We start from the raw sequence: 118,589 nt of genomic DNA, 5'->3' as shown, positions 1-118,589 counted from the left end.
ATTCCATATATCCCCTAGTTCTTGATACATTCTACCCGGTGGCGGTGGTGGAGAAGAATTATCACCTGGGGCTACTAGTTAGTTTGGGAGTAGTGGATACATTTCTTTAAACCTATCTCCGCAGTAGGGAAGGGATGGTGGAGCATATGGTGGAGCGCTGCATTCTAGAGGAAACTTCTCTGTCTTGACGGAGGCAGGGTCTTTGATCTTTGTTAACTGTTTCTTTAAGCAGGTAGCCTTCTGTTGAGTCCAGAATAGGTTACCTTCAGTTTTCAACATTGCTAAAGCAGTCACAGAAAACAGGGTGGATTTTTTAAATTTTCCTTGGTTTTATTTACCTGTCTTCTTTACACGATATTCTGTACATGTTGATACTTGGTTTTATTAAATGACCCATCTGTGGGCCATCTATATTCAGAGGCGTCTTTTGTCCAATCATGCCATTTCTTGAAACCCAGGTTGTCTTTTTCCATAGTGGGGAATTTCCCAATTAAAAACTGTAGAGGGGTGGAGGGTTTCATTGCGACCGGCCCCTCAGACAACTCTGAGCTCCCGTCTGCCATATCTCAAAAATGTTATTTTAGGCTCTGTGTGTAATGTAAAGATAAATGAACTGCAAAATATCCCTATATGTGCATATAATCTATCCCTTACGTCATGTACGTGTATTGAGAACAGGGTGATAAGTAAATGATGATTGAATACCATGTAATGTATGGGTGGTGTAAAATAAATGTCCTCCATGGAGCAACCACGGAACAGTAAAAGGTTCAAGATGATTTATAACTGGTATAAGTTCTGGTATAACCCCCACTACGATTCTGGTATCCCTGTGATAATGTTCTCCTTACAAAGGAGAAACTACTACTTCAAAACTAGTTCATTCTAAAATAACATGGGTCAATAACACATTGGTAGGTCTATTTCCTAATACAGCAAGGGTGTATGCATTAAGGTTTATACCCCCACAGGCAACTCTTCGAGCATCTGATCTGAATGTCCATTCAGTTAATTCAAATACACGGGCATTATAGGTTTTATAACTAACTCCTGATTTAATGTTCCACCATCCAGTCATAACACACAGAAAACATCATAAACGGAACAATAACAAATTCAGTTATCAGAAAATATTTCAACAACTCAATTCTATCAACAATCCACATTTTATACTTGGAATTTGTGCCCTAAGTCCTATCACCAAGTCTCATAATCATAAACATTTAACCCAGGAATTTATAACCTATTTCCACCTAGGTGGTCTGTGCTTCCTCCCACGGGTTGTCTAACAATAATTTCACACTTTCAATTATTCCACTATTACAGAGAAATGTAGGTTCGTATAAATTTAACAGCGAGGCACCACTTACTTGCCAGAATGACTCATTAACCACAATGTGCTATAGCAAATTACAGACTTCAGATATAACAGACGTCTGCTTACCTTATAATTTTGTAGTGCTTGCACGTGGATCAATGGTTAGTCCAGCGAAGTGGTCACTCGCTCCTGGCTAGTACGCCAAATTGTTGGTCAATTTCTTCAACAGATGATCAGGTCTATATAATTATCAAACATACATATTGGTAGTAGAAAGGAAACACAGACTCTTTGTTTAAGTATTAAAATTCTCCTTTAGTAATAACATTTATAGGCAGAAGTTGGTACAGAGTACAGTATATCCCCAGTCCTCCTTGCGTGACTTTCCCTGGCAACAACATTTTAATAAATCTAACCTCCCCCTGACAGCAACAACCATGTGTCAGCAATTAAAAGCTCGGAAGTGGGTTTGACCGAAACTTGATCTTTCATCACAGGTATAGGGTCATAACAAGGTGAACGAGTCTAAGCATCTTCTGACAGGTGGCTGTTTTCATCAGGCCTGCTGCAACCTTGTGTTCTCAGAAAACCAGTCTTATTCTCAGAACCTCAGATAGCCACGGTGGGGCCCAGACAGGAGTCTGAGCGTAGGCGGTTTCTGCCTTCTGATAGTGTCTGAAGGGCACAACACTCAAAACAGGTGTTAACACACACACAGAGGTCTTTACAGTTTATCATACCACAATTTATTAACCCTTTAAAAGGTATGAGGCCTTGTTTTAACCCCTTCAGTTCCTGTGATCGTCCTCGAGGCACGTGTCCGGAACTTTCATCACGCACACCTGTCCCCTATTCCCACTGATTAGTATTTGTATAGTGTGCCCTTTGGTTTCCATGGTCTTGTTGATTATTGTTACTATGTCCGTTGGTGCGTGTGAGTACCTGTGCTGTGTGTTCTGGGATTTCGTGCCCTTGTGGATTGCGCAGATGATTACGGGTCTCGTCCCGTGTGTTAATCATCGTGCGCGCGTGTTATTTATTCAAGGTACTCCACGCTCTTTTGTTTGGGTTTCAACCCTGTGTTTTTGTTACGTGTTTGAATGGTCTTCGTCCCCGTGCACGCAGTAATTTGGGTGAAATAAAAACCCATTTTACGCATTCCTGCATCTGTCTCCCGAATCATTCATACCAACATGACATTTGGTCTTTAATCTGTTACTATAACCTAACAGCTTCAGACACTTTCATAATTTACTCTGATTGTTCCTATTTTCAACTATTTTGTAATTAAAATATTCTTTCTTGGCCTTCTGTATCATCCTGTTGACCTCATTTCTTAATTTCTTATCGTCTATAAATATATAATCTGCCCTGGATTTCCTAAACTCCAGAAAGTGTTAATTTCTAAGCTTAATTGCCTTTAAAATGTTATAATTTATCCATGGTTCAGTTCTTTGCTTAATTCTAAACTTTTTTTTTACTGGAACCTGCTTATCTACAGTATGTAAAAACAATGATTTAAAATGGCCCCAGGCATTCTCCACCTCATTGCATTTCAATACAGCAGACCAGTCCAATTTGCTCAAACAATTAACAAAAATATCTGCACCATAATTCTTTATAGCCCTCATTTTTATTAAGTTATGACAATTAGAAACTGTTTTCTGAACCTTCCTACTACAGAAAATGATGGAATGATCACTGAGCCCATAGTTTACAACCCTACTATTTGATATCCTTGATCTATCTGACACCAACACAAGGTTAATGATGGTTTGGGTAGAAGGACAGACCCTGGTGGGCTCATTAATCAGCTGGTATAAAGCAAACATATTACAAAAATTCTTAAGAGCTTTAAAAGTAGCATGGCCCTTTTAAAGCATATCTGTATTAAAATCACCAGTAACAATAACCTCTGATTTACCAAAGTCTGTACAGTTGGAACAAGTCTCCTCCAACAATTCATAAAACTTGTACTGGTCTGGTGGTCTATAACAGGTTCCAACTACAATAGGTTTACATTTTGGTTGCTTGCTTTCCTAAAGTCTACCAACCTTGCCAGCAGGCATGTCAGCTAAGATAGGTAGGCAAGCTAGCTGCTCTAACTTGATTGATAGCCTGAAATGGCATCTTGGTAGTTAGTTATGAGGTTGGGAGATTGGGAACCTATCTGGGATAAACAGGGCAAATCTGAGGGGGTACGTGCACCTGTGCCCCATATGAGCATGACGCCCCTGCTATTGACTGTCTGTGTCTTGCTTTTTATATGCTGTGATTGCTACATATAGCTTGCCTAAATGGCTGCATGTAACTCCCCTCCTGAAAAAATAACATGAAATTGCTAGACAACCTTTTTGTGTCGTTCCTGCTTATGTTTGCAATAGCCTATTGTTACAACAGACAAATAACTAAGTTTGTATTAACTGTTTTGTGTACAGGTGGCAGTAGAGTCACATAGTGACTGAGCACTGAGCAGCAGCTGAATGGAGGTAGGCTAGTGGATCCTGCATGCACAGAAATCTCAGTATTTTTGCAACAGTAAGCCTGGTTCTAGAAAATCCGGAACCGCAGTCACTATGTTTGAAGAAATGGTCTGTGTAAGTGGGCGTTCCCTGTCTCGTGTGAGCATGCTTTCCCGCGTGAGACCAATGGCTCTGGTTTACTTATTGTCCCCTCCCCACTCAATTAAATTTCAATTTTAGGGCTTTATTGGAATGGGAAACATATGTTAACATTGCCAAAGCAAGTGAACTAGATAATAAACAAAAGTGAAATAAACAATACAAATTAACAGTAAACATTACACTCACAAAAGTTCCAAAAGAATAAAGACATTACAAATGTAATGATCTCCCTACCCGCCCCAACCAGAAATATTTTTTGCAAGTGATCTCCCTTCTGGGGCACCCGCTCTGCGGGGCGGGGGAATAGGTGGACCAGAGAGACCCTGCCCAATCCGAAAAAAATAGGGAGTGGGGTGTCTCGCTTTCTCTACTGTCGCTGTCGTGAAGATACTATGTATGTCCACGCATCCTGGCGCCAAGCAAACAGCATAGCAACTTCTTGCTTTGCCATCTGCTTGCATGCAAACTACTTAGTTGGTTACCACATCTCTCTTCGCCTGGCCAACATGGCACAGACTCAACTCTGGGGGTACGTACCTTACCCCCAGAGTCTCCAGAATAAAATGCTGAAGGTGGAGCTGTAAACTTCGGTTCTCCATCCTCAAAATCTTGCGCGTTTACCGCAAGAGGGTTGTATTCAATGATGTGTATAAACCCTGGATGTCTGACAGGGGGCGCTGTATTGAATCCACCGTGCAGTCATCTTGGTAATCCTCCATTAAAAAAATATATATATAGATAAATGCACTTATTTATGTCTACATTCGTTTATGACACGTGTATTATATTACAGACACCTGAATGCATACTTTTAAATTGTATTATGTTAGCTAAACATACAAATAAAACAATGAAAAATATATTTAAAGTATTTTTTTTAGAGAGTACTAATGTTACTGTCCCCACTACAACGACAAAAATACTTAAATTACATGTCATTTTTTTCTTGAAACATTTAATTGAAATATTGTGGAATTCCATTCATTCCTATGGAGGACTGCACCGAATGGGAAGTGACAACATGGCCGACTGGTTTCTTCATAGCCTCTCAATGGCCAATTGCATTCAAGGGTTTGTGTACATTATTGATCGTATCCAATTACGTAGTCCTTCTCAGGAGGGAGAGAGAAAAGAAAACCTCGTTGGCCACGAATTCCCTCTGCCGAAATAAGGGAATGCTCGATGTCTTTATTTTCTGGAGCATTAAGGGTAGGTACGCTAGCTAAAGAAACAATAAGTGAGTGTAATTTGAAGCCTGACTGAAGTTTGCTCGCTGCGAATGGATTTCATGCCCCCTTTTGTTTTGCCAGCTACTGTAGCTAGCAGCTAACGTTACTGTAGCAAGCTAGCTAGCCTCCATCGATTTTACATACGTGGATAATGTTGGTCAAATTGTTAGCTAGCAAAATCTTGGAAATGCATTCTTTTTGTGGTATATTTTCATTTGATCAGCTAGAGGGTAAGATGCTTGGTAACTTTAGGGGGCTAGTTAACGTTAGTTAAGAAATTTGGACGTCATCAGTCATATCTATGCCATGGTCTATGCTTTTTACTGGGTGATCCCAATGTCTGGCACTGATACAACCTCTGAGTAGATGACTTTATGTCGTAAATTAAGTTTACTTATCTCCACGATATTATAGTACAGGTATCAAAATTAGAGCTAGGATGTGTGACCACAATATTAGATATGGTAAGAATACCACTGAAGTTATGAATTGGTTATAGATGAAAGTGGTAGACATTGACATCAAATATTATTTACAAAGTTACAGAACATCAATAACTGATCATCATATTCCCCTGGCTAGGATTCTTCTTCAGTGGTTATCAGGAGTGTGATCTAAAGATGACATCATGATCCAGCCCAACTGGCTTTTCTAATTTTCTTGACAGTTACTGTCAACAACACTGAGCCAAGAAGGAGCAGTTCAATCATGCCCTCAACACAGAAGAACCCATTGGGCTTTGGCGAGCGAAGAAAGCTGGACATCTCTCAACCTTTGCAGCCTTGAAGGAGGCTGGTGGTGTTGCCCTCGAACACAATTTGGATCGTGTGTTTGGACTCTGCAGCAGTCACCAGTTCACCTCTTGGATATAGATGGAGGACCATGTCTGCTTGTGAGTCTGTTTGACCCAACATCCTGACAGGAGCACTGTCTGAGGAAGAGCAAACATGTCCCTCTCAGTGAGTAGAAATCGCGTGTGTGTGTGTGTGTGTGTGTGTGTGTGTGTGTGTGCACGTGTACGCTTTTGTATGAGAGATGGTGGATAAAGCGGGCACAGATGGAAAGGCGCCCAACTGGTGACATGGCACTATACTGCTGTTTCAATCCAGGGTACTGTTTGAATACTTTAAAAAATGCATGATCCTTTCTTCTTTGGGAGAATCATCACGACGTAACTGGATCGGGCATGTTTAAGGACATTTGGTTGAAGTGAACCTTTCATTTTTCCCATCAAATACTGTCAAATCAGTGATTACATCATTCAGGGAGGGGAATGAATGAAGGATGCGTTTTTAAGTAATTGAACATCGTCCTGGCTTCCATCCACTTGAGCTGGTGTTTGAGTAGAGCTCTTTTCATTGGGCGGTGTGCAAACCGTAGCAATGTGTTTTGCAACCTAAAACAAAAATCTAATTGGACAATCAGACACTGTTTCACTTTGTTTGAAAACGTTTCCTTGAGACTGAACATGGCCCGGGGCTCAGCTTGTCTCTCTATAGCTAATCCCCAGGAGGTTAGGGCTTTGAAAAGGAGAAGATGATAGGAGGGCCAAGGGATGGCAATTAAACCCCAAACTAGAGACAGATGTTGCCTACACCCTCCCTTCCTTTTCTCATTACCATTTACTCCTCTTGTCTTTTAAATAATTGACCTCCCTCCTCTCACTGTCTCTTTTCTCTTCCCCCTATAAGTAAATAATGTGTGCAGTGACTGAATATGCAGTGATTCAGCACTTATATCAGTATGTATTTATTCATTATGTGACTGTGCTCTGAATGAGTCTCTCTCACACCACACTGTTTTGTTTTGCTCCTCCCACCCCATCTTTCTCTTCTATTCACTAAGACTGTTATACAAATAGCTATTCTCAATCTCTTTCTTGGCATCAAGTCAATGCATTTGTCTATGTCCAGTCAGTATGTAGATGTGTGCCTCCCAGTGTGAAGTCAGGCCATCTCTCTGTCTCTGCATGCATTTCTATCTTCAGTCTGTATGTACCCCTATGAGTAGGGCCCAGAGTTTTTCCAGACCACGTGTTAACCAGGATAGTGATGATTGTTTGAATCTCGCTTTATTTCTGAGTAATTATTGTGTAATAAGTGATTTTTTTTCTTTTTTGGTTATATCTTTTTTGCTCTCCTCAGACGGTGCTGGCGAAGGCCCTGTTTGACAATGCAGCAGAGAGCCCTGAGGAGCTGGCCTTCCGGAAGGGAGACATCCTGATGGTTCTAGAACAGGAGCAGGGAGGGGGTCCTGGCTGGTGGCTCTGCTCCCTCCACGGGCGCCAGGGCATCGCCCCCGCCAACCGCCTCCGCCTCCTCCACACCGCCCCCGCCCCAGGGGTTGACTCCAGACCCCCCAGCCGCGCACCCAGTGAGGACTCTGTGTACCTCTCCCCAGGCCCCCTGGCCCGCACGGCAGTCTCCACGGAGGATGTGGATGGGATCTACCGCACCCCACCTGGCCTGGGGGAGGCCCTGTACCAGAGCCCAGGGGCGGTGCCTGTCGCCTCTAGACCAGGGGTCCTCCGGCAGGCCGAGGTAGGGGGTCGCCCCCGCTCCCGCTCCAGCTCCGGCACACGCCCCTGTCCCGATTGGGGCGTTGGGGTGACAGGCCGCCCCCGCTCGCCATCCCTCCGGTCCAGAGGCACAGACTCCGCTGGGAGCCTCTATCAGACCCCCTCCACCCCCACAGCTCTCGGGCCCCAGCACCACAGGGGTCTGGCTGGAGACCCTGGACCAGAGAATGTCTACCTGGCCCCGGGTGGGATTCCTCGGGCGGTGGGTCTAGCTCCAGAGGGGCCAGAGGACAACACTTACCTGGTCCCCAGGGAGACTGTAGCGGCGGTAGGCCACTCTAACGGCTGTTACCTGGTCCCCAGAGGGACAGTCCTGCCCAGCGAGGAGGTCTACCAGACCCCCACAGGAGGGTTAGTCGGGGGGGCTGTGTCGACCCAGGTTACCCCCATCACTACTAGGGTCCTGGAGGCTCAGAGCTTCACCCCTTCACAGATAAACGGGGGCGGGGGAGCCCCCCTTAAGCCCCTCACCCCTCAATCCAAACTGGCACAGGACACCCCTCAGATGATGTACCAGACCCCCACCCCTGTGGGAGCAGGGATTCTCAGGACTCCACCCGTCCTTGCACAGGGATCCCCCAAACCTCAGCTGAAAGGGGCGACCCCCAAAACCCCAGGGACCCTCGGTGGTCAGGGTGGAGTGCCCTCCACCCCTCCCATCACCAGGGGGAAGCTAGCTCCTGCTGCTCCCCTCAGGGGTTCCCCCTTGCTGGCCAGAGCAGGACAGGGACAAGGCCGGGTGCCTGGATCCCCAAACTTTGCTCGTAAGCCCCCTCCTCCAGCCCCTCCAGTGAGGGGGGTAACCAGAAAAGACTTTCCCCAATCCATAACCCCTGTATCCACCTCTCAGCCTGCCCTCTCCACCCCCCAGTCGACTCCTGTACCCCAGTACCAAGAGAGCAAAGATGGAAGGATGGCGTCAGATGAAAAGAAGCAGAATGGGCAGAATAAGAAAGGCGAGGACGGAGAGTGTGCAGATCCTGATGACGACAGCCTCGATGAACAGGTAAGAGAAAGGGAAGACCTTTCCAAGTTCAATGTCCCTGCTCTCTTTCTTTCCTGCCCCTCTTCCTCTCCACAATCTCTTGTCATGATTAGGCCCAGAGTTTTTCCCTGTCAAGTCATGTAGTCAGGGAAAACGGCAATCCTAGTTAACCACTAACCACGTTTCCATCTACAGTTTTAGTGCGAGTAAAGTCATACCGTTTAAGAGAAAAAAATCACGACAGCTGTGATGGAAACAGGGCGTTTCGGTATTAACTTGATAAATGCCGACAGATAATTTGTTCGTTCGACATGGTGGAATCTTTTTGTCTCAGTAAAATTAATTATGTGAGAAATGGCGGTGGAAACTCCTTTTTTTTAATGTGCAAATATTGATATAATAACCATCATATCGAAGTAAACTTGGAGTGACGATGACATGGTGTGTGGTCCTCCCACTACGACTCGGGAAACCATGCAGTTTATGGGAAACCATGCAGTTTATTGGGCTACATATGAAATAAGTGATGAACTTCACAGGGCGGTGAATGTGCACGGTGATGACCTTGATCCTCATTTCCAATAAATATCGAGGGTCTTATTCTGGTGACATGATGATCGATGCTTGACTGCCGATTGACAAATACAAATATTCTCTCTCTTGTCCATAATTAACTCATCATGTAGACTAGACAACCCGCACAGTCTACCTGCACTGTATCTGTGAGCTGTTGGGTAGAGTGCATGCCAAGACCAGAGTAGGAATATTTTGCTACTTAATGTAACACAACACTATCAGTAGAGTTGAAAATGCGATGGAAATACATTGAACATTCGATTTTTATGCGGTACATGAAACCTGAAGCGGGAAAGTACATTTTGTGTGGGGAAATGCGCATATTTTCTTTATGCGTATTTTTGAATATTCGCATTAAAATCTTTCGCCAATTGGATGGAAACCTAGCTTATGTGAACTATATATCTGACATTGTGACCTTGTGCTTATAACAAGCGTATAACAGTCTTATAACATGCTGTCTTGTGGTCTGCTTGGTCTCCTAGGTGTATGATACTCCTCCCAGGAGTAGGTGGCAGCGGCCAGCCCCAGCAGCGCTGTGTGACGATGACAGCATCTACAACACCCCACGCTCCCTTCCCCCACACACTGACCTAGAGTCAGAGGTCAGTCAGAATCCTTCCTCTACAGTACAGAGACCATCGGTCTCCTCTCTCTCACTCCGTATTTCTCTCTCCCCCTCTATTTATTTGTCTCTCTCTCTCTTCCCCCCCCCCATAGCTCTCAACTTTCCCTCACCTGTTCTTCCCTCCCTCGGCCTCTCCCTTTCCGCCTCACTCCCCCCCACCCCTCTCTCTCTAACCCCCTCTTTCTCTCTCAACTTTCCTCCACCTGTTCCTTCCTCCCACAGCCCCGCTCTCTCTGTCACACCTGTTTCGCTGTCTGCTGCAATCCAGTCTGTCTGGTCTGAATAGTGCTGCTGCTATTTTCTCCCTGTCACACCCAGCTGTTTATACTGCAGTGGGAATGTATAAACCAGGCTATACAATCTCCTCCTCTTTTCTCCTCCCTAGAATATACATCTATAACAAACAGTACTAATGACCTTAGAATGACTGATTTCGAAAGACTTCAAGAACAATGACAGTAATGGTAGAGCTTTTTCTCTCTCTCCTTCCGTCTCTCAGGTCTATGATGTTCCCACCATCATACTTAGCACATCGTCAGAGCCCCAGCAGCAGACTGTCAACGTCCCAACGTCTGTTATTACTGATGAATTGGAGGAGGACGTTTACAGCCTCCCAACCCTTCCTGGCCTACACCTGGGCCTGGACATGTCCACCATCGCCCCTCTAGAGGGGACGGAGCACGGCCAGGTCTACTCTGTCCCCGGCTCAGGGAAGAGGGCTCCGCTTGGGCTAGGCGAGGGCAGTGACCCGGGGTCCACCACCGAGCCGGACTGTGGCGTCTATGACATGCCCGCTCTCACCCTTGACGTCTTGCCCTCTTCGACGATGTCAACGTCGTCTTCGTCTTCCACACGTCGGTTATCGGTATCCAGTAATGGGTCTGGTGACGTTCAATGGAGGAACTCGCTTTCGGGCCTTGTCCAATCAGTGCTTAGCTCTGCCTCGGGTGCCCCTGCCTCCTCGAGGGACCTGGCAACCTCACTGGCTGAGATCCTGTCCGTCTGGAAGTCGAGTCAACCTGACGAGGTCCCTCCCCCTCTCCAACAGGCTTGGGCCCGCCTCTCAGACCTACTTCCTGCTTTGTCCGCCGGTGGCCACGCCCCTCCGTCGGATACTCTTCTCTCTATGGTCCAACGAGCGCTGGAGGACTCCACCATCCTATTTCAGACCCAGGGGCGGCCCCGCCTCCCTTCCCAGGACTCCCTCTCCCGAAGACCCCTACCCGCCCTGCCCGTAGCCGAGGTGAAACCAGTAGGGAGCAGTATGGGACCACGCAAAGGTAGCTGGATCCAGGAGAGACCCTTACCCCCCACCCCCCAGCCAGGGTTTCCCCTGCCCCCCGCACAACCCTCCACTGTGACCATGTCCATCACTGTGGGGCAAAGCGACGGAGAGGAGGGGATGGGGAACGAGTACGCAGGAATAGGTCTGACACCTGCCCCGGCACCACTTCCTCTTGGAGACAGTGTGGGATACGTGAAACTGCAGGTCAGTCTTCAGTCTTGCTGGCACTTGTCTGCATTTTCCATTGCGTTTTACTCATTAAGCAGACACCTTTATTTAATAAGTGCGCTTGCTGGATTGTTTATCCAGTTGTTTTAATAGACAGTATCTGATGTTTGGGCCCATAGCTGTGTGTGTAAAAGTGATGTATCTATCTCTTTTCCTCCCCAGGGAAAGCCAGAGCCTCTCTCAGATGCCCGGACAGAGAATAGGTCAAACCAGACCCTTCACACCAGGGAGCCTAGGGTAAAACACACAATCATTCTCACACCACACGTACTGTCCAATTGTCACACAAGCGCTCACACAATCTCATTCTCTCACACACACTCCATTTTAACACCCATCACCACACAACATTAACTTTCACACCACGTACACTCACTACGCTCTCAGATGAATCATTGATTCTGTTTGTGTATTTACTGATGAGCTCCTACCAATGTTCCCTTATTTTTTGGGGCACTGAGATCAATTCTAGGTCTTGTGAGCGGGAACTTGAATGTTGTAAGAATTGCATTGTGTTGTATGATGCAAGAAACCACTTTATAAAATAAATAATTACCATACAGAGAAGTAGACAATGTAGACTACCCCTCTGTCTATTGGCTTATTTGCATATTCAAGCCTGGCATATTCAAGCCTGGCATATTCAAGCCTGGCATATTCAAGCCTGGCATATTGGGCGCCTTTCCCTTTTTTTTAACACACGCTTTTTACCTGACTGGCTTTTTGAAATGTAGCCTATACGTTTTGTGCTCTTGTAGGAAGCAGTAACTCCCCAAGGCTGACCTATACTTATCTGTAACTAGGCTAATGACTTGCCAACTAGCAAAGAATGTCAACAAATGTGTATACTGCGCTCTGATCTGAAAAGCGTATTCACTCGCGGGTGATTTCAAAGGTCGCTCTTCAAATCAAATTTTATTGGTCACATGCACATGGTCAGCAGATGTTAATGCGAGTGTAGCGAAATGCTTGTGCTCTAGTTCCGACCGTACAGTAATATCTAACAAGTATTCTAACAATTTCACAACAACTACCTTATACTACCTTATAATTAATAAGAATATGTACATATAAATATATATGGATGAGTGATGGCCGTGCGGCATAGGCAAGATGCAGTAGATGGTATAGAGTACAGTATATACATATGAGGTGAGTCATGTAGGGTATGTAAACATTATATAAAGTGGCATTGTTTAAAGTGACTAGTGATACATTTATTACATCCAATTTTTTTATTATTAAAGTGGCTAGAGATTTGAGTCAGTATGTTGGCAGCAGCCACTCAATGTTAGCGATGGCTGTTTAACAGTCTGATGGCCTTGAGATAGAAGCTGTTTTTCAGTCTCTCGGTCCCAGCTTTGATGCAATTCTACTGACCTCGCCTTCTGGATGATAGCGGGGTGAACAGGCAGTGGCTCGGGTGGTTGTTGTCCTTGATGATCTTTTTGGCCTTCCTGTGACATCGGGTGGTGTAGGTGTCCTGAAGGGTAGGTAGTTTGCCCTTGGTTATGCGTTGTGCAGACCGCACTACCCTCTGGAGAGCCTTGCGGTTGTGGGCGGAGCAGTTGCCATACCAGGCGGTGACACAGCCCGACAGGATGCTCTCGATTGTGCACCTGTAAAAGTTTGAGTGTTTTTGGTGACAAGCCAAATTTCTTCAGCCTCCTGAGGTTGAAGAGGCGCTGTTGCGCCTTCTTCACCACACTGTCTGTGTGGGTGGACCATTTCAGTTTGTCCGTGATGTGTACGCCGAGGAACTTAACTTTCCACCTTCTCCACTACTGTCCCGTCGATGCGGATATAGGGTGCTCCCTAAGCTGTTTCCTGAAGTCCACAATCATCTCCTTTGTTTTGTTGAAGTTGAGTGTGAGGTTATTTACCTGACACCACACTCTGAGGGCCCTCTCCTCCTCCCTGTAGGCCGTCTCGTCGTTGTTGATAATCAAGCTTACCACTGTAGTGTCGTCCGCAAACTTGATGATTGAGTTGGAGGCGTGCATGGCCACGCAGTCATGGGTGAACAGGGAGTACAGGAGAGGGCTGAGAACGCACCCTTGTGGGGCCCCAGTGTTGAGGATCAGCTGGGTAGAAATGTTGTTTCCTACCCTCACCACCTGGGGGCGGCCCGTCAGAAAGTCTAGGACCCAGTTGCAGCAGACTGGGATAGGGATTGATTGAATATGTCCGTAAACACACCAGCCAGCTGGTCTGCGCATGCTCTGACGACGCGGCTAGGGATGCCGTCTGGTCCGGCAGCCTTGCGAGGGTTAACACGTTTAAATGTTTTACTCACGTTGGCTGCGGTGAAGGAGAGCCCGCAAGTTTTGGTAGCGGGCCGTGTCAGTGGCACTGTATTGTCCTCAAAGCGAGCAAAGAAGTTGTTTAGTTTGTCTGGGAGCAAGATGTCGGTTTCCGCGACGGGGCTGGTTTTCTTTTTGTAGTCTGTGATTGACTGTAGACCCTGCCATATACGCCTCGTGTCTGAGCCGTTGAATTGCGACTCTACTTTGTGTCTATACTGACGCTTGGCTTGTTTGATTGCCTTGCAGAAGGAATAGCTACACTGCTTGTATTCGGTCATGTTTCCGGTCACCTTACCATGATTAAAAGCAGTTGTTCGCGCTTTCAGTTTTGTGCGAATGCTGCCCTCAATCCATGGTTTCTGGTTGGGGAAGGTTTTAATAGTCACAGTGGGTACAACATCACCGATGCACTTGCTAATAAACTCGCTCACCGAATCCATGTATACATCAATGTTGTTGTCTGAGGCTATCCAGAACATATCCCAGTCCATGTGATCTAAGTAATCTTGAAGCGTTGAATCAGATTGGTCGGACCAACGTTGAACAGACCTGAGCACTGGCGTTTCCTATTTTAATTTCTGTCTATAGGCTTGGAGCAACAAAATTGAGTCGTGGTCAGATTTGCCGAAGGGAGGGTGAGGGAGGGCTTTGTATGCGTTGCGGAAGTTAGTAGCAATGATCCAGAATGCTGCCAGCCCAGGTCGCGCATTCGATATGTTAATAAAATTTAGGGAGCCTTGTTTTCAGATTAGCTTTAAAATCCCCAGCTACAATAAATGCAGCCGCAGGATATGTGGTTTCCAGTTTACGTGGAGTCCAATGAAGTTCTTTCGGGGCCGTCGAGGTGTCTGCTTGGGGGGGATATACATGGCTGTGATCATAATCGAAGAGAATTCTCTTGGTAGTTAATGCGGTTGGCATTTGATTGTAAGGAATTCTAGGTCAGGTGAAGAAAAGGACTTGAGTTCCTGTATGTTGTTATGATCACACCACGACTCGTTAATCATAAGGCATCCACCCCCGCCCTTCTTCTTACCAGAGAGATGTTTGTTTCTGTCGGCGCGATGCGTGACGAAACCGGGTAGCTATACCAACTCTGATAACGTATCCCAAGTGAGCCACGTTTCCTCTTAGGCTACCCCCGCCAATAGAATTCTTCCCTGTTGAGCTCTAGCTCTGCCTTCAACAAAATCAGACAAAATTTTGCAAAGGTAGATTTGTTTTGGTTTGTTGCATTGAAAAGTGGCTGAAATAATGTTGATTCGATGACAGAAAAAACATGGATCTATATAATGCCAACTAATGGGGCGAATTCAGTGAAGTTCAATCTCTGCTCAGCCTAGCATTTCTTCTGCGCGGCAGTCCTGGAGGAGGTGCGCGCAACCACTCATGCGCTCAGCTTAGAGGGAACGTTGGCTTGGACTGTCCTTCAGTCCAGTGAGTCAACATTGATCTACCTAACTGTAGGTTACATTGACAGTAAACCTGCTCTCTCTCTGCCCCTTTATCCAGTTTCAACCTGCCTGGATCAACTCAACTTGTTTACCTTAACAGTATCTCTCCCTAAATCTCACCGTTCTCTCCTTCTGCCATTTTTATGCTCACTAAATCTCTAGGCTTAGGTTGCATCGACTTGTGTCATAGGCACACAACAAGAGGTCATCTGTGATTCTAAGAATTTGACATAATAGACAATTGGGGCCCATGACACAATAAATGGCAGTTCCATGAGTGACAATGTTCATTCTTTACCCTTACAATGATGGCTCTATCTCACTCTCTCTTGTCTGTCTTTCTTTTTCTCTCCATCCAGTTGAGCCCCTCCCCTCCTCTGCCCGTCTCCCTCTCTCTGGAGGACTCAGAGTTGCTCTCCTTCTATTCTTCCCAGTCTCTGTCCCACCTCTCCTGTCTGGCCGATTCCATTGACGTGCTCTTCCGCACCGTGCAGGGGAACCAACCTCCCCGTGTCTTCGTTTCCCGGGGGAAGAGTTTGATCGTGACGGCACACAAGCTGGTGTTCATCGGGGACACGCTCTCCCGCCTCCTGACCTCTCCTGACCTCAGGGCAAAGGTCAGCACACATTTCATGACAGGGTTGTTTTCATTAGGCACACTGTAGCAAAATGTTTTGAAACTGGAAAATGAAAACGAGTTAAGGTAGTCCCTCCCAGTATCATTCAATTTTTCTTCCGTTTGGTGCCTAATGAACACGACGTTGCATTTAATTCTAAATGTAGGGTTTGATATGACATACAAAGATAAAGAACAGCTTGCAACATAATTCATGAGATTTAGGTCAAGGTTTAAGGCATTAGGGACAAGATTATGGAATTTTAGTTAAGATTAAAATGCATATTGTCCTATGATAAATCCATAATCAATCTCTTTTTGTCTTTCTCTCTCCTTAGATCACAACCTCAGGTGGGCATCTGTGTCAGGCCCTGAAGGCTGTCGTTGTGGCAACGAAGGGGGCAGCCCAGAACTACCCATCAGTCGCTGCCACCCAGGAAATGGTGGACTGCGTGGCCGAGCTGTCCCAGCATGCCGCAGGCTTCTCCGGCCTGCTGCAGCGCCTCGCGGAAATATCTTGACAATATTTCTTCAACGTCTCTTCTTATAACATGTTTACAATACATTTTCTCTCTACTTTGAAATGCCTTAGTTGTTGTTACAATGTGTTCTCTTTCAAATTGAACAGTTTGACGTTTGAAGTGAGGTTGAAACATTGAATTTCAGTCCAGAAGAAGAACTGATCTGTGGCTCATATTGCCACCTAGTTAGATTTTGTGTGTGTTCTTGTATGTGTGTGTTGGTTGGCTTTTGGTTCTTTTAATACCTAGTCACTTCTGTGCTTTTGGTGCCAAGCACACTTTTCATCTTGTGTGTCCTGATGATTGATGAACGCTGTTTTTGTTTGAACCCTGTTCGTGACATTCAGTGTCCCTTGTGGGCCACTGTATTATTGGAGTCAGACTATTTCTGTTCGGTTGCCATTATTTTCTCTTACATTGAAATAACCGTTTCTTTTCTTTTATCTTTGCATCCTTATTTATTGTAGGTAACCCTCCATCCCCCTCTCCAAAAATATAAATCGAGCCTCACATCCTGCTGTTGTTTGTTAGTGCTATGGAGGAGAGCAGGGATAAGGTGCAGGTGGTGGGTCTGTATGTAAACACCGTGGCAGCTTTACTGTGTGTTTCCGCCTGGGCTTGGTGTTGCATTTGAGAATCAAATGTAATAAAACAACACTTAAATTTTTTTTTACTATAGGATGTAAACTATAGGAGTTTAAAAGATGTCTAAATCAGATCTGGGACCAGACCACTCTTTTATCCCCTGCAGTGTCCTACCTTGCAGTCTGGAAGACAGGGAGTGAAAAGAGGAGAATGTGAGTGTTTTAAACAGGATTGAGATATGATAGATGGAACGGTTGAAAGAGAACCTGAGGGGTGTACTACTCTTGTGAAAGGGATAATGGTGGAGCAGTAGAGCGCTTAGTCGCTCATGTTCGTTCCTACGGTTAGGCCACCAAGTGGAAAACCTGTCTGCAAACTTTTACTTGTCTCCACCTGTCTCGCTTTCCATTCACTCGCTTGTCCCCCCCCCCCTCTCTCCTTTTCTCTCGATTTCCCACAATCATTTCACCTTTCGTCACACACCCTGGCTTTCCCACACAGCTCTAGGTACTAGTTTGGCCATATTCGTTCTTGGGCTACTCCTATCCAATCCTCTCAGATCCTAATAAGTGCATAAGGGGGTAAGGGATAGTGGTTCATTTAGGATTGGGGAGCAGGCTTCTAGGCTTTCGTGTTGTTGAAAGGCACTAATTGCCCCTTCAAACTCAATGCTACCACCCACACCCTCACTAGTATTGCTGTCTCAAAGTCTATGCAGCAGTGGTATGTTGGTGATAGGAGGATAAAATGAACAAAGATGCATCAGTGCCAAAAAAAGTATTTAGAACTTTCACCAAGCTCTAGTGTTTTTGCCTTTGAGCTCTTCCTAGTGGAAGGTAGCAGTATTTCTACAGAATGCCTGCCTGCACAGCGCACACCACATCCATGGCCTGACAATAGAAAATAATCATCATAATAATAATTGTATTTATTGATAATTTTGTATTTGCTTTATGATCTGCTTGGCTTTAAGTTGCTTTATTTCTTATATGCACGTATTTAACAGGAATGTTTTCACTTCACACAGTGAATTACATTTTACTACAATAATGGTTCAAAAGAACAAGTGGAGAAGAGCAGTTAGAGTTTGAGATATAATAGGTTTTTTTTTGCCTTTTTTTTTTTGTACCAGAATATATTTTTGAAAGTTTTTACACTAAAGTGAATTTGTTGGTATTGGCTCCATGGCTAAAAAAAAAAGCCGTATGGATCTATCCAGTCTACACTTCATGAAAGTTGAACACTACAATAATGCCTGACTATGTTCCCCTCAAAATGCACAAATACATTTGTACAATTACATTGATTGTTTTCTCTTGCTGTGGATTATTTCTGATGAAAATATGTCTGTATTTTTAAAAAGGTATTTTAAATTCACTTTGTTGTTACATGTATTTTTAGTCCATTTTTTTCTGACATATTGTGCACTGTCTGGTTCTGGAAAGGGCGGCAATGACACTCACATGGATAAGTAAGTTTAAATAATGGGAAGTCATTCAAAATATTTTTTGAAGCGTTAACAAGGCTAGTGCAGTATTGGCTGGTAACTACAGTAGGAAAGCGATCTCGCTCCACCCCCTCCGGAGATTTCCGAATCGTGACGTTGGCGGGGATTCGGAGGACGTAGCGACGCCTGTTGGAGCTCGAGCGAGTCGACAGAGCGAGTGACAGGAAAGCAAAATGGCGGATGAAGATGTTACGCTGAATGGTAAACCTCTACAATCGCTCCGTGTGGCAGACTTGAAAGCCGCTTTGGAGCAACGATGCCTCCCTAAAAGCGGGGCGAAAAATACACTCATTAAGCGACTGAAAGGGGTAAGCTTGGCTCAGGTTTTTGCTTCTATCAACAAGCTGGTCAAGTTCAGCAGGAGGCTATAGAGTGGGATTATAGGCCGTGTGTCGGTAGTTCGGGGGAATGCATAATATTTGGCACTCATACCCGTGCGGAGGATTTCAAGTCTAGCGAATTATGCATCAGTGTGTTTAAAGATGTCGAAGCAAATTTAAAACTATGTCTAGTGTGGTACAACACTCTTCAAAGTTGAGATGTGTTGCACGGCCCGAACTGAAGGCCCAACTGGAGTGTGTGTTTATGCTAGCGAGCTAACTAGCGGTACTAGTCCCTCTACTGTATTTTTGAGCCGCTGTCCTCGGGCCGGCGCTCTGTGAGAGGAGGGGGCAGGGTGATTGGGTACGCGCCTGCCCATATGCGCCTTTTATAGTAGCTCACTAGTTACATAGTTCGCTTAGCAAGACAAGCATGTTTAGGAGATAATTAACGTGAAATTGCTTTTCTTTTCCTCTTCAATGAACTATTTGCCTAAATTAAATGTTCCTAAACACGGCCATAGCTGAAAAACAAATCGCTTTCCTGCAAACTAGTGCTACATATTAATGTACCCACCATCAGAACGAGGCAATCCCCAATTGCATAATTGCCCCATAAGTGGCGTAATAACTTAATTGCACACAATGCTCAGCAATCACACAAATATAACGACAGGTTTTTTAATCTGCCATGCAGTTTCCTTTGCTTGTGTTATTACAATTTCCTGTGTGTGAAAATGGGCTATTCTTCTCCCGAATTTCCAATTGAATGCAAACTAAAGGTTTGCTGGCACTATAAATTCAATGACCCGAGTCGAATTGGATTTACGCATCGCCGTGCAGCTTTGCCCCTCCTATGTAACTGACATCGACCGATCCCTTTCGCTTCTACGTTCCCTATTTATATGGAATAAAAACGGGTTTCTTCATTAGAAGATAATATCCATGCAGAGGACAGGACAGAGAGAACGAGTGTTTTGAGACCCTGCTTCCGACCACGATGATGACGTGTTGGGCATCACTTGCAGCTGCACAGAAACAACTCCAGCTGGAGTTGGCATAGGAATAACGGGTTGTTGTCCTGTCTATGGTGCTACATTTATCTCCCTTATTTGTTGACTGATTTCATGTTTGTGCTTGGAATAATTTGGTTAGTTTTGCTACAATTTAAATGTTTAGTACAGTATTGCTACTCTCCGATGATGATCCCGCCATGCTAATACTGATGCACCAGACTGACGGTGTGTCTCTCTGGGTGCAAGTGAGTTAGCCTCACCTTCTCATACTGACTGGATCAGTGTGTGCTGAGGAGAATGAACAAATAGCTCTTACTCACCTACAATTTTGTGAAAATACAACAGCATTGTGGTGTGTGTTTCAACCAGTATTTTGCTCTCTGTTTTAGGCTCTAATGTTGGAGAATCTTCAGAGGACCTCCACTCCCCATATTGGGCTCCAGCCCAACTCCCAGGTAAGAGCCCAAGCAAAACGCTACTGATTGGAGAGTCAACACTAGGTGGGAGTTACCTGATTTTACATTTTCAGTCATCTGTGTGTTTGACCAGAGATGTATTTTGTTTTTACCCTCAAATTGATTAGAACATACAGTATTTCTACCTGTATCGTTACATTTAAGGTTGTGTCTGTCTTCTATATTTTTAGATTGGGGTGAGTCCTGTATCATTAAATTACACAGATAGCCTTTCCCTTCCTGTTTTCTAATGTTGTGCCTATATCCCATGTGTGTTTAGATTGGGGAGGAGATGAGCCAAAACAGCTTTATAAAGCAGTACCTGGCTCAGCAGCAGGAGCTCCTCCGCCAGAGGCTGGAGAGAGAGGCCAGGGAGGCAGCCGAGGCCGACGGTAAGACATCCACAACAAGGCTCTAATATCCACACTAGCATACACTACTTAGCATGGAATGCTAGTGTGGAGTGGGCGTTGGAACATAGTCCCAGTCTGTTCCAATATCCACACTAGCATACTACTTAGTGTGAAGCAATGTTTTGAGAATGCATTCTAAGTGGTATGCTAGTGTGGACATCTCTCTACCTGAACAATGGACAAAGGCCCCAATGCTTCATGCAGTTGGCACATGTATGTCTGGATAGATAGTGGCACAATAGTGTTGTTAACAATGGTATACACCTGAATGGAGGGCAGTTAGATTAGTGCCATATACATCTGCATATGGATGTACCTGAGTGAACTTCTCATCAGCATATATGGATAGTGGGCCCATCTCAGGCCTCTCACACCATGTTATGTCACCCAAGTCCTTATTGTCTCCGATGATGATCCCGCCATGCTAATACTGATGCATCAGACTGACAGTGTGTCTATCTGGGTGCAAGTGAGTTAAACTCACCTTCTCATACTGACTGGGTCAGTGTGGGCTGAGGAGAACTACTAGGAATTAACCACGATTCCTACTCTAATATATTTTACTTAAAAGGCTACATATAACTTCTGTCTGTCAGTTTCATTTATTATTGTATACCAGTTTATTTTGGTGAGTGAGCAGTCTTTGTTTACTCCATTCCCAACTGAGTTGTAGTGCAGAGTCTGGAGACATCCCAGTTCCATCCTTTCTAAATTGGCAAAAAGCTTATTTTGTTGTCAAACAAATAGTTTGCTGCGTGGTCTTTTTGGGGTAAACTCTGACCCCTGACCTCTTACCTCTCTGACCCCTGACCTCTAACCTCTCTGTGAAACAGAAAGCCCAGCGGGCCCTGAGGAGGAGGAGCACACAGAGGAGGGCAACGACAGCGATTCCTATAACCCTGACAAGGTCAGTAGTCTACACACAGAAAGTAGCAGATGACGCTAAAAAGCCAACCACATTTGAACGGTCCTCCAGATATATGTATTCTCCTATAAGTTATATTGTTCGTATCAGCCTAGCTAACAGTCAACATTTTTCTCTCTCCTTCCCCCAACCTCTCCTCTCCCACCCCAGCATCGCCCCATGCCCTCCCAGCCCCCACTGACCCGGGCTGAGGAAGAGGGAGGAGGGCCAATGATGATGGGGCACCAGGGCCAAGGGATGATGATGGGGCACCAGGGCCAAGGAATGATGATGGGGAAAGGCCAGGGGATGATGTCCCAGGGTATGGGCCAAGGGATGATGTCTCGCAGACCAGACTTTGGCCCAGGCTCTGTGCCTCAGGAGTCTTCTGACGCCCCCGGAGGTCCTGGATCCTGGATGCAGCAGCGTCCCTCCCTCCAACATGGCCTCCACCACGAGGAGCCCACCACCCCCTCCCCGCCACGAGCTGTGGCCTCCCTGTCGGTGCGCGTCCTAGGGGACCCTGAGCGCCAGGGCCTGCCCCCATCCATGCCCCCCCGCGCCCAGACCCAGGAGAAGGAAGGCACCGCCCCGGCGGATGACGACCGACCCGCCCACTCTGTCCTCCACCTCAGCCGCTCCGCCCGGGCAGCAGCTGGCAGTAACAGTGTCCAGGAAGACTGTGACGATGATGATGACAGCAGTGAGGAGGATGAAGATGAGTGGGGACCTGCGGTGAGGAGAGGGGGCGGTGGCGGAAGAGGGTTAGCCCCTCCCCCCCAGCCCCAGCAGCCTTCCCCCAGCGTCCCAGCCGCCCGAGAGAGATCTAGACGCAAGCTTCAGCCTCCGCAACACATCCCCCCTCAGCAGGTAGTACACCAGCCCCCCATGCAGCTCCGCCAGCCCACCCCGCCCCCCTCTCCACCCCCAGAGCTCTCCTTCCCCCTCCCCGACACCCCCAAACAGAGCCCGCCTGACATGGATGAGGAGCCAGAAGGAGCAGGGGCTGGGGTGTCCGTCCGTCCCCTTCCAGGTGGCCTCCAGAGGCAGGACTCTGACTCCAGCTCCCGATCCAGCAGCCCAGAGCCCCGAGCCAAGCGACGACCCGGACCCCTCTCCTTGCTGGCTCGCAAGATGGCGTCTGAGGGCGCTTACGGGAAGAGAGGCGACGGTGCGCCGGCAGACGGCCAGACAGGTCCTCGAGGGGAGGCTTCCAGACCAGGAGATGGAGTTGGCAGCAGCCCAGGAGCTGGAGCAGGACCGGGGGTTGAGGTGGTCATGTTCCCTGGGGCTTCTATCACCCACACAGGAGGCAGCAGCACAGGGCACACAGGATTTGTCACTGTACCTGAGGTCCCTGCACCAGTGGTTATGTTTGGATCAGGAGCCCAGTCCCATCCTCTCCCTCTGCTGTCTGTGGCAGCTGTCCCCAGCTTAACCCTCACCACCAAGCCCCAGGGTCCATCTGGAGAGACGGCACAGAAGAAGACAGAGAAAGAAACAAAGCAGGCGGAGGAAAAGGAGAGGAAGATGAAGCAGGTGGAGAAGGAGAGTCACCTGCCGTCATGGCAGCGTGGACGTGACTTGACGCTTCCATCTGCGTCTCCACAATTTGGGTCTGGGGGTTCAGAGGAGTCTGTGATGGACCAGGGAGACACTCCGAAAAAGTCACCCTTCGGCAGGGACAAACCCCTCTCCTCCGCTCCCGGCTCAGCCATGGCGACCACCAGCTCCCCGCCTGCCATCACCCCCAAGAAGCCCCGCATGTTCTCCGACACCTCTTCCGGCTCCATGATCTCCCCTCCCAAACCTGTGCAGCAGGGGTCAGTGGTGGTGACCACCCCAGGGGAACTCCCAGAACCCCATGGTGTATCTGAGAGACCCCAGGTAGTCCTTGTCTCAGGGGCCCAGCAGCACACAGACGACACCATGGAGGTTACCGCACTGAACAAGGTGTCCGTAGAGAAGCCTGGATGGAAAGCTGGAGGAGACGATGAGAAGATGGAGAAGGAGCGTGCCAGCCTGGCGGAGAAGGAGCGTGCCAGCCTGGCGGAGAAGGAGCGTGCCAGCCTGGCGGAGAAGGAGCGTGCCAGCCTGGCGGAGAAGGAGCGTGCCAGCCTGGCGGAGAAGGAGCGTGCCTGCCTGGCGGAGAAGGAGCGTGCCTGCCTGGCGGAGAAGGAGCGTGCCTGCCTGGCGGAGAAGGAGCGTGCCTGCCTGGCGGAGAAGGAGCGTGCCTGCCTGGCGGAGAAGGAGCGTGCCTGCCTGGCGGAGAAGGAGCGTGCCTGCCTGGCGGAAAAGGAGCGTGCCAGCCTGGCGGAGAAGGAGCGTGCCTGCCTGGCGGAAAAGGAGCGTGCCAGCCAGGCGGAGAAGGGGACTTCTAAACCCGGGGAGACCAAGAGAAGGGGACCTGAAGAGACTGTTGAGGTTGAGCCCATGGGACCTGTTCTACCCCCTTCTTACCCAGGTAAGGGAGAAGATGAGAGGAAGGGGAAGGAAGATGAGAGGAGGAGGAGGAAGGAAGATGAGAGGAAGAAGGAAGCAGAGCGAGGCAGGCGTGGGGAGAGGGTGAGGCACAGGAGGTCATCTCCCTCTAGTGGTGGCGACTCTTCATCCTCGGACTCTGGATCCTCTTCGTCACGTTCCTCTGGCTCCATCTCCTCCCGGGACAAAAAAAAGGTTAGTGATTGGCTAATCTGGATGTCAATCAAATCTTTCTCTCTGCAATGACAATCTACCATCACAATCCAGTGCTAGAGCAGTGTACACATTAGTTCTTGCTTATGCTTCTCTCCGATGATGATCCCGCCATGCTAATACTGATGCGCCAGACTGACAGTGTGTCAGTGTGGGTGCAAGTGAGTTAAACTCACCTTCTCATACTGACTGGTTCAGTGTGGGCTGAGGAGAACTAGTGAAAGATCCTTCACGACCTGCATATGCCATGCTTATTTATTCTTATTTTCCACTAACAAATAACATAACCTCTTTCCTCATATAATCATCCTTAACAAATGCCCATCTTTCTTGTCTAACTTTTCTTTCTTGAATCACATTGACTTGATCTAAAAGTGGCTTCTTCTTTTTGTCTCTAACATAACACGTTGATATTTTGCTATATATTGCCAATTGTCTGTGATTTGCTCACTCTTTTGTTTGTTTATCAGAAGACTGGCACAGGAAAAGGAAGAGGGGATGAAAAGAGAAGACTGTACAAAGGAGGAGAGAAGAAACAATCTGCCAGGTCAGCCATAGTACCATTTTGAGTTGCTCTCACACACACACACACTCCTTGCTGTTCTTTGCACGCACTAACGCACACTTCACATAAACAATCCTTGGTGAGGTGCTCACATTTTCCCACCTGCACTTTCTCATGCATTATCGATTGTAGATATTTCTGTATATGCACTCAGGCTCTGGTAAGGGGAAGCTTCTGCAAACCTTTCAAAACCAAGTGACATTGTGCTCACGGTGTTGCTGATATAGGTCTACACAGATTCACAAAATCATACTCCATCTCACACCTGTCTGTCACTTAATTCATTTTTTCCCACAAGAACTGAGTACAATCCTGAATGCCAGTTTGTAGGTTTACACGCACAAGAAACATGATTGAGGTGCGCGCACACTATTACCACCTGCAACAGTCCATATCATATAATCTATTCCTCTCCCAATGTCTCTTGTCTCTGCCGCCATTATTATTTTTGTCTGCAATGTGAATGTGTCTTTGGATGACTTGAACACATGCTGAACACTTCATTCTGGTCATTGAGCCGTGGAGGATTGGACTCCAGGAGTGGATGGACGTCGCAAGGTAGCAATTGAGAGTTTAATGATTTATAATAAAAGCAGGAAGCATCATCAGAAAACATGTGTGGATGTGTGTGTGCGCAGATGTATACTGTATGTGTCTTGTCTTCTCATGACGTTTGAATGTCTATCAATGACCATGAGTGAAGTCTATGTTTCATGGGTTTTAATGTGTTTTGATGAATGACAGATGTTTTGGCTTGACTTCTAGTTTGGAGATTTGACAAGGATAAATTGGGAAGAAAATGTTAAAGGTTTCTTCCATATAAAGTTGATAGTGTAAGTTGACCAGAACATCAACCAATATTTTAGCTTTCTACATTGTAGCTATTCTACTACTCCTTGCCTGGAAACCCGACGTTGAATTGCATTGAATTCGATGTCTGACAGAAATTAGCGTTTGAATCAGGAAAGTTTCCTCACAAGACTTCTACGTGCCAGAAAGTTGAATACAATTCTATTTTGAATGTACCTTTTGGCGGTGGGAATGTGAGAATATATGCACAGGAAAGAATAATTACATATTTTTCAAATTGCGTTCAGATTTCTATCACCTGAAGCATGCGCAGAACCATGTAAACACGTGCACGAGCTCGGCAAGTATACATACGTCTCGTGCATGTATTTTTTAAATCTTGTGTCAATGCTTCAGGTGAAATCTGAAAGCACTACCAGCGCTTTAACACGTTTGTGTAGTTATACTTATCTGTGGATATAGTCTCACATTCCCACTGCCAAAAGGACCAACGACTACATGGACAACCGGTAAAGCACGTTAAAATATTTTATTAAACGTTCTGGCTTGAGGTCGTGAAAGGAAACTTAACTGATTCAAGCGATCATTTCTGACCAATGTAGAATTCAATGCAAATCTACTCCCAACTGTAAAGTTGTTACAATATAGCGTTAGCTTCTCCAGCAGCGTTGTAAACAATCAAAACGCTTACTCACACGACTAGATATTATAGAAAAAGGCAACGGTCATTGTTAGCGATATCCTTGGGACGTCCCAACTCTTCACTTAACCCCTACCATTTTACATTTCAACGTCCAATTATTTATATACACTGATGTCTGACAGGGGGCGCTGTTTTGAAGCCACCGCTGCTCCATCTTGGCACTCCCCCACCGTTGTAAAAATATATTTTGAAATTGTCTACATTTGTTTTTGCCACTTAATCTATTAGACACCTTCATGCATATTTTTTTGTCCTATTACTGTCCCCACTACAACAACAAATACATGTAATTTTGTCCTTGAAACATTTGAATTGAAATGCTGTACAATTCCTATGGAGGACTGCGCCAATATGGCCGACCGATGGCTTCAAAGCCTCTAATTGACCAATGCATAGCATTCGCAATACAGGGTGTATATACATCATTGATAAAGTCAGAGTTGGGACATCCAAGGCAGCGGCAAAGATTGCAGCGGTAGTCGTATTTCTTGTCAGGCGCCCAATGCGGCAGTCCCACAGCCGGTGTGGCTTTGGCCATTATCTATTATTGACAAGATGGTCGAGTGACCACTAACAATGGAAGTGCTTGTCCTCAAAGATGGATGGCAGGTGGGATCATATTAGCCAATAAGGGCAGATACGCGTGTGAACAAGAGGCACAAATCTGATTAAATCGTTTTTTGATTTTGTCAAACATTACACCCATTGACCTGTATACACACATTTCCAATTTCGTGGTATTATTTTCGTGGTTTGGTTTTGGGTGGAGTAAACCCTCTCGCTTCTTCCTCTCTGCCTTGGCTGAGAAGAGAGACGGGTCCTCGCTCTCTCACTCCTCACACTAATTTCCCCTCCCGGCTCGCTATCCAATATGGCCGTCGTGAGTGTATTGCTACTCTGATACCGTCGCAGTGCACAAACCCCGCAGCCGCATAAGGATTTCTCCTCGATTTTAATCCACGCTATACCGGTGTAATCAATTACGATAGAGCGTTGGCTGTCGGGGGTTCCAGCCCGGCAATATGCTGTCAGAAGGCAACAAAAACGGGTAAGATAGAGGGGTTAGGCATTACATTGCTAGCTGCTAACGTTACCCTTGGTTTCATCGCTAGTCGCTAACGCGCTGATAGCTTGTGTCATGTCTCAAATCCTCCTTCAACCTGCTCGTCTGGTGCCTTTTATATTCGGATTATGGCTAAACTGTCGTATCATGCGTTGTCATGGTCAGTTATTGACGTGGTCGTTTGATTATTACATACGAAGTGTGTTACATGCGACCTGCACGTGAGTCTCGCTCTCCACGTCCACGGGGGGTGTGGATCCGATGGCCTCGTGTTGGGGGGGAGGGGATGGGAGATACCGGGGTAACTCCGTGATCAATCATGTTTTAAATCTTGATTACCAAATATATTACACGGATAAAGAAGTAGTATAGCTGGTAGTGGTTTGATTAAAGGCGTAATGGTGAGAATCATGCAGTAGCAGCGTTTAATTTTATTAATTAAACATCGAATGACTTCCTCGTTACTCTTGACTGTCATAACATGTTTTTCTGGTGTGTACTAAAGCTCACCTACACTCACTGTGAATCCAATGAATGTTTAGAGACCATTTTATATATCTCAATGATAGAGAAGCTGACTGTCTCACCTTATGAATCAGTGTGTGTGTATCTCAAATCACACGTATCACTGGTATGAATCTATAGATAATATAATGCATGAATCCAGGGTGTATTCTTGATTTAATTGTCCACTTAACATGTCGTTTTTTTATGCTCCTTTGTCTTGAGATAGATGGCATCAGACAAAGCCATGTATAAATATATGGCTCTGGTGTCAGATTGTTAAGCGAGATGAGTTGTGATGTTAAATGAGCAAGTGTCACCATGGGAGATCATTAATACATAAGACATCTGTTGGCCATCAAGTCGTTTTCGTGTGCCCTTATGGTGTGACATACTTTTCCTTCTCCCAACTGGCAAGGCTTACTGTTGATGAGACTGTCTCATGCGGGTACCACATGTACAATCAATGCTGAATGTGTAGCAAAGATTAAAGATAAAAGAGGAAATTTAAGAAAAAAAATAGGGGCCTCTCTTCGTGAAACACAGGGGCAGGTCCTTACCCCAACACACACACACTCAATGATCACTTATGGGACCAGCTGCTCCTGCACTGCTGCCCCACTGGGGTCGAGTTCTAGTAGACATCTGGCCCCTTACAGGCCTCAGATTGCAGGTGTGTGTTTTTTGAGGGGGTAGGAGACACACACATAACAATTACTTTGTTTTGGTGTGGAGGAGGTGGAAGGCTTGAGGATGCAATATTGAAGATTTCCAATCAGTTGGCACTCAGCGATGTTATGACCCTGAAAATTATCACCTCAATGTGTGTTTTGAGGTGTATTTGTGACCCCGGCACTGGGTGTCAGTTGGCTGCCTGATGGTGTGAGTAAGTTATTTATAGTACACTGTCCCAGATCACTGGCCTTAACCAACCTTTCCCTTCTCTCTCCCTCCGTTTCCTGTCTTCTCTCTCTCGTCCTCCATCTGTCCTCTGTGTGTCTCCGGCTCTCTTCTCCGAGGTAGAGGTAGCCTCTCATCCATCTTCTCTGCTTTTTAACGAGGGACACATTTGAGTTACTTCATACCTGATTGTCTCTTCGATTCTCATGGCTAATGAGAGTTGGTAGGACAAGAGACCACAGATGTAATCTATGTTTAGATTTTATGACATTTTCCTTATTCAGATCTTTGTATGATAATATTCTCTCTCTGCCCCACACTCTCTCCCTCCCTCTTTCTCCCCCAGGGAGGTAAAGCAGTCTTCCCTGTCAGAGCCATCTGGCCCTATGGAGGTGGAGAGGCCAGACCCAGGCCAGACCCAGCCCACCCCCGTCGGAGACCCACAGAACAGTGAGGGCTGCATGGAGGAGGTAAGGCCGCTGAGAGGGAGGGGTTGGGGACTGGGAGCAAGGGGGGGTCCGTCAGTGGATGTTTCAGGAACTAACCGCCCTCATCCTATGGCTTAAGTCTGGTACCGGGTGAGTCCCAAATGGCACCCTATTCCCTACATAGTGTACTACTTTTGACCAGGGCCCATAGGGCTCTGGTCAAAGGTAGTGCATTCGAGGTAATAGGGTGCCATTTGGGACACACACAGTTATAGAGAGGTACTTCTGTATGTGTCAGGGTAACAGTGAACGACCATACTAATGTCCTTGTAACTATGGCTTAGAGTTAAAACACCCATAGGTATGGGACTGAATGATCTCACCTCTCCTCGTCCTTTGACGGAGTTCGATACAGCCATTCTTTGCAAAATACACTCCCACACAGAGGTGCCATACACACACACATTATTCTGTACTCATTATTTTCATAGAGCAGTTGCCTAAGCGACTGGACTGCAGGCGGTTCATCCCTAATGGGGTGTGAAATTAGATGTTAACTCCACACAGACTGCATGCATGCTCCACATCACGATGTTGTTTGGTCAGTGTGGGTGTCTGTGTCAGTGTGGGGTTGTGAGAGGGTGAGTAAAGTTAATCTACAGTCACATTCCTCCTTATCACAAGCTAACGTAAGACTCACTTTCAGATAAATATACATACATTTTCACTAATCCTATAATGGCCATACACAGTTTTGTAATAATAATTCGAGCCATCAAAGGGAAGCAGAGTTAAATGTATTTGGTTGTCCATTTTGGAATTAGCAAACACCTTGACTACTTGAGTGCATTGCTGTAAACCAGCAATGCACCGTAGCTAATAGGACCCTCATTTTGATTGATCTACCATGAGATAACTTCTGAGAATTTTCTGCTCTTTTACATATTGCAGATTATAAGCTAATGTGATTTGGTATTCAGCGAAATAAACCCTTTTGAAATGGCTCACCCTCACTGTGTGTGTGTGTGTGTGTGTGTGTGTGTTTGGGACCATGACCTCAGGGTTTGCATGAGTAATAGCCCCTGACAGAGCATCAAGGCTCTCTCCCTCCTCTCTCTCTTTACCTCCTTTTTGTCTCTCGCTCTCCCCCTTCTCTTTCCTTCTCTGACTCTGCTTCTCTCTCTCCACAACTGACTCTTGCTCTCACTCTTTCTCACTCTGTTTCTCACTCTACTGATGATCTCTAGCTCTCTTTCCCTCTCGCGCTCTCTCTGGCCTGACTCTGTCCATCTTTATCTCTGTCATTCCCATGATCTCTTTATCTCTCTTGGTGTGACTGCTGTTTTAAAACCCCATTGATTGCTTTGTTACGAAGGTGCCCATGCCTCTTCCATTGTCCCTAATGGTACCTGCGTACTACTACTCCAACTTCTGCCCCGCTATGCTCAAGCGCCTCGGCTGTACCTGATCTAGGCCCCAGAGTGACAGCTACTACTACACCACATCTGACCGCACTGAGTTAGCCTCAGAGAGAGAACCAGGGAGCCAGAGCCTGCAAGGCCTCCCCTCTAAGCCTCCAGCCAAGACCAGCGCTGAGCCATAGAGACAAGCTGAACTACCAAGGCCTTCCCTAACCTCCAGCCAAGACCAGTGCTGAGCCAACCACGGAACCAGAGGCTGAGCCTGCAAGTCCTCCCCGGGACCAAAGCCTCAACTCCAGCCCAGCCCTAGGCCAACCACTGGGCCTGAGCCGGACCCACCAATGTCCCGAGCTGAGCCAGCCAAAACCGGCAGAAACACAACAAACCATGAAACCACAACCAGCACAAGAACCCTGGGGAGGGAAGCCTACTCACTGGACTGCCTGGTGGAGAGAGGGGGAGGGGGACGTTGTCTCCTGTTGTCACCTTCCCTTTCTTCCGCCATTTTGTGGAGGAGCTACAGCTACTCTCCACACCCGTACCGAGAGAAAGAAAGTGGACTACGTACTCGTTGCAGACAAGATGAGTCCAGAGGTCTTGCTACTTCCTGCTGTTTATCCCCATGTCTTCCTTCCAGTCTGCCCCTTACTGGTTGAGAGGACTGTAAATAGGCAGATGATTTCTGCCTCATTGACTTGAATGAACTGGAACCACCTACACACTTATAAGGACCAAACCGATAATCGGAAACGACACCAAGTGGACTTTTTCTGACACCTCTCCTAGCTATGTGTCTTCAATGTAGACACTCAAGTGGATTATTGAAATGGACTTAACATGTTTTTGGACAACATCTTTTTTCATAAAGACATTAACCTCTGAGTGCAAGAACTTATGGAACTGTTTTGTTACTGTGGGCCCTTTTGTTGGCTCTTTCCCCTGTTCCGAATGCTCCTATTGGCTTGACCTGCCAGGCCAGCAGCCAACCTGGGCCTTGATTGGCTGGTCAGCCTTTATCAGACTGCTGGATCTGATTTGAACTTTTCACCTGCATCAAAGATTGGGGCAAATTTTTGGGGCAAATCTGGTTACAGTGCACACGCAGAATACGTCATCAGGTTGTGTGCTTATAGCCTACATTCTGAATTGACAACTGGGTGTTTGTCAAGACATCTGTAAGAGACTTTCAAAGCTATTTATAGAACATCTCCTCCTCACTGAACCTTTTTATAAAACTACTCGAGGCATTATGGACGTGAACTTCAATCCGTGGTCTCATTGGACTATTGGTTATTACACCATCAGAGACTTTTCAGCTGCAACTTTGCAAGTCAATACTTCACACAAATTCTGTCATGACATCAGGGGATCCGATTTGTTTATATTGGGACCTCAAACGTTTTGACCCCTTCTAACCATATTTGTCGCTAAACCAACCATTCAGGAATCCCTTGCCTCACAAGCTAAAGGCAAAATGACTCTTTATCAAGCAAAGCACCAGTCAGTTGAGAAAAGCCCTCTTCCCCCTCCCGTTCGAGGGAGAGAAAAAACAAGTCCAAAGCTAAGATCACTTCCTGCCTGCCGGCTAATCACCATTCAGCACACTCAAATCGAGTCCCGCCCTCACTCCTCTGCCTTCTCTGATTGGACCCTTGTTGCCTAGATACAGTACACACTGCCGTGCGGTTGGGCCATAGCCAAGCCAGTGAGGAATCAGGTGTCGATGGTACCAGGAAATGACTTGTCATTTTTCTCTCTATTTGAGATGTATTTAACTTTTTTAAATAACTTAAGTAATGTCAGATAGTTTCTTCTCAGATCTGTTTGGTCATTTCAAGACAGGAGGATTGACTTCATTTTGTTATGTGTAACTCAATATAAACCTTTTTAAACTGTCATGATTACTGCAGTTTCAAGTTGATAAAATATCCTAATTTGATATGTAGCCTATCCTAAGTGTCTGCATGCATTTCCTGGCAGAACACCATTCTTTATTTGAATCATCCACTGAATTGGATCTGCAGTATCAGCCTAGACCTGCTCAGGGGTCTCTGGTCTGACAGACGAGGTCTCCAGCGCCCACCCCTCCACCTCTGTGACATTGAACACTCCGTCACAACCCAAACACTGACTCACACCATTGTATGTAGATGTTTAGGCACCAACACAGGCCCTTGTACATTTTAAGGGCAACAAAATGTAAGGTCCATAATGAAAGGGAAAGGGGGATATCTAGATAGTTGTACAACTGAAATGTCTTCCGCATTTAACCCAACCCCTCTGAATCAGAGACTATATATACTGAACAAAAAATATAAACGCAAAATGTGAAGTGTTCGTCCCATGTTTCATGAGCCGAAATAAAAGATCCCAGAAATATTCCATACACACAAAAAGCTTTTTTCTATGTTGTGCACACATTTTTAAACATCCTTGTTAGTCAGCATTTTATCATTTGTCAATATAATCCACCCACCTGACACGTGTGGCATATCAAGAAGCTGATTTAAACACCATGATCATTACACAGATGCAAATTTTGCTGGGGACAAAAGGCTGCTCTAAAATGTGCAGTTTTGTCACAACCCAATGCCACAGATGTCTCAAGTATGTCCAAACGGCCTCACAACCGTAGACCACATGTAACCACGCTTGGGGGGTGTTGAGGAGTATTTCTGTCTGTAATAAAAGCCCTTTTGTGAGGATAAACTCATTCTTATTAGCCGGGCATGGTTACCCAGTGGGTGGACCCGGCTCCCAAGTGGGAGGGCCTATGCCTTCCCAGACCCACCCATGACTGCGCCCCTGCCTAGTCATGTGAAATCCATAGTTTAGGGCCTAATTTATTTATTTCAATTGACTGATTTCCTGATATGGAACTGTAAATCATCAAAATCTTAGAAATTGTTGCGTTTCATTTTTGTTCAGTATGATTTATAAAAGATATAGAGTTACAGTATAGTCAGTCTCTCTGCTTACCACACACAAGAAGAGCCAGACATTAACGATTAGCTCAAGGTTATCCTCCTGATCTGAACATTATCATCCCCGACCCAGATTCCATGAAGATGCATTAATACAGTTAATGTCAGTCTGTCTTATACTCAACCAGGTCTCTACAGTCTAGCAGAGGAAAGCTTGCTGATGCCTTAAATTAGACCCTTTTATATAGCATATTCTATGCACTTGGTTTGTCCTCAGTCGGTACTACACCCACACCACAGCAACACCGCAGTAGGAGTATTTTTTACACCAACACACACCAGTAGGAGTATACTTTAGATGTCTAGTGATTTAAGTTGCAGTGCTACACTCACACTTACACATGGTAGGAACATATTCATTCGTCTTAATCTTCTGGTGTCTTTGAACAAAGGTGGAGGCGAACGTGTCTGGAGTTTCCCTCTGTATCGACCAAGCCCCCCCCCCCCCCCCATCTTCTCCTTATGTGGTTTAATAGGAGCCTGTCAGACAGTTCTCTCCCTCTCTATCTCCCACCTCTCTCTCTCTGTGTTTAGTATGTTGTCTCAGTATCTGGGTCTCATCTCACCCCACGCCCCTGGGGTATCTGTTACATCCTCTCTCTCTTTCCAGAGCACCACTCCTAAAGCGTTCGCTGCACGCAAGATCTCCTTGACCAGTGAGTATTACCAGTTTGGCTTACTGTTACCTGTCCTGTACTGGATCCCCTCTAATCTAGACCGTAGAAAAGAATCGCATCAGTCTAGATACATTCCAGGCCGCGGGTCCCGACAGATCATTGCGGCGCGTCAGCATTTTTCATGCTACGGGCGGTCATAAGACTACTTTTGGACAAACATTTCTTGGAAATGGACGTCTTTCTGCTTCGTGTGCGTTTAAACTGGATCGACCTAAAAGCACATTTGTTGCATTATTCACACACACACACACACACACACACACAAGTTCAGTAGCCTACCGCTCCTTCTAGTTGGGTGTGCGGGATCTAGTGCGCCTCATTGAAATAGAGTAAGCTGCCTAGTGACTATGCATGGGTGGAGAATCACATGGCAGTTATCGTTCCAAGGAAATTCACTTCAATATGATTAGACTGTAGTTTACTAGTGGCTGTAAATAAATATTGTAAATCAAATTGGATTTGTCACATGCGCCGGATACAACAGGTGTAGTAGACCTTAGTGAAATGCTTACTTACAAGCCCTTAACCAACAGTGCAGTTTTAAGAAAAATAAGTGTTAAGTTAAAAATGCAAATAATCTGGGTATCCATTTGAATAGCTGTTCAGGAGTCTTATGGCTTAGAGGTAAAAGCTGTTAAGAAGCCTTTTGGACCTAGACTTGGCACTCCGGTACCATTTGTCGTGCGGTAGCAGAGAGAACAGTGTATGACTAGGGTGGCTGGAGTCTTTGACAATTTTTAAGGCCTTCCTCTGACACTGCCTGGTATAGAGGTCATGGATGGCAGGAAGCTTGGCCCCAGTGTTGCACTGGGCTGTACGCACTACCCTCTGCAGAGCCTTGCGGTCGGAGGCCGAGCAGTTGCCATACCAGGCAGTGATGCAACCAGTCAGAATGCTCTCGATGATGCATCTGTAGAACTTTTTGAGGAGCTGAGGACCCATGCCAAATCTTTTCAGTCTCCTGAGGGGGAATTGGCTTTGTTGTGCCCTCTTCACGACTGTCTTGGTGTGTTTGGACCATGATAGTTTGTTGATGTGGACACCAAGGAACTTGAAGCTCTCAACCTGCTCCACTACAGCCCGTTGATGAGAATGGGGGTGTGCTCGGTCCTCCTTTTCCTGTAGTCCACAATCTCCTTTTGTCTTGATCACGTTGAGGGAGAGGTTGTTGTCCTGGCACCACACGGCCAGGTCTCTGAGCTCGTCCCTATAGGCTGTCTCATCGTTGTCGGTGATCAGGCCTGCCACTGTTGTGTTGTCGGCAAACTTGATGGTGTTGGAGTCGTGCCTGGCCATGCAGTCATGAGTGAACAGGAAGTACAGGAGGGGACTGAGCACTCACCCCTGAGAGGCCCCCATGTTGAGGATCAGTGTAGCGGATGTGTTGTTACTTACCCTTACCACCTGGGGGCGGCCCGTCAGGAAGTCCAGGATCCAGTTGCAGAGGGAGGTGTTTAGTCCCAGGGTCCTTAGCCTCTTAAGGATTGGTCCCTTTTTTTCCTCTTCAACTTTCGTCTAAAATGACATACTCAAATCTAACTGCCTGTAGCTCAGGACCTGAAGTAAGGATATGCATGTTCTTGATACCATTTGATAGGAAACACTTTGAAGTTTGTGGAAATGTGAAATTAATGTAGGAGAATATAACACATTAGATCTGGTTAAAGATAATACTAATACGTTTTAGGCTGATCCAATGAACCATTGTATTTCTGTTCAAAATGTTGTATCAAGACTGCCCAAATGTGCCTAATTGGTTTATTAATAACTTTTCAAGTTTATAACTGTGCACGCTCCTCAAACAATAGCATGGTATTATTTCATTGTAATAGCTACTGTAATTTGGACAGTGCCGTTAGATTAGCAAGTATTTAAGCTTTCTGCCAATATCTGATATGTCTATGTCCTGGGAAATTTTCTTCTTACTTACAACCTCATTCTAATCACATTAGCCTACGTTAGCTCAACCGTCCCGCGGGGGACCCACCGATCCTGTGGAGGTTTATCTTAGTGATGAGCTATGAGGGCACTATGGTGTTGAACGCTGAGCTGTAGTCAATAAATAGCATTCTCATGTAGGTGTTCCTTTTGTCCAGGTGGGAGAGGGCAGTGTGGAGTGCAATAGAGATTGCATCATCTGTGGATCTGTTGGGGTGGTTTGCAAATTGGAGTGGGTCTAGGGTTTCTGGGATAATGATGCTGATGTAAGCCATGACCAGCCTTTCAAAGCAATTCATGGCTACAGACTTGAGTGCTACGGATCGGTAGTCGTTTAGGCAGGTTACCTTCATATTCTTGGGCACAGGGACTATTGGTATTACAGACTCCATCAGGGACAAGTTGAAAATGTCAGTGAAGACACTTGCCAGTTGGTCAGCGCATGCTCGGAGTACACGTCCTGGTAATCCGTCTGGCCCTGCGGCCTTGTGAATGTTGACCTGTTTAAAGGTCACATCGGCTACGGAGAGCGTGATCACACAGTCGTTTCGGAACAGCTGATGCTCTCATGCATGCTTCAGTGTTGCTTGCCTTGAAGTGAGCATGTAAGTTATTTGGCTCGTCTGGTAGGATAATAGAAAGAAGTGGAGGGAGCCCGACCAACGTGACTCGAGGTGCAATAAAACAAATTAGATTGAAAAGGAAAAGGAGCACAGGCACCATGGTGAGCGAGCGTTGCGCCTTTTCATTTTCAATAAATCATGAGTACCCATTTATTTGTCTCTGCCTCCAAATCTTCCTCTTAAAAGGTAGGCTGTATCCTATATGCAAAACCTAGCTTGAGCAAGTGTCCGCTGTCGGCATTCTTGCTGCTGCTTCAAGTTCTGCAGCCATATGTGCGATCAGGTGCGTGTGCAATTAGCCTCTGCTCTCTTCAAACTGCGTGTGTAATACCGATAGCCATAATGGGCCACGTGAAAAACTGGTAATTTAACATATTTCTTAGGTTATTTTTGTGCCTTTTGATATTGCCTATAGGGTGCCAAATTCTACGGACCATGGCTGGCAAGTGAGTTGTCACATATGCCTAAAATAACATTGTGGGACTGCAGTTGGGTTTGAGACCAGTTCTTGTAGCGGGTGAGAGTCGGACAGAAAGCCAGCGGTTGTGGGCAGGTGCGGTTTCAAAAGCTGCGGGCGCAGCAGGATGAATAAATCAGTCTCCTGCCGACCTTTTAATTCCACTCTCAGTCGAAAGAGAAGCCATAGATTAATACATTTTGAGTAAATCATGGTTCCTCTGCCCAGATTAATGTTGGTGACACTGGTGTGTTCTCATAATGGAGTCTCTGTCAAATAATGTTAGTTTTCCTGATTCATTAGGAACTAGATTCTTACCTCAGACAATCATAATTCTTATGTCTGTAATTCAGTATTCCCCCTGCTCCCTTTTGTAACTTTTATTCTTCCTTATTTTCCCCCTCATGTTGTGCAGACAATATACTTACGAACATGCTAAATTACAGTACAACGGTACCAGTACTCCTTTTGTATGTATTTTTATTGTTAATATTTCAAAGTCGATTTTTTTTTTATAGCTAATTTGTCTTACATTTTAAAATCTGCTTTGTTGAAAGGGCTCGTAAGTACACATTTCACTGTAAAACTCGACACCTGTTGTATTCGACGCAGGTGAAAAATACTATACGAACCTATACTATACGAACCATGTTATTCATCCTCTCAGCAGGCAGTAAGACGTCTCCAGAGGGAGGAGCAGCAGCAGCAGGGGGGGAGGCAGAGTCCGGGACCGCCGCTGGGAGGAAGAGGAGGTGGGGATCCAGCACGGCCGTCAACGCCAAGAAACCATCCATCAGCATCACCACCGACTCACTCAAGGTACTGTACATGGCAGCACACACACATACGCACACATACAAACAGACAGGCACACATTCTGAAGAAGAAAATAACATCCTAAAAATCCCTGTTTCAATTCAGACAGAACATGGGTTCAAAGTTGTTACATTCAAACTCATTGTCCTCCTTTCTCCCCCTCTCCTACCAGTCTCTGATCCCAGACATCAAGCCCAGTCAGGATGCTGTGGTGGATCTCCACCCTGATGACATCCAGTTGTCTGGGGACGAGGACACCACCAGGGAGGACAAGGGCCTCAAGATCAGACGCACTGTCACACAGGTGGGGAAAGGGGCCTGGGGAGTGGATCAGACAAACTTTAATAGGCTACTGAACAATACATTTTTTTAACCTTTATTTAACTAGTCAAGTCCGTTAAGAACAAATTCTTATTTACAATGACGGCCTACCGGGGAACAGTTGGTTAACTGCCTTGTTCAGGGGCAAAACGACAGATTTTTACCTTGTCAGCTCAGGGATTCGATCCAGCAACCTTTCGGTTACTGGCCCAACGCTCTAACCACTAGGCTACCTGCCGCATAGGTGTATATCATATGTGTGTACCACAGATGTGTATACAACATTACTGTGCAGGCCACTCAATGTAATTGCACCACCATAAATTGATCATATCTGGAGTGATATTGGTATATATAGTACATTTAAAACTAGGTTTCGGTTTTATTTATTCGCACCAAATACAAGTGAAAGACAAAACGGTACAGATAAAAAAAAAACTGGTGAAAGGAGAGTGCAGGAGAGGATAGAAGCCCAAAAGGGCTGATATGAAAACCACACCACAAATATAAGTTAAAATAAAGTTTGTTCAATCAGTTAAACAAGCATATTAATTATAATTGTACATGATATACTCAGTATACAAGAAAAACGTTTTATTATGTGTGTGAGAATTAGGCTAGATGGAGGGGATTACTGGGTAGTTTGGTTCGTCAGGCTGACCCCCAGTCTTCACTTGAAGTTATTGAGGGATGAGGAGGTTTTTGCAATATGAAGGTAAGAATTCCAGAGTATGGTACCTCTGTATCTGGTAGTCAATTCTCTATGTCAGGTGTGGCAGTGGGGAGGGTGAAGGTTATCACAGTGTCTTGTGTTATATATATGGATTTCAGAATGAACCTGGAAGAATCCATTGAAGGGTTTAGGTATACTGTCTGTGAGGTATTTGTAGATGAAAGTACATAATTGGAGTACATTAATATCGTAAATAGACAAGATGTTGAGTTTCTTAAACAAAGGTGCAGATGGAGCCAGGTAATTAGAGGTGGCTAGTCTTGCAAATGTATTTTGTATGATGAGCAATTTGTGTAGGTAGGAGGTATATGTACTGGCTCAGACAATATTACAGTAAATTAGATATGTTTAAATTAAACTGTAGTCTAGAGTTAGGATGCAAGCCTGATGAACCAAACGGCTAATCTTTCTGATGATACCAAAATATATCATCGCTTTGCTACAGACAAATTGAATATGATCTTTTCAAGGTAACTTTTCATCAATTAGACTCCGAGGAATCTAGTGGATGTGACTTGTTCCATGTCATTCCCACCAATTGAGATTCTGGAGAATACAATAGTTAGATTAAATAAAAAACATTTTTAAAGATAATTTATCTGAAACATTCAGAAAATTTGGCCATATCTGAGTTGGTAGATGCACAACTGTTTGCATAAACAAATTGTTCTCCATCATAACTATATAACCAATGATATGTATAATCATGAAAACCGTAGTAATGCAATTTAGAAAGTAATATTTCCTGATCAACCGTGTCAAGGCTTTGGATAAATCTAAAAAGATGCCAAAGCGTGTATTCATTGTTAAGGGCTGTATAGATCTTATCCACAAGTTGCAAAAGAGCCATATCTTTGGAGAAGTTTTTACGAAAACCATATTGTTGATCATATAGAAGTGTTAATTAAATGTTTCAACATTTTCTTATATACCAATTCTGAGGATTTTAGAAAAACATAGTAGTACAGATATTGGGGGATAATTTGCAAAAGATCTTGGATCCCCAGATTATATAGAGGGGGATAACTTTAGAAAATTGTCAATCTTTAGGAACAATACCAGTTTGCATAGATTTGGTGAAGATATACATTAGAGGCTACTGCTGATATCTTTAAGTTACCAATTACCTCAGGAGGATCAAACTGAAGCAGAGAAGGGAAATGGTCCTTAATGCAATCCACAGGATTTCCATCCGTTTTTTTCAATTTGGCCTTTTTTTTCTTTTCGTTCTTCAATTAGTCGTGGCAGCAGTTCCTTTCTTTTGAGGCAAACCTTTTCAGAGAAGTCTTCATTGATGAAGATGTTGGTTTCCTTCAGGCACTTGGCTCTCCTGAGAATCTCCTCCTTGTCTTTGAACCTGAGCAGTTTCACCACTATAGATCTGGGCCGTCCATCAGGGAAGAAAGTGACATTCCTATGCGCCCCCATCTCCATGAGTTTAGGGTCCAGTTTGAGTTGATCTGCCAGGAGTTTCTTGCCCTTCGGTGTCATGCCAAGTTTCAGTCTTAAAATCCTCAATTCCATCTTCTTTTAAATGATTTATAAATTTTTTAAAATTATGTTTTTGCGCCTCTTAGTTTTCGAGGTATTCTCCTTTTGGACGAGTGCTTGTCAAGTGTTTGGAAAATTGCTAAATCCTCAGACATGGTTTTGAATGCAGTCTGTCTGGTGACATTCACGCCCTTTAGCTCCTCCACCTCTGACTGCGTAAACTCCAAACTGTTTAAATTCCATGACATCCTTAAACAAATCATCAACCCTTTTGTTGGTAGAATCCATAAAGATTTGCAGGACAGACTTAGTTATTTTTTAAATATCTTTATACAACTCTTTTTGTTGATCGAGTTCATGGAGTAGCGTTTGATACGTATTCCTATTCCACATTGAGCTTTGGGGTGTTTTTTTCTGTCTAGCATAAGCCAGTGCTGTTGATACAAGGTATATGCTGGGCAGTAAGCCTAAACACTGGTCGAAGATGCTTGGGAAAGACAGTGGTAGGAGCATTCGCTTACCCACGGAACGAGCAGCGTGAACGAGCATCGTGTGAGGACGGAGACAGAGTTTTCTTTTTATCGACAAACCAACATTTATTCTTACACACTTGAGCTATATAGTGATTAAGTTGTCTCTTCTCCATTCATAGGTGGTCCCAAGTGAAAACCAGGAGAATGGCCAAGGAGAACAAGATGAAGATGAAGAGGAGGAGGAGAAGAAACAGGAGCATGACAGAGAGAGGACACAGAAAGAGAAGAGGAAGGACAGCTACTCAGAAGACACCATGGAGTCTCAGTCCTCCGCTACGCACGACACCGACGCTAAGAAAGGTAACTGAAGTGTAACACCGTCTCTCCGGCTAATATGAATATGACACTTCTTTCTAACCACTATCTTCCTGCCCCGTTCCCCTTGTTTTTCCCCTTCTCTTCAAATCAATCTCTCTCCCTCAGTCACTCCCAGTGATACGCTGGTGCGTCGCTCCATCAGCCAGCAGAAGTCAGGTGTGTCTGTCACCATCGACGACCCGGTTCGCACCGCCAAACAGCCCTCTCCGCCCAGAGGCAAAGTCTCCAACATCGTCCACGTCTGTAACCTGGTGAGTTCAGAGCATTGTCTTTAACCCACTCATTTGAGTGTATAGGATATATAAAAGTAGATCTTGGGATAAGGTTGCTCCTAGTCACTGATCAGTTTAACATTTTTAACAGTTTAACATTACCCTAATGGGTAAGGTTAAGTTAAACGGATCCTAGATCTGTGCAAAAGGGCAACTTCTACCTTGAATCAACATCATGAACTGAGTGACCTGTGGCCCTGACTGACCTATGACCTCTCTCCTGTCCATTAGGTACGACCTTTCACGCTGGGTCAGCTGAAGGAGCTGCTGAACAGGACAGGCTCAGTGGTAGAGGATAGCTTCTGGATCGACAAGATCAAGTCTCACTGCTACGTCACTGTGAGTAACTGTCATTGTCTCGTTCTCTCTCATACCAGTTTGTCTCTCACTATCATTGTAAGTGTCAAGTCTGTCAGATAATTAATTCCCAAATTACTTAATTGGGACTAGAGAAACTGATGGCTTTGAAAGTCCATGCACATCACACTTGTTTTTCAAAGAACTGGTCATTGTTCTTTGACCTCTCTCGCTCTCTCTTTCCTCCCAGTACTCCAGCACAGAGGAGGCTGTGGCCACACGAGCTGCGCTCCACGGGGTGAAGTGGCCCCAAAGCAACCCTAAGGTTCTCAGTGTGGACTTCTGTGAGCAGAACGAGGTAATTCTGTCCAACCCTTTCACACCCAACAGGGAACAACTGGACTAGTACTAGTAAACACTAGGAACATAGGAATATTAGCTCTCATGGACTAATGGGTATCTATATAAACTAACTTGGGGAAAAATTGCTGGCGCTTTGTGTGTAGATCTATGTTCAATCTATGGTGTGTAGATCTATTGTGTAAATTATGATTTAACAAAGCCCTTCCCCTCTTATCCATCCAAGGAACACGTTTTTAAAGTGATAAAACACTGCCCATCTAAAAATCATTCACCCTTTTTTCCTCTCATTCATCCTTTATTCCTCTCGTTCTCTCTCTTCTCTAGCTGGACTTTCACAGAGGCCTACTGACCGTGGATCCCAGAGAGGAGCACCGCCCCCAGCCTGGTGTGGGTCCTGGAGGTCCCAAAGTCCGACCGGGCGTGCTGCCCCCTCTGATGGACGGGCGCGGGGACCGCGGCGTGGTCGGAGGGGTGCGGGACCAGTGGGCGGAGAGAGAGAGGGAGATGGAACGCCGGGAGAGGACCAGGGCGGAACGTGAGTGGGACCGGGACAAGGTTCGAGACTTCGGAGGCAAACCAGGAGAGGAGAGGGAGAGGGGGAGGAGATCTCGCTCCCTGGATAGAGAGAGAAGGCGGAAGGAGAGGGACGGCAAGGAGAAGAAGACCGACAAAAAGGGTGAGGGGAGTTGGGAGTCTCTTGTCCTCCCTATGCATGTTTTAATTAGAGGTCGACCGATTATGATTTTTCAATACCGATTATTGGAGGACCAAAAAAAGCCGATACCGATTTTTAAAAATGTATTTTTATTTTTAATAATGACAATTACAACAATACTGAATGAACACTTATTTTAACTTAATATAATACATCAATAAAATCAATTTAGCCTCAAATAAATAATGAAACATGTTCAATTTGGTTTAAATAATGCAAAAACAAAGTGTTGGAGAAGAAAGTAAAAGTGCAATATGTGCCATGTAAGAAAGCTAATGTTTAAGTTCCTTGCTCAGAACATGAGAACATATGAAAGCTGGTGGTTCCTTTTAACATGAGTCTTCAATATTCCCAGGTAAGAAGTTTTAGGTTGTAGTTATTATAGGAATCATAGGACTATTTCTCTCTATACGATTTGTATTGGATGTTCTTATAGGCACTTTTGTATTGCCAGTGTAACAGTATAGCTTCCGTCCCTCTCCTCGCTTCTACCTGGGCTCGAACCAGGAACACATCGACAACAGCCACCCTCGAAGCAGCGTTACCCATGCAGAGCAAGGGGAACAACTACTCCAAGTCTCAGAGCGAGTGACGTTTGAAACGCTATTAGCACGCACCCCGCTAACTAGCTAGCCATTTCACATCGGTTACACCAGCCTAATCTCGGGAGTTGATAGGCTTGAAGTCATAAACAGCGCAATGCTTGAAGCATTGCGAAGAGCTGCTGGCAAAACGCACAAAATTGCTGTTTGAATGAATGCTTACGAGCCTGCTGGTGCCTACCATCGCTCAGTCAGACTGCTCTTTCAAATCATAGACTTAATTATAACATAATAACACACAGAAATACGAGCCTTGGGTCATTAATATGGTCGAATCCAGAAACTATCATCTCGAAAACAAAACATTTATTCTTTCAGTGAAATACGGAACCGTTCCGTATTTTATCTACGGGTGGCATCCATAAGTCTAAATATTCCTGTTACATTGCACAACCTTCAATGTTATGTCATAATTACGTAAAATTCTGGCAAATTAGTTCGCTACGAGCCAGGCGGCCCAAACTGTTGAATATACCCTGACTCTGCGTGCAATGAACGCAAGAGAAGTGACACAATTTTAAGAAAGGCATTGATGTTTATGGTTAGGCACAGTCGTGCAACGATTGTGCTTTTTTTGCAAATGCGCTTTTGTTAAATCATTTGTTTGGCAAAGTTGGCTGTCTTTGTTTGGAAGAAATAGTCTTCACACAGTTCGCAACGAGCCAGGCGGCCCACTGCTGCATATACCCTGACTCTGTTGCAAGAGAAGTGACACAAAGAAAATCATGTTAGCAGGCAATATTATCTAAATATGCAGCTTTAAAAATATATACTTGTGTATTGATTTTAAGAAAGGCATTGATGTTTATGGTTAGGTACACGTTGGGGCAGCGACAGTCCTTTTTCGCAAATGCGCACCGCATCGATTAAATGCAACGCAGGACACGCTAGATAAACTAGTAATATCATCAACCATGTGTAGTTAACTAGTGATTATGATTGGTTGTTTTTTATAAGATAAGTTTAATGCTAGCTAGCAACTTACCTTGGCTTCTTACTGCATTCGTGTAACAGGCAGGCTCCTCGTGGAGTGCAATGAGAGGCAGGTGGTTAGAGCGTTGGACTAGTTAACCGTAAGGTTGCAAGATTGAATACCCAAGCTAACAAGGTAAAAATCTGTCGTTCTGCCCCTGAACAAGGCAGTTAACCCACCGTTCCTAGGCCGTCATTGAAAATAAGAATGTGTTCTTAACTGACTTGCCTAGTTAAATAAAGGTGTAAAAAAAAAAAGAAAAAAAAAGAAGCCAAATCGGTGTCCAAAAATACCGATTTCCGATTGTTATGGAAACTTGAAATCGGCCCTAATTAATCGGAGGCCTCTAGTTTTAATATCTAAGCTGTTTGTAACCTATAGCTATTACGATGTTAACTCACTATCTTTCTCTCTCCCTCTCCTCCATTTTCATCCATTCCAACAGATGAGCCTCCTGCCAAATTACTAGACGACCTCTTCAATAAGACCAAAGCAGCTCCCTGTATATACTGGCTCCCCCTCACTGAAGAACAGGTAAGACACACACACACACACACATCATAATGCAACAACTTGATAGGAGTGTTTTATTGTCATTAATTACTTTTGTTCGTATCCCTAGGCAAACCAGAGGGGAAAAGAACGGGAAGAGCGACAGAAAGAACGAGAGAGAAGGCGGAAAGAACAGCAGGAGGAGGAGGACAAGAAGCGAGAGGAGGAGAGAAAGGAGAGAATTAAAAGCAGAGAGAAGGAGGGAGGAGCTGCGGTAAGCACTGGAAGTGTGAGTGTCCGGGGATCTGAGGGAGACCGGGATAGAGAAAGGGAGCGAGGGAGGGAGAGAGAGGGGGAGAAGAGGGACAGTGGTGGATTCAGACCCAGAGGTCCTGATACTAAACCCTCTGCTGGGTTCCGACGCTCCCGTAGCCGTAGCAACCCCCGAGACAAACGCCGTTGAGTGTTCAGTTTGACGGAGTGAGAGATGGGGAGGAAAAAAGGATGGATGCAGTCCCTCATTCAACATACAATTGGAACACAGCAGAAAGAGATTTCTAGTCCCCCTCCTTTACATTAAAACCACTTCCATAGTCTTCAGGTTAACAGGCTGTTCCTCTTCTGGCTATCCTGTCCTTTGTGCCAGGGAGACTCCTATTTAGAAAACCCCAAATCCTCACTCAGTAATGCCGTCTGTCTCTCACATGTTCATAAAAATCTACATGTATGGTCACATGTTGATAGTTTAGTGAACCGAAAAATGTCTGCCTCCAAAATGGCACCCTATTTCCTATATGAAGGCCCCCGTCAAAAGTAGTGTACTATATGGGGAATAGATACGGTGACATTTCGCTCTCCCGCTTCCTCCTATAGCTGTCTCATCTGTCTCAAGCTTCTCATACGAAGCAGTCCAGAGGCCTATTCTGAGCTCTGGAAATTCTCATGCGTTTTAACCACAAATGGAAAGAAAGGGTGGAGGTTTGCCTCAAGGCCTGGAACAGAATCTTGTTCCACCAATCTCTGCGGGCACACAGTAATAAGACTCTTCCCTGTAATAATCAATTTAAAAATAGCAGCCCAGCTTACCAACCCCCAAATGTGTTCTAGAATCAATTTTAGTATTTCAAAATCCAGTGAAGTTATTTTTTCTACGACCGGTACCAAGGCCCTTTGTAGGGTCATGTGAAGGTTATTTTTTCTGCTTTGATGTTTTATTATGATGAATCATGTAAATCTCAGCCTTGGATGGTTTTTGTGTGTTCTAGTGTGTGTGTGGTGTGGTGGTGCTCTGCTCTCCCTCTCCACACACTAAGGTTAAAGTTGGTCATGTGTCATTACACTGAAAGCAGCATATGTTAAAGAAAATTAGGAAACTGTCTTTTTGCCTTGTCAGAGGGGTAGGGACATTTTTGTGTGGGGTGGGGTGGGGGACTGATTTCATTTATGCACACTTGGCATGTATACTGTTCTTTTTAGGTTGTTTGGGTAGGGGGGGGTCCAAACGCACTGGGAGAATCTGTGTGGCACGATGTGAAACTGTCCCAACATGTGAAACTATCGCTTTCTTGCTCTCTTCCTTATTCACTCAGTGTACCCTCGACCCTCCCAGTTCTTTTTGTAAATGAATCAGACGAGTTTAACTTAGATTATTACTGTTTTAATATTGTTTTTAATTTGTTTGAAACTGATTCTTATTTGGCTGTTTTTTTCTCTCCTGTAAGTGCTGAATGTACAAAGAATTCAAAATAAATGTAAAAGTTTAAATGTTGTCAGCACATTCTTTAATATAGTATCTCAAGTCACATTTTGTAATGTTGTTCAAGTTCCTAGGAGACTGTTGATAATTCAACAATTGCTTATTCGGGAGATTAGTAAATTATATGAATACACTACATGGCCAAAAGTATGTTGACACCTGCTCATCAACCACCTCATTCCAAAATCATTGCCATTAATATGGAGTTTCACAAGAACAGCATTTAAAGTTGTTTTTCTTCTCAATTTCGTGGTATCCAATTGGTAGTCTTGTCTCATCTGCTGCAACTCCCTTATGGACTCGGGAGAGATCAAGGTCGAGACACAACCCAACCAAGCCGCATTTCTTCTTGACACACTGCTCGCTTAACCCGGAAGCCAGCCGCACCAATGTGTCGGAGGATACACCTGGCAACCGTCAGCGTGCACAGCGCCCGGCCCGCCACAGGAGTCGCTAGTGCACGATGGGACAAGGAGATCCCTGCCAGCCAAACCCTCCCCGAACACGGACGATGCTGGGCCAATTGTGCGCTGCCCCATGGGTCTCCCGGTCGCAGCAGAGTCTGAACTCGAACTTTTGTGTGTATTTTATTTATATACACATACATACACACACACGGATATCCCGAATACTAGGTTTGATTTCCACCTTCTGGCCCCAGATTATAACTGCAATAAAGACTACCTCAAAAGTGGAACACACAAAGGAAAATATTTATTAATTACAACGATACAGGAATGTTTTATTTTTTTTACTTTTACAAGAAGAAACACTTACAAAATATATTACAGGTAAACAAGTCAAATTTTAAGTGCAAATTGTTTGCTAGTGATGGTTAAATACAAAAACAGGTTAACCAGATCGATAAATCCCTTCTATAGCACACGGTCGGGTGGTAAAACCATAATTTGGTGTATTCTTCTTAGCCTGGTCCCAGATATGCCAAAAGATGCCGTGACAATTACCATAAGAGTTGCCAAGACCGCATAAACTGATCTTGGACCCGGCTATATTCTTCTCCCAGTCTGGTACAGTGATGGTCTGCGGAACGGCAGGACACATTATGTCGCACCTAAGTGGTGTTCAGTAGGCACACAACTGAAGAAAATGCTAAACTTGTCCAGAAAGACATACTTATTTTCATCTTCCGCCAAACGTGTGTGCCTTAATGAACTTGCCCCTGGTCATATACATACATACAGGGGTTTGATCTAAACCGGATTGGGGTGTAACGGATTACAAAAACGAATCCGTTAAATTACCAGCAAGATTATTACTTCTAGTGTTTTAAATTCAGAAAGGCTGTTTGCAAAAAATATATTTGACACCTTTTGTTTTCTCAATGACATTCAAATCATAATTGAAAAAAGGCGCAAGTTTAAGTTTGATCCACCTAAAGGAGTCTGACCACAAGTCAGAGGCCACTATGACGACGTACCAAATGTTTGATGGATCGCGGGAAAAGAGAAGGAAATAGGCTTTGTAGGCTACAGTCCAATGTTGCGACTGCTGTCAGCATTCAAAGATTATTCAACTTTAATAAATGCTTGGAGGTAAGGACGACAGCAGTGGTTTAGCCTACGGGCGATACGAATATTACTTATTGATATCTATCTACATTATTGTGAATCACACTGCAGCTCTCTCATTTAGCGCCGTACGGATTGTGGTTGTTGTAGATGGCTGTTCAAATGTATGTGTATTTTAACCCAATAATGGTTGAACTAAAAAAGTTTAAACTGCCTATCAATCAGTTTTTGCGACCAGTGGATAGCCAGTGAAAAATGCACTCTTGTAACAGTTGCATACTGCGGATCCCAGTTTATGGAATACAAGTTTGAGGGAGTTCTTACCTTCTAAACTCCTCTGTGGTATTGTGCTCAATACTGTCAAAAACAAGTTTCATTTAAGACCACGAATAGGGCTTTTATTGCTCAATCTAATGTTGATAAAAAAAAATGATCCATAGGCCTAATGGACTCGCGCACTTTTGATAGACAAAGGGTAAATCTGTAGTTGCTACCTCAATTTTTGGATTTATAAATGAATGATACTGTATATACCCATTGATTCTTTAAGAATATACATTATAAATGGCTCATGAGCTTTAGTTCAACTATCACATGCCATGATAACCCAAAATACTGTAAACTTGTTTTTCTCCAATGTTTGTAAACATTATTTACAAACACTATAGCTTCAAAACATGGGTATTTTTTTTTTTTCTTGTATACAAACATTGGAGAATGGTTAGTCCTTGCATCCATGGCTCTGTCTATTAATCTTAGTGGTTTCATTTCGCCAGGGCCATCCCTCAGCGTTTTACCAAAACAGGCAGGGTGCCACTTGAGGGGAAAGTAATCTAAAAGTAACAAACTAATCAGATCAGAGCAAACCCATATATTGGTGTGCAATAGAGAGAAAGAAAGAGTTTGTATGAGAGTGTGAGAAAGAAAAGGGAATGTGTTATGCATAGAGTTCCTTCCTCAGTTGTGTTGTGAGGGGAAATGTTATGAGGCGCACACCCGGGTCATGTGACATGAATGGCAGAGGAGATGAGAGTCCAGAGGGAAGCACTGGGAGCCCTGCTGATCCGAGAGCTGCTTCCCACATTCCTGAGGAATGAAACAGACATGGAGAGAACATTACTTCTGATCTGAGTTCAGGTATAATTCTTCATAAAGTACATACAGTAACAGCACACTACTATGGTCAGTGTTTTACAACCCTAGTCCCGGTGACTCGCAAGATGTTCTGGGTATTGTTCCAGTACAGTTATCACACCTGATTAAACTATCAAGCCCTAGACTAGTTGAATCAGGTGTGTTATTGCGCAGCTGGAACAAAAGCCTGCTCACTCTCAATGAACACTGGTACAGACTGACCACATTACGTAGTAGGTGTTATTATTAGATGAAGGCCATACTAACCTCACAGTGGTAGCACTCAAAGTGATAATCGTTGTTCATAGACATCACCCGGAGTATCTCCTCGCTGCCCTGTAACAAAACAGCGGTGGTGAGATTAGTGCACCACAATCATGGCCAAAAGTATGTGGACACGTGCTAGTTGAACATCTCATTCCAAAATCATGGGCATTAATATGGAGTTGGTCCCCCGTTTGCCGCTATAACAGCCTCCACTCTCCTGGGAAGGCTTTCCACTAGATGTTGGAACATTGCTGCAGGGACTTGATTCCATTCAGCCACGAGCATTAGAGAGGTTGGGCACTGATGTTGGGCGATTAGGCCTGGCTCACAGTCGGTGCTCCAATTCATCCCAAAGGTGTTCGGTGGTGTTGAGGTCAGCTCTGTGCAGGCCAGTCAAGTTCTACCACACCGATCTCGACAAACCATTTCTGTGTGGATCTCGCTTTGTGCACGCGGGCATTGTCATGCTGAAACAGGAAAGGGCCTTCCCCAAACTGTTGCCACAAAGTTGGATGCACAGGATCATCTACAATGTCATTGTATGCTGTAGCTTTAAGATTTCCCCTCACTGGAACTAAGGGGCCTAGCCGGAACCATGAAAAACAGCCCCAGACCATTATTCCTCCTCCAAACTTTACAGTTGGCGCTATGCATTGGGGCAGGTAGCGTTTTCCTGGCATCCGCCAAACCCAGATTCGTCCAACGGACTGCCAGATGGTGAAGCGTGATTCATCACTCCAGAGAACACGTTTCCAATGCTCCAGAGTCCAATGGCAGCGAGCTTTACACCATGCCAGCCATCGCTTGGCATTGCGCATGGTGATCTTAGGCTTGTGTGCGGCTGCTCGGCCTTGTGTGACCTACCACTTTGCGGGCTGAGCCGTTGTTGCTCCTAGACGTTTCCACTTCACAATAACAGCACTTAAAGTTGACTAGGGCAGCTCTACTCCCAATGTTTGTCTATGGAGATTGCATGACTGTGCTAGATTTTATACACCCGTCCGCAACGGGTGTGGCTGAAATAGCCGAATCCACAAATTTTAAGGGGGCGTCCACATACTTTTGCATAGTGTAGTTGGACATTTGAGTGGCATGCAGTTATGTCTAACTGCATGATACGCAACAAACAACAAGAAACACGTTGAATGAAACAAGAGACACTCACCTCAGCAGGTAAGATGGGTTGTAAGCAGGCAGCACATTTAGGAGCAAACGTTCTGCGGGGCAACAAGAGTTCCAATGGCAGAATAGAACGACATGTAGACCTAGCAATGTAATGTACTACTAATGTACAAACCTGATAAACTGAGTATTATCCTCTGACCTTAAACAACTTGACAATTGACTGAATGTCGACCCCATCTGTGTATCAACGCCTCAGTTTGACCTACTGAAGACACCCAGCCTCACCTGTTGTAGTCCGAGACACAGTAGATGTTGCTGAGGTGGTCGACGGTGAAGGGAACTCCGTCCAGGGCTTTGGAACACACCACACAGCGGAAACAACCGGGGTGGTACGAGTTCCCCATTGCCTGGAGGATCTGACGGACGAAACAGAAACAGATGGGGGAATGTGAAGAAAGGATTTTTGAAAACAAGGTTAGAAAATGTGGTTATGGTCAGAAACATTTTCCTTTTTTATGGTCATGGTAAAAAAATATACGGGCTTGAATGTTGAGGAGTCGCTGACGCACACACACACACACACCTGTTCCAGGATAAGGTGGCCACACACACTACATTTCTCTGCTGCAGCCTGGAACCCTGAGAACTGACACAAGTATGGAGAGAAGAGAGAACATTTGAGACGTGATTTTATATCATACCATAGAAAAGTACTATTTAGAACTTTAATGCAATTTACTGTAATGTCTAGGAGGCCATTGTTTAGAGATGTACTGCACTGATATCCAGGAATGGAATTGAAAGAGAGAGAGAATCTTTGGCCTTGCCCTCTTACCATGTAATCCTCTTTACAGTACACAGAGCCATTGACGTTGTAAAAGTCCTTGTTTCTCAGGGTGCGACCTAACAGAGAGGGAAACATGAATGACCGCAGAGGAACAGAGGGAGGCTTACCCAGATGTTTTCCTTGCTTTGACTATGTACCGTGTCCTCTGTGATATTACCGGTATTTAAAACGGTACTCATTCACATAAAAATACATCCGTGTGTCATTAAGTGCAAACACATTCATGGAGTGGCATGACTGTTCAAACTGAGTTTATCATAATCACCAAGAAACCCCAGACCCACTCCAATTTGCATACCGCCCCAACAGATCCACAGATGATGCAATCTCTATTGCACTCCACACTGCCCTTTCTCACTTGGACAAAAGGAACACCTATGTGAGAATGCTATTCATTGACTACAGCTCAGCGTTCAACACCATAGTGCCCACGAAGCTCATCACTAAGCTAAGGACCCTGGGACTAAACACCTCCCTCTGCAACTGGATCCTGGACTTCCTGACGGGCTGCCCCCAGGTGTTAAGGGTAGGTAACAACATCCGCCACACTGATCCTCAACACGGGGGCCCCTCAGGGGTGCGTTCTCAGTCCCCTCCTGTACTCCCTGTTCCCTCATGACTGCACGGCCAGGCATGACTCCGCAACACCATCATTAAGTTTGACGACAACACAACAGTGGTAGGCCTGATCACTGACAACGATGAGACAGCCTATAGGGAGGTCAGAGACCTGGCCATGTGGTGCCAGGACAACAACCTCATCCCTCAATGTGATCAAGACAAAGGAGATGATTGTGGACTACAGGAAAAGGGGGACCGAGCACGCCCCCATTCTCATCGACAGGGCTGTAGTGGAACAGGTTGAGAGCTTCATGGTCCAAACACACCAAGACAGTCGTGAAGAGGGCACGACAAAGCCTATTCCCCATCAGGAGACTGAAAAGATTTGGCATGGGTCCTCAGATCCTCAAAAAGTTATACAGCTGTACCATCTTTCTATTATTCAACCAGACGAGCTAAATGACTTCTATGCTCGCTTCGAGGCAAGCAACACTGAAGCATGCATGAGAGCATCAGCTGTTCCGGACGACTGTGTGATCACGCTCTCCGTCGCCGATGTGATCTTTAAACAGGTCAACATTCACAAGGCCGCAGGGCCAGATGGATTACCAGGACGTGTACTCCGAGCATGCGCTGACCAACTGGCAAGTGTCTTCACTGACATTTTCAACCTCTCCCTGAGAGTCTGTAATATCAACATGTTTTAAGCAGACCGCTACAGTCCCAGTGCCCAAGAACACTAAGGTAACCTGCATAAATGACTACCGACCTGTAGCACTCACGTCTGTAGCCATGAAGTGCTTTGAAAGGCTGGTCACAGCTCAACACCATTATCCCAGAAACCCTAGACCCACTCCAATTTGCACACCACCTCAACAGATCCACAGATGATGCCATCTCTATTGTACTCCACACTGCCCTCTCCCACTTGGACAAAAGGAACACCTACGTGAGAATGCTGTTTATTGAGAGCTTCAAGTTTCTTGGTGTCCACATCACCATAAAACGATCATGGTCCAAACACACCAAGACAGTCGTGAAGAGGGCACAACAAAGGCTATTCCCCCTCAGGAGACTGAAAAGATTTGGCATGGGTCCTCAGATCCTCAAAAATGTCTACAGCTGCACCATCGAGAGCATCCTGACTGGTTGCATCACTGCCTGGTATGGCAACTGCTTGGCCTCCGACCGCAAGGCACTACAGAGGGTAGTGTGAACGGCCCAGTACATCACTGGGGCCAAGCTTCCTGCCATCCATGACCTCTATACCAGGCGGTGTCAGAGGAAGGCCTTAAAAAGTGTCAAAAACTCTAGCCACCGTAGTCATAGACTGTTCTCTCTGCTCCCGCACGGCAAGCGGTACCAGAGCGTCAAGTCTAGGTCTAAGACTCCTGAACAGCTAATCAAATAGCTACCCAAACTATTTGCATTGTCCCCCCGCCCTATTTTACACTGCTGCTACTCTGTTTATTTTCTATGCATAGTCACTAACTCTACCTACATGTACATATTACCTCAATTACCTTGACTAACCGATGCCCCCGCACATTGACTCTGTATAGGTACCCCCTGTATATAGCCCCGCTACTGTTATTTTACTGCTGCTCTTTAATTATATATATATATATATATATATATATATATATATATATATATTTTTTTTTAAACATTTTTTTACTTAAAACATATTTTTCTGAAAACTACATTGTTGGTTAAGGGCTTGTAAGTAAGAAGTACACTGTAAGGTCTACACTTGTTGTATTTGGCGCATTTGACAAATTACATTTGATTTGATGATGCAGTTGGCTTGGAATGCTTTCCGCTGAGTTAAAGGGAAAGTTCACCCAAATTACAAAATTACATTGGTTTCCTTACCCTGTATGTAGTCTATGGACAAGATACGACAGCAATCCCATGCTTTGGTTTAGTTTCCACATGCTATAATTTGAGTATTTGTTGCACCATTCCCATTCAAGTCATGGGACCGATGTGAGCATTTTTCGCTCATCTTTAAGTGACTTTGTTCTGCTTCTCAATCAATTTTAGATACTTTTGGATGATTTAAACGATTTGGATGATTTAAATGATTTGCAAAAAATTCTAATATCAGTCCTATGACTTGAATGGGATTTGTGCCACAAAAGCTAAAACGTAAGCATATGGAAACAGTGCCTGGGAAACTAAACCAAAGCACAAATTGCTGTCATGCCTTGTCCATAGACTGCTTACAGGACAAGGAACCAATGTGTAATTTGTGTGAAATATCAGTTTAACCATTCAGGTGTTGTTCAACCAGCCAGTCAACTAGAGGTGTGTGTGTGTTCAACTCACCACAGGACACACAGGTAAAGCAGCGTGTGTGATAGAGGCTGTCCAGAGCCTGGCAAGCGTTATCCGCTCCATACACACCTTTCCCACACTTCACACATGTACCTGCAACACAATCAACACAATAAAAAACCCTTACTATATGTCACACTTGTACCTGCAACACAATACAATGAACAACCATTACTCATCAAGACAGGGGCCCACATTCTTTCCTGGTGAAGTCACCTCGTCAAGAAAACGTCTTGGCCTTCGTCAAACATCACTCGTTACACACACACACTCAGTAAACATTACTGTATCCCGTACATAGGACTAATACAACTTGAAACCAACAAGAGACTTCAAGCCAGACACACAAGTCAACGCTCAAAAATTAGGACTCATTTTTTTTCTGGTCACCTGCCTAGGGAACAACTCCTGGCCCTTCTTAAAACACCCTCTTGTTCTGAGCTCCAGTTTAGGGCCTCTGTAGTGTTAACAGCTCTCAGCCTAGCTTAGCTGCCACAGTGAGAGGAGGTGGCAGTACAGTTTACATCCCCCGAGGGCTCACATACGAGAGCAGAAAAACAGGCTATAGCACACCTCCGCTGCGCACGCCATGCCAGGGTAACACAGCAGCACACGCATGACTCGCGTCCCACACACTGCATATTATAATGGCCCGGAGTCACTCCCGAACACACACACCCTGCCACACGACACACACACTGCCAGGCCAAAGCTGTAATCTTCTCTATGACTCATACTAATGGTCAGTGCTGTGTTTATCGCTACCGTGTCATTTGTCTGAACATTGGAGCAGAACTAAGCATTGGAGTTCAGTGTGTATGTATAGCTACGCTTCCTCTGCCCTCTATGGGAGGGGTTCTCAAACGTTTTGAGGGGCCCCTTTTGTGATAGCCAATTCATCAGGGAAACCCTCATAATCAGAACAACTTCGAGTGAGATTAAAATAGCACACAAGGAGTTTTACTATGACTTTGGCAGTGGATGGCTGGATGTACCAAGTATCAGGCCTGGGAAGGAGCATTTTAAAGGCCTGCCTCTTGGGATCTAAGAGAATTTTGCAGTTTTAAAGCTAATTTCCTGCAATTGTACACATTTTTGTAATGGGCAGGGAGAAAACTTTGACGTTTTAAAGCTTAAATTACAGTGCATTGGAAGTATGGATAATTTGTAGAGTACTGTGGATACCAATATCCCTGTGAGCCTCCCAGGCTCATGTTGCCCAGGGTTAATAATTTTACATTGTATTATTCTATTACACTAAACTTATTCCACGGATCCTTGACCAAATGTAGTTTAATCTGTTGTTGTTAGTAACATTCATAAAAATAATAAATGTATATATTGTTTTATCTGGCCTCGGACCCCCTGCAGTACCGCGGACCCCACTTTGAGAACCCCTGCCGTATGGTACAATGTCTGTGCTTAACTCTACCTAAAAACCGTTGTATACCTAGAGTCTCCCAATGTGATTTACTGCTTTACATTATGGCTGAGTGACTGTTGCACAGACAGTCTTTGATGTGTGTATTTTTGCATGTCAACTATGATAATTACTCCTCATCAATTGATCTCTGCGTCCCTCTCTTCTCCTTTCTGTCTGATGTGGATAGCCTAGCCACTCTACTTGTCTGGATAGGCCTCTGCCTTAGCTAGCCCACTGATGGCCAAATGTGTTTCTTTCCCTTTGCTTGTGTGGGAGGTATGTAGGTAGGTAGGACATGCAAGTCCCTGCAGGTATCGAGGCACCATCCATCCATCCATCCTTCTCTCTTTCATCTATCCAATCTGTCTATCCATCCATTCATCTATCCAATCTGTCTATCCATCCATTCATCTATCCAATCCTTTCATTGAAAAATAAATAAATGATGAAGTGGTTGATAATCTCACCAAAGAACTCCTGGCGATTCTCAGACAACGCCTCCCTCCCCGTTCCTGGCTCCTCCTGGGCTTTGATTGGTCCGGCAGCCGTAGCTGTGTTGACGAGCGTCACCGGCTTGCTGAGGGCCTTGGCATGTTCTTTGAGCATCAGCCCACCCAGGTGTAGCCCCTCCCCCTCCAGTGCTGCGTCTCTTAGCAACAGGCGCGTCAGTTCCTCTTGGTAGCGGGTCCCCGGGAGGTCCGAGTAGCGCGCCCGTTCCCCGCCAGCGCCCACGCCAGTCTCCTCCCCTCGGGCTGCTCCTGCTCCCCTCTCATCCCACCACTCGGGACCAGCCCGGTAACAGGCCGCTGCCGGGCTACCCACCGCAGGCGGGTACGAATGCCGGCTGTCCTGAACCCCTGTTCCTCCAGGTGTGGAGACCCCGTCCAGGTAGTCCTGCCAGCCTCCTGACCCAGAGTGTGCCCCGGCCCTGCCTGAGACTATGTATCCCTGTCCACTGGTTGAGCCCCCTGAGTGCAGGGAGGAGAACTGCAGCTGCGGTGCCATGGCGGCGGAGGCGGTGTACCGGGTGTCATAGCCCAGGCTGATTCCGCTGGTGCGGTTGCTGCTACAGCGGCTGCCCATGGGGCTTCCACCGCTGGCAGTACTGGAGGCAAAGCTGGACCTGGGACTGATCAGCACCGACTCTTGGAGACTGAAAGACGAGCAGGGGCTCAGTGCCGGGCCTGGGGGGAAGAAGAAACCTCCACCCACCCCTCCTCCTCCACCCATCTCAGAGGGCCGGTGTGGGGGGTGAGAGAGCGAGGCCGGCCTGGTGCTCTCCCAGAGTTCCCCTCCGGTGCTCAGCCGCTTGTAGAACAGCGCCTCCTGGAGGGAGAGGCGTTTGTGGCGCTCCGGCTCAGGGAGGTAGTGCAGCTCGGCCATTGCGCCACCACGGGGAGCGGAGCCGTAACCCGAGGAGGTGGAGGAGGTGGGGTATGCCGGAGGAGGGCCAGAGGAGTGGGACAGAGGAGGCTGGGAGAGGAGCTGCTGGCGTCGGACCAGCTGCTGGAGCTCCAGAGAGTAGCGGCGCTGGTTCATAGAGGCCTTGGACCCAGCTGGGTCACAGTCCCCCAGGCCTGACTCACGCCTCATCTGGATGTCAACGCCCTCCCCCAGGTAGCAGGAAGCACGCTGCTGGGGCGACCGCCGCCGGAGGGGGGCGAGAGTCGAGAGGGAGTAGGGTTGATGTTCGCAGTCAGCAGTTTGGGGGGCGATGGAGGTTGTAGAGGGGGAGAGGTGCTGGGTAGCGGAGACTCTCTCTGCCGGTCCATTCCCACCTCTGCCACTGGCCGGTCTGCATGCCTCCGTTGAGGTTGAAGAGGTGAGAGAGAACTGGCCAGGTGTTGATGGTGAGGAGGTTGCAGTGCTCAGGGTTGGTGGTAGTCCACTACTGGTGTTCCCACCGGTGTTCCCATTGCTGTTATTGTTGGTGTTGTTGACCAACTCGTTTTTCTTTTTAGAACTGGCGAATTTCACACTCCCTGAGTCAGTCAGTTTTAACTTCTCCAATAACTTACTTCCAAGTCGGTCCATTGTAATGTCTAACCTGGTCGTCTAAAACTCTGAATAATCAAATTAAATTAAATGCTGTTAACAAACCACTATGTTATATAAGTTAATGTACTCAATAAATACAGTGTGTGAGTTGGAAATACATTAATACTCAAGCATGTCTACAGTACAGTTGAACTACAGTAGTTGAAATGACAGGGACCCCTTGCAATCTATATGCTAAACAAATACCCCCCAAATTAGAACAACCAACGGACAGAACTATGTAGGCTATATGTACATATACATATACAATAAATAAAAAAACAGACGTTAAATAAGACGATTAAGACATTTTTGGAGGATCACATGACGATATAATCATGTTTGGACAACAGTGTTGAGAGTCATCGTGTCTTGGCTGTGGAGACTACAGGCAGACAGGTAGAAGGTAACGCATGTGAATCCATCGAGTTAGTAGTGACTACTTCTATTGTTCTGGCAATGTTGGAGATAAAGACTGATGAAAAAAATGGCTTTTTAGGTCACTTTCATGAAGCTGAAGTTGTTGTTGTCGGTCTCGTTTGAGACTAGGTAGCCCCACACCTGCATGTCTTCGGTGTGACGAAACGGTCCATTATATTAGGTTAGACTTGGTCACGTAAAGATGAGTTGTTTCTGCTATTCGTTGTTTCCCACGCAACTGGCACCAGTGTAAACTTAAATGCTCTTATTGTGGGTCCTTTTAATGAAGAAGCATTCCCCTTTGAACTTGTTTTAAAGCCAAATGTAGTCCAGTGAAGTTCCTTTCCGCACGATTTTCCACGGCAAAGCTTTTTGGCAGGATAACTCGTCGGGCTAGTGGGGACCAGTGGAAGGAGGAAAATAAGTCAGTTTCTGTATAAAATGTTGCGTGTCCAAACTCTTCTGTTCACTTTAACAGAAACATGATATTGAAAATGTATATAAAAACGCGAGAAAAAAAAACGGATCAAACGAAAACATAAAGCATTCGATGTTTCGAGAATGTATTATTGCTCACATTCCGCTTTCAAATCATTTTACTACAAAAATATGCGGATAAGTTTGAGAACGGAACTCATGCTGCCTTAAACTCTACTGACCGTTGCCAAACCAATTGTACCGTAAAAGTAGGCAAGCATTAATCCATTCCGCGAATGTGTCACAGCCTACAACAACTTCGTTTCTTTCTTTCCCCCAAATAACTTACCTCCCCCTCTTTTTCCTTCATCAGCCACTGGCTTGTTTTTTCCTTCAGGCCGGAACACCTTTCTGCCAGCAATCGCGAATGGATAACGTCCCAAAATATTTCGTCGTTCATACGCAAACTTCCCAGTGGGTGAACAATGCCATTGCAGAGTCCACTAGTTTGGGTGACAGACACATCAAAAGACATACTCTTGTTTTTCCTAATTATTCAAAATACATAATGTTGTTTTTCTTAATTATTCGGTATAAACCAAATAAGAGGGTATGCCTTATTTTCAGTGGGAGCTTAAATAGGAATTCATGTGGAATTGTGGATAAAACCTTTCAATAGCATAATTTATACTCAATTACAATCATAAGTCATTTCATTCAGATTTTTCACATGGGTGGGTTAATGACTTATTACACAATTATGACCTCTCAAATACCTGTCTCAGGTATGTTATTTGCCCCAGGCCTTATCAACCACACACCAATATGTCGTCCCTGAGGCAGAAAGCAATATATTGCTTGTTGTCAAGACCTGACACAGTTGAAAGATGACTTTGGTATAGGCCTACGTGACTAGAATATGTGTAATCGGCCATAATGGTCCAAACCTATTTGGGTACTACTTTATTGTGCTCCCATTCTGTGGAATGTGCGGAAGGACATTCGCTAGAGACACAGCGCTATGATTTTTTTTCGGCATGTACGTGTTCTCCAAGGACGATACAAAGTAAACAAGTGTCATACATTTCAACGCGATCTGAGTCGTTTTGGTGACATTAACCCATAACATGAATCGCATCTTTGTGAAACAATTTTGTGCAAATATAGGGCCCTACTTTGGGCAGGCTGATTTTGCCTACCCCGAAGCCCCGTCTTTTCTCCCTAGACCCTTTCATTGGCCTTGCAGTAGTTTAAACTGAAACGCACTGGCTTCGGTGTGTGCCTGGTTCCCGCTCCCTTAAATTGACGAGAGCATTCATTGTCGGCGAGTGGGGACTTGTCTGTAAAGTTAACAGAAAAATACTTCATGGCTTACTCAGTATAAAGAGCAGCTGGAGCACGGGAAAATATGATTCCAAATTTTGACATCAACTTTGGGGGACAAAACATTTTATATGATGACAAATAGTGCGTGTAATTATACTTTTTAAATATTGACGTATATTTCAAGTGTAAATACAATATTATAATTTGGTATTTTGGCATTATAGTAAAATCTAATACAAGTGTGTAATTCTATGATAATAAAATACGACTTCACCTCAACCAATTCAGACCTCACATTTGATTTTGTAAGTGTATGATCATCATCACCACCACCTGAAGTCCACATCATCATTGTCTAATAGAGCGTGATCAACGTTATTATAATGTAACATCGCACGTTGCCGCCTATTACTACTTTCTTTTCAAATCCACCACCTGTTTGCCGTATCTTGAGCACTGCTAGTGGTCAAAATAATCCTCACATGAAAATCCAACATGGCGGCGCCCCTTAGGACATTGTGTAGTACAGGTGAGGTTATTTACAATTACTTGTCATTTTCATTCAACCTAATGGTAATTTCCTTCTGAAATGTAAATAGTATCCGGCTTCCAGTTTACAAGACTGCGTTTGATCTTTAGATAGATAGATAGATAGATAGATAGATAGATAGATAGATAGATAGATAGATAGATAGATAGATAGATAGATAGATAGATAGATAAGATAGATGGCTACCCTAGATTTTTTTTTAAATGGCTAGCTAGCTAGACAACTTTATTGGTCAGTGGTCCTGACTGATTCAGAATGAACTACATGTGTCAGTCAAATTCTATTGTGTAACATATGTTAGTCTTTGACAGCCCTGTCATCAGATATTTCTAACGAATGCATTGTTCTCTTAAATGACGTTTTTTTTGTTGTTGTACGTGAGCTGCTCAATCAACGTCAGATTCAGAAACACAAGGTAGACAGCCTAGCTAAATGAACTGAATTCCTGGTCTGTTTTCAGCTTTGAGGCATTCCAGTCGTTGTTTTACTACGACTTGTGGGGCACAGGCTGGAATCAAGTGGAGGACAGAGTAAGCTCTAAAAGACAGAAACTGTTAAGACAAAATGAAACACCCACAATTGTAGATATTACGGCTGTGTTGACTGTTCATATACTTTTTTACAATTCCACTTGGCTTTGTTCACAGAAATGGTCTTGCCCGCAGTGGAACAGAGTATGGCCCCCTGACAGATTTCCCTGACTGGTCCTTTGCAGGCAAGTTCACGATTGGAGCATTAATTTGAATGTATTGCAGGAACATAGTGTATGGTTGGTCAATGGAGCTGGTAGATGCTGTGTGTGTCGTTCTGTGTTTCGTTTGAACACGTTATGTTCATGTGGTTTTTGGTGTTATGATTTGTGTGTGTGTGTGTGTGTGTGTGTGTGTGTGTGTGTGTGTGTGTGTGTGTGTGTGTGTGTGTGTGTGTGTGTGTGTGTGTGTGTGTGTGTGTGTGTGTGTGTGTGTGTGTGTGTGTGTTTTATACAGGTGGCCGGTCGGCATCCCCACTGAAAGGACAGCTGAGGAGAAAGCAGGAGAGAGAGACGTTAGCAGTCAATACCTTCTCTTATGTTATCCTTCCCCCCATTTTTTTCTTCATATTACCTCCCAAAAAAGTTTGTATGTAAACTCAGCAAAAAAAGAAACGTCCTCTCACTGTCAACTGCGTTTATTTTCAGCAAACTTAACATGTGTAAATATTTGTATGAACATAAGATTCAATAACTGAGACATAAACTGAACAAGTTCCAAAGACATGTGACTAACAGAAATTGAATAATGTGTCCCTGAACAAAGGGGGGGTCAAAATCAAAAGTAACAGTCAGTATCTGGTGTGGCTACCAGCTGCATTAAGTACTGCAGTGCATCTCCTCCTCATGGACTGCACCAGATTTTCCAGTTCTTGCTGTGAGATGTTACCCCACTCTTCCACCAAGGCACCTGCAAGTTTCCGGACATTTCTGGGGGGAATGGCCCTAGCCCTCACCCTCCGATCCAACAGATCGAAAGACGTGCTCAATGGGATTGAGATCCGGGCTCTTCACTGGCCATGGCAGAACATTCCTGTCTTGCAAGAAATCACGCACAGAACGAGCAGTATGGCTGGTGGCATTGTCACGCTGGAGGGTCATGTCAGGATGAGCCTGCAGGAAGGGTACCACATGAGGGAGGAGGATGTGTTCCCTGTAACGCACAGCGTTGTGATTGCCTGCAATGACAACAATCTCAGTCCGATGATGCTGTGATACACCGCCCCAGACCATGACGGACCCTCCACCTCCAAACCGATCCCGCTCCAGAGTACAGGCCTCGGTGTGACGCTCATTCCTTCGACGATAAACGTGAATCCGACCATCACCCCTGGTGAGACAAAACAGCGACTCGTCAGTGAAGAGCACTTTTTACCAGTCCTGTCTGGTCCAGCGACGGTGGGTTTGTGCCCATAGGTGACGTTGCCGGTGATGTCTGGTGAGGACCTGCCTTACAACAGGCCTACAAGCCTTCAGTCCAGCCTCTCTCAGCCTATTGCGGACAGTCTGGGCACTGATGGAGGGATTGTGCGTTCCTGGTGTAACTCGGGCAGTTGTTGTTGCAATCCTGTACCTGTCCCGCAGGTGTGATGTTCGGATGTACCGATCCTGTGCAGGTGTTGTTACACGTAGTCTGCCACTGCAAAGACGATCAGCTGTCCGTCCTGTCTCCCTGTAGCGCTGTCTTAGGCGTCTCACAGTACGGATATTGCAATTTATTGCCCTGGCCACATCTGCAGTCCTCATGCCTCCTTGCAGCACGCCTAAGGCACATTCATGCAGATGAGCAGGGACCCTAGGCATCTTTCTTTTGGTGTTTTTCAGAGTCAGTAGAATTCCTCTTTTGTGTCCTATGTTTTCATAACTGTGACCTTAATTGCCTACCATCTGTAAGCTGTTAGTGTCTTAACGACCGTTCCACAGGTTCATTAATTGTTTATGGTTCATTGAACAAAAATGGGAAACAGTATTTAAACCCTTTACAATGAAGACCTGTGAAGTTATTTGGGTGTTTACGAAATATCTTTCAAAGACAGGGTCCTGAAAAAGCGGCGTTTCATTTTTTGCAGAGTTTAGTTGTGTCAGCAATATATTGTATGCTCTTGAACATTCTCTCCTTTTGATGCAACTCTACTCCTCCATCTGTTTCTTCTATTTATCCCTTCCCTTCATTTTCTTTTCTCGCTCCAGAGACGTGTAGTGAATCTAAGCTCTGAGGTGGATAAAGGGATGGAAGTGTGGAGGGAGAAACGGGAAGAAGCTAAAAGGATGGAGGAACGCAATAAATCTCTTCTGCTAAAACCCAAAGGGAACCTTTTATTGAAGAAAAATAAATAAGAAATCATATTTTCCGTTCTAGCTTACATTACTTATTAACAAAATGGTGGAGTTGGTGTATGGCTTTGTCTTGCTGTTATTGTTTGTAGTACTTATTTTGCCCTTTTCAATGTTTTTCAAAAATAAACTTTAATGTATATCCACAACTTACTGTTAATCTACTTTCTTATTTGTTCTTGAACATATGTATGAACAAATATTAGGAACATGGTTGGTAAAGGTTTTTACAGTGGAGTAATATACAGTTGAAGTCGAAAGTTTACATACACCTTAGCCAAACACATTTTAACTCAGTTTTTCACAATTCCTGACATTTAATCCTAGTACAAATTCCCTGTCTTAGGTCAGTTAGGATCACCACTTTATTTTAAGAATGTGAAATATCAGAATAATAGTAGAGAGTGATTTATTTCAGCTTTTATTTCTTTCATCACATTCCCAGTGGGTCAGACGTTTACATACACTCAATTAGTATTTGGTAGCATTGCCTTTAAATTGTTTAACTTGGGTCAAACATTTCGGGTAGCCTCCCACAAGCTTCACAGAATAAGTTGGGTGAATTTTGGCCCATTCCTCCTGACAGAGCTGGTTTAAATGAGTCAGGTTTGTAGGCCTCCTTGCGCTCACATGCTTTTTCAGTTCTGCCCACAAATTTTCTATAGGATTGAGGTCAGGGCTTTGTGATGGCCACTCCAATACCTTGACTTTGTTGTCCTTAAGCCATTTTGCCACAACTTTGGAAGTGTGCTTGCGGTCATTGTCCATTTGGAAGACCCATTTGCGACCAAGCTTAAACTTCCTGACTGATGTCTTGAGATGTTGCTTCAATGTATCTACGTAATTTTCCTACCTCATGATGCCATCTATTTTGTGAAGTGCACCAGTCCCTCCTACAGCAAAGCACCCCCACAACATGTTGCTGCCACCCCCGTGCTTCACGGTTGGGTCACGGTTGGGATGGTGTTCTTCGGCTTACAAGCCTCCCCCTTTTTCCTCCAAATATAACAATGGTCATTATGGCCAAACAGTTCTATTTTTGTTTCATCAGACCAGAGGACATTTCTCCAAAACGTATGATCTTTGTCCCCCATGTGCAGTTGCAAACCATAGTCTGGCTTTTTTTATGGCGGTTTTGGAGCAGTGGCTTCTTCCTTGCTGAGCGGCCTTTCAGGTTATGTCGATATAGGACTCGTTTTACTGTGGATATAGATACTTTTGTACCGTTTTCCTCCAGCATCTTCACAAGGTCCGTTATTCTGGGATTGATTTGCACTTTTCGCACCAAAGTACGGTCATCTCTAGGAGACAGGACGCATCTCCTTCCTGAGCGGTATGATGGCAGCGTGGTCCCATGTTGTTTACACGTGCGTAATATTGTTTGTACAGATGAACGTGGTACCTTCAGGCATTTGGAAATTGCTCCCAAGGATGAACCAGACTTGTGGAGGTTTACAATTTTATTTTCGGAGGTCTTGGCTGATTTCTTTTTGATTTCCCCGTGATGTCAAGCGAAGAGGCACTGAGTTTGAAGGTAGACCTTGAAATACATCCACACGTACACCTCCAATTGACTCAAATGATGTCAATTAGCCTATCAGAAGCTTCTAAAGCCATGACATAATTTTCAGGAATTTTCCAAGCTGTTTAAAGGCACAGTCAACTTAATGTATGTAAACTTCTGGCCCACTGGAATTGTGATACAGTAAATTATAAGTGAAATAATCTGTCTGTAAACAATTATTGGAAAAATTACTTGTGTCATGCACAAAGTAGATGTCCTAACCGACTTGCCAAAACTATAGTTTGTTAACAAGAAATTTGTGGAGTGGTTGAAAAACGAGTTTTAATGAATCCAACCTAAGTGTATGTAAACTTCCGACTTCAACTGTATTTCACTCCCTCAATGTCATCCTTCCCCCACTAGAATGCAGTATTTCACCAGTTTAGGTCAATAGCCAGGCTTCGCCGCCATTTTGTCTCCAGTACTGCTCTAGAAGGAGTGCTGTGTGGTCTGGTGAAGAGTGGGAGGGTTTGTCAAACAGAAAAGTTAAATTGTGTAGCTGTGTGTGTGTGTGTGTGTGTGTGTCTGTGTGTCTGTGTGTGTGTGTGTTATCTGCACACATATAGGCTATGAGCAGAAGCTCTGCTTAACTACATGCAATTTTTTTGTGACACCTTTGTGTTATAAGCACATCTGTTACAATGTGCTTAAGCTATATGTATATGTGGTATTACTGCTGCTGGTAACTTTACACTGCCCCCTTGCGACTTCACTGTGTTATGTAAATGTTCCATTGTGTATGTGGGTGTGAATCAGTCTCCTAATGAAGTGCTGTGTAAGGCTGCAATTAAAGAACTTTGCATTCCTGTGTGTCCCAGACACACACACACACATGTAGACACAGGGGAAAGTGTGTTATGGGACAGAGTGTGTGTCCCACGCTGCTGACTGCCTGTTGTCTGGAAAGATGATTAACTAAGAGACTGTTCCTATAGGAACGGCAGATTGACCACCTCCAAAGTGATCCCACAGGCATCTCACTGTGTCAGCTACTCTGCTGTGTGTGTGTGTGTCAGCTACTCTGCTCTGTGTGTGTGTGTGTGTGTGTCAGCCACTCTGTTGCAAAAGTTTCCCATTTAATGTCCGACCAATGCCCCTCTTATACAAGAGACTAGAAACTAGGCTAAGTGATGCGCGGTCAAATGTTTTCTTGCTCTTTCTGTCACAGAAGCATATGGGCATGTGTGTGTGTGGGTGTGTAGGTGTGTGTGTGTTCTAAAGGAATAAAGTATTAGACTGCCCACGTTATATTTAAGCATACTTTGTATTTGTAACATCGGCTGTAATTTTAGAGCGACCTTGACTAACCAACAGTCTGTGTTTAGAAAGTGAGTTAAGGTTACCAAATGTTCATTGTCTCTCAACCTTTCTTTCTACTTCTCCTCTCTCCCATTCTCTCCCTCTCTTCTGCCTTCTCTCTTGCTCAGGCTCTCCCTCTCTTGCCCTCTCTTGCGCTCCCTCTCTTGCCCGCTCTTTCTCTCTCTCAGGCGCTCTTTCTCTCTCTCTCTCTCTCTCTCTCTCAGGCGCTCTTTCCCTCTCTTTCTCTCTTTCTCTCTCTCAGGCGCTCTTTCCCTCTCTTTCTCTCTCTCTCTCTCTCTCTCTCTCTCTCTCTCTCTCTCTCTCTCTCTCTCTCTCTCTCTCTCTCTCTCTCTCTCTCAGGCTCTCTCTCTCAGGCGCTCTCTCCCTTGCCCTATCTCTCTCTCTCTCTCTCGCTCTCTCTCAGGTCTTCTTGCCGATCTCAGCAAAGTACCACTGTAATTAAGGCATGCTAGCCGCTGAGTTGCAGATTCTTTTCTATGGAGATTAAGCTTTATTTTCCCCTCCTTTCTTTTTCATGGTGCTGGACCAAGGACTGCTCAGCTCCACTTGAGTGTCGACTGTTAGGTGTGGCTATTTGTTGTGTCACTGGGTGAACCATAGAATTACAATCAAGCAATTCTAATTCTATGCAATGAACAATGAGCATTCTTAACGGAGGACATCTAACGTGTAAGAAGAACCAAGTATTTTGAAGCTGAATACAAAGTCTCTCCGACTGATTCTCTCACTTTTCTCGCTCAAGTGAGAATTGTAAAGCATTTGACCAATGGCTTGGAATGAACCTCTTTACTTCTCACACCCAATTTCACAGTGTTCCACACATTTCACCCAATTTAACGTCTCCTTTGGAAAAACTGAGAATTATGTGTGAAACAGCCAGGATCTCTCTCTCTCCTCTCCTCTCCTCTCCTCTCCACTCATCTCTCTCCTCTCTCTTGCTCCCTCTCCTCTTCCTCCGCCCCCTCGTGTTGTTTTGGTTTTTAGAAATGAGAACCAGATGTTGCTTATTGTGCAGAAGTCAGTGAGGGGGAAGTGGAGGGGGGGACAGTGGGTGAGGTCAGTCTGCTGTAGCAAACAGCAGCACACACAGAGGTAAAGATGCAACAATGGATAAAGCGAAAGAAGCAAGAAGGATAAGAAGGTCAGAAGGGTTCTCATCCCTCTGATGTGGCGGGGTAGTGTTTTAGATTCAGCCAAAAGTTTACTTGCAGCCCTAGGCCCACAGGCCTGAGACAAAGCAGGGAGATTTCCTGGCAGATATGACTGGGCCTGGGCAGAGTTTTGGGAGGGTGTTGGCGTTTTGTGGAGGAACTGATTCAGCAAGTCCTGCTTAGGGTGTCACATCCTAACCGGTGTCTAACTGCTGTGTTAGGTCTGATTTCATGTAACTCAACATAAGTTCAAACCTCAAGCAATCTCAGTCTTTTAGTGTTGTACTTGTAGGCCAACTTGATAGTGCTGTTTGTTATAATGGAAAGGTTGGGGTTTCTATTGAATAAACGTACACTCTGGTACGTGACTCAGATTGCAAAGGAATTTTATTGTCGCTCTTTCTTTCTGTAACACAAACTTCTATGGCAGTGTGTGTGTGTGTGTGTGTGTGTGTGTGTGTGTGTGTGTGTGTGTGTGTGTGTGTGTGTGTGTGTGTGTGTGTGTGTGTGTGTATGCTTGTGGTCGTTCAAACTTGAGTCTGTGTGAGTGCGCGTCCATACTTGTGTCTGAATGTGTGTGAGTTGGTGAGTGAGACAGATAGTTTAGAGTGCGCCTCAACGTAGGTTACCCAAACACACTCAGGTTAAATTTCAAGCTGCTGGCCAGCCCACTACCTGGCTGGCTGGCTAGTTTAGGAGAGCTGAGGCTGAGCCTTGAACATTGTGAGCCTGGATGGTCATCTAGACTGACTGCGCACAAACACACTCACTAACATGGCTGGCCGCTCTATTTCTCTGTAACACAAGTTTATGTGACCATGTGTGCATGCTTTCGTACCTGCAGGTGTGTGTGTATGTGTGTACGCATGCGTGTGTGTGTGTGTGTGTGTGTGTGATCTCCCATCTCTAGATATTCCTAATTTGTTCTCCCACCTTTCTTAGACCTATTTCTATCTGTTTACGGTCCATCTGTTTATCACACATTCTCCCCCTTCTCCCATCCATCCATCCTCTGTGAATGTTAAGGATGTAGATGAAGTGTCGGAATGGAAATGAGTCTGAGAAGATAAATGGTTGTAATACTGCATGCTGGGAAAGATTATTTGGAGCATGAGACAAATGGAAATACCAGGCGACGTGGAGAGGGGACAGAGAACGTGGGCGAGGAAAGGAACAGATGTGGCACGAAAGAGGGAGAGAGAGAGAGAGAGAGAGACAGAGGAAGATGGAGAGACAGAATGGAAAGACTGAAAGAAGATCCACAAATGAAAGCTTGAGAAAGTTATGAACAAGTGTTTAATGGAGACTCCAATCCACAAGATAGCTTCCAATCCACACAGATGGAACATAAACAGTTGAAGGATGTGAGGAGAGGGGATGGGGGAGAGGAGTGGAGATGGGGGAAATGAGAGAAGAGAGGATGGGGGAATGAGAGAAGAGGGGATGGTGGAATGGGAGGAGGGGATGGGTGAATGGGAGAAGAGGGGATGGGGGAATGGGAGGAGAGGGGATGGGGGAATGAGAGGAGAGGAGAGGGGATGGGGGAATGGGAGGAGAGGGGATGGGGGGAATGGGAGGAGATGGGATGGGGGGAATGGGAGGAAAGGGGATGGAGGGGAATAGGAGGAGAGGGATGGGGGAATGGGAGGAGAGGAGAGGGGATGGGGAATGAGAGGAGAGGTGAGTGGATGGGGAAATGGGAGGAGAGGGGATGGGGGATTGAGAGAAGAGGGAATGTGGGAATGGGAGGAGAGGGGATGGGGGATTGAGAGAAGAGGGAATGTGGGAATGGGAGGAGAGGAGAGGAGCGGGATGGGGAATGGGAGGAGAGGAGTGGGATGGGGGAATGGGAGGAGAGGAGATGGGGAATGGGAGTAGAGAGGAGAGGGGATGTGAGGAGAGGAGGTGAGAGGAGATGGGATGTGAGGAAGTGGAGGCTCCTTAGAGGAGGACCATCCTCAGTGAAATGTCATAAAAATAAAAATAGTGAAACATCAAAAAAGTTATCCTTTTTAGATAAAACTATACCAAATAGGTCTACAGTAGCCTCAGCAGCACTCTGTAGGGTAGCACCATGGTGTAGGTGGAGGACAGCTAGCTTCTGTCCTCCTTTGGCTATATTGACTTCAATACAAAACCTAGGAGGTTCATGGTTCTCACCCCCTTCCATAGACTTACAGAGTAATTATGACAACTTCTGGAGAACGTCTTCCAACCTATCAGAGCTCTTGCAGCATGAACTGACATGTTGTCCACCCTATCACGAGGCCTCTTCTCTCTTAGCTGAGACCTTGAAACTGACATATCTTTCGTTCTCAAAACAAAGGTCTGGGCATACTGCCAAATTGCAGCTACTGATAGTGAGGATTCGTTCAGTAAGTCACTTCCATGAACATAGAAAAGCCTTATTAGAAAAGCACAAACATTAAACATTTCCAGCACAAGTTGACTCAAAGAGAGAGAAAGACAATAGTTGAACAGTTTTGAACAAATTAACTTCCTCCAAAATTAAGGAGAAGCAAGAGAGAGAGAGAGCTATGTTTGGTTGTGTTTTTTAACTTTCACTTAGCTAGCGAATGTAGCTAGCTAGTTTAGCCTACTCAAACACCCAGCTCAAACAGAGAGGGATGCTATGTTAGCTAGCTGGCTATGGCAATCCAACACCGGGACTCTTCTAAGTCAAGGTAAGTTTTTGGTTTTAGTAATTTATTGCCGCTTGTCCCGTCGGTGTAACTGCTAAACTGCTTAAGCAGCTAGCTAGTTCAGCCTACTCAAACAGAGAGGGATGCTAGCTGGCTATAAGAGTACCTTAAAACCTAGCATTCAAACAGAGAGGGACGCTAGCTGGCTATAAGAGTACCTTAAAACCTAGCAGTCAAACAGAGAGGGATGCTAGCTGGCTATAAGAGTACCTTAAAACCTAGCAGTCAAACAGGGAAACGTTTCCAAGCATTTTTCCGCCATTCATTTTTTCAATAGGGGATTTTAGAAACACTTCAAATAATGGAAACACTTCAAATAGTGTTTCGTGTAGGCTTACCCTGGCATGACGTTTTCATAATCGTCTAAATCTCTCTAGGACAAGGTGACTATTATCAATATATTAGCCTGTATTTACCCACAAAAATTAAATGCTTTTTAAAATCAAATCAAATCAAATATATTTATATAGCCCTTCGTACATCAGCTGATATCTCAATGTGCTGTACAGAAACCCAGCCTAAAACCCCAAACAGCAAGCAATGCAGGTGTAGAAGCACGGTGGCTAGGAAAAACTCCCTAGAAAGGCCAAAACCTAGGAAGAAACCTAGAGAGGAACCAGGCTATGAGGGGTGGCCACATTTTTAGCTGCTAATGTGGCTATCATAAATAACTACAAATACCATGTTGATCTGGACAACACTGTCAAATTGAGGCAAAAGTAAGAATCTTCGGATTAACTATCTAATGTTAGCTAAATGTAGTAATGAATAAATTGGCTACATTTCTTTAAATTGACACTTCTGTGAACTGTCTTGTGCAAGTTTTAAATTGACACAATACCTGTTTAGCAAAGGTTTCAGCTAGAGATGATGTGCAGGAGCTTGCAGGGATTTGTAGTCTTGCATGATGTCTACTGTGATGCTAATTATCATTTTAAATAGAGCTGAATATATTGATAAAACTTCATGCCAGGGTAAGCCTACACGAAACACCGCCCTTATTTGAAGTGTTTCTAAAATCCCCTATGGGAAAATGTATGGTGCAAAAAAACAATTGGAACCAATTGACCTCTAGATTTTATGGGTATTATGACACCCCCACTGTGGGTCTCTATGGATATCCAACACTGGAACTCTTCCAAGTCAAGGTAAGCTTTTGGTTTTATGATTTTTTTGCCACCGGGGCTGCCGGTGTAACTGCTAAACTGCTTTCTGACTACACTGTACTGCATGATTGTAGCGGGTTTACTAACATGTTTGTTCTAGTAGTTCTAGTTAACTATGAGGTGACAACAATGTAGGCTGTGTGTAGTGGTTAGCAGTCATGATATGAAGGTTTGGCTTGGAAAGGTTTTTTCGCCTGGTCACAGACAGCTGATGTGTTGTGCACTGAAGTCCACAAGCGAAGGGAAAAGGTGAGAGGAGAAGAGTGTGTAGATAGTTGCGAGAAGGAACTGTATATACAACGAGCAAAGTGATCATGCTGTCTTTATGTGGCTGCTATAAAAGTGAACTGTTTTCGTGTGATCAGGGGTGTATTGATTTCACCGATTCTGTTGAAAAACATTTCTTAAACGGAAGCAAACGGAATGAAATGGGGGTTAACATACCTGCATAAACTCTCATTTGCAACTTTTGGACTAATGATTACACCCTAGATCAGCTAGATACAGGCAAAAGTGTGCAAGGCGGTATTGAATGTGTCACTGTCTGTCACCTTGATTACTCAAAATTCTCTTGATCTGTGCACTTACGTTGTAAACTTGCATTCATAGGCTAGGTTGTAGCAACCTCATGATGGGTACAGGGAAAATTTGAGTGTAATGTAGTAGCCTAAACCTATCAATGTTACATTGAGCTGGGTGAATAGAATATGAATGACAGTCATCCAATATGCTGTAATACAAATTAGGCAATGCTCATAAAAAACAAAAAACAACTCTCCCTCATCTTCAAGGCACAACCGCTTACTGATGAGAGGAGATGTGAGGAGAAGAGATGTGTGGAGAGGGGATGTGAGGAGTAGGGATGTGAGAGGGGATGTGAGGAGTAGGGATGTGAGGAGAGGAGACGAAAGGAGAGGAGAGGGGATGTGACAAGAGGAGAAGAGATGAGAGGGGATGTGAGGAGTAGGGATGTGAGGAGAGGGGATGTGAGGAGAGGAGATGAGAGGGGATGTGAGGAGTAGGAATGTGAGGACATGTGAGGAGAGGGGATGTGAGGAGAGGAGATGAGAGGGGATTTGAGGAGTAGAAATGTGAGGAGAGGAGATGAGAGGGGATGTGAGGAGTAGGAATGCGAGGAGAGGGGATGTGAGGAAAGGAGATGAGAGTGGATTTGAGGAGTAGGAATGTGAGGAGAGGAGATGAGAGGGGATGTGAGGAGATGTGAGGAGATGAGAGGGAATGTGAGTAGAGGGGATGAGTGGAGATGTGAGGATAGGGGATGAGAGGGGATGTGAGTAGAGGGGATGTGAGGAGTAGGAATGTGAGGAGAGGAGAGGAGATGAGAGATGTGAGGAGTAGGGAGGAGAAGAGAGGAGAGGTGAGGAGAGGAGATGAGGGGAGATGTGAGGAAAGGATATGTGAGGAGAGAAGAGATGTGAGGAGTAGGGATGTGAGGAGATGTGAGGAGAGGGGATGTGAGGAGTACGGATGTGTGGAGAGGAGAAGAAATGTGATGAGAGCAGATGTGTAGACAGGGGATGTGAGGAGAGGAGATGTGAGGAGTAGGAATGTGAGGAGATGAGAGATGTGAGGAGAGGGGATGTGAGGAGTAGGGAGGAGAGGGGATGTGAGGAGTAAGGATGTGTGGAGAGGGAATGTGAGGAGAGGGGATGTGAGAAGAGGGAATGTGAGGAGAGGAGATGAGAGGAGACAAGAGGGGATGTGAGTAAAGGAGAGGAGATGTGATGAGTGGGGATGTGAGGAATAGGGATGTGAGGAGAGGAGAAGAGATGAGAGGAGATGTAAGGAGTAGGGATTTGAGGAGAGGAGATTTTTGGAGAGGGGATGTGAGGAGAGGAGATGGGAGGAGAGGAGATGTGAGGAGAAGGGATGTGAGGAGTAGGGAGGGATGTGAGGAGAGGTAATGAGGGGAGATGAGAGGAGTAGGGATGTGAGGAGAGGAGATGTGAGTAGAGGGGATGTGAGGAGAGGATATGTAAGGAGAGGAGATGTGAGGAGAGGGAATGTGAGGAGAGGAGATGTGAGGAGAGGAGATGAGAGGGGATGTGAGGAGTAGGAATGTGAGGACATGTGAGGAGAGGGGATGTGAGGAGAGGAGATGAGAGGGGATTTGAGGAGTAGGAATGTGAGGAGAGGAGATGAGAGGGGATGTGAGGAGTAGGAATGCGAGGAGAGGGGATGTGAGGAAAGGAGATGAGAGATGTGAGGAGAGTGGATTTGAGGAGTAGGAATGTGAGGAGAGGAGATGAGAGGGGATGTGAGGAGATGTGAGGAGATGAGAGGGGATGTGAGTAGAGGGGATGAGTGGAGATGTGAGGAGAGGGGATGTGAGTAGAGGGGATGTGAGGAGTAGGAATGTGAGGAGATGTGAGGAGAGGGGATGTGAGGAGTACGGATGTGTGGAGAGGAGAAGAAATGTGATGAGAGCAGATGTGTAGACATGGGATGTGAGGAGAGGAGATGTGAGGAGTAGGAATGTGAGGAGAGGAGAGGAGATGAGAGATGTGAGGAGAGGGGATGTGAGGAGTAGGGAGGAGAGGGGATGTGAGGAGTAAGGATGTGTGGAGAGGGAATGTGAGGAGAGGGGATGTGAGAAGAGGGAATGTGAGGAGAGGAGATGAGAGGAGACAAGAGGGGATGTGAGTAAAGGAGAGGAGATGTGATGAGTGGGGATGTGAGGAATAGGGATGTGAGGAGAGGAGAAGAGATGAGAGGAGATGTAAGGAGTAGGGATTTGAGGAGAGGAGATATTTGGAGAGGGGATGTGAGGAGAGGAGATGGGAGGAGAGGAGATGTGAGGAGAGGAGATGTGAGGAGAGGAGATGTGAGGAGAAGGGATGTGAGGAGTAGGGATGTGAGGAGAGGTAATGAGGGGGAGATGAGAGGAGTAGGGATGTGAGGAGAGGAGATGTGAGTAGAGGGGATGTGAGGAGTAGGGATGTGAGGAGAGGATATGTAAGGAGAGGAGATGTGAGGAGAGGGAATGTGAGGAGAGGAGATGTGGGGATGTGTGGAGTAGGGATGTGAGGAGAGGAGATGAAACGAGATGTGAGGAGAGTGGACGTGAGGAGTAGTGATGTGGAGATGAGATGAGAGGAGAGGAGAGGGGATGTGAGGAGAGGAGATGAGAGGGGATGTGAGGAAAGGAGATTTGAGGAGTAGGGATGTAAGGAGAGGAGATGTGAGGAGAGGGATTGTGAGGAGTCGAGATGTGAGGAGTATGGATGTGAGGAGAGGAGGTGTGAGGAGAGGAGAGGGGATGTAAGGAGAGGAGTTGTGAGGAGAGGGGATGTGAGGAGAAGGGATGTGAGGAGTAGGGATGTGAGGAGAGGTAATGAGGGGAGATGTGAGGAGAGGGGATGAGAGGAGTAGGGATGTGAGTAGAGGGGATGTGAGGAGAGGAGATGAGAGGGGATGTGAGGAGTAGGAATGTGAGGACATGTGAGGAGAGGGGATGTGAGGAGAGGAGATGAGAGGGGATTTGAGGAGTAGGAATGTGAGGAGAGGAGATGAGAGGGGATGTGAGGAGTAGGAATGCGAGGAGAGGGGATGTGAGGAAAGGAGATGAGAGATGTGAGGAGAGTGGATTTGAGGAGTAGGAATGTGAGGAGAGGAGATGAGAGGGGATGTGAGGAGATGTGAGGAGATGAGAGGGGATGTGAGTAGAGGGGATGAGTGGAGATGTGAGGAGAGGGGATGAGAGGGGATGTGAGTAGAGGGGATGTGAGGAGTAGGAATGTGAGGAGAGGAGAGGAGATGAGAGATGTGAGGAGTAGGGAGGAGAAGAGAGGAGAGGTGAGGAGAGGAGATGAGGGGAGATGTGAGGAAAGGATATGTGAGGAGAGAAGAGATGTGAGGAGTAGGGATGTGAGGAGATGTGAGGAGAGGGGATGTGAGTAGAGGGGATGTGAGGAGTAGGAATGTGAGGAGAGGAGAGGAGATGAGAGATGTGAGGAGTAGGGAGGAGAAGAGAGGAGAGGTGAGGAGAGGAGATGAGGGGAGATGTGAGGAAAGGATATGTGAGGAGAGAAGAGATGTGAGGAGTAGGGATGTGAGGAGATGTGAGGAGAGGGGATGTGAGGAGTACGGATGTGTGGAGAGGAGAAGAAATGTGATGAGAGCAGATGTGTAGACATGGGATGTGAGGAGAGGAGATGTGAGGAGTAGGAATGTGAGGAGAGGAGAGGAGATGAGAGATGTGAGGAGAGGGGATGTGAGGAGTAGGGAGGAGAGGGGATGTGAGGAGTAAGGATGTGTGGAGAGGGAATGTGAGGAGAGGGGATGTGAGAAGAGGGAATGTGAGGAGAGGAGATGAGAGGAGACAAGAGGGGATGTGAGTAAAGGAGAGGAGATGTGATGAGTGGGGATGTGAGGAATAGGGATGTGAGGAGAGGAGAAGAGATGAGAGGAGATGTAAGGAGTAGGGATTTGAGGAGAGGAGATATTTGGAGAGGGGATGTGAGGAGAGGAGATGGGAGGAGAGGAGATGTGAGGAGAGGAGATGTGAGGAGAGGAGATGTGAGGAGAAGGGATGTGAGGAGTAGGGATGTGAGGAGAGGTAATGAGGGGGAGATGAGAGGAGTAGGGATGTGAGGAGAGGAGATGTGAGTAGAGGGGATGTGAGGAGTAGGGATGTGAGGAGAGGATATGTAAGGAGAGGAGATGTGAGGAGAGGGAATGTGAGGAGAGGAGATGTGGGGATGTGTGGAGTAGGGATGTGAGGAGAGGAGATGAAACGAGATGTGAGGAGAGTGGACGTGAGGAGTAGTGATGTGGAGATGAGATGAGAGGAGAGGAGAGGGGATGTGAGGAGAGGAGATGAGAGGGGATGTGAGGAAAGGAGATTTGAGGAGTAGGGATGTAAGGAGAGGAGATGTGAGGAGAGGGATTGTGAGGAGTCGAGATGTGAGGAGTATGGATGTGAGGAGAGGAGGTGTGAGGAGAGGAGAGGGGATGTAAGGAGAGGAGTTGTGAGGAGAGGGGATGTGAGGAGAAGGGATGTGAGGAGTAGGGATGTGAGGAGAGGTAATGAGGGGAGATGTGAGGAGAGGGGATGAGAGGAGTAGGGATGTGAGTAGAGGGGATGTGAGGAGAGGAGATGAGAGGGGATGTGAGGAGTAGGAATGTGAGGACGTGAGGAGAGGGGATGTGAGGAGAGGAGATGAGAGGGGATTTGAGGAGTAGGAATGTGAGGAGAGGAGATGAGAGGGGATGTGAGGAGTAGGAATGCGAGGAGAGGGGATGTGAGGAAAGGAGATGAGAGATGTGAGGAGAGTGGATTTGAGGAGTAGGAATGTGAGGAGAGGAGATGAGAGGGGATGTGAGGAGATGTGAGGAGATGAGAGGGGATGTGAGTAGAGGGGATGAGTGGAGATGTGAGGAGAGGGGATGAGAGGGGATGTGAGTAGAGGGGATGTGAGGAGTAGGAATGTGAGGAGAGGAGAGGAGATGAGAGATGTGAGGAGAGGGGATGTGAGGAGTAGGGAGGAGAGGGGATGTGAGGAGTAAGGATGTGTGGAGAGGGAATGTGAGGAGAGGGGATGTGAGAAGAGGGAATGTGAGGAGAGGAGATGAGAGGAGACAAGAGGGGATGTGAGTAAAGGAGAGGAGATGTGATGAGTGGGGATGTGAGGAATAGGGATGTGAGGAGAGGAGAAGAGATGAGAGGAGATGTAAGGAGTAGGGATTTGAGGAGAGGAGATATTTGGAGAGGGGATGTGAGGAGAGGAGATGTGAGGAGAGGAGATGTGAGGAGAAGGGATGTGAGGAGTAGGGATGTGAGGAGAGGTAATGAGGGGGAGATGAGAGGAGTAGGGATGTGAGGAGAGGAGATGTGAGTAGAGGGGATGTGAGGAGTAGGGATGTGAGGAGAGGATATGTAAGGAGAGGAGATGTGAGGAGAGGGAATGTGAGGAGAGGAGATGTGGGGATGTGTGGAGTAGGGATGTGAGGAGAGGAGATGAAACGAGATGTGAGGAGAGTGGACGTGAGGAGTAGTGATGTGGAGATGAGAGGAGAGGGGATGTGAGGAGAGGAGATGAGAGGGGATGTGAGGAAAGGAGATTTGAGGAGTAGGGATGTAAGGAGAGGAGATGTGAGGAGAGGGATTGTGAGGAGTCGAGATGTGAGGAGTATGGATGTGAGGAGAGGAGGTGTGAGGAGAGGAGAGGGGATGTAAGGAGAGGAGTTGTGAGGAGAGGGGATGTGAGGAGAAGGGATGTGAGGAGTAGGGATGTGAGGAGAGGTAATGAGGGGAGATGTGAGGAGAGGGGATGAGAGGAGTAGGGATGTGAGTAGAGGGGATGTGAGTAGTAGGGATGTGAGGAGAGGGGATGTGAGGAGAGGAGATGTGAGGAGAGGGGATGTGAGGAGTGGGGATGTGAGGAGAGGAGAGATGTGAGGAGAGGGGATGTGAGGAGTAGGGAGGAGGAGAGGCGATGTGAGGAGAGGGGATGAGAGGATTAGGGAGGTGAGGAGAGGATATGTGAGAAGAGGGGATGTGAGGAGAGAAGAGATGTGAGGAGATGGGATGTGAGGAGTAGGGATGTGAGGAGAGGGGATGTGAGGAGTAAGGATGTGTGGAGAGGAGAATAAATGTGATGAGAGCGGATGTGTGGACAGGGGATGTGAGGAGAGGAGATGTGAGGAGATGGGAGGAGAGGGGACGTGAGGAGTAGGGATGTGAGGAGATGTGAGGAGAGGGGATGTGAGGAGAGGAGATGAGAGGAGACAAGAGGGGATGTGAGGAAAGGAGAGGAGATGTGATGAGTGGGGATGTGAGGAGTAGGGATGTGAGGAGAGGAGAAGAGATGAGAGGAGATGTAAGGAGTAGGGATTTGAGGAGAGATTTGGAGAGGAGATGGGAGGAGATGTGAGGAGAAGGGATGTGACTAGTAGGGATGTGAGGAGAGGTAATGAGGGGAGATGAGAGGAGTAGGGATGTGCGGAGAGGAGATGTGATTAGAGGGGATGTGAGGAGTAGGGATGTGAGGAGAGGAGATGTGAGGAGAGGGAATGTGAGGAGAGGAGATGAGAGGAGATGTGAGGAGAGGAGATGTGTGGAGAGGGGATGTGAGGAGTGGGGATGTGTGGAGTAGGGATGTGAGGAGAGGAGATGAAACGAGATGTGAGGAGAGTGGACGTGAGGAGTAGTGATGTGAGGAGATGAGAGGAGATGAGAGGGGATGTGAGGAGAGGAGAGGAGATGAGAGGGGATGTGAGGAAAGGAGAGGAGAGAAGAAGAGATGAGAGGAGATGTGAGGAGTAGGGATGTGTGGAGAGGTAATGAGGGGAGATGTGAGGAGAGGAGATGTGAGTAGAGGGGATGTGAGGAGAGGATATGTGAGGAGAGGATGTGAGAAGAGGAGATGTGAGGAGAGGGGATGTGAGGAGTAGGGATGTAAGGAAAGGAGATGTGAGGAGAGGGAATGTGAGGAGTCGGGATGTGAGGAGAGGAGATGTGAGGAGTATGGATGTGAGGAGATGAGAGGAGATGAGACGGGGATGCGAGGAGAGATAATGAGAGGAGATTTGAGTAGATGGGATGTGAGGAGTAGGGATGTGAGGAGAGGAGATGTGAGTAGAGGGGATGTGAGAAGAGGAGATGTGAGGAGTAGGAATGTGATGAGTAGGGATGTGAGGAGAGATAATGAGAGGAGATTTGAGTAGAGGGGATGTGAGGAGTAGGGATGTGAGTAGAGGGGATGTGAGGAGTAGGGATGTGAGGAGAGGATATGTGAGGAGAGGGAATGTGAGGAGTAGGGATGTAAGAAGAGGAGATGTGAGGAGAGGGAATGTGAGGAGTCGAGATGTGAGGAGTATGGATGTGAGGAGAGGAGATGTGAGGAGAGGGGATGTGAGGAGAGGGGATGTGAGGAGAGGTAATGAGGGGAGATGAGAGGGGATGAGAGGAGTAGGGATGTGAGGAGTAGGGATGTGAGTAGAGGGGATGTGAGCAGAGGGGATGTCAGGAGAGGAGATGTGGGGATGTGAGGAGTGGGGATGTGAGGAGATGTGAGGAGAGGGGATGTGAGGAGAGGAGATGTGAGGAGTAGGAGAGGGGATGTGAGGAGGGGATGTGACGAGAGATGGGATGTGAGGGGTAATGATGTGAGGAGAAGCGATGTGAGGAGAGGGGATGTGAGGAGTAGGGATGTGAGGAGAGGTGATGTGAGGAGTAGGGATTTGAGGAGAGAAGATGTGAGGGGATGTGAGGAGTAGGGATTTGAGGAGAGGAGATGTGAGGAGAGGGGATGTGAGGAGGGATGTGAGGAGAGGGGATGTGATGAGATGTGAGGAGTATGGATGTGAGGAGATGAGAGGAGATGAGAGGGGATGTGAGGAGAGATAATGAGAGGAGATTTGAGTAGAGGGGATGTGAGGAGTAGGGATGTGAGGAGAGGAGATGTGAGTAGAGGGGATGTGAGAAGAGGAGATGTGAGGAGAAGGAATGTGATGAGTAGGGATGTGAGGGGAGATAATGAGAGGAGATGTGAGTAGAGGGGATGTGAGGAGTAGGGATGTGAGGAGAGGATATGTGAGGAGAGGGAATGTGAGGAGTAGGGATGTAAGAAGAGGAGATGAGAGGGAATGTGAGGGGTCGAGATGTGAGGAGAGGAGATGTGAGCAGAGGGAATGTGAGGAGAGGGGATGTGAGGTGTATGGATGTGAGGAGAGGGGATGTGAGGAGAGGGGATGTGAGGAGAGGGGATGTGAGGAGACGGGATGTGAGGAGAGGTAATGAGGGGGGATGAGAGGAGTAAGGATGTGAGGAGTAGGGATGTGAGTAGAGGGGATGTGAGGAGAGGAGATGTGGGGATGTGAGGAGTGGGGATGTGAGGAGATGTGAGGAGTAGGAGAGGGGATGTGAGGAGGGGATGTGACGAGAGATGGGATGTGAGGGGTAATGATGTGAGGAGAAGCGATGTGAGGAGAGGGGATGTGAGGAGTAGGGATGTGAGGAGAGGTGATGTGAGGAGTAGGGATTTGAGGAGAGGAGATGTGAGGGGATGTGAGGAGTAGGGATTTGAGGAGAGGGGATGTGATGAGATGTGAGGAGGGGGGATGTGAGGAGTAGGGATGTGATGAGAGGAGATGTAAGGAGAGGGGATGTGATGTGAGTAGGGATGTGAGGAGAGGAGATGTAAGGAGAGGGGATGTGATGAGAGGAGATGTGACGAGAGGGAAAAGGAAAACAGAGCCTAGATTCTTGTGGTGAGTGGGGCAGTGGTTTCTGTTAAACCTCATAAATAGATCAACGGGTGAGAGAGAGAGAGGGAGGGAGTGGGTTAGAAATCGGGGTGAGATAGAGCGGGAGGGAGGAGTGGCAGTAAGTTAAGGCAGTTTCTTAGGATTTTTTTTCTGAAACCTATAAAATAATTTCAGCTTTACTGGACATCTCACTTTTAATTTAGCACACTCTTTCTTGCTTTCTCTCTCTCTCTCTCTCTCTTTTGCTTGTTTGGGGCTGGAGGCTCCGATGTTTTAAGAATTCCAGATGTAGTTAACAGAACTCAGTTCTCAGAAAACTGCACTCAGAAAAACGTGATCATTCCATCACTTTTTCCATTTCTCATTTCCCTGGGCTCGTGGCTCTCTGGCCAAGTCCAAAACAACCTCCCAGCTTCAACTAGGCTCTCCTCTCCTCCACTCCACCCATGACCCCTGGTGAGCTGTAAACAATAGCTGGTTAACAACAAGTTGGAATGCACAGAACCAGAGAAGCAGCTCTTCATTCTGTTGTTTGCTCAGCATTCCTAGTCCTATTTGAGTAGTGGTGAGGCCAGCTGCTATTTGTTAGTCAGTCCGAAGGCCATTCTCTTCCCCAGTGTTTGTGTGTGTTACGATAACATAAAATGACTACCAAAAAGTAAGGCATGACTCATTTTAGAAAATATTTTTTCTTTAATTTTAACTCATGAAATGCAAAAAGGTGAAACAGGAAAAACAATCTAATTCCCTTTTTTTATTGATATCATTATCATTATAAATATCATTACCGTTATCATTGTTATTACTAAAACAATTCTACTTCCTTTTTCAATTTGTGTAATACTTAAAAACATTAAGCATCATCAGAATTGCTTATAAATAGTTTTGTTTGATTGTTCTTATATGCCAACCAAGCAATGGGAAAAGTAGTGTTTCAAAAAAGGAAACACTTTCAAAGTCGCCCAAGTCCACCACTCAAATGTGAAATTTGGGAGCCATTTTGATGATCTTTGTCACGTTATTGTCTCTGTCCAGCAGGACTCGAAATGACAATGTACAAAAACAACAAACACCATTTACTGTATGACTACACCTGGAGAACAACAACAATAATAATAATAACCATAGTCATAATAATAACAACATTTATAACAATGATAGTAACAAAAACATAACAAACACGATAATACATTAGTATTTGGAATGGGTGACGTAATGAAACTTCACTGCCTTTCCATGGAGTAATATTGAAACTGACTTTATTGTTGAGCCACTGGCTTTATTGTTGAGCCAAAATGGCTACTTTAATTCCATCCAACTTTGACTGCTTACTGAGACCAGGCTCTGTACCAAGGGTCTGTGCGATTTCAGATACATTTGTAAACTGGGTGGGGAAGCTCCTTTTTTTTAGGATACAAACAGTCTTTGACCCTCTATGACAAGACCTTAGCCTTTCTCACTATGAGGGGTGTACAATATACAACACCTTCACATCTACCCCTTTATCATCTCATTAGCGGCGAGGGTAGCATGCTCCATGCTCCTCGCAATACAACCACAACTATAAGACCATGCTGCTAGCTTGAGCACAGTGAGAGACTGGGGTTAGTATCGTCTCTCAGTGGTAGGAGATAAGGAAGAGAGAGCTGTTCGTTTGTGTTCGGCCCTGGATTTCATCATTAGAGCGAAACCAAAAAATGAAATACGCAAAGTAGCTGTATAAAAGGTTTAAAATGTAATTCAGGCAGCAGTTCAGCTGGAGTCGTCAACTAGGTGGGATGGAGATTTTAGGAGAGGAAGAAGGAGAACGGATAGAATGGAGGGAGGGACACATGGAGACGTGATAGTAGATTTATTGCAGGTGGGGTGTCGACCACACGGAACGTTGATCACGATCATCATCTAATAATTCCCTTCCTCTGTGTTTTGTGCAGGGGCCTGTTTCTAATTTCAAACTCGCAGAGCTGTACATGTAAATAGATAACATATATTTGTCTTTCCTGATTGACTCTCTTTCCTCCCTCCTCCCTGTCCCTCTCCCTCTTTCTCGACTTCTGGGTCGTATACAAACCAACCAACCAACCAACCAACCAACCAACCAACCAACCAACCAACCAACCAACCAACCAACCAACCAACCAACCAACCAACCAACCAACCAACCAACCAACCAACCAACCAACCAACCAACCAACCAACCAACCAACCAACCAACCAACCAACCAACCAACCAACCAACCAACCAAACCCCATGTCCAACAGCCCTTCCATTACCCCTTCTCTTTTAAAACCCCAACTCCTTTCAGCCTACTTTACTCACCCTCACCCTCCCAAACCCCTTTTTCTTCCAATCTTTCAATTCATTCAGTCGCTCTCTCTCTTTCTGTCCCTCTGCATTCTTCATTCGGTTCAGTTCGTCTCTAGACCTTGTCCAGTAGAGATCTCTGGCAGTAGAGGAGACGTCGTGGCGTCCCGTACTTCCTGAAGAACAGCAGGGCTCCCAGAGTGAGGACCACGCAGACCAATAGGAGGAGAGGGATCACCACGGCCGCCGCCGTGGCCCCGCCTTCTCCCTCCTCCACCTCGATGATGATCACTTCCTCCTCGCCGTCCCGCTTCTTAGGCTCTTCCCCCGCGCAGCCCATCCATTCGCTGAGCACCGATTTGGGGTAGCCCGACTCCACCCTCATGTGCTGGTTGTTGAACTTCCAGTACTTGTTGGCTTTGTAGAAGTAGGTGTAGGCTGGAGAGAATGTTAGAAAAGAGAGAGGGAGGATGAAAGGTCCGATATAAATCTAATTAGAAACTGGGTGGTTCGAGCCCTGAATGCTGATTGGCTGACAGCCGTGGCATATCAAACTGTATACCAAATAAATAAACCTCCTGTAACTACATTGGTAACCAGTTTATAATAGCAATAAGGCACCTCGGGGGCTTGTGATTATTGGCCAAAATACCACGGCAATATACCATGGCTGTGTCCAGACACTCCGCGTTGCTTTGTGCATACGATAAGCCTTAGCCGTGGTATATTGGCCATATACCACCCCCCCCCCCCCCCCCCCTCCAGGCCGTTATTGCTTAATTATGATTACCTTTAGAAATTGCAGTGTGTTGCTGTGGTCTATGATAGCCTCCTCTATTATCACAATAGAACTGTCATTTCTATCCTTGTCGATTTATATAATGCTCAACGGCACTCCTAAAGAACATCCCCTTTAACATGCACGCCTTGACACACTTACATCCTTCTTCGCTCATGATGGCAGCCTTAATGTTATCGGGGACACCCTGCCATGTGTTGATGGGTTTGGGGTAGTCTCTGTCCACAGTCTGGGACTCTTCATTGAAACGGTAATACCTGACAGACAGAAAGAGGCAGGTTACGGAGAGGGAAGGGAGAGAGAAAAACAACCAAAAGAGAGGAAGAAAGAAGACGAGAGGGACGGATAGTGGACGAATCTGCTCTTTCAGATAGAAAGGTACACAGAAAGAAAAAGAAAGAAAGGAATGAAGGATGAAAGACGAGACTCACTTGGTCCCTCTGAAGTAGTATGTCTGTCCGGTGGGGGTGTAGAAGAGGGCAGCGTCCAGCTTGTCTTTGGGCAGCCCTGTGCCCAGCTCCTTCAGAGTCTTAGGGTAACCCTGCTCCATACTGGACTCTGTGAATACCCAGTACTTGTCACCTGGAGGGAGGAAGAGGGAGGGGAGAGAAAATCTATAAGCACACAGATCTGAAAAGGATATACAAACAAAACAATGAACGACTACCAGTAACTAGAATGGGCTTATCAATGACAATGCAAAACCATCATGCGAAAAACTGAAAAGGACATTGCCAATTGAAGTGAACCTACCCTTGAAAAATACAAATTTGCCATCGTTCCTCTCGTAGGCAGCGTTGATGTTTGGTGGCAGTCCCTTCCAGAAGTGACCGATGGGCATGGGGTAACCCTGGAGCACCTTGTTGTTCCGAACACGCCACAACCACTTATCCTTCACCAGAAAGACAGAGTGTTTACATAGTACAGTACATACACACACACATAGGTTCGGTAGTTGAGTGACTTGATGTGCCATTCAGTCCTTCTCAGTGGGTGTAAGTGCATGTACAGTGCATTCGGAAAGTATTCCGACCCCTTGACTTTTTCCACATTTTGTTACGTTACAGCCTTATTCTAAAGTGTATAAAATATTTTTCCCCCCCCATCAATCTACACACAATACCCCATAATGACAAAGTGAAAAAAGGTTATTTGAAATGTTAGCATAAAAACAGAAATAGCTTATTTACATAAGTATTCAGACCCTTTGCTATGAGACTCGAAATTGAGCTCAGGTTCATCCTGTTTCCATTGATCATCCTTGAGATGTTTCTACAACTTGATTTGGAAAGGCGCACACCTGTCTATATAAGGTCCCACAGTTGACAGTGCATGTCAGAGCAAAAACCAAACCATGAGGTTGAAGGAATTGTCCGTAGAGCTCCAAGACAGGATTGTGTCGAGACACAGAAATGGGGAATTGTACCAAAACATTTCTGCAGTATTGAAGGTCCCTAGGAACACAGTTCAATCAATCATTCTTAAATGGAAGAAGTTTGGAACCACCAAGACACTTCCTAGAGCTGGCCGCCCAGCCAAACTGAGTCAGGGAGATGACCGAGAACCCGATGGTCACTCTGACAGAGCTCCAGAGTTCCTCTGTGGCGATGGGAGAACCTTCCAGAAGGACAAACATCTCTGCAGCACTCCACCAATCAGGCATTTATGGTAGAGTGGCCAGACAGAAGCAACTCCTCAGTAAAAGGTACATAACAGCCCCCTTGGAGTTTGCCAAAAGGCACCTAAAGACTCTCAGACCATGAGAAACAAGATTCTCTGGTCTCATGAAACCAAGATCGAACTCTTTGGCCTGAATGCCAAGCGTCACGTCTGGAGGAAACCTGGCACCATTCCTACGGTGAAGCATGGTGGTGGCAGCATCATGCTGTGGGATGTTTTTCAGCGGCAGGGACTGGGAGACTAGTCAGGATCCAGGGAAGATGAACGGCGCAAAGTACAGAGAGATTGTTAATGAAAATCTGCTCCAGGGCGCACAGGACCTCAGCCTGGGGTTAAGGTTCACCTTCCAACAGGACAACGACCCTAAGCACACAGCCAAGACAGCGCAGGAGTGGCTTCGGGACAAGTCTCTGAATGTCCGTGAGTGGCCCAGCCAGAGCCCAGACTTCAGATCTCTGGAGTGACATGAAAATAGCTGTGCAGCAACGCTCCCCATCCAACCTGACAGAGAGAATCTGCGGAGAAGAATGGGATAAACTTCCCAAATACAGGTGTGCCAAGCTTGTAGCGTCATAACCAAGAAGACTTGAGGCTGTAATCGCTGCCAAAAGTGGTTCAACAAAGTAAAAGGTCTGAATACTTATGTCAATGTGATATTTCAGTTTTCGCTTTGTCATTATCGGCTATTGTGTTTGATTGATGAGGGAAAAAAACACATTTGAATCAATTTTAGAATAATGCTGTAACGTAACAAAATGTGGAAAAAGTCAAGAGGTCTGAATATTTTCCGAATGCACTATATGCCAATATGTGTGTATTTCTGTGCCATGTGTTTCAGTGTAGTTATGTGTTCGTCTATGTAGTAGTTTATGTGTTCCATATGTACCTTAAAGACAAACATCTCCCCCCTGAGGATGGCGATGGTGTCGAAGTGTCCTTCGCAGACATCTGGTCCGTGTCCGGGGTGGTCTGGTGTGGAGGGTCTGGTGGGGCGGGGGGGAGGAGGGGGAGCTCCGGACGACCCTGTGGTCGGACACGTTCAAGACAAAATGAGGAAAGACGATAACCAGAGGTGGACGAGAGAGAACGAGTGAGAACTGAGTTGACAAAATGAATGTGAAGTCCTTCTTTCTGTGAACTAGATAAGAACTTCCTGCCCTTTTAGGATTCCTGAATAATTATAAAGAGACAGTTCGTATTAAATATTGCTGTAACATTCCAGGAACATTGCTAGAACTTTCTAAGAACATTGCTACCACATTCCATGAAACTACACTCTTAGAAATAAAGGTGCTATCTAGAACCTAAAATGTTGGTTTAGGTTCCAGTTAGAACCCTTTTGTTCCAGGTAGAACCCTTTTGAGTTCCATGTAGAACCCTTTCCACAGAGGGTTCTACAGGGAACCCAAAATAGTTATACTTGGAACCAAAAAGTATTCTACCTGTAATAAAAAAGGGTTCTCCTATGGGGACAGCTGAAGAACCCTTTCGGAACCCTTTTTCTAAGAGTGTAGGAGTTTACCATAGATTGCCTGGATGCCTCGGCGATCGTCATCAGGCAGCTGGAAGTTCTCTGTGTCCATCCACTGGTAGAATGGAGCCATGATGGCAGACGGGTCGTTGGCGTGTTCTAGACCCAGGGCATGACCCAACTCATGGACCGCAACCAGGAACACATCATTACCTACAGAGGTAGAGAGAGGGAGTAGAGAGAGAGGAGGAAGAAGCAGGTGGGAAGAGGGAAAAGACCGTTTGAAAAGAGAGTAAAAGTAGCACGTTCACCAAACAAAGTACAGACACTGTGTAACTCAGACTGACTGAATTCCGACTTACAGACAACCCAGTGAAAAACACTCAGGTGTCTATTTTCACTCGCTCCCACTCCCTGTACCTCCTGTATAAGTCTCTACGCTTATTCTCTTCCCCCCCCTTTCGCTTCTCATCTCCTCTCTCCCCTGGTCTCGACCCTATTCCAGCTCTCACTCCTCTTTCTGATAATCTCTCACCTTCAGTGGAGGTTGGTGGGAGGAGCCATAGGAGGACGGGCTCATGGTACTGGCTGGAATGGGATAAATGGAATGGAGACAAACGTGGTTTTCATGTGTTTGACACGTATAGAATAACTATCTTCAAAGTAATGACTCGGGACGTCGGGTTTGATATGAAAGCTTCTTTTAGTAATAATTCTTGATCACGTTACATTTAACAACTTTAGATTCTACAGAGCAATGCCAGTAAGATGCTAGCGTAAAGTGGCCAAATAATCACCTGTTAATTGCACTTAACTAGCGCGTTCACTCTCTACTTCCTGTCGCAAGGCATTCTGGAACTTGCAGTCAAAAGCGTAATTCAATACTAACCAATACAATTACATATGTAAATAACTGTAAATAAATATCTTTAGATACAGCTCAATGAATTAACTTAAACATTAACTCTGTAACACATTAAAGTTACAACAACACGTTCCATCTGTTCTGTTCCAGCCATTACAATGAGCCCATCCTCCTATAGCTCCTCCCACCAGCCTTCCCTGCTCACCTTCTCCCTCTTCCTCCCCCTCTCCCTCACTTTCCTCTTCCCCCCTCCGCCCCATTTCCCTTGTCTCTTACCCCCTTGGTCGACGTAGCCGGTAGTCCAGGGCTCGGCATTGTCAAAGTGCGTGTCGCCCCCTATCCCGTTCCCGGGGAAGTACGCGTGGGCCAGGAAGCCGCCCTCGCCATCGAACGGCGTGCTGTCGCCGTGGAAACCCTCGGAGAACGAGAGCATGATGTCAGCGTACTTGTCGACCTTGTCCCTGATGTGGCTGTAAGGGATCTCTCGGAAGCGGAGAGGGATGGCTGCCTCCCACACCTTAAACGCCCGGCGGATAGCCTCGTATGTGGCGTGTTCCCCAATCTTAGGGGTGTAGTTCTGTATGCTAGGTGAGGGAAAGGAAGGAAATAGCAGATTTGACGTTTTAAAGAATAAATATATAATAATATCTTCTGAAATGTGTATTGGTTGTGTTTGTTCGATGCAATCTCAATATGATTCCATTTTGATTGATTAATATTCCTTAAGAACTGTAGGAGATCTAACAAGTTCCTTGAGATAAATATTTTATTTATACTGTCTGTGTAATTCTTATATGTGAAAAGTGAACTTTAAAGACTGAAGAGGACGTTAGACTCACTGCGTACATATTAGCTGTGTCGTAGTACTAAAGCTGTGTAGTCTTACCTGAAAGTGACTTCTTGTTTGTCCCACTTCAGCCCCTGTACGGCGTATCTCTTCCTCCTCAGGTTGCTCTTCAGCTCAGATCCAAACTTGTCTGGTACGCCACAACGCGGCCGCTTCATCGCCCTGGCAACAGCAAGACACACCTGTTTGTTACCTTTACCATGTTACAAACTGTACAATGTCTATACCTGAGTAAATCATTAGAGCTTATGAATGGGTTTAGTACCACATCTGGGGTAATGACATTGCTTAAAGTGGGTTAGCTGTTCTGTATTCAATTCTGAGACTGCAATTCTCACGGGCACTTTAAAAACAGCCAACAGCATGAATCTTTAGCAATAAGTTATGCGCATAACGCTTCAATATTTGCATTCTTTGACTTTGTCTCGTCACTCAGGACTCACTGTAGGGTGTTGGTGTCCATAGATCCGGTGACGGTGAGGCCGTAGAACTTCTGCATGGCTGTGATGGCCGTATTGATGGACTTGGGGGAGCGGATAGCCTGGGCTCGGACGTCCCCTGGAGGCAGGTAGCCATACTGCTGAAGCCATACCTGGGATAGAAAGAGGAGAGAGGGGAGGGTAGAGACAGTTAGACCCTGGACAATTCAATGTCTTTGAAGATAATGGTAGAAAAGGACACACACACACACAGACACAGATACACACACATCTCTCTCTCTCCCCTCATTCCTCTCGCTCTCGTTCTCTCTGGATTTTCCCACCATTTCCATCAGCCAGAAACAACACAGAAACTGACCCAGGATGTCATTGTAAAGAATGTTTTGTGTGTACATGTGTGTCAATATCTGTGGGTGTGCCTGTTTGCCTACTTACAGTGCTTGTCTGAACGTGCGTGTGTGTATGTGTGTGAGGGTGACAGAGAGAGATTGAAAAAGAAAGAACGAGAGAGGGAGAGAGATCTGGGTGGGTGGATGGGAGTTTAGTCTCCAGTGTTTGAATAAACCGATGCAAAGCTGACATTGAACCAAAACCGTGTTGTAGCCAGGAACACACACTCCCTTCCTTACAACAGCAAACAGACAGAGATTGGTCACACACACACACACACACACACACACACACACACACACACACACACACACACACACACACACACACACACACACACACACACACACACACACACACACACACACACACACTGAATTATACAAAAAACTATTTTTATTGCAAGAGTTACTGCAATGTAATTCCATTTATACACATTAAAAACTTGCTCCTTAGCTTATGCTGGGCATTTTGAAAGGAAACTGTGACTTTGTTGTGGGATTGTAAGGAGAAATGAGGGAAGAGAATCAAGCCGAATAAATCACAGTAGAACCATAACACTGATGTCATCTCATCCCCAGAACTTCGTCTATTCTCTCAGTCAGAACCACGGGGGCTCATAGAAAATAGACGTGTGCTTTCTAGACCCTACATGCCTATGTAGAGGGAGAGAGGAGTGACATCTATACTAACAACATCTATGATTCATGTGACAATTTAGTGATTCAGCAGAGGCTCTTATCTTTTCCCCCAGTGGGCATCGAACCCACAACCGTGCTCTACTAACTGAGCCACACGGGACCGCATCTGAGTAGTGGTAGTGAGGCTTTTAACCAGGTGAGATCATACTTAACTAGATGAAATATAGCTTAGCGACTATCCTGCGCCACTCCCAGAACGTTGTAAGAAGGTTGTATGCAAAGTAACCGTAGGACGACCACCCTCTCACCAAGATGTAAGAAACATATGGTTCTCAGAACGTTATGCGCTAGCTGGGTACGGCGTTTCAGTCAAATGTCTGACCGAGTAGTGCTAAACTTTCACCTGTCTCGCTCTCAAATACAAGAGCAGTCATGCGGAGCTGCTTAAGCCTCTGGCCTTAGTCTAAAGTTACAGAGAGAGAGAGAGAGCGAGAGAGAAAGAGAGAGAGAGAGAGAGAAAGAGAGAGAGAGAGAGAGAGAGAGAGAGAGAGAGAGAGAGAGAGAGAGAGACACTCAGACAAACATCAACCTAATGGAGATGATTCATTCTAGTCCGATGTAATGTTATCAAACATCATGGACAAGTTTGTTCATGTGTGTGGGTGAGAGACAAGATGAGTGTGTGTGTGTGTGTGTGTGTGTGCGTGCACTTGTGTGTGTGCTGCACAGACAGGCAGTCAGTGAGTGTCTCAATCTTTTCCACAAATTCAGTCAGTGGAATTACAGAGAATTCTTCTGTAATCCCAGAAAAACCCCAACCCTCTCTCTAATTTACTCCATCTCTCTCTAACTTATTCCATCTCTCTCTAACTTATTCCATCTCTCTCTAACTTATTCCATCTCTCTCTAACTTATTCCATCTCTCTCTAACTTATTCCATCTCTCTCTAACTTACTCCATCTCTCTCTAACTTACTCCATCTCTCTCTAACTCCTTTTCTCTTCAAACCCCCACCCATGTGTGTCTATGTAATAGTATACATTTTACAGTTAGTTGGGTGAATATAGTCAGCCTTCCTCTTTCCTAGAATGTCTCTCTCTCACGTCGTTTTAGATGAGAGGTCTTTTTTTAATATAGAGAAGAGTTGAATTTAAATGAGGGAGGAAAAAGAGAGGAGTGTAAGAGAGTAAGAGTGAGGAAATGGCTGGCTTGTACCTGGGCAGAAATATTACCACACACAGCCACAGCAGACAGGGTGAAAAACAAGGTTCAATTATAGGCTGCAGAGTGAGGTAAACTCTCCCTTTGCTCATGTCAGTACTGCAACCAGCCCCCTCTTTCAGCAAGACCTACACACTGTATCAATCCATCTGGTCCCCACCTCCAACAACCTCTCTCCATGTCTGTATATCTAACTCCCTCCAAGCGCCCTCTCTCTCTCCATCCCCCCCCCCCCCCCTCTCTCTCCATCTCTCTATCTGACTGCTCCTAGTGTGTGCTGTGGCTCCACTGTGGTGACGCGTCTGGCTCTGTGAAAACACTCTCAGCTCAGTCAGGATGAAAAGTCCCCCCCCACACCGAGAAGACTCTCTCTCTTCTCGCTCTCCTTCTCTCCTTCTCTCGCTCTCTATCTTGGTCTCCTCTCTCCCCCACGTGTCCCCCACCCTCTGCTCTCTCCTCTCTCTGCTCTACCCCCTCTCTCTTTCTATCTCCCAAAGCCTCACATCCCCTCTGACAACGCCAGCTATCCCATCATGCAACTCTCCTCTGGAACTCCCAGCAGCAGTTCCAGTCTAAGGTTCTATTTAGTAGGACTTCTACGTCGCTTATTGCCAGTTTCGGGGTAACTACAAACCCATGTGTGTGTGGTCATAGCCTCGGGTCATGTGACTGCGATTTTAGTAAACAGACGCAAGTCCCTATGAGTTACGCAATTTGCAGCGATTCATATATTCTAAGGAAATGCATTTCAACAAAGACGGGCTGTGTAACCTGCAAAATAAAATTATGAGTAGATGGATGACAAATATAGATCCGGTCCAACATTAGTAACATCTGTCATTCATTTCAACCAGCAGATAGTGATGCAGATGTGACTAATAATGTCATCATATGATATGACAGTCAGATCAGGTGCCACTATTGGTCAGACACTCATGAAAGTATTAGACACCCTGAGGATAAAGTAGCCTGATAATATACTAGTACCTACTGTATACTACCTACTGTATAGTACCTACTGTATACTACCTACTGTATAGTACCTACTGTATACTACCAGGGATGTGAAACTTTGATGGGGGTGCCCCCCCCCTATTTTTTGTTGTTGCAGTTTTTCTGCTAATTTCCTGCAATTCTACAAAACGTTCCATAAGGTGGAGGCAAATGTTTGCCGTGTTTAATATGATAACTGATGATCAATGGGCCCAAGCCCAGTTGGTAATTCAACAATGCTTACTGCAAGTTTAAATAGCTGGCCGCTAGACTAACTTACCAATATATACCATAAGGTATTTAGCAAGAAGCAATTCTGCCAAGCGTGAAGATACTGCAGATATTTGCGTTTCAAGCAAACTGAAAAGAGCTGTCTTTCAGCCCTCTCAGTCCACATGTCTTTTATAGTGGATCTGGTTTTCTTTAGGCAGAGGAATTAGTGGTATCTTTTCCCGACTCTCTTTTTTAATAGTTCACTGATGCTGAGAGAGAGAAGGCGGGAGAGAAGAAAAAAAACGGAGAAAAGGAAAATAAAACGTTAATCGGGATTGACGTATGGAACGACAATGAAGGAAAGTGAGAAAGAAATGGGGGATAAAGATGTAAAAAAATAAAAATAAGAAAAAAATAAGAAAAGGGTCAGAAAATAGGGGACAGGAGTATTAAAGTTTAATTTTATATTGAGGGAGACGGAGTAGACTGAGTCAGTTGTTCCCCTTCAGGCGGTGCCAACGGAAAAAACAGACACCAGAGTTTGGTCGTAAGCGGCTCAGTCTGAGAGACACATTAGCCTTCCTGGCCTCCTAGTGTGGCGTCCCACATCTCTGACCCATTTCAACCTGAACCAGCGCTACACGCTAATGCTAACTAACTAATGCTAACTAAAGTACTTTTACTGTATATACACGCTTAATACAATGTAAAATAGCTGAGTTCTAGGCTAAAGGAGCGTACATTTATAACATAATAATACACTTGGCTAGTCTTAGGCCTACCCCTCAAGTGGCCAAGTATGGCCGAGTCAACACTGGACACTAGCTTGCACATGGCTCCAATCTACACAATTAATTTTAACGATTCACCGATACACATCGGTCCCTGATTAAATCGTTTAAGATATGAGTGCATAGGCCGGGGGGCCCTAAACCGATCATGCATCGGTAAGAAAATCCATTGAAACATTACGAATCGGCGGTTTACAATTCTTTCTACCTTACCGAAAATACCTCTCATCTTTTGTGACAACTGCGTCCTCTCCTACAGGGTTGAACTAAGCATGTAATTATGTTGACAGTCATTGATCTACAAGTCACTTTGCATACCAAACAACCCCAGGCAATATCAGTAATCTAGTCAAACTGCTTGATGTGCGCAGTTTGCTACATGCTGATCGGGGCTTACATTGGATTTGATTTTGATTGTTCAGGTTCACCATCGGCAAAGGTTTTGGTAGTTTTGCTTGAAACAATCAGTATATGTGGTCATTTTTAGACATACAGGATAAAGTTGATATTTTCATTACGAGGACAGCAAATCACTTTTGCTACCTGCACTGCATGGTTGAACATCTTCGACCTGCACTGCACGGTCAAACATCTTCTACCTGCACTGCACGGTCGAACATCTTCTACCTGCACTGCAGGGTCGAACATCTTCTACCTGCACTGCATGGTTGAACATCTTCGACCTGCACTGCACGGTCGAACATCTTCTACCTGCACTACACGGTCGAACATCTTCTACCTGCACTGCACGGTCGAACATCTTCTACCTGCACAGCATGGTCGAACTTTTGCTACCTGCACTGCACGGTCGAACATCTTCTACCTGCACTGCACGGTCGAACATCTTCTACCTGCACTGCACGGTCAAACATCTTCTACCTGCACTGCAGGGTCGAACATCTTCTACCTGCACTGCACGGTCAAACATCTTCTACCTGCACTGCACGGTCAAACATCTTCTACCTGCACTGCACGGTCAAACATCTTCTACCTGCACTGCACGGTCAAACAACTTCTACCTGCACTGCACGGTCAAACATCTTCTACCTGCACAGCATGGTCGAACTTTTGCTACCTGCACTGCATGGTCAAAGCAGGATAAGATGAGAAACTCACTCTGAGTCCATCAACTTCCAAACAGTCTAAACCTGTGGTTCCCAAACTTTTTATTGTCCCGTACCCCTTCAAACATTCAACCTCCAGCTGCGTACCCCCTCTAGCACCAGGGTCAGCGCACTCTCAAATGTTGTTTTTTGCCATCCCTGTAAGCCTGCTACACACACACTATACGATACATTTATTAAACATAAGAATGAGTGTGAGTTTTTGTCACAACCCGGCTCGTGGGAAGTGACAAAGAGCTCTTATAGGACCAGGGCACAAATAATAATAATAATCAATCATTTTGCTCTTTATTTAGCCATCTTACATATAAAACCTTATCTGTTCATCACAAACTGTGAATAACTCACCACAGGTTAATGAGAAGGGTGAGCTTGAAAGGATGCACATAACTCTGCAATGTTGGGTTGTATTGGAGAGTCTCAGTTTTTTTCCACACACAGTCTGTGCCTGTATTTAGTTTTCATGCTAGTGAGGGCCGAGAATCCGGTCTCACATAGGTACGTGGTTGCAAAGGGCATCAGTGTCTTAACAGCGCGATTTGCCAAGGCAGGATACTCTGAGCACAGTCCAATCCAGAAATCTGGCAGTGGCTTCTGATTAAATTAAATTTTCACAGAACCGCTTGTTGCAATTTCGATGAGGCTCTCTTGTTCAGATATCGGTAAGTGGACTAACGAATCCAGCTATTTGTGTCATCTGTTTTGAGAAAGTACCTGCATAATTGTGCACCCAACTCACTCAGTTGCTTCGCTATATCACATTTGACATTGTCCGTAAACTTGAGTTCATTTGCACACAAAAAACAATACAATAATGGAAAGACCTGTGTGTTGTCCTTGTTAATGCAGAAAGAGAAGAGCTCCAACTTCTTAATCAATTTTGTCCCGCACATTGAATATAGTTGCGAAGAGTCCCTGTAATCCTAGATTAGGATGATTCACCCAGACAGGCCAGTCGTGTGAGAAACTCGTCATCATGCAAGCTGTCAGACAAGTGAAAATGATGGTCAGTGAAGAAAACTTTAAGCTCGTCTCTCAATTTAAAAAAAATGTGTCAATACTTTGCCCCTTGATAACCAGCGCACTTCTGTATGTTGTAAAAGCGTTACATGGTCACTGCCCATATCATTGCATAATGCAGAAAATACACGAGAGTTCAGGGGCCTTGCTTTAACAAAGTTAACCATTTTCACTGTAGTGTCCAAAAAGTCTTTCAAGCAGTCAGGCATTCCCTTGGCAGCAAGAGCCTCTCGGTGGATGCTGCAGTGTACCCAAGTGGCGTCGGGAGCAACTGCTTGCACGCGCGTTGTCTCCCTGTCACGGCTTTTGCGCCATCAGTACAGATACCAACACATCTTGACCACCAAAGTCCATTTGATGTCACAAAGCTGCCCAGTACTTTAGAAATATCCTCTCCTGTTGTCCTGGTTTGCAGTGGTTTGCAGAAGAGGATGTCTTCCTTAATTGACCCCCCATAAATGTAACAGACATATATCAGCTGTGCCAGGACCACCACGTCTGTTGACTCATCCAGCTGTAACGCATAGAATTCTCTGGCTTGTATGCGAAGCAGTAATTGTTTCAAAACATATCCTGCCATGTCACTGATGCGTCGTGAAACAGTGTTGTTTGATGAAAAACTCCTGTGGATTATTTCTCAAATTGGCATGTTTTTTTCTAAATGTCTGCACAAGAGTGAAGGTTTCGAGTTGTGAGATAGTACTTTTGCACATATAACACACTGTGGCTGAGGAAAGGCACTACTCCCAATATAAGTAAACACCAAATCAATGTAATTCTCATCATATTTGCGCCTCTTCGATGGTCCAACATCCCTGTCTGTTGTTCGGTGCTTTCCTGGGTAAAGGGGCAGTAGCTCTTCAGCTGCATCAAATTCACAACTGTCAGTGTTCATGCTAGCTGGGCTAACAGCAAATGTAGAATTACTGATGCTAGCATTGGATGTGCTCGTGGAAGCAGAACAACTTGTGTCGTCGACAGGTGCAGGTGTAGTACTGCTGGTAGTAGCAGTAGAGCTGGTATGTGTCTCTATGGACGCGGGCCTTACTTTTTTAACCATTTATCCATTTTTGAGCAAACAGAGTGAGCAGCAGCTACGTTTGGCTACATACGGACCGTTAGGGGAATTCCTGCAAGAGAGTAGCGATTAATGTGATTGGATGTTAATTATTTGACTAGGATGCCTGTATTTGACATTGTGTTGTTATTTCGTTGAACACTAGACGGTTTCATTTTATTTTTGGCAGTGAAACGAGGCTACCCAGGCGAGACAAAAAACCTCACCCAAATGTATAGCCCCGTTGGAAAATATAAATGGAGTTTGAAAATGTGAAGAAAAAAATGAAATAATAATTTAAATAATTTTTTAACATAAAAATCAATTATTTGGCGTACCCCCGACGGCATTGCAGGTACCGCTGGGGGTACGCGTACCCCAGTTTGGGAGTACCTGGACTAAACCATTTGATTATGAGACGGGGGTTACACAAAGTTGTGCTATATATTCATTGGCTATGTCATAGCTATTTTTTAAAGATAAATATTGATACATTACCAGCTCTAACACTTTTAATCTGCACAAATTAATTATTGGGTGATGGGGGGGTGGTAGATTCCCAGTTTCCGTTATGGCTCAGCTCAGGTGCCTATATACCACATAGACATAATTTACACACACACGCACACGCACACACACACACACACACACACACGCACACACACACACACAAAAGTCAGCTCAGACAGATCCAGCTCAGAGGCCCTGCTCATGAGCTCCATCAGCAACAGATTATAATTTATAATGGAAAATGACTGTGTTTATGCATCGAATCGCTTCGCATCGATTCATACCGAATCGCTTCAAACTAAAACATATTGTTCCTGTATCATATTGGAGCCCATGTGTATAGATACATATCGAATCGTCTTGAAAGGGAAAGTTGCACATCCCTTAATCATCTGGGCCACGAAGGCTAAATTCTATGTCTACTGTTATACAAATAATGGGTTCTAGGATGAAAACTGCCGGGATAGCACTTGAGGGGAATGGATAAACACACCATCTCTCCATAGACATCCATCGGTTGGTTTGTTTTCCCTGCGGCAGATAGATTAACTGAATATTTTCCTGCCCGAAAATGTTTAAGTGACAGTGAGCACTTGTAGAACAGCATGCGCCAGCACTTTTCCAACAGGGTGCTTCAACCATACAAAAACAACCCAGCCAAACCATAGAAATATAATCAATAGAGCAGACATTCCCATTCAAGTGAATGCTCTGTGATGGGTGGTTCGGCAACAATATTGAATATACCGATCATAGAAATAGAACTATTCATTCTATTTCTATGGTACCCACACTGTCCATTTTTTAAAATGTATTTAACCTTTATTTAACTAGGCAAGTCAGTTAAGAACAAATTCTTATTTACAATGACTGTCTAGGAACAGTGGGTTAACTGCCTTGTTCAGGGGCAGAATTTTTACCTTGTCAGCTCGGGGATTCAATCTAGCAACCTTTCGGTTACTGGCTCAACACTCTAACCACTAGGCTACCTTCCGCCCCAAATTACTGTGGTCTGAGAATGTATCCCGTTCTAGTATTTCTATTTCTATGGGTCCAACCCATTTGGGAATGGACCCCTGGCATGATCTCTTCCCTGTGATCCCGAGACATGCTAGTCACCTTGCCTCCAGATGTCTGCTGTTATCGTGTTTGAAAAAAACTTCAAGGACTTTCAGATTCAGACACATGTTGCGGAGATCTGTGAAATGGATCGTCTTATTTTCATTCCTTTCCACTTCCATTGGCTAAGATTAAAGTCCAACCAGCAATTTTATAAAAGTGAGACAAGGTGTTTTTGTAAATAAAAGTTAATAAAATTAAATAAAAGGAGGGTTTTGTCTTGGATTTATAGTATGTGCACAAAGTAATGTACATATATAGAGTAAAGAGATATTTTGTGATGTATAGCTCTTTTTGTTACTATCCCATTTCAAAAAGCGCAGCTCGATCTTAAGAGAAGCCTATGACTGTGAATATTTGCTAAGACATTCTCCTCACTCATCACAGCTTTAAGTTAAATTGTAGGCTTAGCCTCCCTGGCCTATCAAGTTGGACTCCGCGGGCAGTGACTTAATACTAAATCACTAAAAAGGAATGTCCGAAAATTCTACTCCTACTTAGTTCTGTGCTTTCATACCGTAAATCGGAATTTGTCAGCATAAAATCAACATCCCATCCTCTCATCTCAACCCTATCCATTATTTAGCCTATTCGTCACTCTCGTGCTCTGTTCTTTTATCCCTCCCACACAACAGACATCGTATTCATCATAGGTTACCGCTACATACAGTGTACTACACACAGGTGATTTAAACCAGAAACCGTTAATTAGTGATAATCCCATCTTCCATCATGGCTGCTATGGGCAGAGTAGGTCAAAGTTTCCCTCAACTGCTGTTCCAGGGTCAGATAATTCCATCTTGTTTATGGCATTCCTTGGGATTTGGGGTTGGGTAATCTGCCTACTCCTGTAGGAATATGGGCAAATTTGATGGGCCTTCGGTTGGCATTATGGGTAGGATTTGGAATGGGTAAACTGAGCCTAGATCTGTCATGGACCCAGCATCAACATCTGCAGTCTTATTGTGACACTGTGCATGCTTTATTACCGTCTCAGTGTTGTGTGTGCAGTTATTACACTATTATCACAGGGTTATAGATGTTGTATTGATTGGTCCACTAAACTGTGGCCTCGTAAATGGACAGTCTCCCAGGCATTTCTAGCTGACAGTGCAACCAGTGGTTGACCATGTCTCGCTGACTGCATAAAGAATAGGGTGCCATTTCGGACATCCATCATGTCTGGCTGACTCAGACACCAGCTGTTTGTGGTCACTGAGTCAGGACCTGAGTTCCTCCAAGCATCCTGTCTTTCTTAGTAAGAACAACCTCTATGTGTAGGCCAGGGAGGGCCAGCACTGAAAAGACTAGGAGAAATGCATGAGCACCATTGGATACATTTGACTTGGCGATTGGCTATTGCAGTCATGGCTAATGTTGGTTATTCTTGATCGTTTGGGATGTATCTAAAAGCGCACTGGGATGAGTAGATAGAGGGATCTGGAATTCCTGAAGAACAGATCTAGAATTACCCCAGGCCAGAGGCATCATGTCACCTAATCATTTTGAAATGACACCATGACACAATATAGTGTGACAAAATATAGTGTTTGTGTAGGCTATACTTTAGTAGTGTCCCACCAGTTACAATGGGTATGATGCCTCTGTTGCTCCAGACAGTCTTCATGTCCAGTTTGCTAAAAGAGAGAACAGCTTCCTCTCCAGTCTCCAGTCTCTCTCTACCATAACTCAGTACAGATGAAAACCATTACCCCCCCCCGCCCGCCCACACACACACACACACACACACACACACACACACACACACACACACACACCACAGCCCCCAGTTTCTTAGAACAAAGCAGCTGACTTGAATTTTCACAACTCTGTACTCCCCCAACGTTTTTAACCCTCCTCACTTCTTTCTCTTTTAAACCACAAAATCAGAGTCATGTAATTTTTCTGACTATTATTTGCATTTTCATCTCTTTTTCAGATTCTACTGAAATGTTCACTGGTTTTAACCTTGCCTTTCAATTGCCCTCAATTTAAAGATCATGCCACCCCATCATAAGACCAAGAGAAAGAAAATAGTGCCAATTATGAAGACTGGTACAGAAAGTGTAGACACTATTGGCAATAACACATAGTAGTTGATATATACTCCCACCCTTCTCGTATAAACCTTAAGCAATGTCTGCCTTATTATACTTTTAAATAGTTTTTAAATAGTTTCTGAGTTTATGCATGTTGTCATAATGATTTACCTCTGCCTTTACTTCGTTTTCCGTTGAAACAACTCCAAAGAACAGTCCGCACGTCAGCGTCAGGAGCTGGATCACCTTCTCAAGCCGGGGTAACATTCCTCTATATGTGCGAGTTACCAAAAAAAAGAGGATAGAGAACCTCACAATGGGATTGCTTCTATTGGTTTTCCACGTTATTAATTATAATCCGTCGTGATGATCTTTAAAAACCAAAATAATATGCCACTAATCTGCCCTCATGGATACTTTCTTGCCACACTTCAAACTCTACACAACAAATCCTTTGTGGTAGCAAAAATCATAAATACATGTAAATATATATATATATATATATATAATCTTACAAATCTGTTCAAAAACTCAAATCCAGAAGTTGGTGGAAAAAATCGCTGCAATCTCAGCGCTTCATAGTTCCTCTCTCTTTTGTCCCCCCAAATTATTTTCTTTATTTCCCTCTATTTTGACATCGCTCTCTGACGTGTGGACGTGGTTGTGCTAGCTAGTCGGAACTAGGAAACTCGGCAATGTCCGACTTGCTGATTCGTTGAACGCGACACGTGTATAAATACAACCAGTTAGCAAATCTGACATTTCCGAGTTTCCTAGTTCCTAGGAAACTAGCAGTAGAACGCGATATGAGTTCTTCAACAGACAATATAAGTAGATAGTTAGAATGATAGAGAGACTTTAGCTATTTGCACATAGTTACACCACTGCATATAGCCATAACATTACATTTGAAATGTCTCTATTCCTTTTTGTAATTTTTACTATACATATTTGATTGTTTATTTAAGTTTTATAAAAATAAAAATAAAGTTTAACCTTTATTTAACTAGGCAAGTCAGTTAAGAACAAATTCTTATTTACATTGACGGCCTACACGCTGGGCCAATTGTGCACCGCCCAGGTTGTGATACAGCCTGGATTGTGATTCATTCTAGGGTTGTGATACTTGCTATGGCAATGTAAACATATGTTTCCCATGCCAATAAAGGCCATTGAATTGAATTGAGAGAGAGAGAGTTCCTCCATCTCCATCCAATCCATCCAATCCACCTTTCCAGAAACAAGTCTCTCACTGTTGCCACTTGTTATAGACCACCTTCTGCCCCCAGCTGTGCCCTGGATACCATATGTGAATTGATTGCCCCCCATCTATCTTCAGAGCTCGTACTGTTAGATGACCTAAACTGGGACATGCTTAACACCCCGGCCGTCCTACAATCTAAGCTAGATGCCATCAATCTCACACAAATTATCAATGAACCTACCATGTACAACCCCAAATCCGTAAACACAGGCACCCTCATAGATATCATCCTGACCAACCTGCCCTCTAAATACACCTCTGCTGTCTTCAACCAGGATCTCAGCGACCGCTGCCTCATTGCCTGCGTCCATAATGGGTCTGCGGTCAAATGACCACCCCTCATCACTGTCAAACGCTCCCTAACACACTTCAGCGAGCAGGCCTTTCTAATCAACCTGGCCCGGGTATCCTGGAAGGATATTGACCTCATTCCGTCAGTAGAGGATGCTTGGTTATTCTTTAAAAGTGCTTTCCTCACCATCTTAAATAAGCATGCCCCATTCAAAAAATCTAGAACCAAGAACAGATATAGCCCTTGGTTCACTCCAGACCTGACTGCCCTTGACCAGCACAAAAACATCCTGTGGCGTACTGCATTAGCATCGAATAGCAACTTTTCAGGGAAGTTAGAAACCAATATACACAGGCAGTTAGGAAAGCAAAGGCTATCTTTTTCAAACAGAAATGTGCATCCTGTAGCACAAACTCCAAAAAGTTCTGGGACACTGTGAAGTCCATGGAGAATAAGAGCACCTCCTCCCAGCTGCCCACTGCACTGAGGCTAGGAAACACTGTCACCACCGATAAATCCACGATAATTGAACATTTCAATAAAGCATTTTTCTATGGCTGGCCATGCTTTCCACCTGGCTACCCCTACCCCGGTCAACAGCCCTGCACCCCCCACAGCAACTTGCCCAAGCCTCCCCCATTTCTCCTTCACCCAAATCCAGATAGCTGATGTTCTGAAAGAGTTGCAAAATCTGGACCCCTACAAATCAGCTGGGCTAGACAATCTGGACCCTCTCTTTCTAAAATTATCCGCTGCAATTGTTGCAACCCCTATTACTAGTCTGTTCAACCTCTCTTTCGTATCGTCTGAGATCCCCAAAGATTGGAAAGCTGCCACGGTCATCCCCCTCTTCAAAGGGGGAGACACTCTAGACCCAAACTGTTACAGACCTATATCTATCCTACCCTGCCTTTCTAAGGTCTTCGAAAGCCAAGTTAACAAACAGATCACCGACCATTTCGAATCCCACCGTACCTTCTCCGCTATGCAGTCTGGTTTCCGAGCTGGTCATGGGTGCACCTCAGCCACGCTCAAGGTCCTAAACGATATCATAACCGCCATCGATAAAAGACAATACTGTGCAGCCGTATTCATCGACCTGGCCAAAGCTTTCGACTCTGTCAATCACCACATTCTTATCGGCAGACTCAACAGCCTTGGTTTCTCAAATGACTGCCTCGCCTGGTTCACCAACTACTTCTCAGACAGAGTTCAGTGTGTCAAATCGGAGGGCCTGTTGTCCGGACCTCTGGCATTCTCTATGGGGGTGCCACAGTGTTCAATTCTCGGGCCGACTCTTTTCTCTGTATACATCAATGATGTCGCTCTTGCTGCTGGTGAGTCTCTGATTCACCTCTACGCAGACGACACCATTCTGTATATTTCTGGCCCTTCTTTGGACACTGTGTTAACTAACCTCCAGACGAGCTTCAATGCCATACAACACTCCTTCCGTGGCCTCCAACTGCTCTTAAATGCAAGTAAAACTAAATGCATGCTCTTCAACCGATTGCTGCCCGCACTTGCCCGCCTGTCCATCATCACTACTCTGGACGGTTCTGACTTAGAATATGTGGACAATTACAAATACCTAGGTGTCTGGTTAGACTGTAAACTCTCCTTCCAGACTCACATTAAGCATCTCCAATCCAAAATGAAATCTAGAATCGGCTTCCTATTTCGCAACAAAGCATCCTTCACTCATGCTGCCAAACATACCCTTGTAAAACTGACTATCCTACCGATCCTTGACTTCGGCGATGTCATTTACAAAATAGCCTCCAACACTCTACTCAGCAAATTGGATGCAGTCTATCCCAGTGCCATCCGTTTTGTCACCAAAGCCCCATATACTACCCACCACTGCGACATGTGTGCTCTCGTTGGCTGGCCCTCACTTCAAATCAAATCAAATGTATTTATATAGCCCTTCATACATCAGCTGATATCTCAAAGTGCTGTACAGAAACCCAGCCTAAAACCCCAAACAGCAAGCAATGCAGGTGTAGAAGCACGGTGGCTAGGAAAAACTCCCTAGAAAGGCCAAAACCTAGGAAGAAACCTAGAGAGGAACCAGGCTATGAGGGGTGGCCAGTCCTCGTCTGGCTGTGCCGGGTGGAGATTATAACAGAGATTATAACTTCATATTCGTCGCCAAACCCACTGGCTCCAGGTCATCTATAAGTCTTTGCTAGGTAAAGCCCCGCCTTATCTCAGCTTACTGGTCACCATAGCAGCACCCACCGGTAGCACGCGCTCCAGCAGGTATATTTCACTGGTCACCCCCAAAGCCAATTCCTCCTTTGGCCACCTTTCCTTTCAGTTAGTACTCTGCTGCCAATGACTGGAACGAATTGCAAAAATCACTGAAGCTGGAGACTCATATCTCCCTCACTAACTTTAAGCATCAGCTGTCAGAGCAGCTCACAGATCATTGCACCTGTACATAGCCCATCCAACTACCTCATCCCCATATTGCTATTTATTTTTTTGCTCCTTTGCACCCCAGTATCTCTACTTGCACATTCATCTTCTGCACATCTATCACTCCAGTGTTTAAATGCTAAATTGTAATTACATTGCCACTACGGCCTATTTATTGCCTTACCTCCCTAATCTTACCTAATTTGCACACACTGTATATAGATTTTTTAAATATTGTGTTATTGACTGTAGGTTTGTTTATTCCATGTGTAACTGTGTTGTTGTTTGTGTCGCACTGCTTTGCTTTATCTTGGCCAGGTCGCAGTTGTAAATGAGAACTTGGCCTATCTGGTTAAATAAAGGTGAAATACATTTTTTAAAATATCTTACAGATGTTTATTTATTTTTATTTTTTATTATGAACGAAAAAAATACAAAAATAGAAATATACAAACAAGAGTACATAAACCTAACAGACAGAGGTATGACATATCGAGATACATGTTCAATTTGTCAAAAAGTTTTATGGTGTGTATTGCTTTTTTGTTTTTACATTTACTGATAATTTCAAAATATTATTTCAATTATCTCTTAAATAATGGGAAGAGGGGTTTGTTCTCCGCCCACTTCATTTCCATCTTACAGATGTGTGAAGCCTATCTCAGAGAGGTAAAGAAACAGCGGTAGAAGCTGTGTCCGTATAAATATGAACATTCATTTATCATAATAAATCAAAAACAACACCCCGGGATAGTGTAAATTATCTAAAAGAACTACAAGAACAAGTTAGGCAGACAATTCAGTAGTCATTTGATTTCAATCCACGTTGTCTCAGTCCATTGACGAAATACATAAAATGCGTGTTACCTTGCTGATTACAAAACGTGCTAATGCAAATAATGTTACATTGTATTCTCGGATGCAAGGCCGTCTGCTATAATACAATTCCACTGTGGTATACCCCATCTGAGGGATCGTCTCACTAGCCTAATCAATTCTGACACCTGGTGGTGAAACATGATAACAAAAATTAATCCAAAACTGCCGATATAAACACCATTGAAACGAATTCGTGAATCGTGGAACAAGTTACATTTGATGATAAATCGGAGAAAATTATTCGTACACTGGTTTGGCTCTTTAACGTTGGAGTTTTTTGGGGCGTTGTGACAGCCGAAGCCTCAGTCTGACCTTCTAGTACCACCCCCTCTCCTGTTCCAAGTAAACAATACGGAAGTTACCCAGAACTCTGCCTATCAACAAGAAAGACGACAGAAAGGGTAAGGTTGCTAACTTCGTTGTTACAGGCATTTATATACACAATTTCTCGCCGTTTTTTATTAATATGTACATCAGAGTGTTTGTATGTATATAAGAATGCTTTTTTATCGCGTGGCACGTTCAGGAAAACAACGAAAGGAAGAGGGAAGTTAGTCAGAGCTATCATTAGCATTAGCCACAACAAGGCGAGCGAGCGAAGCAGGGGTGTATTCATTACGTTCTATAATGTAAACCGTTTACGGTTTAAGAACCAAACTGAGCGAACGAAACGGGGAGGGACCTAGCTGAATTTGTCCAATAGAATCTCTCGTTGTCGTTGGAAAACGGTTTCCTTTTAGAGTAAACTGTTTCTGTACAAAACGTTTTAAAACAGACGAAAGGTTTTGCAACATAATTGGCGTGATGAATCACTTCCTCTTCAAGGAAGTTTGCGGGGGCAGGCATTCAGAAGGTCTAGAAGGTATGTACATAATTTCACATAATCTAGAATTAAAATGACACAGAAAAAACGTGATATTGAAAATCGCAAGCATTTTTGTCTTTAGGATTAGCTTGCTGGTAACTCATACAGCATAAGGTTAGCTAGCTGCGTCATTTAGTTAGCCAACGTTACTGGCAAGGCAGGACATGGCTGTGTATAATATTTAAAAGAGTCACGATCGGTGTCGTTTAAGATGAACATGACGTTATTTATTTATATTACAGAATATTGGGTGACTGTCATTCATATTCCATTCACCCAGCTCAATGTAACATCGATAGGTTAAGGCTACTAAGTCACATGATACTCAAAATGTCCCAGTACTGTTACCCATCATGAGGTTGCTACAACCTAGCCTATGAATGAAAGTTTACAGGTCGAGAGAATTGAGTAATCAAGGTGACACATTAAATATCGATTTACACAATCTTGACTGTATCTAGATGATATAGGGCGGCTATACCCAAACAGGGGTACGCCAAATAGAAATGTGATTCACATTTTCAAACAGTCCATAAAGATTTTTTTTAACTAGGCAAGTCAGTTAGGAACAATTTCTTATTTACAATGACGGCCAAACCCGGACGACGCTGGGCCAATTGTGCGTCGCCCTATGGGACTCCCAATCACGGCCGGATGTTCTTCAGCCTGATTTCGAAATAGTCGACTGACTCTTGCACTCAGATGCAGTGCCTTAGACTGCTGCGCCACTCGGGAGCCCTAATACAGGTAGCCCGAGTCAAATAATTAACATCCAATCACATTAACCGTTACACTCTCGCGGGAATTCCACTAATGGTCCGTATGTAGCTGCTGCTCATTCTGTTTGCTCGAAAATTGATAAATGGTTAAAGAAATGTAAAGTAAGCGGCACAAATATGATGAGAACTACATTGATTTGGGGCTCACCTATATTGGGAGTAGTGCCTTTCCTCAGCCACAGTGTGTTAAATGTGCAAAAGTACTACCTCACAACTCGATGAAACCTTCACTCTTGCACAGACATTTAGAAATGAAACATGCCAATTTGAAAAATAAGCCACAGGAGTTTTTTGAGCGAGAATAAAGACGACTGTCGAGTAGTAAGACAGGTATTAAAGCAACAGATACCATTTATAAGAAGGGGCTAGAAGCGTCTTATATGTTGAGCTACCGAGTGGCTAGGACAGGTAAGCCCCATCCTATTGTGGAGGACTTAATTCTTCCTGCTCCCGCAGATATGGCTGGGACAATGCTGGGGGAAAAGGCCCAAAAACTATACAGACAATTTCTCCATGAAACAACACTGTTTCATGACGCATTAGTGACATGGCAGGAGATGTTATGAAACAGTTACTGCTTCGCATACATGCCAGTGAATTCTATGCGTTAAAGCTGGATGAGTCAACATTTAACATATCGTATATCGTATAGTGTGTGTGTGTGGTAAAAATACAACATTTAAGTGACCTGACCCTGGTGCTAGACAGGGTATGCAGCTGGAGGTTGAATGTTTGAAGGGGTACGGGACTATAAAAAGTTTGTGTACCACTGATCTAGGGTGTAATCATTAGTCCAACAGTTGGAAATGAGAGTTTCTTTATTGGACAAATTCAGGTATGTTTATCACCGTTCCATTTTAAGAAATATTTTAACAGAATCGGCGCAATGAATAATTCCTTCTCGCATCTATCTATGCGCTCTCCTCTCACCGTTTCACTTCGCTTGTGGACTTCAGTGCACAACACATCAGCTGTCTGTGACAATGCAAAAAAACTAACCAAGCTATATCATGACCGCTAACCGCTACACACAGCCTACATCATTGTCACGTCATAGTCAACATAGCTACTAGAACTAATGCGTTAGTAAACCCGTTACAATCATGCAGTACAGTGAGCAGCAAGCAGTTTAGCAGTTACACCGGTGGGCCCCAGGGGCAAACAATGTATACAAATAAAAGCTTACCTTGCCTTGGAAGAGTTCCAGTGTTAGATAGCCAGCTAGCTAACATAGCATTCCCCTCTGTTTAAGCCGGGTGTTTGAGTAGGCTAAACTAGCTAGCTGCATTCAACGGTAACAAAGTGAAAGTGAAAAAACGTATACTTCAAAATATACAGTTGAAGTCGGAAGTTAACATACACCTTAGCCAAATACATTTACACTCAGTTTTTCACAATTCCTGACATTTAATCCTAGTAAAAATTCCCACTCTTAGGTCAGTTAGATCACCTCTTTATTTTAGGAATGTGAAATGTCAGAATAATAGTAGAGAGAATGATTTATTTCAGCTTTTATTTCTTTCATCAAATTCCCAGTGGGTCAGAAGTTTACATACACTCAATTAGTATTTGGTAGCATTGCCTTTACATTTTTTAACTTGGGTCAAACATTTTGGGTAGCCTTCCACTAGCTTCCCACAACAAGTTGGGTGAATTTTGGCCCATTCCTCCTGACAGAGCTGGTGTAACTGAGTCAGGTTTGTAGGCCTCCTTGCTCACACACACTTTTTCAGTTGTGCCCACACATTTTCTATAGGATTGAGGTCAGGGCTTTATGATGGCCACTCCAATACCTTGACTTTGTTGTCCTTAAGCCATTTTGCCACAACTTTGGAAGAATGCTTGGGGTCATTGTCCATTTGGAAGACCCATTTGCGACCAAGCTTTAACTTCCTTACTGATGTCTTGAGATGTTGCTTCAATATATCCACATAATTTTCCTACCTCATGATGCTATCTATTTTGTGAAGTGCACCAGTCCCTCCTGCAGCAAAGCACCCCCACAACATGTTGCTGCCACCCCCATGCTACACGGTTGGGATGGTGTTCTTCAGCTTGCAAGCATCCCCCTTTTTCCTCCAAACATAACAATGGTCATTATTGCCAAGCAGTTCTATTTTAGTTTCATCAGACCAGAGGACAATTCTCCAAATAGTACTTTCTTTGTCCCCATGTGCAGTTGCAAACCATAGTCTGTCTTTTTATGGAGGTTTTGGAGCAGTGGCTTCTTCCTTGCTGAGCGGCCTTTCAGGTTATGTCGATATAGGACTCGTTTTACTGTGGATATGGATACTTTTGTATCTGTTTCCTCCAGCATCTTCACAAGGTCCTTTGCTGTTGTTCTGGGATTGATTTGCACTTTTCACACCAAAGTAGGTTCATCTCTAGGAGACAGAACGCATCTCCTTCCTGAGCGGTATGACGGCTGCGTGGTCCCATGGTGTTTATACTTGCGTACTATTGTTTGTACAGATGAACGTGGTACCTTCAGGCGTTTGGAAATTGCTCCCAAGGATGAACCAGACTTGTGGAGCTCTACAATTGTTTTTCTGAGGTCTTGGCTGATTTCTTTAGATTTTTTCATGATGTCAATCAAAGAGGCACTGAGTTTGAAGGTAGGCCTTGAAATACAGGTACACCTCCAATAGGCTAATTGACATCATTTGAATCAATCAGAAGCTTCATACATAATTTTCTGGAATTTTCCAAGCTGTTTAATGGCACAGTCAACTTAGTGTATGCTAACTTCTGACCCACTGGAATTGTGAGACAGTGAATTATAAGTGAAATAATCTGTCTGTAAACAATTGTTGGAAAAAATTACTTGTGTCATGCACAAAGTAGATGTCTTGCCAACTTGCCAAAACTATAGTTTGTTAACATGAAATTTTGCGGAGTTGTTGAAAAATGAGTTTTAATGACTCCAACCTAAGTGTATGTTAACTTCCGACTTCCAGCTAGCTCCCTCTCTCTTGCTTCTCCTTCATTTTGGAAAAAAATTATTTGTTCAAGTATTGTCTTCTCTCTTTGAGTTAACTACTTACCACATTTTATGCACTGCAGTGCTAGCTAGTTGTAGCTAATGCTTTCAGTACTAGTCATTCTCTGATCCTTTGTTTGGGTGGACAACCTGTTAGTTCTTGCTGCAAGAGCTCTGATAGGTTGGAGGATGTCCTCCATAAGTTGGTCATAATTACTGTGTAAGTCTATGGAAGGGGTACGAACCTTGAGCCAACTAGGTTTTGTACAGACGCTAGCTGTCCTCCAGCAATACCATGGCGCTACCCTACAGAGTGCTGCTGAGTCTACTGTAGACCTTCATTGCAAAACAGGATGTTTTAATCAATTATTTGGTGACATGAATATATTTAGTATAGTTTTATCTAAAAAGTTTAACGTTTTTATTTTTCTGAAATTCTTTGAGGACGGTCCTGCCCATGCTCCTCTGAGGAGCCTCCACTGATGTAAACATTGGGTTCTTGATAAAAATAGATAACCATGACATTGAACACAACACATACTTTAAGCGAACAACTTCAGATGTCTGGCTGTCATAAGTAAAGGCTTAAGCGAGTTCTGTAGCTATGTTTCTGTCATTCCCTCCTGTTCCTCTAACAATATACCCTGGTCCCAGATATTTTAGTTCTGTCTTGCCATTTTTTTGGCGTGTCAATGGCCATAGGACTTGGCAAGACAGCACAAACAGATTTGGGACCAGGCTAGTCAAAATAGCAATTTTTGCTGACTAGGTTTGGTCTTTGTATTTTCTCAGGTGAAGTCTTCCTCAGCGAGATATTAGCGATGATGGGGCCACTCAGCAAGGCGGACTGAGGGGGATCTGCCTAGATGTTTTTCCATTCTAGTTTCCTTTCTTTTCACAATTTTTGCTCTTTCAAGAGCACCCGCATTTCAGAGGAGCACCATCATTTCAGAGGAGCACCATCATCAGAATGACTGTCTCTTTCAACCTTTGTGTCATCAACATTTTGTTTGTAACTGGTGGGTTTTTACTTTGAATGTGACCTATTATCTATCTGCCTGTTTGTCTGTCGGTCGATATGTCAGGTGGTAAAGAACAATAGTTAAGGCCAGGGTTCCCCAACCCTGTTCCTGGAGAGCTACCGTCCTGTAAGTGTTCGCTCCAACCCTGATCTAGCACCCCTGATTCTAATAATTAGCTGGTTGATAAGCTGAATCAGGTTAGTTACAACTGGGTTGAAACAAAAACCTACAGGAGGGTAGCTCTCCAGGAACAGGGGTGGCGAGCCCTGCTTTAGGCCAACAAGTATTGTAAACATTGTATTTTGTAAGCAGTATCTAGTGTCAAATGTACCGTGTGCAAATACTAGTCAGATCTTTAGTAATGCCCGATTCAGACCTCTGTAACTCTGTTTTGCCTGTTGATTCACAGCCTACAGCAGCCTGGAGCTGGTCTCCAGTACTGGTAAGAGCGCTACCCCTCCCCCTCCCTCTCTCTTGCTATTGTCTCTATTCATGTTATCAAAGGGACCCATCTGCCTCTCACCAGTTTTACACAATACTCTTAGTTATGTGATCAACATGGGTAGGCGTGGGAGTCTCAACTGTAATTGACAATCAGCGGTGGCACCTCCGGTTCTTTTATATGATTTTGCACTCCAATGTTTCCGGCTGTATATATCAATTAATAGTGTATTACAGCCTGATTTTAATCAGACCAGGAATACCGTAGCAAAATGTTTTGCAACAGGAAAACAAATATATGTGTTCTTAGGCCGCCCCTCCCAGTCTAATATACTGTAGGGTTCTTCTTTCTCCCAGCTCATTGTGGACGATCTCCCCAAGTCCTGGAGGCTGCGAGAGGAGAGATCAGAAGCTTTGTGCACCACAGCTCGTCCTACCGCCCTCGGCCCTTCTACTGTAGTTGGATTATCAAGGCACATGTAGGAGAGCCTGTTATTCTCAGGTAATGTCTCCCCACTCGCTGTCTTACCGCTGTCTTAGGGGCTTATTTGGTGGGTCAGGGTGCGTCAACGTTTGTCCCCAAACAACTTCTAGTCTAGTCCTTAACCCTCTTGGCACTAGTGCACATCTGAAGGATTTGGGTAGGTGTAAGCAATTGGAGGAAGAGTCTGTCCAGCCTGTCAGTGGACAAGGTGGAGATACCTCCATGTTCTTTAAATAATCTTATCCAATACTTTCAGATCTACATGAAGTGCCAGGGGGGTACGGTGTAGGGGTTGTGTCCGGACTGGACTTTAGAAATGTCACATCGTGTAAAGGAAAATGGCTTCATAGCCAAATAATGTAGTTTTTGATTATTTGCTTACTTACTTATTGTTTGCTTGTTATCTATTTTTTTCCCCATCACTCTTTCAGTTTCTCCCAGTTTTCCACACGGTGTAAGAAGGAATGGGTCTCGGTGACGTCATCGACTGGCAAGCCCATTACCCTCTGTGGTTCCGACCTGCCAAAACCCATGGAGTTGGTGGGGGGAAACATTACAGTGACGCACCACTTCCTGACACACTTAACCCCTGTGTCTGCGTTCCGCCTGGGCTATGTCAGAGGTATGGTGCTGTGATGTTAGGCTATATCACTTGTTAATCATGACCTAGTAGACTCGTTATAACTCTCTTTGAGTACCAGGAAATTCAATATAGCTAATAGAAATATCAGCTTCTCCCTCTCTCCCCCTTTCCCTGACACTCCTCTCTCTCTAGACTCCGGTGACTGTACGGGGGTGGACTTTGAGTGTTTGGACGGGTGCTGCCTGCCCCTGTCGTGGCGTTGTAATGGCCGGGTGGAGTGCCTGGGTGAAGGGGTGGGCCTGGGCATAGACGAGCAGGACTGTGATGGAGAGATGAAGATCCTGAACCTGGATCCTGAACATGGCAAAACAGTGGTGGGCACCACCACACCAGAGTCCTACAGGGCGCGGGAGGCAGGAAGAGAGAAGAACAGAGGGAGTAACAGCAGAGGGAGGGATTGGGAAACAGTAGGGAAGGCACCGGGCGAGCTGGAGAAAGAGGAGGAGGAGACAGAGAAGCAAGTAGACGAGGATGGGGACCACACCAAGGAAAAGGAGCCAGCCAATCCTATATATGACTTCTGGCATTTCCAGCCTCATGGACTCCCCAGCCACCAGCCTCACAGAGCCCACCCCAGTGTGACCCGGACCCCCGTTGAGTGGCCCTGCGGGGGCCTCCTCCAGACCTTCTATGGGACGTTCGCCCCTCCTTCCATCAGGGGCCCCTCTCTGTTCTGTGTGTGGACCCTGGACCCCCAGGACTCTAGGCCTCTGAAGCTGGACCTGCGGCTGCTGGAGCTGGGGCCTGGAGACACGGTCACCATCACTGACAGACAACATGGCATCGGGGAACTCCTCAAAACTGTGAGTGTGCCTGGGGTGTGTTTGTGTCTTAGAGTTAGTTAAAGTAGCCCCTTATAAACTGATACGGGGTCAGATATTATTTAATTACTCTCGGATTGGAAGTAGGCTAGTCTTATTGTTAATCTGTGGTGAAAGGCAACTTCTACCTCTAGAGTTTGTTACAAGACCGTTCAGTTTAATTACCCAAGTTATTTTACTAATTCTAATAATTTCACCGTCTTCCCTTTCCCTTTGCGACAGATCACCAGCGCGTCCAATTACAAGGCCATCCAGGTCGAGTCCCGGACCGGCCTCCTCTCCCTGACCTATCGTACGCTCCCCGGCTCTGAGGGGCTGGGCTTCAACGCCACCTACCGTGTCGGGGGCTACTGCCCCCCCTGGGAAGGTAAATGTGGGGGTGCCGCAGGGGGGTGTTACACCCAGGAACAAAAGTGTGACGGCCACTGGGACTGTCCCGAGACGGGACATGACGAAGCAGGGTGCAGGGGGTGTCCCCGGGACCAGTATGCCTGTGGAGCGGCTGGGCAGAGGGCGCTGCTGGCGGGGCACAGCTTCCTAGGGCGTCCGGTGTGTTTCCCTGCCATGGAGAGGTGTAACTACCAGCTGTACTGTTCTGATGGGAGCGATGAGAGAGACTGTTCTATATGTCAACCTGGGACCTTCCACTGCGACAGTGACAGGTAGAGGAGTGTGTGTGTGTGTTTTGGGGGGGGGGGGTCATTTTTCTGCCAATGAAATCTTTATATTTGAGATTCTTCAAAGCATCAGATGACATGGCCTCCACAATCACCCGACCTCACTCAAGTTCAGATGGTTTGGGATGAGTTGGACCGCAGAGCTGTCATCAAGGCAAAGAGTGGCTACTTTGAAGAATCTCAAATATAAAATAGATTTTGATTTGTTAAACACTTTTTTTGGTTACTACATGATTCTACGTGTATATATATATATATACATACATACACACACACAAAATACATTATCTTTGAGAACTAACAATCATCAAAATAAAATATAGATAGTGAAAGAGAATTGAAAATTCTAAAAGCAAGAATTTAGAAGTATTGATTTTATTTGGTTTGAGCAAAATAACACCGCGTTGGCCATGGCAAATTTCTCTCAACTCCATGGATAAATGTGTAGAATTGCAGGATGTTGGCTTAAAAAGGTCTACACTGCCAAGATGGGGGATCTCAATTTTTTTTCTCTCAAATCCACAGGGACAACCGTGCCCGTTGTCACACCCCCTACCATGCCCACGCCCACCACCTAAGCCCCCTTTTGATCCAGAATTTTTTTTAGTGTGTGCATGCGTTTAATGTTTGTTAGTGAGCTTTGATATGTCTGTTAGTGTAGTTTCGATGTGACATGCGTGTGGTGTGTTTCGATGTGTGTGTATACGCCACCTGAACTGTTTGTGTCTCTGCCCCAGGTGTGTTTTTGAGAGCTGGCGCTGTGACGGCCAGCTGGACTGTAAGGACGGGACAGACGAGCTGAACTGCACCGTGACCCTGCCTCCCAAGGTCATCATCTGCGGGGGCCTCCTCCAGACCTTCTATGGGACGTTCGCCCCTCCTTCCATCAGGGGCCCCCCTCTGTTCTGTGTGTGGACCCTGGACCCCCAGGACTCTAGGCCTCTGAAGCTGGACCTGCGGCTGCTGGAGCTGGGGCCTGGAGACACGGTCACCATCACTGACAGACAGCAGGGCACCGGGGAACTTATCAAAACTGTGAGTGTGGGGGGGGGGTGTACTGGAGTTTGGTTGACGTTGCCCCTAATAAACTGAAACGAAGTCAGATATTTATATATTTTTTCAGAGAGTAGGGTTGTCTGATCCTAGATCTGTGGTTAAAGCCAACTTTTCTACCTTTGAAATCACTGGGAAAGTTAATTTGCCCAAGTTAATTTACTCAATCTAATCACTTCACCCTCTCCCTCTCTTTCCCTCTGTGACAGATCACTAATGCGTCCAATTACAAGGCAATCCAGGTCGAGTCCCGGACCGGCCTCCTCTCCCTGACCTATCGTACGCTCCCCGGCTCTGAGGGGCTGGGCTTCAACGCCACCTACCGTGTCGGGGGCTACTGCCCCCCCTGGGAAGGTAAATGTGGGGGTGCCGCGGGCGGCTGCTACACCCAGGAACAGAAGTGTGACGGCCACTGGGACTGTCCCGAGACGGGACATGACGAAGCAGGGTGCAGGGGGTGTCCCCGGGACCAGTTTGCCTGTGGAGCGGCTGGGCAGAGGGCGCTGCTGGCGGGGCATAGCTTCCTAGGGCGTCCGGTGTGTTTCCCTGCCAAGGAGAGGTGTAACTACCAGCTGTACTGTTCTGATGGGAGCGATGAGAGAGACTGTTCTATATGTCAACCTGGGACCTTCCACTGCGACAGTGACAGGTAGAGGAGGGTGTGTGAGGGTGCGTGGTGTGTTTTTGATGTGTGTAAGTGTATACGCCATCTTGACCGTTTGTCTCTTCCCCAGGTGTGTGTTTGAGAGCTGGCGCTGTGACGGCCAGGTGGACTGCAAGGACGGGACAGACGAGCTGAACTGTTCCGTGACCCTGCCTCGGAAGGTCATCACCGCGGCAACCGTTGGCAGCCTGGTCTGTGGGCTGTTGCTGGTCATCGCTATGGGCTGCACCTGCAAGCTTTACTCACTGCGCACCCGAGAATACAGGTATCCCTCATGCACCTCACACGTCAGGTTTACTACATGTTGATGCTTCATCACCCACAAACGCCTCCCTTGATCTGTGTCCAAATTGTCTTCTTCGACCAGACCCCCATATGTTTCTGTCTGTCTTCCTCCTGCAGTATGTTTGCTCCAATCAGCCGCCAAGAGGCGGCGCTGATCCAGCAGCAGGCTCCTCCCTCCTACGGTCAGCTGATTGCCCAGGGCATCATCCCTCCAGTGGAGGACTTCCCCACAGAGAACCCCAACGAGGTGAGAGCCTAGTAACAGGTCTAGGATCAGCTAACAGTCCCCCAATCCTAACCCTAAGTGACCTTAGATCAGGAACTAACGGCAACTTTGTCCCACTGTGCTCTGATTGGAGCACAATTAACTGAAGGCCTCAAATAACAGATTACTTGAGATTTCCTTTCTTTGGTTTCCTTCCTTTACAAGGGGAATCCTTCACTAACTTAGTTTATTTGAAATCTCCTCAGTAGGACCGTCGGTCCTCTGACTCCTCATGACTCCTCATGACTAGCCTTGTACATCTGACCTACCAGAGGCACTGAGGGTTCAGCTTCACTGCTTGACTCATTATCATCAGCCTGCATTATGAGAGTAGCAGCAGGAGCATGGTCTCATAGATTGAGTTACACCAGGGCCTGTAGGAGTGCTGATCTAGGATCGGTTTAGCTTTTTAGATCGTAATGAGTAATATTATACGGACAGGGGGAACCTGATCATAGAGCTGTCTGATTAGCTGCTGCAGACAGCTGAAGGAGGTCAAGAGGACTAACTAAAACAATGTGCTCTCTGTTTCACTGTGTTGTAGCTTCATTTAATGGTGATCTTATGCAAATCATAAACTTAAATGATAATGTTAAGAAATAAGCGTTTTTGTACAGCACATTTTCAAATTCAACAAATTAAACCTCAAGGTTTAAATATTTTTCTTGTTCTGTGTCTGTCTCTCTGTGTTTCTCTTTCTCTCTCTCCCCCCATCAGTCTTCCTCTCTTACTCTGAGAGGTATCCTCCAGCTCCTCAGACAGGACACCGCCAACTCTCCACGTCGCCGTCGCCGTCCCCGATTCGTCCGCCGGGCTGTCCGTCGCATGCGGAGGTGGGGCTTAATCCCTAGATCCGCCTCCAGGCCCTCTCAGCCTTCCAGTTCCGCCCCCCAGCATACAGATCCCACCTCTACTGGTGTAGAGCCCAGTCAATCAACTCCCGCAACTTCCTCATTGGCTGTGGAAGCCGTCAATCTGCCGTTGCCACAGAAACTAGGCTTGCTCCCTCAGACGGTGCAGCACCCACCACCACCACCGCCGCCTCCCGCCTCCCTTCCTCCACCCCTTGTCTCTATCCCAGCCACCCCCCAGAGCTTCCCCGTGGCTGCCCCTCCCACCCCCAGTAGCCCCTCCCTAGCCTCGCTCTTCCACTCTCTGGGGCGCAGTATCTCTCGCTTCCGCGCCTCCCCGTTCTCCTCCTCCCCCACCAACTCCCTGCCCCTCTCCGAATCCCCCTCTTTCTCCTCTTCGGAGGATGAGGTGCTGCTTATCCCCCTCTCGGAGGACATGACCTCGGAGGATGACGTCCCCCTGCTAACCCTTGACCCCTGACCTTATCCAAACCCCACCGCCCTCCCTAAATGATGTGCACAGTGCTCGCGCACAGGAGCACCGCAAGGCTCTCCCCCCTCTCTGTGCTGATGTAGTGCCTTTTGAATTACATTGGGTTGGTTTTGACTGACTGTAGAAATCTAGTATTCAATGCTTTTATGTTATTGAGTGTGGGACCTCCTTGAGAAAGTGTGTACGTGTGCCTGCCTCCGCGTGCGTGTAGTCATGAATGTGTGTAGTCTGAAAGTGGTGAACTTTGCACAGAGAATCTTCCTCCCAAATCCTCATGCTCTAATATATCAGCTACTGTCAAATGAGTGATTTATTTTGTTTCTAACACATGAAAGAGCTTGTCTTCATGTGACTCGTATGTGTGACTACGTCATGTGTGTTTTAGTATTTATGAGGGTGAGTATAGGGCGGCAGTGTAAGGGTATGGAAGATGTAAATTATACCCCCCCCTCATTTAAGTGCCTTGTTTAGAAGCTTCCTGCATATGATGAATTTGAATGATTACACACACGTACTGCATGCATACTGTCACAAATACGCTTTATATACAAAAGTATGTGGACACCCCTTCAAATTAGTGGACTCTGCTATTTCAGCCACACCTGTTGCTTACCGGTGTATAAAATCGGGCACACAGCCATGCAGTCTCCAGTAGAATGGCCTTACTGAAGAGCTCAGTGACTTTCAACATGGCACTGTCATAGGATGCCACCTTTCCAACAAGTCAGTGCGTCAAATTTCTGCCCTGCTAGAGCTGCCCCGGGCAACTGTAAGGGCTGTTATTGTGAAGTGGAAACGTCTAGGAGCATCAGCAGCGAAGTGGTAGGCCATACCGAGTGTTGTAGCGTGTGATAATCGTTTACAACACTCACTACCGAGTTCCAAACTGCCTCTGGAAGCAATGCCAGTCAG

The 118,589-nt window shown here is 45.4% G+C and overlaps 5 protein-coding genes, 2 long non-coding RNA genes and 3 other non-coding genes across 19 annotated transcripts; 8 read left to right on the top strand and 2 right to left on the bottom strand.

The window, feature by feature from the left end:
* The first annotated feature begins 5,067 nt into the window (after window positions 1-5,067).
* Window positions 5,068-16,863, top strand: efs (embryonal Fyn-associated substrate). 3 transcript variants are annotated; one of them, XM_038996079.1, is made up of 8 exons: window positions 5,068-5,151; window positions 5,839-6,063; window positions 7,316-8,755; window positions 9,796-9,915; window positions 10,438-11,427; window positions 11,614-11,688; window positions 15,706-15,828; window positions 16,166-16,863. In XM_038996079.1, the coding sequence occupies exons 1-8, from the start codon at window positions 5,125-5,127 to the stop codon at window positions 16,346-16,348; spliced, it is 3,183 nt and encodes a 1,060-aa protein (XP_038852007.1). In that variant the 5' UTR covers window positions 5,068-5,124; the 3' UTR covers window positions 16,349-16,863. The 3 variants fall into 3 exon arrangements, with proteins under 3 accessions (XP_038852007.1, XP_038852006.1, XP_038852009.1); XM_038996078.1 differs by having other exon boundaries at window positions 15,571-15,828; XM_038996081.1 differs by lacking the exon at window positions 5,068-5,151 and having other exon boundaries at window positions 5,952-6,130; window positions 15,571-15,828.
* Window positions 16,864-18,604: 1,741 nt separating this feature from the next.
* LOC120049714 (apoptotic chromatin condensation inducer in the nucleus-like) lies at window positions 18,605-47,009 on the top strand. 3 transcript variants are annotated; one of them, XM_038996071.1, is made up of 17 exons: window positions 18,605-18,748; window positions 20,166-20,231; window positions 20,512-20,623; window positions 21,478-21,551; window positions 21,720-24,224; window positions 24,716-24,789; window positions 29,134-29,257; window positions 34,231-34,276; window positions 37,983-38,134; window positions 38,304-38,435; window positions 41,329-41,509; window positions 41,633-41,778; window positions 42,031-42,138; window positions 42,347-42,454; window positions 42,784-43,135; window positions 45,195-45,283; window positions 45,372-47,009. In XM_038996071.1, exons 1-17 carry the CDS (start codon window positions 18,614-18,616, stop codon window positions 45,702-45,704), a joined length of 4,737 nt encoding a protein of 1,578 aa, XP_038851999.1. In that variant the 5' UTR covers window positions 18,605-18,613; the 3' UTR covers window positions 45,705-47,009. The 3 variants fall into 3 exon arrangements, with proteins under 3 accessions (XP_038851999.1, XP_038852000.1, XP_038851998.1); XM_038996072.1 differs by having other exon boundaries at window positions 24,713-24,789; window positions 37,986-38,134; XM_038996070.1 differs by having other exon boundaries at window positions 24,713-24,789.
* On the top strand, window positions 19,955-20,073 carry LOC120050178. The gene has a single exon (XR_005477181.1). It is a non-coding gene; the product is annotated as a small nucleolar RNA U6-53/MBII-28 (small nucleolar RNA).
* Window positions 21,047-21,165, top strand: LOC120050177. The gene has a single exon (XR_005477180.1). It is a non-coding gene; the product is annotated as a small nucleolar RNA U6-53/MBII-28 (small nucleolar RNA).
* On the top strand, window positions 24,337-24,455 carry LOC120050176. The gene has a single exon (XR_005477179.1). It is a non-coding gene; the product is annotated as a small nucleolar RNA U6-53/MBII-28 (small nucleolar RNA).
* Window positions 47,010-47,689: 680 nt separating the features above from the next.
* Window positions 47,690-59,531, bottom strand: ajuba (ajuba LIM protein). Of its 4 annotated transcripts, none has more exons than XM_038996074.1 (9): window positions 59,447-59,531; window positions 56,691-59,073; window positions 54,792-54,893; window positions 51,888-51,955; window positions 51,636-51,698; window positions 51,338-51,468; window positions 51,093-51,144; window positions 49,928-49,996; window positions 47,690-49,612 (listed from the first exon to the last, which is right to left on the bottom strand). In XM_038996074.1, the coding sequence occupies exons 2-9, from the start codon at window positions 58,255-58,257 to the stop codon at window positions 49,508-49,510; spliced, it is 2,157 nt and encodes a 718-aa protein (XP_038852002.1). In that variant the 5' UTR covers window positions 58,258-59,073; window positions 59,447-59,531; the 3' UTR covers window positions 47,690-49,507. The 4 variants fall into 4 exon arrangements, with proteins under 4 accessions (XP_038852002.1, XP_038852003.1, XP_038852001.1 ...); XM_038996075.1 differs by lacking the exon at window positions 59,447-59,531 and adding an exon at window positions 59,340-59,436; XM_038996073.1 differs by lacking the exon at window positions 59,447-59,531 and having other exon boundaries at window positions 56,691-59,436.
* Window positions 59,532-60,871: 1,340 nt separating this feature from the next.
* Window positions 60,872-61,689, top strand: LOC120049718. Its single transcript, XR_005477134.1, has 3 exons — window positions 60,872-60,952; window positions 61,434-61,503; window positions 61,621-61,689. It is a non-coding gene; the product is annotated as an uncharacterized LOC120049718 (long non-coding RNA).
* A 267-nt stretch (window positions 61,690-61,956) lies between these two features.
* Window positions 61,957-63,985, top strand: LOC120049719. Its single transcript, XR_005477135.1, has 2 exons — window positions 61,957-62,017; window positions 63,693-63,985. It is a non-coding gene; the product is annotated as an uncharacterized LOC120049719 (long non-coding RNA).
* Window positions 63,986-83,223: 19,238 nt separating this feature from the next.
* On the bottom strand, window positions 83,224-101,149 carry LOC120049716 (matrix metalloproteinase-14-like). The gene is made up of 11 exons (XM_038996077.1): window positions 101,011-101,149; window positions 100,667-100,766; window positions 89,381-89,529; window positions 88,977-89,099; window positions 88,367-88,674; window positions 87,277-87,438; window positions 86,641-86,777; window positions 84,828-84,966; window positions 84,506-84,656; window positions 84,216-84,331; window positions 83,224-83,713 (listed from the first exon to the last, which is right to left on the bottom strand). Exons 2-11 carry the CDS (start codon window positions 100,760-100,762, stop codon window positions 83,391-83,393), a joined length of 1,704 nt encoding a protein of 567 aa, XP_038852005.1. The 5' UTR covers window positions 100,763-100,766; window positions 101,011-101,149; the 3' UTR covers window positions 83,224-83,390.
* A 4,513-nt stretch (window positions 101,150-105,662) lies between these two features.
* Window positions 105,663-118,321, top strand: LOC120049713 (low-density lipoprotein receptor-related protein 10-like). 3 transcript variants are annotated; one of them, XM_038996069.1, is made up of 12 exons: window positions 105,663-105,755; window positions 110,771-110,997; window positions 111,410-111,442; window positions 111,799-111,943; window positions 112,357-112,547; window positions 112,701-113,371; window positions 113,612-114,051; window positions 114,804-115,101; window positions 115,329-115,768; window positions 115,854-116,048; window positions 116,186-116,315; window positions 117,051-118,321. In XM_038996069.1, the coding sequence occupies exons 2-12, from the start codon at window positions 110,949-110,951 to the stop codon at window positions 117,663-117,665; spliced, it is 3,207 nt and encodes a 1,068-aa protein (XP_038851997.1). In that variant the 5' UTR covers window positions 105,663-105,755; window positions 110,771-110,948; the 3' UTR covers window positions 117,666-118,321. The 3 variants fall into 3 exon arrangements, with proteins under 3 accessions (XP_038851997.1, XP_038851994.1, XP_038851995.1); XM_038996066.1 differs by having other exon boundaries at window positions 111,781-111,943; XM_038996067.1 differs by lacking the exon at window positions 105,663-105,755 and adding an exon at window positions 106,170-106,216 and having other exon boundaries at window positions 111,781-111,943.
* The last annotated feature ends 268 nt before the right edge of the window (window positions 118,322-118,589 follow it).

The sequence above is a fragment of the Salvelinus namaycush genome, chromosome 6 (assembly GCF_016432855.1).
Source record: "Salvelinus namaycush isolate Seneca chromosome 6, SaNama_1.0, whole genome shotgun sequence".
Taxonomy (NCBI): Eukaryota; Metazoa; Chordata; class Actinopteri; order Salmoniformes; family Salmonidae; genus Salvelinus; species Salvelinus namaycush.
Note: the sequence above shows the minus strand (reverse complement) of the source record. Positions and strands in the feature narration are given on the sequence as shown.

What these genes read in the sequence shown, in the direction of transcription:
- efs (XM_038996078.1), top strand. Translation starts at nt 5,125, where the DNA reads ATGTCTTTATTTTCTGGAGCATTAAGG. An exon ending in ACGACAGCCTCGATGAACAG is followed by an intron (nt 8,756 to 9,795) that starts GTAAGAGAAAGG and finishes TTGGTCTCCTAG; the next exon opens with GTGTATGATACTCCTCCCAG. An exon ending in TGGGATACGTGAAACTGCAG is followed by an intron (nt 11,428 to 11,613) that starts GTCAGTCTTCAG and finishes TTTCCTCCCCAG; the next exon opens with GGAAAGCCAGAGCCTCTCTC.
- LOC120049714 (XM_038996070.1), top strand. Translation starts at nt 18,614, where the DNA reads ATGGCGGATGAAGATGTTACGCTGAATGGTAAACCTCTACAATCGCTC. An exon ending in GGCTCCAGCCCAACTCCCAG is followed by an intron (nt 20,232 to 20,511) that starts GTAAGAGCCCAA and finishes ATGTGTGTTTAG; the next exon opens with ATTGGGGAGGAGATGAGCCA. An exon ending in GGAGGCAGCCGAGGCCGACG is followed by an intron (nt 20,624 to 21,477) that starts GTAAGACATCCA and finishes TCTGTGAAACAG; the next exon opens with AAAGCCCAGCGGGCCCTGAG.
- ajuba (XM_038996074.1), bottom strand. Translation starts at nt 58,257, where the DNA reads ATGGACCGACTTGGAAGTAAGTTATTGGAGAAGTTAAAACTGACTGAC. An exon ending in GAATCGCCAGGAGTTCTTTG is followed by an intron (nt 54,894 to 56,690) that starts GTGAGATTATCA and finishes ATTGTGTTGCAG; the next exon opens with GTACATGTGTGAAGTGTGGG. An exon ending in ACTGTAAAGAGGATTACATG is followed by an intron (nt 51,699 to 51,887) that starts GTAAGAGGGCAA and finishes TACTTGTGTCAG; the next exon opens with TTCTCAGGGTTCCAGGCTGC.
- LOC120049716 (XM_038996077.1), bottom strand. Translation starts at nt 100,762, where the DNA reads ATGTTACCCCGGCTTGAGAAGGTGATCCAGCTCCTGACGCTGACGTGC. An exon ending in GGGAGATGTTTGTCTTTAAG is followed by an intron (nt 84,967 to 86,640) that starts GTACATATGGAA and finishes TTTCTGGTGAAG; the next exon opens with GATAAGTGGTTGTGGCGTGT. An exon ending in CATCATGAGCGAAGAAGGAT is followed by an intron (nt 83,714 to 84,215) that starts GTAAGTGTGTCA and finishes CATTCTCTCCAG; the next exon opens with CCTACACCTACTTCTACAAA.
- LOC120049713 (XM_038996066.1), top strand. Translation starts at nt 110,949, where the DNA reads ATGACTGTCTCTTTCAACCTTTGTGTCATCAACATTTTGTTTGTAACT. An exon ending in CAACATTTTGTTTGTAACTG is followed by an intron (nt 110,998 to 111,409) that starts GTGGGTTTTTAC and finishes GTTGATTCACAG; the next exon opens with CCTACAGCAGCCTGGAGCTG. An exon ending in CCACAGAGAACCCCAACGAG is followed by an intron (nt 116,316 to 117,050) that starts GTGAGAGCCTAG and finishes TCCCCCCATCAG; the next exon opens with TCTTCCTCTCTTACTCTGAG.